This window comes from Sprattus sprattus, assembly GCF_963457725.1.
Source record: "Sprattus sprattus genome assembly, chromosome: 11".
NCBI classification, from domain to species: Eukaryota; Metazoa; Chordata; class Actinopteri; order Clupeiformes; family Clupeidae; genus Sprattus; species Sprattus sprattus.
In genome coordinates this window covers 1972148-2116326 of record NC_137909.1, presented here as the reverse complement: position 1 = coordinate 2116326, position 144179 = coordinate 1972148, and the positions used below count along the sequence as shown (strand labels likewise).

At 42.0% G+C, this 144179-nt stretch overlaps 1 protein-coding gene across 1 annotated transcript; it reads right to left on the bottom strand.

Moving 5' to 3' along the window:
* Positions 1-69270: 69270 nt before the first annotated feature.
* On the bottom strand, positions 69271-118322 carry scamp1 (secretory carrier membrane protein 1). Its single transcript, XM_080847934.1, has 9 exons — positions 118184-118322; positions 107693-107770; positions 107310-107420; positions 106061-106172; positions 97296-97424; positions 94659-94818; positions 85420-85521; positions 84610-84727; positions 69271-71454 (listed from the first exon to the last, which is right to left on the bottom strand). The coding sequence occupies exons 1-9, from the start codon at positions 118238-118240 to the stop codon at positions 71290-71292; spliced, it is 1032 nt and encodes a 343-aa protein (XP_080704060.1). The 5' UTR covers positions 118241-118322; the 3' UTR covers positions 69271-71289.
* Between the last annotated feature and the right edge of the window lie 25857 nt (positions 118323-144179).

The window sequence follows — 144179 nt, the reverse complement described above, 5'->3', positions numbered from 1 at the left end:
TCTCAGTCTCAGAAAAATTACCCAGCACACCGTTTAGAATGTTTAGCCTTAAAATGGGCCATTTGCGAAAAGTTCAGCCATTGGTTGAAAGGCCATACATTCACGGTGTGGACAGACAACAATCCGTTGACTCACATCATGACAAAGCCAAAGTTGGATTGCTGTGAGCAACGCTGGGTGGCCAAGTTAGCCGGCTACAACTTCGATATCAAGTACGTTCCAGGTCCACAGAATGTTGTTGCAGATGCTCTAAGCCGTGTGCCCTTTGTGAAGCAGAGAGTCGGTCTCAGACTTGTTCAAGAGCCTTTCAGAAGTCTTCTTTCTGAGGTCCAGGGTGTGACAAGTGATTCTGTTCAGGACACCTTCCGCTGCTCTGCTGCCCGTGATGGGGACCCACAACCAGACAGTTCTGAGAGTATGCCCGCTGCTCTACAGGTCTACACTCAGTCCATTGGAAGGGATGAGATATCTGCTGTTCTGCAGTCACACAACGAGTGGGAGACTGGAGCAAGAACCCGTGCAGTTGCTGCTCTGCACCATGTGCCACAGCTGATCCCAGGAGGTCAAGATTCACTCCCTGCCTATACAGAGAAGGAACTACGTGATGAACAGCTCAAAGACAGACCCCTTTCTCGAGTCTTGTATTATGTAGAAAGACGTCGTAGACCCTCGAGGAGAGAACGAGCTAGAGAATCAGTCACAGCTTTAAGATACCTGAAGCACTGGGAGAAGCTTGTTTTGAACAATGGAATACTCTTCAGAGTTTCAAGAGACCTGTCTAACAAGACTAAACGTCATCAATACGTGGTTCCTGAGCAGTGGAGGCTTCTCCATTGAGGAGAGGGAGGAAGATCCTCCTTAACATTTTGAGAATAAAAAGTGTACTTTGCCCAGACTACTGTGATTAATTAAAACCCTTAAATAGGACTACTTTAATACCTTTGTATATGTAATGTTAGTTTCCCTGGGTAAAGATGACATTAGCACCCCCTATCGCTATCGAAAATTACTGCCGGAGGACCTTCCTCCCTCTACCCTCCATTGACTCCCATTCATTTCTCTGCCTGCGCTGGCGGCTCGTGGAATGCGTTGACTTCAATGGCAGAGAGGAGGACGATCCTCCTCTGAGAGGGTGTGACTAGTTTAGGGGTCTGGATAGCGCTAAAATCTATTAACGAATAGGCTGGAGTCACGTCTGCGCTATAAACCAATAAGCAGAGGCCCTGGATATGGTGGGTGGGGTTATCCCCTCAAATCTAGGCTACGAAAGATAATCTGCTCAGTCTAAGAGACACAGTTAAGCAAGAATATCTGATCATTTTAATTATGAGAACACATTAGCAAATTAGCAAATAAAGTAAACTATGTAAACCGAGGACATTGTTCATGTTTTATTACAGAAACCATTCCATCGGGTGAGTTACAATGACAAGTTGGCCATTAAAGCAACAGGTAGACCAATTCCAAAGATTGAAATCACCAAAAGCAACGGCAGAGTCAGTGTCGTGAGTGCTACATGGTTTGCTAGGTAGGCTACTCGTGGGTGACTGGTAGCATTACCAACAATCGGTTATATTGCTGGCCCTGTTTACTAATGAATGTCAACTCTCCAACGTGGTCTTTTCATGGATTTACTGATATAAAAAATATTGACAGGGCAACCAAGCGCCACGACAAATGTCAAGACCACGTTGGTGCTGCTATCCGCCTTTCATTGCTAGGCGGCACCATGCCTATAGAGCGGTTAGTGGATGAGGGTGTGCGGCTGCAAATTCAACAGCACAACGCTAAAGTGCGTGGCAATAGGGAGGTGGTAAAACGTCTGTTAGATGCAACGGCTTACCTAGGCATGCTAGAGTTGTCTTTCAGGGGGCATAACGAAGGGGAAAATTCTGACAACAAGGGCAATTACAGGGAACTTGCGGAGGTGATCTGGAAAGCTCCACCGTCTTCTCACAGGCATGTCAAAAACAATCCAGAACGATCTAATTGCAGCCATTCACCATTCGATTGAAACAGAGCTAGAAAAGGAACTTAACAGGGCACACTTCTTTTCCTGGCAAATTGACGAGACCACAGACATTAGCTGTCATTCTCAGCTGTCTGTCATCTTGCGCTATGTTGATGACCACGGTACAATTCAGGAACGCCGTTTTTCTAGCCAATAATACTTGAGAAAAAGGATGTAAGTGAATGATTAAGAGCATGATGCATTTGAAATGGCATCAATTATGGTCTTGTGTCTTCATTCTTCTTAAAACAATTGTAGCTGAAAATAATCAGACATATTACAACCAATAGCTTCAGTCATTGAGTGGAAAAAATAGGCCCAATGATTGGCCCAGAATCTTTTATTTAGTTTTACAAATCAAGAGTAGTCCTGATTTGACTAATTGCCTTTGCATCCTTTCCTTCTGGCCTGGACTAGTCCATCAAAGACATGCTGCCCACCAGCTTTCAAAGTACAATGCTGCCACTGGTGAATTTATCAATTTTATTCACAAAATTATCCCTCCCGGCTATTTTGTGCTGTAGTTCACCAAAACACCCTGAAACAACTTGAGTCTCACATACTTATGCCACCAACAGTACAAACGGGCCAATGGCAACCAAGCGCGCAGTCCTTCCTCCCTCACTTTAAAAACCACCAGCCGCCACTGTTCCTGAGTCACTTAAAGCTGCTGTCCTCAGGGGTATCCACGACGATGCTGGTCACCAGGGCCAATTCAGAAGTCTCGGGCTGGCTAGGCAGAGATTCTTTTGGCTCAGTCTCGACAGAGAGGTGAGGGACTATGTCCGCAGCTGCAAGCGTTGCATTGTCAGCAAGGCAGCCGAACCTGCTGACAGGGCGCCCCTGGGGAGCATCACGTCCACCAGGCCACTCCAGCTCGTTTGCATTGATTTTTGGTCGGCTGAAGATGCAAGCAACAAGTCGGTCGAAAATGGCCCAGGCGTTCCTCTGCAAAGACCAGTCAGCCAAGCAGGTGGCCAGAATTCTCTGGGACAAGTTCTTCTGTGTGTACGGGTTCCCAGAGCGTATCCATAGCGACCAAGGGGCCAGCTTTGAGAGTCAGCTGATCAGTGAGCTGCTCAGAGTGTCTGGTATAAGGAAATCACATACCACCCCTTATCATCCTATGGGCAATGGAAGCGTGGAACGTTTTAACAGGACTCTAGGCAACATGATCCGTGCACTGACTCCTGTCACGAAAGCCAACTGGCCAAGGCGTCTTCAGACGTTGACATTCATGTACAACAGCACGGTTCATGAGACAACAGGATATGCTCCTTTCTTTTTGATGTTCGGACGGACTCCTCGTCTACCAGTTGATGTGCTTTTCCGCACTGTCCTGAATGATTCAGCTGTGGTCAGTTATGACAAGTATGTGGTGTCCCTTACAAAAGATCTAAAGGATGCCATGCTGATAGCCCAGGCACACGTCACAAAAGAACAGCACCGTCACACTGAGCTCTACAACAAGAGAGCAAAAGGGCCCACCATCGATGTTGGTGACCGTGTGTTGGTAGCCAACAAGAGGGAGAGAGGAAAGAGAAAGGTTGCTGATCGCTGGGAATCAACTGTGTATACCGTGGTGGGTAGGAACACTGAAACGCACACTTACAAGATACAGGACACGGTCACTAGACGGGAAAGAGTGGTCCACCGAAACCTCTTGATGTTGGTGAATTTCCTGCCTGTAGACGACACAAGTGTGTTCTCTGACCCAGGTTCATCCCTGCCTTACGTTCAAGTGTCCAAGTCAAGCGACGACTCTGCCTCAGTTAATGGACAAGACTCCTTGCCGGATGGTATGGATGGAGACCGTGATGGTCGGGTTCCTAGCTCAGGATCTGAGCGAACGCAGAGGAAGACTGGTCAAGAGCCTGTGGATGCTGAGGGAAGAACTGTCGAGTGGGTCGTTCAATCACCATTCCCCGAACCATCTGATGTTGAGTCAGTTGGAAATGGAGGAACAGAACCAGCCCCCCTTATCCCTCAGAACAATCCAGAGATGTCTGAAGGCCCCACAGACCATTCTGTCACCTCTGGCCCAAGACTAGTGACCGACACTGACGTTAGTACAGATGTTGTTAGACACACAGATGGACAGTCAGATAGTTGTGACTCAGACATGCTCACACCTACACAGACTGATGGACGGACTGTTGTGACACAGACAGACAATGCTACCGACACACATAGTATTGACACTTTAGCTACTGTCTCACAGTCTCAAAATCCCAGTTTATCCACACAGGTGAGATCTAGGTTTGGCTGCATTATCAAGCCAGTTGACAGACTGATCCAAACTATGTCAAGACAAGACATCGTTCACACACATCCATCCATGCAGACTGTTTGCAGGTTAGTCTTTCAGGTATTTCATGACTAGTCAGTGTCGTTTGAAGTCATGTTCAAACACATTTAGTAATGTGATGTAGTCCAAGTCTGGATAGTTTTGAGGAGATTGGCTTGGCTATTGACTTTAAGTACACTGTAAATGGGTCTTGTGGGGTGTATAAGGCACCCTGCTGCCAGTGGTTGGTTGGAGAGTTTATGCGCTCTTCCTCCACTTCATCCGTCTTGGATACCTTCGTGGTTGGCTGTCCTGTAATTGGTGACCCTTTGACTAGTGTTGACAGGGAATGTACTGGTTTCCCTTTGGAAATGCTTTGCGGCCGCTGATTGTATTTGGCGAATTTCAGAGGGAGTGGGTGTAACGGAGTTATAAATGCAAATAGATTAAATGTAAATAGAGTTTGAGTTTCGCCATAAATAAGCGTGTTTTATTACTGTTGGTGTTTTGGAGCCACCTTTGGGGATGTGACGTACTGCAGGTCTGCAAGTTATTATATTCATATGTCGTTGTCATAATCAGACAGAAGAAATATGCCTGTCAGCGGTAGGTCCATAACGAAAAATGACCATCACAATTTGTAAATTTTTAGATAGCTAGATGCAATAAATGTCGAGAAGTTCGACATGTAATTTGTATTTTCTATAATAAGTATGTAATGTGATGGTTTGTAATGTAAGTTTGTTAATGGGCAGAAAGTTTGATTATATAATATTTCTTGAACACGAGGTTCATTGTTCACACGGAGATTAGCAAGCTAGAACACTGGGAACCTTCCACTACTCACGTTCCGAAGCTAGCTAAATATAGAATAGTATACTAATAGGCATACTGAACCTGACGTGTTTTCTATTTTGTTTCACTTGTGCAGATACTCGTATGTCATCCGTTGTTTGTTTATCATCAGGTATGACGCTCCAATGCCAACATGTGTGTGTTATGCGTGCATTGTTGTTTTAATTGTTTGTTTGTGCACTGGTTTGCTTTTGTGTGATAATGTGTATATAGCGAGACAGAAGAAATATGCCTGTCAGCGATACTCGTATGTCATCCGTTGTTTGTTTATCATCAGAACCGTTACACATGGAGTGGCAGTAAGACATGTAATGACAATAGTAACTAGAAAGTGCATTTCCTGAAGGAAATACCAGTGCATGAAATGCAAAGGTTAAGAAAGGAAGAAGAAAAGAAAGAAGAGTGAAAGAATGAAAGAAGAAAGGAAAGAAGAGTGGAAGAAGGAAAGACAAAAGGAAAGAAGAGTGAAGAGTGGAAGAAGGAAAGAAGAGTGAAATAATGAAAGAAGAAAAGAAAGAAGAGTGAAGAAAGGAAAGAAGAGTGGAAGAAGGAAAGAAGAAAAGAATGAAGAGTGAAAGAAGGAAAGAATAAAGGAAAGAAGAGTGTAAGAAGGAAAGAAGAGTGAAGAAAGGAAAGAAAAGTGGAAGAAGGAAAGAAGAGTGGATGGAGGAAAAAAGAAAGGCAAGAAGAGTGGAAGAAGGAAAGAAAAATGTAAGTGAAAATATTGAAAAAAGGAGATAAAAATGGAGTGAAGGAGAGATTGAGTGTGAGAGAAAGTTGACAGAGAGAAAGATGGAGAAAAAAAAAATAGAGAATGGATGGTGTCTTAATGTTCCTAGTTACAGTTAAATTGAGAGGGACAGAGAGAGAAGAGATTCCTTTGATTTGGCACAGGTGTCAGTAAAGCACAGGTGCAAGCCAGTTTAAAGACCCTATTATGATGTCATAATGGCCCAATGTAAGTCAATGGGAGAAATTTATATTCGTTTTTCTTTAATATCTTAAAAAGTATAAAGTTTAGAAAAGTGAAAAATACATAGCATAAGTGTCTTTTACAAGACCTACGCGACAAAGTTTGAATGAAGTTTCTACGTTAAGCGGTTCGGGCTGAATTAATCGCAGAAAAAGGTAACAAGAACTAGAAAATGCATTTCCTGAAGGAAATACCAGTGCATGAAATGCAAAGGTTAAGAAAGGAAGAAGAAAAGAAAGAAGAGTGAAAGAAGGAAAGACAAAAGGAAAGAAGAGTGAAGAAAGGAGAGAAGAGTGGAAGAAGGAAAGAAGAAAGGAGAGAAGAGTGAAAGAAGGAAAGAAGAAAAGAAAGAAGAGTGAAGAAAGGAAAGAAGAGTGTAAGAAGGAAAGAAGAAAAGAAAGGAAAGAGTGAAATAATGAAAGAAGAAAGGAAAGAAGAGTGTAAGAAGGAAAGAAGAAAAGAAAGAAGAGTGACAGAAGGAAAGAAGAAAGGAAAGAAGAGTGAAAGAAGGAAAGAAGAGTGTAAGAAGGAAAGAAAAAAGGAAAGAAGAGTGAAGAAAGGAAAGAAAAGTGGAAGAAGGAAAGAAGAGTGGATGAAGGAAAGAAAAAAGGAAAGAAGAGTGAAGAAAGGAAAGAAAAGTGGAAGAAGGAAAGAAGAGTGGATGAAGGAAAGAAGAAAGGCAAGAAGAGTGGAAGAAGGAAAGAAAAATGGAAGAAGAAAAGAAGAAAGGAAAGAAGAGTGGAAGAAGGAAAGAAGAGTGAACAAGAGTGCCTCTGGATGAAGAGATAAAGAGAGAGTGAAAATATTGAAAAAAGGAGATAAAAATGGAGTGAAGAAGAGAGAAAGTAAACTGAAAGAGAAAGATGGAGAGATGGAGAGAAAAAAAAATAGAGAATGGATGGTGTCTTAATGTTCCTAGTTACAGTTAAATTGAGAGGGACAGAGAGGAGAGATTCCTTGGATTTGGCGCAGGTGTCAGTGAAGCACAGGTGCAAGCCAGTTTAAAGACCCTATTATGATGTCATAATGGCCCAATGTAAGTCAATGGGAGAAATTTATATTCGTTTTTCTTTAATATCTTAAAAAGTATAAAGTTTAGAAAATTGAAAAATACATAGCATAAGTGTCGTTTACAAGACCTACACGACAAAGTTTGAATGAAGTTTCTACGTTAAGCGGTTCGGGCTGAATTAATCGCAGAAAAAGGTAACAAGAATAAGAAGAAGAAGAAGAAGAAGCCTAGGAATAACAATACAGGGCATTTCATGCACTGTAATAAGAAGAAGAAGAAGAAGAAGAAGCCTAGGAATAACAATACAGGGCATTTCATGCACTGTAATAAAAACGTAAAGCTGTGTAAGGGATAATGTACATTGAGGTGGTCATTATCGCCACATAGCCGATATGCTTCCACTCTTGAATCCTCAGTGCTCTTAAGTATCCATAGTTTCACACTGCAAAAAAAGGGGGTCTTCAAACAAGATAAAAAACACTACAACTAAGGGGAAAAGTACTCAAAACAAGTGAAAAAATCTGTCCATGCAGCAAGATTATTTCACTTGGTAAGATTTCTTAAATCAAGATTTTGGGAAGACTTGTTTCTAGATTTAATAAAGGCATTTGGAAGGCTTAAAATAAGACAAATATGCTCATTATAAGCCGAAATGACTTGAGATTCAACTTTTTCTAGCCCTGAATGAAGTGAAATATACACTGCAAAAATGCTTTTCTAACCTAGTGTTATTACTCTTATATTGAGATGAAAAAAATCTAGTTGGTCTTGTTTCTAGCTAAATTGTACTTACCTAGTGCTCTTTGGTAAGGTTATTTTTGCCTATTTCCAGCAAATATTACTTATTTTACGAAATCTTAACAAGCCAAATTTGCTTAACGCACTGGCAGCCAAATTTGCTTGTTTTCAGCAGATTTAGCTTAAAACAAGCAAATTTGGCTGCCAGTGCGTTAAGCAAATTTGGCTTGTTAAGATTTCTTAAAATAAGTAATATTTGCTTGAAATAGGCAAAAATAACCTTACCAAAGAGCACTAGGTAAGTACAATTTAGCTAGAAACAAGACCAACTAGATTTTTTTCATCTCAATATAAGAGTAATAACACTAGGTTAGAAAAGCATTTTTGCAGTGTACTAAATGCAAGATTAAATACCTTGAAAAGCAACTTTTTGCAACCTCAAAATGAGTGAAACATACAGAAAACAAGCATAATAACATACTGGTGTTAAGATTATACATCTTGAAAAGCAACTTTTTGAAACCTCAAAATAAGTGAGATTTACTGAAAACAAGCATTTACATTTTTCTTGCTTTGGCAAATTAAGCCCAATATTAGTAAAGGAAATACTAAATGTAGACTAACCCTAGAGTAGAATATTCCAGAATGACTGAACTCTGTCTTAAACCAAGATCCATGATGATCTTGAAACGAGGCGGTCTTCATGTTAAAACCAAAGCATTTTTTACAATATACATAAAAAATAAAAACCAGAATGACTTGTAAACATATTCAATATTTATTATTACCACTCTTTGTTCACACAAAAGCACAATTCTCAGCTCTTATGAAGCAGCATTTTCCAACATTGTATCCTGAAATACAGGCTTTGAATACATTTCTCTCAGTCCTTATGAAGCAGCATTTTAACATGGTATACTGAAATACAGGATAGGTAAAACTTAAGGGATACCCCACTCCCAGGTGAAATTGAGACTTGAAATAGTAACCTTAGAGTACAGCAACTACTTTAAAATGTTAATATAGGTGACAATTGCTTTGCTGAGCAAATTTGCTGTTATGGTGGTTGGCAACGCAAAGACTGTTTAAGACCCTGTCTTGTACCTTCAGAAGCGTCCTCTCTATTCTGATCTTTGATGGGTCAGATTCAGACAGTGGCTGGGTTACCTGAAAAACGTTTCTGCTCACTTGCGCAACTCCAGGGACTATGGCGAGTGACTCAATTTCGCTTGGGATTGGGGTATATGTTTAAGACAAACAACTTAGATTTACTGGGTCCCCAGTAATATAAACAAATAAAATTCTCAGCCATTATGAGGTAGCGTTTTGACAACATTGTATCTTGAAATATAGGCTTTGATTAGGTAAATCTTAAGGAATACCCCACTCCCAGGTAAAATTGAGCCACTCACCAAAGTCCCTAGATTTGGATAAGTGAACAGGAGTTTTCCAGGTGACCCAGCCACTGCCTCAATTTCACTTTGGGGTGGGGTATTGGTTTAAGACCAACACCTTAGATCGATTAAAACAATTTAAAAAAACGCAATTAACTTGTGAAATACACAAAACAATGCAATAGTAACATAATTAGTAACCGACAACTGACAGATTTACTTCTCAATGAATGCTTTCCACTCAGCCATTGCTTTTTTGTATGAACTAGTGGCATCTCTCTCGTGGAGGGCGTCACCAATGACCTCCGTTTGAAACACAGAGAGCAGGGTTGCCACACATTTGGGGTACGTTAAGTGCAATGTATAATAGTACACCATCAACACCAAAATCCCTTCTGAAAAATCTTCTTGCTTGAGGGTTGTCACAGGTACGTTACCAACAGCCACACTGCAAAAATGCTTTTCTAACCTAGTGTTATTACTCTTATATTGAGATGAAAAAATCTAGTTGGTCTTGTTTCTAGCTAAATTGTACTTACCTAGAAATCTTAACAAGCCAAATTTGCTTAACGCACTGGAAGCCAAATTTGCTTGTTTTAAGCAGATTTTGCTTAAAACAAGCAAATTTGGCTGCCAGTGCGTTAAGGTAGAGAACAGGGTCTTCGTTTAACTGGAACAGAAAACAAGAATGTGCAGAGAGAGAAGAAGAAAAAAAAGGTTAAACATCCGGCAACCATTGGCTTGAGTCCCCAAATGAAATTCTTGTATAAAAACTTGCAGATTTTAAGACTTAAAGATTCTAAAAACATTATTACTTTACAATAGGGGAGGGAGGAATGCATTAAGTATGATTCCTACAACTTTTAAGCTCATGTCTTTCTGCATTTCATCAGAATAATTACAACGAGTATGGCTGAAAGGATGCAATTTTCGTCCAGCTCAGAAGTTATCCAAGTGTCAAAAACAGCTGACTGCACTGGGTAACAGACATATCATGTAATAAATGTAGTATAGCTTAATAACCGACAAGCTGATGCAAAGTTGTAGATTTTTTTGTGGTTTTGTGAATTAATGAATTTGCATAAATCTGGGAAAATATTTGCTTACCTTCAGGATATGAATAAGTGCCTCACTGCAAGCAAGCTTCTTTGGTGGCAAAACGGATGAGGGGAAGAGGAGTGGCAGTGCATTGAAGAGGGCCAGTGTGAAATCCACTAAAGAATAGAAGGACTGGTCAGAACATACTAATACATGTAAAAAGGGCTCTACAATAACACAAGCAAAATTGAAATTTCAGTTTGGTTGATAGAAAAGAAAATGTACTAGGCATTAGTCTGGTGATGGGAAAGGGTTAATTTAGAGCCCTGCATGTACATATAAATATGGAACAGTAACTTACCACTGCGAACATCCAAAGGAAAAGGGGGTTTGAGGACTTTCTTCCACACACTGTAGAACTGCGCCTTTGTGCAGAATTCTGTCCATCTTCCTTTTACTTCCTCAATGTATCTGCGGTTAGTGCCATCTACTATGCTCCGTAGCTCGTCCATTGCCTGAAACATCGTAAAACTCTTAATAATGTGTTCAAAACCCTTACAAAATACACAGTAAGAGGTTCAGGTAAGACGAAAAAACAAACATACATTTCGAACATCTTCAGACCTGCCAACATGTACGCATTTTGCGTACCTGGCACGCATTTTGACATCAAAGTACGCTGGTACGAGTTGATGGTCTAAAAGTACGCATAACCAAAAAAATATATATATATCTTTTTTTTTTTTAGAACGCATAACGCTCAATAATGCATTGCCGGTGTTCAACGGGTTCAAACTTCACAGTCTGTCTCGAGTCACCAATGCGTACATAGGCAGCTGCAGCAGATCAAGAAGCAGAAGAGGAGTTTGACCAATCACAGACCCCCTGCCGTTACTATCGTTACTATTCCCTGTATGACCATCGAAATCAGAGAATACTAGGTTACTCTGCGGTCAGAGGAATCAACCGCTGTTTAGGTGTCAGTTAGCGATTTTTCATTCATGAATACTTAGGCCCAATTTACACACAGGTTTTCGCGATGTCGGCAACATCTTCGCGACATCTGCGCGTAGATGTCGGGGCGCATTTACACACACCGCAGGAAGTTTCTCAGTTTGCCTCTGTTGATAGCGATGTTGCCTAGCAACACTGTCTGTAATATGCCTTACAGATGTCGGGTCGCGTTTACACGCACATTGAAGGTGTCGGGGACTCCCGATGGGCTGTCGGGCGAATGGTACGGGGCTGTCGGCTGAAATTCGGCCGACATCGGCACACCGACAGTTAAATTTGCGTTTAGACGCTGAAAAAAGCTGTCGGTGTACAGATGTCGGCTGTGCCGACATCGCGAAAACCTGTGTGTAAATTGCAGTGGTGGAATGTAACGAAGTATTTGTACTTCGTTACTGTACTTCGTTACATTTTTACGTATCTGTACTTTACTTAAGGCGAGACACGGCAGGTGAAATATCGATTTTTTCATGCCCTGGTCAAATTTGAGATTTTGGGCTAGTTTGCCTCTTTAACTTGTTATCTTTCATACTACCATAAAGAAAACGTCAAAATTACACATTTAAGTGTCTGTTTCACTGCATTTAGTTCAGCCGCGGCATCCATTTTCTCCTAACTTTACCAAGAATTCTCCCTTGAACCACGTTCAGCGTTTCGTCTTTTTACACGACATCTGTCATGTCTGGAATGACTTTAACGCTATGAGCCTCGATCAGAAGGCTGTGTAATCCAAATATGGGCATTTCCTTTCTTTTCAGCAACCAATCCTGACTTTCTGAAGGGATTCATTGGCTGACGGCGCTTTTCTGCTAACGTGATTCGCTCAGTGCCCCACGTGTTGTCTTTAAATGCGGTTTTCTCAAAATGAGTGTTTTTTCATTTTTAGGTACACATTTCTCAGCCTATGTAGAACCTAGGTACACCACACTTCCCAGTTTCACACATAGCATTGTTATGAAGACATCTACAGATGGATTTATTTATAGATTGTTCCTGGCCAGATTTATGGGTCATTTTACCTGGAAATCATGGCGAAAATAGGGTTTTTAAGGCCACGGATAGTATATTTTGATTTCCCAGGTCATAAAAGCAGATATCCTAAAATCCATCTGAGTATTTTTTGTCATTTGATATATAAACAAAATAAAAAAAGAATTTTGGTCCTGGCTTTATCACAGTTTAAGATTCATGTACCTGAAATATATGCAAAAACGTGCATATTTAATGAGATCCAGCCTAATTAGCATAATTAAATATGCAAAATTCAAAAACTTGTAATACATTTTTTTCTTGTAATGATGTATGTAGTCAACTGGTAAAGTTTCATGGTGATCCCTTGTATTTACATTTTTTACCCTATTCACCTGCCATGTCTCGCCTTAAGTAAAAATAATAGTGCATACTTTTTACTTTTACTTCGTTACATTTTGCTGCTATTATCTATACTTTTACTCCGCTACATTTCTACAATATGTGACGTTATTCGTTACATTTTATGAACACAGTTTCGCCAACCTGTTGCCTACACAAAAATATGGATTGCGTTGCTTTAGGACGTTTCAACCAATCAGATGGCTCTATCCTCTCCAATGACAGCAGCCAAATACGGCAGCAGCACTACGGTAGCCTTGCCTGTTTTGCTTAAACATTCGATAAACAGCCTGACTAACAAACAACTTTTCAGCATGGATTCAGAGTCAGCCTCATCTGAGGACATGTTCAAGTTCAGATGCCCCAAGAATAACTCGTGGAGGTTTCAGTGCGTTTCCTGTCTACCTCAAAAAAGGAGTTGCTAGACTTCAAAATTCGCCTTCAAATTTGGAGAAACAGGTCGAGTTATGCAGAGTTCTTGCTATGCTAAGTTAATGTCTATGACTTTTGAATATCGTATGCGGTTACTGACATGTTTTTATACTGTTATCTAGCAAAATATATGTTGACATACAGCAATAGCATCAAAATAACACGATTTTACCTTGATTATTTATGTAACGTAGTGATAAGATAAAGCTGGTAGTTTAGCAATGTCAAGCTAACGTGAAGATTTGCCTTTTTTATTGCCTGGCATGCAAACTTACTGTAATGCCTAGTCTTGGGTTGGTCAATATGTTTTTTTTTCCCTTTTCTGCAATCAATAGAGCATTAAACTCTGCATTGACCAGTTTAACAACTCCATTTGTTTTTCATGTTTCATATTTCCATTTTTTTTTTTACACGTTTACAATTAAATAAAAGATTCAAAGATATAAAATTGTGTCTTTATTGGTTTGGCTTAATGGTATTAACTTTGCAAAAAATCCCTGGTAGATAAATTGTCATCAGCAGAATTGTAAGATAGAGTGTGAACCGTATTACAGACAATAGGCCCAATAAGTACACCAACCTTTCCAATTAACAAATGTTGTTGCTTATAATTATTACTAGTAGTGACATATGTAGAGGCATTTATTACCAGTCGCTATTTCTTTATCAAAATGGCATAGCCTAGTCATTGAGAGACAACCCATTGTGTGAGTACTTTTACTTTTACTTTTAAAGTAAATTTAAAAGTGAGTACTTTTTACTTTTTACTTAAGTAGGATTGTTGATTTAGTACTTTTACTTTTACTTCTACTTTCATTTTCCTCGGTACTTGTACTTTTACTTAAGTACTAAACGTCAGTACTTCTTCCACCACTGGTAAATTGGGCCTTACCTAATTCTCCCTTCCCGACCACATCTGGCCAATTCTTCAAGTGAGGACATTAAAAAAATCACTTAAGGTAAACTAACGACTAATGTAGAGATAAGACGTTAAAAATGTATTTATAAAAATGTAGCCCAACGATGTTAACCATGTGGTTTTCGTGTTCGCCATCGATTTAAAATGGCAAATAAATCTAAGTGTCTTGGCTGTGTTAGAAATGGTTTGACTTTACGCTTTTTGTGTTTTTTCAAACTACTTATTTTAGACAAACTCTTGTAGTATGTTACCATGGATACCACCGGATAAAATAAAAAGATCGAAAAAAATCATAGATAGTTACCGGGAGAGATGGCCATGCCTCCGTTCTTTTCAGACACATCCCCACCATGCTTTCTGCACAGTCTGCAATGTCATTATTGACATCAGTCACCAAGGAGCAACAGGTAACGAACACAGTAAGATGCATATCAGAAAATCATAGGCCTATCTGTCAAGTTCATGCTAGAGGTCCGCGGCAGTCTTCTACGTACAGTGTCCACACATGCTTACGCACAGCTGTTGTCAGGCCACAGTGTAAAAGGCTATATGTTTCTAATAATAATAATAGGCTAATGATAATAGCAGACATCCAAAGTCTCCCGGAAGTTCCGGGAGTCTCCCGCATATTGATAACCACTCCCTGATTGCCCGCAAATGACTTAAAATCTTCCGGAATCTAGAGCGAGCGACGTGCTCCAAACCGTGTTAGCATCTGTAGAGCGCGCACGACAGAGAGAGAGAGGGACCTGGAGACTGTGCGTGTGTGAGGCAGTGTGCGTGTGTGCCTCAAGAGCATCCTGATTGGCCTGTTTCGGTAAGTCAACCAATCAATTTTCAGTGTGGGCGGCCTTTTATCTCTTTTCCCGAACCGAATCATCAGTTCAGTGTATCTAGGAACAGGGGCACCATGGCACAGGGAGAGTGCCCCCAAAAAAGTTTCATTTCATGTGCATATTATTCATGCCAGCTAGTTGCCAGGGCTACATGAAAACAACAAGCTCCTTAAACTTGTTTAAAGTTGCAATGGAATACAAATAAAAGCAGTTAACATAAATAGGATAGTATTAGCTGCATATAATAAATAAATAGTAAAAGTAATCTACATATTTAAACATAATTAACAAAGAATTGCATAGGGCTATAGCCTATAGAATGATATTATGCTTTTATAACTTTTAGGGACCACAACAGTAATACGTAGGCCTAGGGGGGGGGGGGGGGAATACCTCCCTGAAATGACTTTTTGCAGGTTGGGATGTCTGTAATAGCCTAAAAAAACGCTTCCACTGACTAGAATTTAATTAAATAATAAAGAAGCAAACACAGCGCCATCATTTGGTCTTAGCAGTTGTCTAGTCCTGGTATCACATGTAATTGGGCTTGCATTCGAACATCAGACGTGGGGAGAAAAAAGAATGATGAATCATGACACTTGATAGGAATAAGGTAGGGAAAAAATACAACATGACCATTGTGTGAGAAGTTCCTAAGGAGCCTAGAGTGAAATAACATCCCAGGCTACAAATTAGTTGTCACAGTTATCACTTATAACTGTTATCACAGTCTTTTTATTTTATTTCATTAGGCCTTCTAAAGTGGTTCAGAACTGCATTATTTGTTAGCTCAGAATGTCGTCGATTGGTTCAATCATGCAACAACAGCATTATAACTAATAAAATGAAGGCCACAAAATCTTGCCGCGCCGCACCGGGGTGGTACTCAAACACATTTTCCAATGTTGGCAGGTCTGATAATCAACTGAGAAAGTTTCATTGTGATACCTATTATTTAAGATGTTTACCCTATTCACCTGTAGTGTCTCGCCTTAAAATAATGAATAAATAAATAAATAAATTATGTTTAACACTACAAAAAAATATTGCTGGTCAAAGTTGCGTCATCATGTGTTTTCATAGTGCAAACAGAACATTTTATCGTTACCTTCAACAGCCCGACACTTCGAGCTTTTCTCTGGTGGAGCTGGTCGAACATCTATGGCTTCAGGTATCATCACAGGTTCATCCCTAATCAGACGGTTCACCCTCATCAGTTGCGTCAAAGCTTTTAAGGCTAGTCTGCTTGGCCATGTTAGATCCTTCTCACTCAGTTCGATTATTTATTTAACGAGTATAAAACTCTGCTTTGACCAGTTTAACAACTCCATTTGTTTTTCATGATTCATATTTCCATTTTTTACACGTTTACAATTAAATAAAAGATTAAAAGATATAAAGTTGTGTCTATTGGTTTGGCTTAATGGCAAATAATCCCTGGTAGATAACTTGTCATCTGCAGAGTTGTAAGATAGAGTGTGAACAGTATTACAGACAATAGGCCCAATAATTACACCAACCTTTCCAATTCACAAATGTTGTTGCTTATAAGTATAACTAGTAGTGACATCTGTAGAGTCATTTATTACCAGTATTTCTTAATCAAAATGGCAAAGCCTAGACATTGAGAGACAACCTATTGCGTGAGTACTTTTACTTTTAAAGTAAATTTAAAAGTGAGTACTTTTTACTTAAGTAGGATTGTTGACAAAGTACTTTTACTTCTACTTTTACTTCCATTTTCCTGGGTACTTGTACTTTTACTTTAGTACTAAACTTCAGTACTTCTTCCACCACTGCCAGGGACCTACGCAAGTATGCTGTTTGTGGACTTCAGCTCAGCGTTCAACACCATCATCCCAGAAGTCCTCCTCACTAAACTCACCCAGCTCACTGTGCCCGCCTCCACCTGTCAGTGGATCACAAACTTCCTGATAGACAGGAAGCAGCAAGTGAAGTTGTGTGAAACAACATCCAGCACCCGGTCAGTCAGCACTGGTGCACCTCAGGGATGCGTGCTCTCCCCACTGCTCTTTTCCCTCTACACCAACGACTGCACCTCAGGTGACCCGTCTGTTAAACTCCTTAAATTTGCAGACGACACATCAGTCATCGGCCTCATCCGTGATGATGATGAGTCTGCATATAGACAGGAGGTTGAACAGCTGGCCCTGTGGTGCGGTCGCAACAATCTGGAGTTTAACACGCTTAAAACTGTGGAGATGACAGTGGACTTCAGGAGGAGCCCCCCAGCATTGCCCCCCCTCACCATACTCAACAGTACTGTGTTGGCTGTGGAATCCTTCAAGTTCCTGGGATCCACAATCTCCCGAGACCTGAAGTGGGAAATCAACATCAACACCATAATCAAGAAGGCCCAACAGAGGATGTACTTCCTGCGCCAGCTTAGGAAGTCCAGCCTGCCTCAGGAGCTGCTGATCCTATTCTACACAGCAGTCATTGAGTCTGTTCTTTGCACATCCATCACTGTCTGGTTTGGATCTGCCACCAAACTGGATAAGAACAGACTTCAACGGACTGTCAGGACTGCAGAAAGGATCATTGGTGCCAACCTGCCCACCATCCAAGACCTGTTCACATCCAGAGTTAAGAAGCGGGCAGGAAAAATAACTGCAGACCCCTCTCACCCTGGACACAACATGTTCCAACTCCTCCCCTCTGGTAGGCGCTACAGATCTCTGTTCACCAAAACCTCCAGAAACAAAAACAGTCTCTTCCCTCTTGCTGTCTCTCTTCTTAACAGCTAACCCTCTGTCGCACTGTAAAAAACAACCAATGTACAATTACCTCCGCAACCATATCTTTTTATTTCACCCTTCCTGTATAACCGTCATACTCATACCATATAGTATTTATTTATTCCTGCTCTTCCTGGACTCAATTTTGCACTATTGTATATATACTCCCATTTTACCACAAGTTGAAATGGTTCCTTGGGGTCTTTATGAAATGCCAGTAACATATTTTGGTCAAAATACCACAAGAATAATTTAATACAGCACCCTTTTCAAAAACAGCTCCCTACAGATTGACCTGTATTGAGTGCCTGTTCCTTTAAATGCTAATGAGCCAGCTCCCCCCTCTCCCCTGTAGGAGTATGTAGCAAATACAGTGTGTTTACAAGTTACTGTTTGTAAGTGTTTATGTAAATGCAAGTAACAGGAACGCCATAAAGATATAATTGCTACATGAGTACGTTCTGTTGTGAACATTCACTCAACTTACCTCAGGAATCCGGAGTTGCATATATGTATAATGGGCCCACCCACGTCCTCGCAGGTTAGATAAAAGTACAGGCTCTCTCTCTAACGTTTTACCTGCATTTATTAGCGTTTAAATCGTTGTATTTGATGACTTATGTCTGTAATATGAACACAACGTTCAAATAAAGTTTACCTGCAAGGTTGTCACTTTTTAATACTCTTTGTTTATACAGGTGTATTTGTGGCAATTGTGCTAAAATGGCTACGGAGCCTGAAAATGTATTCTGCAGGAAGATACCACAGGTAGAAGTATTTGTATCTGTTTTATATTCCATGTCACTAACTCTCAATATTCAAGGTTACAAGAAGAATACTTCAGCTCGAGAACCGGACAGCATGCATAGTTGACCATCCAGGCCTTGAACCTGTATGTTTAAATGTCTATTCTCTTCAGAATACATTTAACATATATAGGGCAGATTATGGGCCTTTACGTGAAAGAGGAATAGAGCAGTACGTTTTTTTTTTTTTGTATGCATGAGTTATCAGTAATTTCTGCAATACAAATATGACCGAGGATAAAAATACAATAAATTACCCTTCCCTCTGTATTACTTTGCTAACTGCTCATCTTACACGTGTCAATTTTTGACATGTGACTTATGAAAGCACACAAAACACTGAAGGCACACAAAACTGTGTATACACTTTTATTGTCAGAAAGATTGCTAGAATGAATGCCAAAGGGCTTTTTAAACATAGTTATTAAATGTAATGGCTGGTACATAGGTAATAAATACAAGGTATATTATAAATACAAAGGTATATTAAAAACATTGATTACAAAATTACACTTTGTGCCATCAATTGCCATACTGTTAACAAAGGAACACTTTATATATGTGTGTAACCTTTTATTCTCTAAATACAGTGTAACATTTGTTCAGATGTTACAGGTATTTTGCGTACAGAAGTTTTGTTAGCTGGTGTTGGGGCTATCTGGGCCGAAGAATCAGAGTGGTCCTGCCCTCTTGCGTTGTGCTCCAGATACGCAGAGTGTTCCCTGATGCACAGGGAAGGTATACGGGGTTCAGACCTGCCGTCGATTGAACCTGGACACATAGCGGTCTATAACTTCCTGCTTGTCAGGTTTCTCAAACTGGGCAGAGAGAATCGCCGGTATTGGGATCTTCAGCAGCTCATTCACATATGGGGCCGGGTTCTGAAAAACCTCGTCAAAGATGAGGTCCAAGAGGTTATCCACGTACCCTGTAATACAAAAAAATAAAAAACTTGGATTAGATTGTTGCACATTTTTGTATATTATTTTATTTTATAATTATTTGGTAATTATATTATTCTATTTATTATGAAGACTATTTAAAAAGACAGAAGTTAATGTTATAACATGTTTCACATACTGTTTGTACATTGTTTGATTTTGTGGAATTTGAAATAAAGCCTGTGCCACTCACGGAAGGTTGGATCTGCTTTCACAGGCTTTGCAGTGCACTCGCCCTTCTTATATTTTGGGAAGTTCACTTTAAATAGCGTCTCACCAGCTGAACTTGTTGCTTGGGGACGCCCAGCATTTTCATTGAAATGCAGGGCTGCCAGGTAGAGTCTTTGTGTCAGGATCCTGCTCGGCCCATTTTGTGTTTGCCTGTTTTGTCTCGTGTTTCTTGTGTGTGTTCTCCATGTGTTTCCCTGCGTTTGTTTTTACATGTGCTCTTTGTGTTTTTGTTATGCCATGTGTTTTCTGTTTTGTCCTAAGACTCCGCCCCCACCTGCCCTCTGTCACTTCCTGGATTCCCTGTCACCAATAACCACACCTGTCCGTTAATCAGTCCACTCATTGTCTTAATTAGTTTCTCCTGTCCCCTGTTTGTTTCCCACCAATTGAATGTCTCCCTTCTAGTATTTAAGTTCAGTCTCCCCAGTGTTCCATGTCTGATCGTCACCTAATGTCTGTGAGTAAGACTCTGCCTGTTACCCGGGAGCTGGAGTTTAGCTCTTCTGCTCGGTTTGAGATAAGTTTTCTCTTTTTGTGTTTTTTCATTCAGCTCTGCCTGTTCAGCCTTTTTGGATCTTTTTGTGTTAACTTTTGACTTTGTATTTTTGGGATCTCTTGTGTGTTGCCTTTTGCCTTTTAACCTTTTGGATCTTTTGTCTTTTGATTTTTGAACCCTTTTTGGTAACCTGTTGTGGACAAATAAACACAAGTTTTTGCCAGCAATTTGGGTCTGCTATTGGGTCTCTTTTCCCTCTCTACGGAACCTAACACTTTGGGGAGAAAATAATACTTATAAGAGCATGTGTGTATGGGTGTATAATAGTTAGTATAATACATAATAGGTATACATTTCTTTGAAAAAATGATCGTACTGTTACCTGCATAACATTCCAAGAAAAAGAAAGACTACGTTTTTGGGCGCAAAACGCAGAATGAGGCTGTGGAAAGCCTCCAACGACGAGGTCTGGTAGTGAGGGCTCAGCTTCCCCACATCTTTCAGGACCCTCCTGTTAGTCAACGCCTTCTCTAACTTGAGCTTTACATTTACAATGCAAATTGGGTGAACATACCTGCTTTCAACCATTTGCTTTTGTCCCTTGAAATGCGTGGCGGATGCAAACACTGTGGGAAGAGAAGGTCATCATGGGAGTGGATGTCTTGGACATGGTTCAGGATGGAGGTCCACTTTGCCTCTCTCTCTGGCCCTGATGTTGAGGTAGCTGCTACCCAGTAGATGTGTTTTTCTATGCTGGGGAGCCACTTCCTCAGTTTTTCACAGTCTTTGTTCTGGGCAATCTTGACAAGTTTATTGGCCAGTCCTAATGATAAAAATACCATTTTAGTCATGCACCGACACATTATCATCATCATTATTTATTCAGGGAGAATTGACTGAGCACAGGGCTCTTTTGCAGTAATGCCCTGATTGAGGGTACACAATATAGATGAACAATAAATAAACAAACCATAACAAAACAAAACAGACAAAATAAATAAACAAAACACATACAACTCAGAAATGTATTATAAGAATGTATGTTATACATTGAAAAATGTATCCCCACATAAGGTCTAAATAATGTTACTAACAGGGCATGCCTTCAATGTATTGTATGAGTGAGTGTATTTATCAATTGCCAATTATGAAAATGTTCTGCTCCGATTATAGAATAAGGAAATCACCAGTTTGTGATAATTATTGATGTGCTCCAAAACTTTGATAATGAACCAAAGTGGTATGTGGAGAGAGCATACATAGATTAACCAACATAGTTTTCACATGTGAACAGGGACTTTCTGAGCCTGATGAGCCACCTGGTACACACACAGGAAATAATACCTTTTTCCATGTGCCAAACATCGTAGTAGTGTGTGATGTTTTCCTCCCTCAGGAATTTCTGGATTTGAGGGTGGCGGTCTGTGACAATGCAATCCAATGTCACACCTCGGGCCGCCAAGAGGGCAAGACTCCTTTTAAGACCCTCCTTCTCCATGTGATAACTCCCTCCCACTTCATTGCTCTGATTATAAAGCAATGATAGACCAGCTTTATTTCTGGACTTTGTTCACATATCAAACAATGTCATTGAATTTATTTTATTGCATTTTCATTATTTCAGTAGTCATGACTATCTTCCTCCCTCAGTTTGTGACCATGCCAAGGTTTTTGTGAGCAGCCCAGACTTCCTTCCTGTTGTTTTATTCCCCCCCCCCCCCCCCCCCCCCCCCAGTTTAGTGTAGACATTGGAGTTTATGTGACTCACCTGAACCAGCTTCAGATCAATAATATGGTTGTTCTTCTGGTCCATCATCGAGTAAGTGCCATACTTGGCACAATGTCCTTCAAAAATAGATGTAATTATTTTTACTTTATATATCATTTCACATGTCCTTGTATGATACGTTGTTTTCTGAGGAGCCCTTTGTCTAAACAAAGATATTTTCATGAAAAAGTAACTGTCAGTAATACGTACCTGGGGAGTCAGCCCTCAAGTCACCACCTAAGATGACTTTCTGTTGCTGGCATAACTTGTCCAACATGCCATCCTGTGCGGTTTTCCAGCTGTGCACGATTGCGGGCTCTATGTACATCCGGACGTGCCTTCGAAATGTGTCGTACTGAAACATACTCAACTGCATTGCCCGGAATATCTGCGTTTGAAAAAGACACAGGGCTCTTTTCTTTAGTACTGCTTTTTGGATTGTGTGTATAGATACAAATTACCACATATATATATATAATTTCACTTCAGAAAATTCAGATGATAATATTCCATGTTCAATTAAATACTACAAGTGAATTTAGTTGTGAATAAAAGTAAAGTCAATTAACAATTACCTTCTCCAATTTGAAAAAGGATGCACCAGTGGCATACACTGCAGCTGACAGTTGGAGGTTCCCAACAGGAGTGCTACCAAGAATAGGCTGGCTATTCCATTTTCTGTAGAACTCACAGTGTGGGCACTTCTGTTCTACAGAGAGGAATGTGCCAACCCTTCTTTTTTGCACATCTGTCACCCGCTGACACATAGGGCACCTCAAACAGCTCCAGGAGGCAGTTTTCATAGACAATATATGATGGTGTCTTATGAACAGGGTTGGACAAAGATTTCATAAAAAAATGTATCATAAAATAAGTGTAGGAATGTAATCCATGTGATTATTAAAATGTTTAGATTAAATACTAAGTCACTCACGTCACATCTTCTGACTCAGTCAAGAATGTGACTGAGTCATCAGGGTCATAGGTAGAGTCATGTGGCTCTCCTAAGTCCATACTGGAAGTTCCCTCAAAAGGGCTGTCCTCTTCCTCATCCAAGCGAGATCTCTTAATTGGTGTTGATGTAAAGAATGGCTGTGATGCTTTGAAGGCCACAGCTGAGGTTCCAACACCAACATCAGTGCAAGGAACAGTTTTCTGTGTGCCTATAATAAAACAGACATTCAGGGCCTGATTTACTAACAGGATTGCGCCCATTTCAGGCATAAAATAGCGGTCGTAAACATAAAACGGTATTTACTAAGGGGGCGCAGCGCATATTAACGCTTTGTGGGTGTGGACGGGGAGGACACGAAAAGGTGGGTGGAAACATGCGCAAATATTTGGGAGGAGAGAAGATAAGTGCGCCTAATGATGTATTGCGTGGTATTTACTAAACTGCCTGCCCAGCGCACGTCTCTAATTTGCGGGATAATTCTCCGCCTCATAAAAGCACGTCTTAACCAGGAAGCGCATTTCCATTGAGTCTGAAAACGTTGATATGGCGAAAGTTATAAGAACAAGGCGAAGATATAGACAGAGACAGCACACAGAAATATTTTTTTCAACTCGTATAACACTTTTTCAGTTAAGCGATCCACAAATCATTAGACGGTACAGGTTAACCAGCCACGCAATACTTCAATTACTGAACCACATCAGAGACGACATCGAACCCTCCAACGGAGATCACATTCATGTTAAACTCCGGACAACATTGCAAATATTGGCATCGGATCATTTCAAACAGTTATAGCATCAGCAGTTGGTATATCTCAGCCTTCACTCAGCCAAATATTCACACAGGTACTCGACGCATTGCTACGGTGCACTGGTCAATACATTTCCCCACTGCCACAGCTGAAATTAGAGACATCAAATAGGACTTTTTTTGAAATCGCAAACTTTCCGAACGTAATATGAACCATTGATTGCACCCACGTCCATATATATTGTAGTGAACCCATGTCCCTTGTAGAAATGATTAATCTCGCCATGTACACATCTATATTGTTATAATAGACAGTTTATGCATTAATGCCACCAATAGCATATTCTTTATAATCGTGTTCTTTTAAACATCTCGCTGTAGGTGATGGCGGGCAGAACAACAATATAGCAGCGCACACATTGAATCAGGTTCAGTGATTGAGCGAACGTGAACCAAACTTTCATTTATATAGCAATATAGCAGCGCACACATTGAATCAGGTTCAGTGATTGAGCGAACGTGAACCAAACTTTCATTTTCTCTTCCTAAATAAATACCACGGAAAATGCGCAAAAACACTGTGCGTTAATGTTCGACCGCAGTTTAAGCAGCGGTCGCAATGTTAGTAAATCATAGGGCGGAGTAAACACAGTTTGCCCAGCGCAGATCTGGTTTGATAAATACCACGGAAAATGCGCAAAAACACTGTGCGTTAATGTGCGAACGCAGATTAAGCAGCGGTTGCATGTTAGTAAATCAGGCCCTCAGTATCCTTGGAGTCACAAGAAATTTAAAAAAAATGAGATGCTGTTACAACTTTAACAAGGAGACACAATAATGACATGACAAAGTAACTGAGGGTAAACAAACCTTGACTTTTGTAGTGAGGTTGCAGTGTTTTCACAGAAAGCTGCGTGCCAACTGTGCACATCTTATGTGTTGGGTCCGTCTGGCAGGCCACGTGATGTACCCTAGCACCCTGAGTAGAGGTGCTTGCCTAAACAATAAGAGAGCAGCAATGTTATGCATGTTTTGGTAAATGCAGGTGAGTCTCTTAGCTGCTAATCACGTCGTTCTTGAACAATTAAGAGCCCATTTAACATGTATGACCCTATCATTGTTGTGTCTAAGGTGTCAACAGCAGGGCTAATTGCCTTCGTATTTACACCTCCCTCCACCCCAACACAAAGCATTTTCACAAGGGAATGTTATGGATGAAAAAAATATTTCTCGTAAAGACACTATACTTTGACACAAATTCCCCTTCATAGACATCCAAACGAACCATCTACTGTAAACCAAGATTAAATAGGCTAGCCTAACTGTTCACACAAAAATTCGTTGGCCACTTCTTTAGCGATTGATGTACGTCAGCTGGCTCACACACTACAAGATGCTAATGTCGCTAACTTGTACACGACAAACTACTAACGGCATACGGCACGCTACATACACCAGCTGGCTCAGAGGCAAGGGGCCTCATTTATAAAACGTTGCGTAGAAACCATCCTACATTTTGTCTAAGACATTTCCTGAAATTAGTTTAAGTGAGATCCACAGAAAACAGACGTACACACAAAAAACACATGTACGCCAATCCTTCGGTTATAAATCACAAATGGTCGTGAAATTGTGCGCAACTGAATCTCCGCCCTCAAAACGCCCCTATTTAATCTAATCAGCATATTATCAATGCACAAATAGAGCGCATCCTCAATGCAAAAACTCTCTGTGACAGTGGCAAGCAAGAAAGAAACGGAAGAAGTAAACAGAAGAATTAAAGTGAGGCTGACATCGACGTTCTGCTGATGGAAAAAAAAAAGGCCAAAAAAAAGCCTGTCTGGTGGTGTAATGGCAAAAGCAATTTGGAAATACAGGATTGGTGGTCTTCCTGCCGGGCATTTCTGCCTGACGCACCTCCTCCAGTGCCATTGGAACTCAGGTGTACCTGAACATCATTTTGGGCCTACTTGGGTCATCAGCTGGGGACCACCGGTCATTAATGTTTCGCTCCTTTAACCCCAGGACATCGACCGGTGGCGGAGCGATGGCTGGGAATTCTCCCTGCCAACCCCTCTGATGCCCTAGGTGTTACTCGGCCCCCAGCTCCTTTACTTCCTCCGCAGCCACAGCCAGAAGCTTCCCTTCTCGGCCTCCTCCGCCAGCTCCTTTGTCGCTTTCCGATGGCCAGCTCCTGTGCACCCCAGGTCTCGGAGCAGGCGAGAGGTTGAAGAGCCAACAAAGCCCCTACACCCCACCTCTACAGGGCATATAGTGGCTTTCCAGCCAGCCTCCCTGCACTCAGCTGCCAGGTCCGAGTACTTTGCCCGTTTCCTCTCATATGCAGCTTCCAGTCCCCCCTCCCATGGAACAGTGAGCTCCACCAAGAGGACCGTTTTGATGGCCACGGACCATAGCACCATGTCTGGCCATAGCGATGTTTCAGTGATCTCCCTGGGGAACTGCAGCTGCTTTCCGAGGTCGACTTTCATACTCCACTCGCTGCCGGGTGCGAGGAGACTTCCCGTGTTTGATGGGCGGGGGGCTTTGATGTTCTCGCCAGCCGTTGCAAACTGGATGGTGGGCCTTGCTGGGGCAGCTGCCCGGCTTACACGAACTGAAACCAGACGTAGAGATACGTCCTTTTCTACGTCTAAGACGGTTTTTATAAATCTGTACTTGATCGCACGCACAGTCTAAGATCAGTTCTGTGCGTAAGTATGTTCCATGAGGTCAAGCATGAGGACAACAGCAATGTAAAGATTGATTGGGAGAAACTATCGAATGATGATGTCCTCAAATATTGCTTCAGGTCTGATGAACTTTTGAGTAAGGTATATCTTCCCATGAATGCTATTTGTTGCACTAATGTGAACTGTGATGACTCCTCCCATGGTGCATGTTTGCAGTTGCTAGTTGCAGTTGCTAGGTTACGGGGACGCTGGCGAGTCTAACGCCGCTCTGTCTAGCCCAGTTTTTGTCAGATTTTTACGGTAATCTTAATTTATTCTAAATGTCAGTTCTTCTGTTGTATATAATATCGTAGTTAAGTTAAATCGCTGTATATAGCCATTGATTTTTGTACTTGTTGATCAATTTAAAAATGTTATAAGGGTCTTCCTTAGTTCAGCTACCAAAATATCATTGTTTTTATTTAATTTTTTATTGAGGCGAGGATGTGACATCTTTGAAAGACTCTTAACATTGTCCGTCCCACCTGGAAAAGTGCTCTAAGGGAAAGGGCTCAGGGATTTAACCATCATACTCATCATACTCGCCTGGACGGACAACTTTCCTCCATCTCACCACAGTGTAGCTAGCGAGGCTAGGCAGCATCGCTAATACCAGCTCGCAACTCCGCCGACTTCACCTCGCAACCACTCCTGGGCTAAACAACCCCATCCTCAAAGAACTTGGACTCCTTCGCCGCCCTCGCTAAATCCATAGAGGCTCCGGAAGAAAATTCATCGTCCATAATCAGCCAAGCTGCTCGGAGACGAACATCCCATCTCTCTGGTAACCTGTCGCACGTCTGACGCGCCATCACAGCGCCGTAACAACACAGGTAACATCGTGAGATCTCTGCACTCCAACGTGGGAAACACCGCGAGATCCCCGCACTCACTGCTGAATGGATTACGTGGAGTGGATTCTAGTCACTGTGCCAACACTACCACCCACGGATCTAGAAAAAAATCTCCGCCCTCTCAGAAAACACGCATCCTCCCCCCAAAAACAGAAGGCTCTCAAATTTGCCTCCCTTAACATCCAGTCCCTCACAAACAAATCTCTTATATTGAATGAATTTGTATCTGACCATGACATTGACATTTTATGTCTTAGTGAAACCTGGCATCACAGTGGTGACTACCTCTCCTTAAATGAAACGGTTCCTGTAGGCTATAAATACATCGAAAAAGCACGCAGTTCTGATCGTGGTGGGGGGCTGGCAGTGTTTTATCGGGACACTTTCGGCCTTGTTGAACTGCAGGTCCCTGTTTCCCCATCTTTTGAATGCTTAGCTGCCAGAATCGTCACCCCTCAACCTCTGATAATTGTTTCTATTTATAGACCACCCAGAGCTAACCCTACTTTTATATCTGACTTCTCAAATCTCCTCACAACACTGTGCCCCAGGATGGTGGTACTTTCCAGGATGGTGGTACTTGGTGATTTCAATATTCATGTAGATGCCCCCAAGTGCCCGCTGGCCGTTGACTTCCTCAACCTCCTTGATTGCCTCCCGCTCACTCAGCATGTACAAGGACCTACCCATAAACATGGCCACACCCTTGATCTTGCCATCACTGCCGATGTCTCAGTTTCCAACACCCATGTCCTGGAGTTAGGCATATCTGACCACAGTGTGGTACTACTGGACACTATTGCTACACCACCTGCCCCCAACAGCAAGCGCTCCATCACCTTCCGTAAGATCAAGGACATTGACCATGCCCTGCTATCAAATGCTCTCTCTTCTGCCCTGACTGAGCCTGATCCTGCACTCTCACTTGAAGAGAATGTACACCGCTACAACCACACTCTTCAAGATGGCCTAGACAGGTTTGCCCCTGAAAGAACGCGGCTGGTGTCCTTCCAGCGTTCAGCCCCCTGGTTCACTGACCATCTCAGAGCCCTTAAGTCAGAGGGTCGAAAAATTGAGCGCAGATTTAGGAGAACTGGCTTAACTGTCCACAAGCTGTACTTCAGAGAACATATATTCCTCTGCTCTTAGAGCTACCAGGGCATCATACTACTCCACTCTCATTGACTCTGGCCATAATAACCCAAGACACCTGTTCTCCACTATAAATCAGATGCTCAAACCTTGCAGCTCCTCCACCAATACTCCCTCCTCTGATGACTGCAACCGCTTTATGGACTTTTTCAAAACAAAGGTCGATAACATCAGGCGCAACATCACCCCCAACCAACCTGATCCTCCCTCGGATCTTGCCCCCCGTGATGGCCCAGCCCTTGATCATTTTGCTGAGGTCACCCAAGCTGAGCTGTCCAGCATTGTTTTAAAAATGAACTCCTCCACCAGCTCTTTGGATCCCATCCCCACATCTCTATTGAAAGCTTGCCTCACAGCCATTGTCCCCACTGCAACCCACATAATAAACAGGTCCCTATCTACTGGTGAAGTTGCCCCCTCCCTAAAACTGGCAGCCATCAAACCTGTGCTTAAAAAGCACAATCTGGACCCTAAGGACCTCTCAAACTACTGTCCCATCTCAAACCTCCCCTTCCTAGCAAAGGTCCTGGAAAAGGTTGTCTCCCTCCAGCTGCATAACCATCTCCACTCCCACCAGCTTTATGAATCCTTCCAGTCTGGTTTCAGACCTTCCCATAGCACTGAAACTGCTCTGGTGAGGGTGGTAAATGACCTCCTAATGTCATCAGACTCTGGCTCACCCAGCCTACTAGTCCTGCTGGATCTAAGCGCCGCTTTTGATACAGTGGACCATACTATCCTGTTTCGGCGCCTCCAGGAGGTGGGAATTACAGGCACTGCCCTGGACTTCTTTTATTCCTATCTCACAGGACAGCAGGAATATGTTGCCCTTGGCAATGTCACCTCCAGCATTAGGTGCGTTACCTCCGGTGTCCCCCAGGGGTCAGTCCTGGGGCCCCTGCTTTTCTTAATTTACATGCTACCCCTGGGAAACATACTTCGAGGTCATAACATCCCATTTCACTCCTATGCAGATGACACACAAATCTACATCCGAACTTCACCCGACAAACAACAGGCACTATCACAGACTACCAAATGGCTGGATGACATCCAGCACTGGATGAGCAACAACTCACTACAGCTAAATGGTGGCAAGTCTGAAGCCATTCTTATTGGCACGCCCCACCAAATAAAAAAGGCTGGTATCACCCAAATCACCATAAATGGCCACCCCACCTCTCTCTCCTCACTCGTCACAAACCTTGGTGTCAAGCTGGATTCTTCATTGTCCTTTGATTCACACATCAAATCCATCTGCCAAACTTCATTTTACCACCTGAGAAACATCTCAGGGCTGAGACCCTCTCTACCCAACATGCTGCAGAAAAGCTGGTGCATGCATTCATCAGCTACCGTCTGGACTACTGCAACTCTCTGCTGGCAGGTCTTCCAGCAAAATCCATCCAGAGGCTGCAGTATGTTCAAAACAGTGCTGCCCGGGTTCTCACCAAGACACGGAGATCCGAGCACATCACCCCAGTCCTCCACTCCCTCCACTGGCTTCCAATCAACCAGAGAACACATTTCAAAGTCCTTCTTCTAGTTCACAAGGCCATAAACACCACTGGTCCGGCCTATCTCCAGGATCTCCAAACCCCTCATCTCTCACCAAGGACTCTTAGGTCCGGACAAGCAAACCTTCTTGCTGTTCCCCGGACAAATATGTATGGGAGATCGTGCCTTCTCCTCACTGGGGCCACGACTCTGGAACAAGCTCCCGGAGAACATTAGGGCTTTGGACTCCATCACTTCTTTTAAATCCCACCTCAAAACCCATCTTTTTATACCTGCCTTCTCCTAAAGTCCTGGTTTCTGTTTTTAATTTTTTTTTCTGTATTGTTTTTGAATGCACTGTTTTAATTTGCTATTGTGACCCTGTTAAGCACCTTGAGACATCTTTGTTTGTGAAAGTGTGCTATACAAATAAAATGCATTATTATTTTTTTAATTTATGTTTGTGTGATCTTTATAACAACATAGTTAGAGCTCTTCTTGAGGCTAGCAGGTGTTTATTCACTCACTCCAGGGCCCTGTTCGGCGTACAACTGAAGCTAAGATAAATAATTTAGCTCGCAACTGAAGATTAACTAGCTCGCTAATTGAGAACAGGCCAAGCGTATCTGGCGACGGGCGCTAATTTATTTTAATCTCTCGTTAATTTATCCCAAGCTAAAATCATCAGCTAAATTGCGCGTGCACGTCCTGCTTTAAAAGGCATGAAAGGTCGATAACCAAAACCAGGATTTTTTTAACAGCAACATAGTCTAAACTCAAAGAAAAAGACTCATTTTTTTCTCCGCTAAGGCGGGATATGACCATGAACGCGTTATGAAGAATTCAATACCATAATCATGTCAAAATTCATCACTGTCGCGACTGCAACAGCATTAAAGAAACTGTCCATAGGCTGTCTAAGTAGTGATATCTTTTCTTGTACTGAACATGTGACTTTGGTGCAGCGGGTAGAGCGTAGGGCTTGCATGCAGTAAATCGCCGGTTCGACTCCCTTCCCCTTCGTAAGAAGTGTAGTTTTAAATCGCTTTGAATAAAACCGTCTGCTAAATGACTAAATGAAAATGTGTTAATAAGAAATTCAATAAATTGAAGCAATGCAAATAAATTGTGTTTCTTTCTCTCTTCTTATCATGCAACCACCTTACCATCCACATCCACCATCCACCACTGCACAAAAACTAGACACGTTTGCAAAACTAAACGTTTGCAATGATGTAAGTTAAAGTAGGTAAAACAACTTTAGCCAATATCTCCATAATGGAGATGTGTTATGTGCTCAAATTTCCTGGGATCAAAGAAAACGTTAGTATTCATGTGCAAACTAAAAATCACGTCTCAGGCTGAGCATGAAAGTTATTTCGGGTTTATCAACTGTACCAATGTCTCAACTGTACTAATAGGCTACCACTGTCATATAATTATGAGTGCTTTGTTCTCCGCATCGCCGACATTGCTAAAATGAAGGCAACGACTCGCAAGAAAGTGAAGACATTCAATGTTCTACGGTGGTGGGCTATGCAATAAATGACTCGAGAAGGTCTTCTAAATTAATTATTCCTTGTCGGGTGGATCGGTAGCGCTCATACAAGAACTCATCATGATGGAAAAATGGATCTTCTTGGCGATCGCAAAGAACTTTTCCTACGCTAATCAAACTACAATATGACTCCTTGTCAATGGGATCCCTCCTTTTGGCGTGGGTGTGGCAAGTTTAGCCAGCTAAACTTTGGTTAGCCTGCCCTGGAGCAGGTTAGTGCTAAGCGATTAATTACCATGGTGATTGATAAAAAGTTGCTTCCGTGAACTGGCTAAAGCGGTGTTGTCTTTTTTTAGCCTGGAATTTAGCTCGCTAAACCGCTTAGCGAGCATCGCCGAACAGTACCCAGGAAGGCCAAGAACATCAAGCCAGGGTGGAATACATTTGTAGCTAGCCATCATGCTGAAGCCAATGCAGCCCATAGGGCTTGGGTAATAGCCGGTAGGCCCAGGCAAGGACCTGACCTTGATTATAAAAAGAAAATGAATGCTAAGTATAAATATGCTCTGCGCTATATAAACAAACAAGAGCAGGTGCTGAGTGCTCACTCTATGGCTGATAATATGCTCAAAAATGACATCACTAGCTTCTGGAAGGAGGTACAAATCCTTAATAGGGCTAAAGCATCTCTTCCACGCAGTATAGAGGGGGTAACCGATGTAGTGGCAATTGCTGACCTATGGAGGCAGCATTATGCAGAACTGTTTAATTGTATTAAATATGAGCCTTATCATATTGGCAAAATAGATCAAGAAAATATTTGTTTTACCCCCAATGATGTTCTTAGTGCCATAGGGCAACTTGCAGACAAGAAAGCTAGTGGCCTGGACAACATCACTGCAGAGCACCTTAAGTTAGCTGGGCCAAGGTTGGCAGTGCTATTGTCTATGTGCTTTACTGGAATGGTGACCCATGGTATATTGCCAGAATCCATGATGTCAGTAGTTCTTGTCCCAGTTATCAAAGATAAGGCTGGTAAAATTGGAAGTATTGATAACTATAGACCCATAGCACTTGCCAGCATTCTGTCCAAAGTGCTAGAAAGATTAATCCTTGACAGGATAAGTGAATTCATAACCACCACTGACAATCAGTTTGGCTTTATTAAGCCCAAGCATAGTACTGACCTATGTATTTATGCTCTGAAAGAGGCAATAGACACATATAGAAGGCAGGGATCTACTATGCTTATAGGATTTATTGATGCATCCAAAGCATTTGACCGCGTCAAGCACTTTAAGCTGTTTAGTAAGCTCAAGCTTCGGGGTGTGCCCAGTAGCTTAGTACGCATCCTAGCTTACTGGTATGCGAACCAGAGCAGGAGTGTAAGATGGGGGAACATCTTATCTACCCCTTTTAAAGTTGGGAACGGGGTCCGGCAGGGGGGTATATTATCCCCAGCCCTTTTCAATATCTATATGGACGACCTTTCCAGGCAGCTGGGGGAATGCAGTACAGGTTGTATGATAGGTGATTCCCTGGTCAACCACTTTATGTATGCAGACGACCTAGCTATACTATCCCCGAGTACAGGTGGGTTTCAATAGCTACTTAACATCTGTACTAATTATGGGGTCGATTTTGATGTTAAATATAATGCCAAGAAGAGTGTGGTAATGGTCTGTAGAACTAAGGAGGACATCGATATTAAGTTTCCTGCCTTTCATCTTTCTGGGCAAGCTCTGGGGGTGTCCAAAAGTACCAAATACTTAGGGCACATTATCACAGACACATTGGAGGATGATGCTGACATGTTTAGACAGAGGCAGGGACGGACTGGCCGTCGGGCATACCGGGCATTTGCCCGGTGGGCCGAAGTGCAATATGGGCCGATAGTCAAGATTTTTTTATTTATTTATTTTTTCCCCATATAATGGTCTGACCGGCTGGCCCACGAAAGTAGTTCATCAGCGGCCCTATTGACACTGGGCTGGCCCAATCACATCCCCTGGGCTGACCCAACACCAACCTCTTTCGATTTGGACCTGCCTACATAATGCATTAGGACGGTAAAAAAAAACTCAGCGTGGCCCATGGCCTTGACATGCTTGACACGCGCACGCTAGTCTGCGGCCCATTGGCTGTCTTCTTAAGTGACTAGGGGCTCGTCCAATCATATCACCAAACACCTTCTACCTTTAGCTTCGTCGGTGCACAGAAACGCACGTTTCGTTAGAATCCCCCAGTCCAAATGGAGAGAAAGCGAAAAGGGGGTGCAGAGAAACTGCGAGATAAGAAGAGGCTTGCTCTTCAAGCCAACGCTGCCAAATGTGCCAAAATATCGGAAATGTTTGCCACGGCAGGGCCATCATCAGCTCCCGTGGATGACAGGGATGCTGGTGGTGTAGTAATGTTTACATTCTTTAATTAATTTTATATGTTTTTAAGTTAGGTAATAGGGTTAAGAGGAAATGTAACAGTTTATTAAATTAGTTCAAGGGGTTTTAGTTACACACGCAGCCACATGTAAGATAAATGAGAAAGGGAGGGTCCTTCTGATTGGTTGGAGTAAGAGTACACGAGGTCATTTCATAGGTTGAGGAATTTAACCACTCATATGATAAATGGGAGTGGCTGTCCATAGCTTAAAACAGGAGGCGCGAACATGGAATGCTAGGAATTCATTCGAATACATTTCTCTTATTGTTTTTAACGTGACAATAAATGCTACAGAATTGTTCTACTTCAGCCGAAAACCACGACTGTATTTTTTGAATATACTTGTATATTTGCTCGCTACAGCATTTTGGTGGCCCCGTGACGCGATAACAAGAAGATCTGAGAAGGCGCCTCTCATCACCACCCCGCAGTTCCGAGGCCTCATATCAGTAATTTAAGGTAAAGTTTATTACTTTATAGCGGATAGTGTGGACGGAGCTGAGACGCGTTGTTATCGATCTTTGTTTAAACGAACGCATAGTCGAACGCATTAGTCGTGGTTTTCTAGCGGGTGAGAATATTTTTGTAGTATATAGTCGTTATATGGTTCGCGGCCATTGTTAGATTAAGTTAAGGGAAATTACACGTGGGAAGTGCACCGTGTCTAAGGAAAAGACACAGGGACCTCAAGGTGAGGTCGCCATTGAAGATTGTAGGTTAAACAATCTTGGGATAGGAATTTTGTGAAAGTGTGTAAGGGACTGGTATGAATGATTGCATAGAATCACTGTAGACAAATATATTAAAGTTCTCAATAATTTCAGTGATTTAATTAAGAGCATATAGGATAAGTGTTCTAGCCGTGTGCACGTGGATGAATGTTTTCCTAACAGCAGTTAAAGTAATCTACGACTGGTTGAATGACAAATTCGTTGAGGAAGTTTATCTGGTTATTGTAGAAATATCACATTGCTTTATATTGCATTCAACTTGATAAACTTACTGATGTGATTCAGGAGCCAAGTCATTTTGAATTGTTATTAGAATATTTGACCTTTTATACGAACGCAGTGCGATTTTCTGTCCGCTTTGACTATAGTGGTTGTGATACTTACTGGTTAAAGGGATTTTAAATTGCGCTGTTATCCTTATTGAAAGTATAGTATACAATTTGGATGAATTTGTTTCATTGTAATAAGAGGAATTGTGGGTTCCGTTGTTTCATGAGATAGAGGAGTTTGATTTGTAGTATTTAACACGAGAGACGTATTGCTTTAACGTGTTGTTATTCTGATACATCGTAATCAGCACCACACGTGTAATCCTTGTATCGAGACAAAGGGAACCGCGTGTGTCTTTGGTTTGGCTGTTAGGTGGGCTGGGAGTTGGCTTGTTATCTGAACGCGTGGTTTTGTTAACATTTTAAATTAGTATTGTAAGGTTGATTGAAAGCTTGGTTTGAATTATAACGTGGTACATAATTATAAATTGGATAAAGGTAGTTTGTATTTTCTGTAGGTAATATAAAGGTAATTTTGAGAATATTTCACATTTGTAAAATTGATTGGCTGGCTAGTTCTTTGTCCTTGCACGTGGTCTAGGTGTGTCCTCAAGTTTTCCCTTTCAGGTAATTAACATCTCAACACTGCCGCTTCAAGGACAAAAGGTGTAAGACCCTGTTTTGAAGGGAAGTGATTGTATATCTTCTTTACAGGTTGTATTATTCCTAGGTTGTATTTTTTTGCAGGGTGTAAATTCTTTTCAGGTTGTAATTTAGTGATTATAGGATGGATTTGATTACAGGCGAATCAGTTACTCCCGTAGAGGCAATTAGCAAATGGTATTCAATTGATTCTGATTTAGTTGAGAAATTAATGATTAAATGGTCTAAGAGAACAAAGGATCATAGTCTGGTCTGGCCTAGACAGGGTACCTTAGACCCCATTGTGCTTACTCAGATGGAGGGGAAAATTTCAGATTATAAGATCAAGGACAAGAGTGCTAAAAGGGAGATTAAGCGAAAGCAGGAACTTAAAGTCTTGAGAGCATTCATGAAACTTGCTAAACAGAGAGCAATTAATCAGAAAACCTCTATGAAAACAGAGTTGTCTCAGTCAGAGGCCACCCCTGTTGAGAAGAAAGGGCCAGTCCTTCCTCCGCCATATGCTTCAAGCAGTGAAATCATTTCAGATGTAAATGCTCTCTATCCTCAGCTTCCTCAGGTGAGAGAAATGCCTGTAATTGCTTTCAATGGTAATTTCTCTGGCAGGGCAGATGTCCCGATTGAGACGGGAGCGAGACAACAGTTGGAAGAGTTAACCAAAAGGTTAATTAACATTGAAATAGGTTTGCAGAGTAGGCCTGATAACACAGCTGCCAGAGAACAAAGGGCCCTTTGGTCACCCACTGGCTTGAGACAACAAGAGGTAGAAAGGCAGGAAGAAAGAGATATTGTTGCAGGCAATCCCCCTATGTCTTTTGCTACAGTCCCCCATAAATATGCGCCGGGTCAGGAAGGGGCCTTACTCACACCCCTTGATGTAACATCAGGAGGTGCTTGTGGTCATAGTGGGCAGGGTAGGACTAGAGACAGATTTCCTGAGACCCCTGGTGCTGCAGCTTTTAGAGAAAAAACAAGAAAGCTTATGAATGACAAGTTGGGAGAGGAGGGGAGAGAGGCCCCGTGGGGAGTATCAGACTCCAGAAGCAGGATGAGTGAAGGTAGAAAGAAAGCAATTGAAAGAGGTGTGCTTGATTTTTCAAGGGAGATGTCTCCACCACAAGATAATGGAGGTAGAGAGCGTGAACAAAATGGTCGTGCTGCATATAAGGGGGAGGATGAAGAGAGAATGAGGATAAGAATGCAAGCTGACAGAGACAGAACACATGAGTTAGAAAGAATAGTTGGATTGTCTGATATGGATCTGGAGAGAGATTTGGAAGGAAGTATTGAGGTGACAGAGAGAGGGAGACGACGAGTAAACACATCACAGTCTCTTGGTGAAGAAATAGATGGGGATGAGGAGTTTTGGCACAGACGGGAACAGAATAATAAATATGTGGATTCAATGGTAGTGTGGATTCAATGGTAATTTTGCGACAATGGGAGCTTCATTGTGTCAGCTCGTTGGAAGGAGATTAAGACACTTTAGAACATTGAAACTACAAGTTGAGGAGTGTTTGGCTGATCAGGAAACAGAGCTTAGAAGAAGGCATGATTCACAGAGATCAGGAGTGCAATTTAGAGTGGAATCTGGGTTGTTAAATGGTCGGATTGAAAGTAATCACAGGGACAGTGACAGTAGAAATGGGAAGAAAGACACTGAAAATCTATTCTTAGTGAACCCTGAGTTGTTAAGGGAGCAGAGCGAGATTGTTAGCCAGACCCCAGTGAGGGCAGCAGTGAGACGGAGAGCAGCATTGGAAGAAAGTGAGGAAGAAAATGGAGGACATAGTGGAACAGATGAGGAGGATCATTTGGGTAGTTTGGAGTGTCCCGTCACGGTGTTCTCTAAGAAAGAGGTGTTGAAGGAGGTCAGCAGGGAGTCCAGAACACTGAGGAAAATGAAGGACTCAATCAAGCAGTTGCAACATTTGGTGTTAAAGAATGACAAGAAAGAGAAGGAAGGGATCCAGGCTTCAGTTACTGAAATTGATGTAATGATGCCTCTACTCCACAAGGGGAATGTCACTCATTATGTGCCATGGGGTCACACAGACTTAGATGGGTTGATTTCTAGGCTGCCTATCTTACAGGAAGGGGCTGGAATTTGGATAGGCAAACTTGAATCGGAAACGGAGGGAAAAAGACTAGCAATAGGAGATATTAAAGCATTGTTAAGTCGAGTTCTCACAAAGGAAACAGCGGATGCAATTTTCTGTAAGGCAGGGCTATCAATGATTGTAGGGAAACCACTAACAGACGAAATGGTCTTTGATAATTATAGGAATCAACTGTGGAGAACTTTGAGAGATACCTATCCTAATGATTATTCTTTGGCAAGCATGTCTGTGAATCCAATTAAATCTGAGGAGAATCCATCAGCGTTCGTGGAAAGGGTTGAGGCTGACTGGAGGTTACGGCTGGAGTCTGATCCTGAGGGAAATAGGATGATCAGACACATGATGCGTAAAGCCATAATTGATGCTTTACCTTTGTCTATAAGACATAAGCTAGAGGACGATCACAGGTTGGGTGCAATGCCAAGGACTGAGTTCAGAGATGCGGTAACACATTTTGTCAATGCGCAGAGAAAGGTAGATGCAGGACTGGTGAAGCAGGATGTTGAGAGGAATAGAAGGGTGATTCAGAATCAGCTGGATAATGATAAGACTGGGAAAAAGAACATGCAAGCACCTCAGTTGGGGGTTGATTCCCAGCCCCCTAAGCAAGACTCGAGACAGAATAACATGCAAATGCAGGGGCCTGATCAATTCGCAAATCAGCAGCCAATGCCTTGTCAGCAAATGCAAGGCGCATATCCAACACAACAGATGAGCAGACAGCCATACTGGGTGCAGCCATTGCAGCAAGTCCAACCGCCACAGTGGGGATACACACAATCTAGATTACGAAGGGGTGGCCCAGCCAGAGGAAGGGGAAGAGGTTTTAATTCCAGAGAGGGACCAGTAGAGTGTTGGCTGTGTGGCCAGACAGGACACATTAGCAGAGAATGCCAGCAGAGGATCGGGGGAGGACAGGGTGACATGCAGGTACACACAGGAGTGCCTCACGGCCCCTCTTCTCCATATGGAGGAGTCCACTACTGAAGCTGCCTAGAGAATTCGAAGGGGGAGAGTCAGCTTGTTGTTTTGTCAAAACAGGCTGATAAGGAACCAGTGTTGGTAGTGCAGATTGAGGGGCAAACTATCAAATTAATGGTTGACACTGGTGCTACGTTCACCTGTCTATGTACAGCTGACGCTCAACATCTCCCCTTGTCTCGCACAGGCAAGGTAGCGAAGACAGTCGGATTCTCAGGACAGATTCAGATTATTCCATTTTCAGATCCAGTATTGATTCAGATAGGTGGAAGGGAAATAAGAATGCCGGTGTTGATTTCTGAACACACTCCCATTAATTTATTAGGGCGTGATGTGTTATGTCAGATGGGGGTGCAGATAGAGTGTACCCCGGCAGGCTTATCTTTGTTCGATCAATCATCACACAGTGTAATGGCTCCACAAACACTCATCACATCCCAGTTTAGGCAGGTTTATTGGATAGGCTTGTTTAATGTGGGGTGGGAGGAAAAGATCTGGAGTGAGTGGGGTTCTCTGATTAACAACTGGCATGCAGGACTCAGAAAGCCAAGATGTCCAACTCATTGCACAATTATGATGGAAGATGTTACTGGTGAGGAAGAGAATGGTGAGGTTAACGACAAATGGATACAAGCAGTTGATGGACGAATGAAGATTTGGATGAAGGTTAAGTGTATTGTTGTGGGTCCAGAAGGAGTGGCAGTGTTGGTTAGGTTGGACCCAGTATTGTATACTTTAGCTCATGATGTGGGAGGCTTGACACCACACATTGTACTTAAGGTGGGACTGGGTTTTAGGACAAGAGATTTGATTGGCATGATGGAAAGAGCTAGTGTCAGCAAATGGTTACCTGCAGAAGGTGTAGGAGAGAAGGGTGCGGAAGTGTCACAAGATAAGACCTTGATGAGAATCAGACACGCATCTCGCATAACAGGACAGCCTCAAATAGTTGTTCTTAGTGATGGTGAATCCACAGAGGAGGAATACACAGTAGGTTGTCCTTATGGGAATCCATATTGTTTGTATGGCAGGTATGAAGGCATTGGATATAAATGTTGGAATGTTGATTTACATAGGCCTCTTAATGACACCGAGAGACTAATGTACAAGGAATGTGGAAATACCAGTGAGGGGGTGAAAAAGTGGAAAATGATGGTCTTGCAGGAAGGTACAGAGAAACACAGAAACCATGTCTTGAGAGAGGTGCCTAATAATGTGTGGGCAGAAGGAGATTTTGATATTGGGCTTGTGAAGTCTGTGAGCCCTTTGGAATTTAAGATCAAACCTGGGGCGAAGCTGCCATTTCAGAAACAGTATCCTATTTCTCCCGAAGCTGCAGCTGGGGTTAAGGGCATAATCGAGGGATTACTACAGGCTGGTGTTTTGGAACGGGTCCCATTTGCTAGGTGTAACACGCCTATTTATCCTGTTTTGAAGGCAGATAAGATAAGGTGGAGAATGGTGGCAGATCTTAGAAGTATCAATAAGATTGTTGAAGATTTACCAGTTGATGTGCCAAATCCACACACTTTGTTAACTAATATACCAGCAGATGCCAAGGTGTTCAGTGTGATTGATGCAACACAGGCTTTCTTTTCTATTCCTTTGGCGGAAAAGAGCAGAGAGCTATTTGCATTTCAATACATGGGTCAGACTTACAGGTACACGAGAATGCCACAGGGCTTCAAGCATAGTCCGCATGTATTTAACCAGGCCATCCGAAATGATTTGAGACACTTGGTGTGCAGGAGTACAGTATTGCAGTATGTGGATGATTTATTGGTCTGTGCACCAGATGTACACACATGTGAACAGGACACTATAGCCGTGTTAAAAGCCCTAGCAGAGGGGGGTCATAAGGTGTCCCGTAAAAAGTTACAGTTTGCTGAATCTCAGGTTACATATCTCGGACGACAGATTTCTCAGGGAGAAAAGGGGATAGCACAGGATCATATTCAAGCTCTGATTACAGCTCCTAAACCTCAGACAGTTAGGCAGATGATGGCTTTCATAGGCCTCGTAGGTTTTAGCAGTGAATGGATTGAGTGTCATGAGCAGAAGATTGCTCCACTCCGTGCTTTGATTGCAAAGGCTGGGTCTGATAAGTTGACAAACCGGCTGGCATGGACTGTAGATGGGGAGGAGGCGTTTACTCTCATTAAGAATGAATTACAGCGCGCCCCAGCTTTAGTGTTGCCAGATTATACAAAACCTTTTGCTCTATATGTTTCAGTGAAAAAGGAGACGGGACGTGACGCATACATGACTGGCATATTAATGCAGGCACAATGTCCAGGCAAGAGTAAACAAATCATTGCATACTATTGTTCTAAGTTGGATTCTGTGGCGCAGGGATACCCTCCCTGTTATCAAGGGTTGGAGGCTGTGTACATGGCATACGTTAAGGCTACGGGAATAACAATGGGGTGGGCAGTAACTATCTACACCAGTCATGCTATTGCTCAGCTAACGGAAAAGGGGAGGTTTTGCCTTACTGCACAGCGGCAGTTGAAGTACTATGATTTAACATTTTGTCCAGATGTGACAGTTAAAAGTTGTGACTCTGTGAGCAATCCTGCTGACCGGGTGCCGTTGGATTATGAGGGTAGTCCACATGATTGTGTTGCAGACTCAGTTGTTTTTTCAAAACTGAGACCTGATTTGGAGGGTGAACCATTACATAATGGAGGTGTGGTTTACTTTGTGGATGGGTCTAGTCACAATTATGATAACAAAACACATGCTGGATTCAGTGTAGTACAAATGGCTGAATCAGGGGAATTCAATACCATATTGTGTGTCCCTTGTGAGCAGCCATGTTCGGCTCAGCTGGCTGAACTTAAGGCTTTGACCGAGGCTTGTAGACTGGCAGAAGGGATGGAAGCCACCATTCATACTGACAGTATGTACAGCCATAATGTGTGTCATGTGTACGGTGCGCGGTGGAAGCAGAGGGGGTATAAGAAGTCTGACGGGTCTCCGATACAGCACCAAGAACAAATCCAGTTATTATTGACGGCCATGATGCGCCCTAAGCGTCTGGCAATTTGTAAATGTAAGGCTCACAAGAAAGGTACAGATATTATCACATTGGGTAATGCTAAAGCAGACGAGGTTGCAAAGACTGCTGCCTTAAAGGCGCGGATGTTGGATTGCCCCCCAAGGAAGGGGGTGTCACATATAATTTCATCATCTGTAGAGAAGTGCCATGAGAAGTCAGTACAATGTCCGTCTGCGTGTCCTTACAGTGATTCATCTACAGCGGGTTGTAAGTGGTGCAGTTTGTCTTTTACACCAGGACATAATCATCATACGGAACCTCTATGTTGTGCTATGTGTCAAAGGGGGGATTGTGTTTTATGCTTTGACAAACCATGTGAACAGTGGCAGCCAACCACCCAGGGACCAGTAGTTAACATACAGCCAAACCTAGGAATTGCAGATATTATTAAGATGCAGGAGGAGGCAACTCCTTGGGAGAAGGATAAATGGGTTGTAAGAGGAGCATATCGCGGGCGTGATAAAGTGTGGAGGAGTCATGACGGCCGTATGATTGCTCCACATGTGTTATTGGCCCTGTTGATTACGGATGCACATGATTTGGATCATTGTGCAAGGGGGGAAGTGAGAAGGAAAATATTGGATGAGGGATTCTGGTCGCCATATATGCAGGAGATTATAGATAACAAATTAGCACAGTGTTATGTGTGTAATACCTATAATATCAGGCAGGGGATAGCGACTAAACCTCTAGGTCATTTTCCTATGCCAGAAGGTCCATTTAAACATCTGGTAATTGACTACATTGACATGGGAAAGACTATAAGGAAACATCGATATGTGTTAGTAGTAGTTGACAGATTTTCACGATGGGTAGAGGCGTGCCCGAGTCCCGGACCTGATTCTGAGACCGTGATAAAATTTTTCACACGTGAAATTCTGCCCAGATTTGGAATTCCAGAAGTAGTTTCTAGCGATAACGGGAAGGCATTTGTGGAGAAGACATGGGCTAAGATCATGCAGGCACTGGGGATAAAGAGAAGGTTGGGATGTGTCTATCATCCCCAGAGCCAGGGCATGGTCGAGAGAGCTAATGGTGTTCTGAAAGGTAAGATTGCAAAGATTTGTGCATCATCCAATCTTAATTGGTTGGATGCTTTGCCAATTGCATTAATGCATATGAGATCGCAGAATAACCGCATCACACATCTGACACCTCATGAGATGCTCACGGGACGGGCTATGCCTACCCCCCGCATTAGAGGTGATGACAAGGGCCCACCATTGGAACACCTTCAAAGAGAAATAAGATGTTATGTACAACAGTTGTCTTTGATTCATAAGACTATTTATGCCCAGGCAAAGGAACGGGAACCAGTAAGCGATCCACAGGTGGTCACGGCGGGATTGGTTCAGCCTGGAGACTGGGTGTACGTGAAGGTGTTCCGACGGAAGAGCCTCCATCCGCGACGGGAAGGGCCTTATAGGGTGACACACGTCACCCCGACGGCGGTAAGGGTCCAGGGGTCAAATGTCTGGTATCACCTCAATTTCTGTTTCAGAGCAATAAAACCAAGCGATGGCAAGGAAGCCCAGCTCAGCAACCAGAGAGGAGATGGAGGACAGCCTGCTGGAACAGTTCGACCAGAGGGAGGAACCGGTGGAGATCCTGGGACAGACCAGGCACGGATTGGCCTCACGGAGGGTGAGGGTCCGGATAGTCATGGACCAGGAGAACCGACCGCAGAGATGGAGGAACGCGTTCATGGTGGCAATGGCGAGTATGGTGGTGTTGGTGTGTCTGGGGTTGATTTATGTTTCAGCACCACGGAGCAGGAAGCCCGGGAAGGAGGAGACCGGATCCGTAAAACAGACGTCCAGAGTTCACGACACCCATGGCAGGAAGGTCGCCTCCTCGACCCCAGCGCTCTCCACAATCACCCGGAGAGAGCCAGAGGATATCAGCACGACCCCTTACCCCCATTTCACGGTCCTATTCACCATCAGGGTGAACGAGAGTAGGAATGGAACAGGTATTCCCGGAGGAGAGGTCCAGGGAAACGGTAGTGTGGAGATGGAAGAAGGAGGGGGTAGGGTGAAGCGCCAACTGGTTGACAGAGATGGAGAAGAGGAGGCTGAACGGACTGTGGCGAAGGGAAAGAACATGTGGTACAGGTGGGCTTTGTACACTGCTAGAACGGTAAGGCCAGGTAAGAGCTGTTATGTTTGTTCTATGGCACGGGAAGAGAGGGTAGTGATCCCAGTGCCTTGGAGGTCGGAGGACTGTCCAGAGCATTATTGGAATCACAAGGAGAGAGAGGGGATGAAGCCACCTTGTCCATTTGAATGCATGATATTTCTTGGAAGCACAACACATCGCAATAGAATTACTTATTTGAATGGAGAGCCACGTAAAGTCATAGATGCTTGTACAGTAAATTCAAATACGTGGCCTAGTACAGATGAGGGGAAGATTATGGATTACACTGTGGGGATGGAATTTCTGTTTGAGTGTTTCGACAGGCCAGACTCAGCGGAGGCATCCACTGAAGATCTAGGCGTGTTCGAGGGAAACTGCAACCGGACGTGGGCACTGAAAACGACTGGTCCATTCACACAATCGCCAGGAATTCAATTCTACAAGCAGCAATGGGAGCTGAGAGGTTTGGTACCATTACAGTGTAATGTCAGTATGCAAAATTGTAGTGACAAGGATAGATATATAGATTCAGGTAGGCAGTTTTTGTTTGGAAAAGTGTTCACACAGTCTATTCAGAATGTTCCTTTAGCGGACATTTGGTGGGCATGTGGAAGAGAGTGGGGTGTAAGGAACACTTTACCTGAACATTGGAGAGGAAGATGTGCAAGGGTCACTATGATGCAGCGTACTGCCATTATGGATGGGGAGATTGTAGGCCCAAGCAGTGTAGTGGGTAGTGGGACCCCAGGGAATTCCTCCAGGAGAAAGAGGGCGGCTGAAGGTATTGGGAATGTTAATGATTTTAAGTATGGGGGATACTTGGATGCTATTGGTCAGCCAAGGGGGATTCCAGAAAGGTACAAGGCCCGTAATGAGATTTGGACAGGATTCGAGTCCTTGATTCCGTATGTCACTGTAAACAAGAATGCGGACTGGATTAATTATATTTATTATAATCAGCAAAGGTTTATCAATCACACGACAGATGCCCTTAGGGCTTTGGGGGAGCAGTTAGATGCTACTTCCAGGATGGCATTACAGAATAGAATGGTTTTAGATTGGATATTAGCCAAGGAGGGTGGAGTGTGTGCTAAGTTTGGAAGTTATTGTTGCACCTTTATCCCCAATAATACATCTCCGGAGGGGGATTTTACAAGGGCAATGAATAAGTTAAGGTACTTGAGGAAAGAGCTTGCTAGTAATGCTGGGCAGAATGGGGATTCTGCGCTTACAGGTATGTTTCAGAGTATCTTTGGAGCACAGTGGGGAACGTGGTTAACATCAATAACTGTTATTATAGGAGTAGCATTGTTGGTTCTTTGCGTGGTTGTGTGTTGTTGTCTTCCTTTTTGTAAATCTATTGCAGTTCGGGCGGTGACATCCCAGCTCCCTCAAGTGTCATTGGTGGTGGATGGAGATGGAGAAGCAGACGGATTGATCACGGCGTATGATCAGGAGGTAGCGTTGGAGATGCCACAGATGTTGAAACAAGGAACTACTGATGGAATTGATGGAGATGACTGTGACGAGGGTGAACCAGGTCCCCTCATGGACGCGTGGAACCTGGACGACCGGATCACCGGTGTCTAGGAGGAATGACGGGAATGCCAGAGTCAAGTGCTGGTAACCTCTGACTTCTGGGCAGACTCGTGAAAGGATTGAAGATCACATCGGTGGGATTTACGGGAAGATGTTTTCTAAGGAATTTTCTACACAACAATACAGTGAAATTGGTGTTCCGAGGTGCAGGGGATTGCCGCTTGCATCTTGCGGAAGGCAAGTGTCGTCACAAAGAAGGTGGGGCAGTGAGTCCAGTTTTTAACCTAAGATGGGTTTTTTGTTCTCACATGCAAGGTCAAGGGATTTCGTCACCTCAGGATATGAACACCAAAACATGGACATAAAATGATCACATTCAAGAACATTCACTGATATGGAAATCTTCACACATGCAAGGCTTTGCATTGAAATCTGTATTCTGTAAATATTATCGTGTGCTCATTCAGGACTGCCCTAATGAGATTTATATTGTATTGTACATGGGAGTGTGGTAATGTGAAGAGAATGAATGAATAGTTTAGAGAGTGAGGTTTACTTTTAAGGATGTATTTTAAATGTACTTTTTATTACTTATTAGATTAATAGTTGCATGCTTTACTTCTTATGGGGATATTGTTTAGTGTGGCTGATCATCCACAAAGGGGGGAAATGTAGTAATGTTTACATTCTTTAATTCATTTTATATGTTTTTAAGTTAGGTAATATTATTGAGAAGAAATGTAACAGTTTATTAAATTAGTTCAAGGGGTTTTAGTTACACACGCAGCCACATGTAAAATGAATGAGAAAGGGAGGGTCCTTCTGATTGGTTGGAGTAAGAGTACACGAGGTCATTTCATAGGTTGAGGAATTTAACCACTCATATGATAGATGGGAGTGGCTGTCCATAGCTTAAAACAGGAGGCGCGAACATGGAATGCTAGGAATTCATTCGAATACATTTCTCTTATTGTTTTTAACGTGACAATAAATGCTACAGAATTGTTCTACTTCAGCCGAAAACCACGACTGTATTTTTTGAATATACTTGTATATTTGCTCGCTACAGCAGTGGCTACAGCCAGGGAGATACGATACAACGACCTACGGTAAGCTTACTGATCATGAATTAAAACGTCTCTAAAATATGTTTGACTTAGGACCTATGTTCTATGGCCAAGTTCGTTTGCATTGTAAATACAAGACAAGTCTGTAGCTGTTGCTAGCCCTCAGCCTACTGTACTCTGAAACAGCCAGCCGTTAGCCTACACTCTATGTTGTGTGTTTGAGTGATGGGCTAGCCCGTTAGACTATTGGTGCGCGGTGCCATGTCAATGTTCCGAAAGCCCAGTATTCCCAAACCCTGGTATTCCGAAAATATGCCAATTTGTCCAGATACCGAATTATGATAGCCCGTTATACGCTCCAATTTTCCCGTCCACCTCATCAAGCGCGTTTCCTACAGGAGGAAATAGACTCCCTTCTAGAAAAGGGAGCAATACAGCCTGTCCTCTCGGAGACGAGAACAGGGTGTTCTTCAGTCGCTATTTTCTGGTTCCAAAAAAGGACGGAATATATCGACCGATCTTATACCTCCGTATTCTGAACAAAGCTTTAAAGTGTATGATGTATATTGTATTGTATTGAATTTAGATTCATTAAGACCACCACCTTAACACACAAACTCTTGTTGAACTCATAAAGTAGTAGGTTCAGTGACGTGCGGTGAGACAGCTGTCTTCTGTAGCTTCTGCAAGCCCGTGAATCAATGTTTCGTTGGAATCATGATGTAACGTTGTTGAAGCGGGAATGCAGCAATGCTATTTTGTAATTGGCAGGGCATATGTATGATTCTAGAATTCGCTAAGCACTGAAGCGACTGAAACGGTGAATTTTGATCACATTCAGCGAAGTTAACAGGTAAAACGGGAGAAAAGGGCGTCTTTAGGCCGTCCTGCCTAAAAGTCCCGTTTCTTCTTATTTTTTAGTAGACTATAGGGCAGACGCCCTGCTAGCTATAAGCATGGTTGGTGTAGACATTCGAGAGACCAAAAAGACTGAAAAGGTGTTTTATCGAATTTAGTGGGCCGGTCTGGTTCAAAATGCCCGGGCCGATTTTTTGTCCCAGTCCGCCCCTGGACAGAGGAGATTGCTCTATGTCCAAGCTAACATGTTGGTTAGAAAATTCCACCACTGTACATATGATGTAAAAATGTATTTGTTTAGAGCCTACTGCACCCCTCTCTATACAGCTCCACTCTGGGTGAATTACAAGAAGGAGAGCTTGCGTAAATTGAAGGTAGCCTACAATGACTGTCTTAGGATACTCCTGAAGAAACCCAGGAGTACTAGAGCCAGTCAGCTGTTCTGTAGTATGGGTCTAACCACCTTCATGGCCTTGCTGAGGAACTTTACTTTTAAGTTTATGTGTCGGCTGGACCACTCTTCAAATGTTATAATTGATCTGATGACAGACTCTGGCCGCAGCTCTGTCAAGTACACATCTAAGATCTGGGAACACTGGCATAAATGCCTTTTTTAGCCCTTCTTTCCTTGTGTATTTATATGTATTTATGATTGTATGTATGTATATTTATATGTAATGTATTGCTTTTATGTATTGTACATCTTCCATGTGGGCCTTGAGCCTGTAATAAAGTTTATTATTATACACATTTCCCCAAAACGCAACAATGGTAACATCTCTAACCTCCCCACATTAACGGTCAAAATAATTATTTTTAGAGATACTTACAATTCCCGCGACTGAACTGCAACGAATAGATGGTACAGATCCCGCTTGCAATTTCAATCTTGTTGCCAGTCCAGCGTTATATTGGCCCAGATACGTAAAACAGTCCAATTCAAAATGGCTTGCGCACACCAACAGACATTTGCCAATTCTTTCCGGCACATTACCATTGAATATGAATTCAATCCATTTCTGTCTAGTTTCTTCTGAGGCCGGGAGATTATGTACAGATCTGTGCTGAAATGTACAACCGACCACAGAGCATCTTGAGGGCGTTGTTGGCTTCATGCTGCTACTTAGCTATTCCAAGTGAATCCCAGGTGTGCAGAAATGGAGTGAAGTGATTTGAAAAATATCGCATCTTTAATGAGTGTAGGGGGGGCGGGGGGATGAGATGGGGGGACGGGCCAAAATCAGTATGACGACCAAATGATAAGGAAGTTCATTGGCAGTCACTCAAGCATGACGTTTCTGACCTACGAGAACAATAACAGATCGCGGGATTTGTTTTTTTCCAGAGTTTTTGGGTCGGTAGACATGCCAGATACCCAAATTAACATGTAGAAGCACTAAAAAGGTGGAATTTTCATAATATGTCTCCTTTAAAAGGCACCCAGTGCAACTTTCGAGGCTTAAAAATAAACTTTTTTACACGTAGTAAGTTTCAATAACTCCATACCATTACATACCGACATTCAAGCAGCAAAGATGAGACGTCGTTGTGTGGTGAGCAACAATCGCCGCCATTTTCTTTATTTTTTGTAACCTACAATAAATAAAGCAGGCTTCCAGTCAATGGAAAAATGGCTTCTCCCAACCGGCGCTTGTTGTTGTTTACGATTTTCTATCAGTTCTCACCACACAATGACTTCTCATCTTTGCTCCTTGAATGTCGATATGTAATGGTATGGAGTTATTGAAACTTACTAAATGTAAAAAAGACTAGAAATTGAATGTTTATTTTTCATTGAATGTTTACATAAAGTTGCACTGGGTGCCTTTAAGACTTATTGGATTGTTGACCATTGCACTGTTGTATTGTTTTGCACTGTTGTATTGTTTTGTGTTGTGTTGTATATTTGAGTAATATGTGTAAGCACAGTGAGAGCCACTGCACCAAGACATATTCCTTGTTTGTGCAAACTAACTTGGCCAATAAAAGCTGATTCTGATTACCCATGGGTGGTGCTCTCATCTGTTGCATGTTAAGGTATTGACAGGTAGCTCTCACCTGTCGGGCACCATACATACAGTAAGCTTTATTTAAGCTGTTTAGTGTAAGGCTGAAATGGTCATCCTCTTACCTACTGAAATGTGATCAGAATTATGTTTAATACTGATGTTAAATGTTTTGTATCTCTTTTAGCATTTGTGTAATGAACATAACCATAATGTTTTGCTGTGATAATTAACAGCTCAAAATAAAAATAAATGTATCTTGCGGTTGTGTGCATTATAATTGTGCCTTGCTTGTTAAACTGGTTATCAAATTGCTTACAGGTTACCTAACAGGCTCTGAAGACTACTTCACCCATCACCGCTGCTACCATATTTCTGAGCTGAATTTGACACGCTGTGCACTGGACCTGCGTGAAGGGGAGGAGGTTGCTTCAGGATACACTGGGACTTAGGCCCAATCTCAATACTTCCCCTTACCCCTTATCTTACCCCTTACCCTCGAAGTTGCGCGTTCATGTGAGAGCTAGTGGTGTCTCAATACCCAATTTGATCTAGATTAAGGGGTAAGGTTGAGGGGTGTATGGCCCTTGTTTTTAAGATTATCGTTGAGCTCACTTGCTCCTCCAAGGGCTATCCCAGAGCACACAGCGAACCCAGCTCGGGAATTAAAAAAAAAAAATGGCTGCTTGAAGCGAGGAATATTTTACATGAATAAAGCTATCTACACAACTTTTTATATGTTTATAATGACTCGGTTTGATCTGAAATGGACGACACGAACGATGCATAGTATTGTAGGTCTTAACTGAAGCTTTCAAACGGTAGTTTTAGGTTACAATTAGCGCGTATGCCACCACTTCATTGGGTTATATGGTAGCTTGCTAGGACTAGCCTGACTCCATGCATGTGTACAGATAACTTTATTATCCACGAATTACGTTTGATATCTGTGAATGACACCACTTGCTTTCGATCCGTGCTTTACATGTACCGTCCACAAAACAATTACGACAGTCTAGTTTTGTGCTCTATACAGTCGTATATATTTGCAACCATAATTGAAACTTTTTTTAAATCGCTAGTTTCATAGCTCATACAGTCACGCATGTCTACAGATAACTTATCCGCGAATTCCGTTTGATATCTGTGAATGACAGCACTTGTTTGAAGACATTGACCTGTGCTTTACATGTACCATCCTGTATTATCCAGGGACGCCAAGTGACGTACCCGAAACCGAGTGGCGTCTCATTTCATAGGGGAAAGTTTTCAGCCCTTGGCCCTTACACTTGCAAGTGCTAGGGTTAAGACAAAGACAAAGCAAAAGGGGCAAGGGGAAGAATCGAGATTCGGCCTTACTCCACCCAGCTCTTCACACAGAAAGCCATTGATCTCATTGGCCAACATGACCCCACCAAGGTAGTGAACAGATGGCCACATTTACTCCCTTCCTTGTACATTACACAATTGTGCTAATACAAGTCCTGTACAAGACTTTGCCTGTTGAAATGGAACAACTGATATTTTAGAATTTGGGGGCAGTTTTGTGCACAGTAATATATGTATGAATCAGACGAATGGCCTAGGATGGTTTGAAAGCATTTTTTTAAATGTTGTAATGATGTCAGTTCTGTCCTTATTGGAGGACATTGCCAATGGCAGAATTAGAGGGGAACAGGTATTTAGAGATCATGTCAATTGGCCCATAATAACTGATGGCTGATAAGCCAGTCACTATTCTCTTGGAACACCGTGTTGAGTTGGGTACAGCTTTGCCGACTCATACATTGATTCATACATTGCGGTTTCCTTTGCCAGTGCTTCCTTTGCAAAAAAGCACTTAGTAGCACTGGTTGGGTCTGTGCTCATCGTCCTGTGTTAGTTGTGCCCAGTCTATTGGATGAGGTCAGCAGTGACGTGCGGTGAGGTTCCTAGCTGATGAGGCACAGAAACCGGAAGTGTTTACGTCATTCCGATCTCTAGTTGTTTAAAAAAAAAATAAAAAAATGTATACATCAAACATGTAAAAATGCATATGGTTTAAAATGTGTCATCTGACCAGGACTGAAAAAACGTTATGTTTTATTGTCTAATACTACTACTTTTAAACGATCGTTTTTTTTTTTTTTATTATAAGAAGTTATGCGGCTCAATACTCAACTGACTTGTTAACCTACAGCTAAACGTACAACCGGCGAGCTAATTGAACTTTTACACCCTGTCAAATAAGATATTAATAGTATCAAGCGAGCGTATGTAGCCCTCCCACCAATGATGTGGCTCATTTCATTTTGTCTAGGGACAATATAACTACGGTTGTGGGATGCTAATTTAAATTACTCGGACAGAGTTTTGAATTTGCAGTTTAGACAAAAACAATTACATATTTATTTACACAACATATTCACAAGCAAACAGTTAAACACCGCAGACATAGCACACAATACCAAAATGTTCTACTGACCAGTATCATTTAAAGTTAGTGCACTGTAATTGGAGCTCGTAACCGTCAATTAGAGGTGAAACAAACGTAATCCACTCACGACTATCCGTATAGTTCAGTGGAAATCTGTTGTCTTCTCCCGCGATTTCCCTCCTCTTCTTGTGCGAATGCAGTCAGTAGTTTAGCTCAGGAATAGCACCTAGTCTGCTCACAACTTCAAGGCATTTTTCCTGCGCCAGCAACCTTTAGCGAGGTCCGTGTTTTGCATGAATATGTAGTCCCGTTGGGAGACGTGAAACACTCCAATGCATGTCAATACCTTCTGTCCCGTCGTTTGAACCAAACCTTTTAGCTCCGGCATTGGTCTCCCATTATCAATCATTTCTTGTTTGGACTGAAAGTCCAGTTTTGTGAACTGCTTCAGGTTAGCAATGCAATCTTCCATTTTCGCTGTCAAGGTCCATTAGAAGTAAAGAAGAAGTCCAACGTCAGATTATATACCCAACAAGTGCCCTCTCGCTCGCCTCCCTTCTTGAAGCAGTGGTACTGCCTGCCTCACTACCAATATTTTTCAATGCGTTTTGAGCTCAACTCAAAAGGTTCTACGCTTGCGCACGCATGCATAAAACCAAGTTTGGAGTGATTGCGCAATCCTAGGTGCGGCACTGCCTCCCCTGCCCATAGACACCAATGCATCTGCCTCCCTTGACGGCACATCCACTGTCACTGGGAACCGGAAATGCGCAAATTCAGCGATTTTGATAATAAAAATGCTCAAAATGATCGGAATCATGCAGAAATGACACTCGTAACACAGATAACTAGAGAAATATGAATGTTTATTTTATAATACATAAATATATATTATTATTATAATTTTTTTTTAAATATTTTTTAAATATATATATATTTTTTTTACTTTTCAAAATGACAGGTGAGGCTCTGCCTCCTATGACTGCACGTCCATGGAGATCAGTCAGGTTTCCTGATGTACTCTTTTTGAGTGATCAACTGCACATGCATTGATCTGTGAGCCGCATTTGGCAGTTTTTTTAACCAGCTACCCTTTACCAGCTAACTCTATCCACAAGTTTCCACCGCCCCATGGTGCATTGCGCGAATTGCTTGAGCATCAATTTACAATACCAACTCAACAAAAGGTTGGAATAGTATGGAAAATGCAATTAAAAAAAGAAAACAGTGATTTATAAATTTACCTGGACTTGTATTTCATTGCAGACAGTACGTATGAACACAAGATATTTCATATCTTGTCTGGTCAACTTCAATTCATTTGTAAATTTGTAACAATTCCCCCTTCTCAATGGAGAGTAAACAGTTACTAAACGCGATTAAGGTCACTGGCAGATCCTATTTTGCGTCTTTCTAACGCTGTTGCAGGCACAACTATTGAAGAAACAAAACACCATAGAGAGACAACCCGAGGTTTCCCCAACAACACGACACAAACACAGGGCAAATAAGTGCGTCTGACAATGTATTGAAAATGCAATGATCTTAAGCGCTACTCTGGCGCACCATGACTACACACGTCGGAAACAAGCCGACCATTAACAAACATCGCCAAACAATTTACCAAACAAACACCCCAAACCCCACCCCGCATTAAACCCCCCAATAGTCCCCAAGTCTCGAGATTAAATCATAGAAAGTCCACTCAAAAAATAGTTCAAAATAAGCACGATCGTTTAGTGGAAACAACAAGTGTTCACTGGCTTACGACGTGATGAGAGGCCGCTCCACACCGCCTCGGAAGCGCAATCTCACCCCTAACGACGTTCAGATAGTAATCCACAATTTGGGGAAATCCACTGCTTGCTGCAATGCTGGAAGTAATCCATATCGCGGGTAATCCAGTGCTGAAAAAGGCAGGGTAAATTCCAAACAATTGGGTCCTCTGAGCGCATTCGCCTCCACTCTCCACCTACACACAGGTAAACAGCGACCGTCCTTTCCGTCACGTCCCCCTTGCCCTTTAAAGAAAGTGCAATAAGAGCCCCATGACCCCGAAACCCACGTTCCTCAGGTCAGCTGACTACAAACTCTCATACATGGCGGGATACACATGAGAAAACAGATTACAATAAATAATAATCTCATATTATGTGCCATGTAACAAGGTGAATTTTAGGCAACCTTTACATTCCCCCCCCCCCCAGCCAGCGGCTTATCGGGGCCGTAATAGGGCTTCAGGTCTACCACATTTACAGTGTCCACCTTAAATTTGTCAGTCAACCAACGAACCCGGTAATTTACGGGACCTAATCTCTTCTCTACCTTAACAGGCCCTGACCATCTGGGTGCAAGCTTGGCAGAGAACTTGGCAGAAGCTTTAGACAGTGGATGTGACCTTAGCCAGACCAGGTCCCCGACCGCAAACTGTACATCTTTGCGTCGTGCATTGTAGTACCTGGCTTGTCTAGCCTTGGCCACACCCACATGCCTTCCAACCTCTTTCATGAGTTGCGTGTGTGCATGTAATGTGTTGTATGCGGGTGTGTTCGGGGAAGGAGATTTATGAATCAGTCGTTCAAGTGGGCCTGTGATGTTACGGCCCATGGCTAACACAGCAGGGGTCACGCCAGTGGTCTCGTGCACTGCTGTGTTGATGGCAAGACGGAATTCCGGCAGCCATCGGTCCCAATCCTGGTGATGGTTGCCGACATATGATGCAAGCATGGTCTTCAGGGTTCTGTTCACCCGTTCGGTCTGGTTGGTCTGTGGATGGTAAGCTGTAGTGAGCTTTTGAGTGACGCCCCAGGATGAACAAAGACTGGCTAACAGATGACTCGTGAATTGAGGGCCACGGTCAGACACCATGAATGCAGGCACCCCCCAGCGTGTGAAGATCTCATTCTTCAGAATTCTACACACCTTTGGCGTCTTCGCATCCTTCAGCACGAACAGTTCCACCCATTTGCTGCAGTAGTCGACAACCACCATAAGAACGGAATTTTGGGCTTTACTGAATGGAAAAGGGCCCATGAAGTCGACACCGATCATTTCCCCTGGGGTCTTGACCTCTGTTGACTGGAGAAGACCAGCGGGCTTGCCGTTCGACGCCTTATACTGCTGACACTTCTGACAGCAGCGGACATGACCCCAGACATCTTTGCGAATCTCCGGCCACCAAGCCACTTCCAAGATCTTAAGGAGCGTTTTCATCAGCCCCAAATGACCTCCAAAAGGGCTGTCATGGAAGTAGGCCAGAAATTCAGGGATGAGCACAGCTGGAACCACCATTTGGTAATTGTAGCCACCATACTTGGATGGTACCCCCCGGTAGAGCACACCCTGCTGGTGCTGGTAGTGAATACGTCCTGGTGTAGGCTCACCTACTGAGTGGCCAAACTCCTGGCATAGCGTGTCACCGTCTTGCGCTTTCTCGATGTCCTGCAAGGACGTAGGCAGGTTGGACCAGTAAGATTTCGCTGCAGCCACAGCCACACTTGCCTCTTCAGTCGGGTGATCTCCTCGTTGAGGTGCACGGGAAAGCGCATCTGGGACCACATTGGAGCAGCCCTTCTTATAATGGACTCTAAAGGAAAATGACTGAAGCCGTAGCGTCCACCTGGTCAGTCGGGATGTCGTTTTGGGGCAGTTAAATGCCCACGCCAGAGCACTATGATCGGTGAAGACGTCAAATGTGTCTCCCTCCAGATAATGACGCCACTTTTCTACGGCCCACACAACTGCCAAACACTCCTTTTCCGAGGTGGAATACCGGAGTTCAGGACCATGGAGAGCTCTTGAGGCGTAGGCAATGACGCAATCTTCCCCCTCAATGAACTGGGTCAATACAGCGCCCAACCCAACGTCACTGGCATCACAATGAACCTGAAAAGCCAGATGCGGCCGAGGCTGAGCGAGGACAGGAGGAGACTGCAACAAGGCTTTAAGATGATCGAAAGCGTGCTGACAGTCCACTGACCACTCCCAAACCACGTCCTTCTTTTTTAGGTTGTTAAGGGGCGTTGCGATGTCAGCCAGCCGGGGTATGAATTTGTGGTACCAGCCCACCAGCCCCAAAAATCTCTGGAGACTTTTGAGGTCTCTGGGAACTGGATAGGCCGTGATAGCGTTGACTTTAGCTGGATCCACTTCCACGCCCCTGGCTGACACCACATGCCCCAGGAACGTCAATTCTGTCTGGAAGAGATGGCATTTCTTGATGTTAAGGGTGAGATTGGCCTGGTGGAGCCTCTGGAACACTGCATCGAGGTCTAGGAGATGTTGTTGTTCAGTCCTGGAGAAGACAATGATGTCATCAATGTAAACGAAGCAGATACTGCCCTTCAAGTTCCCCAGGACTGTCTCCATCAGTCGCTGAAAGGTGGCACCAGCGTTGACCAAACCGAACGGCATCACCTTAAAATGGAAGAGACCTCGATGGGTGACCATGGCAGTCTTCCTTTTGCTGTCCTCATCCATGACGACCTGCCAATAGCCACTCTGGAGATCCAGCGAGCTAAAATACTTAGCTCCTTGCATGGACTCCAGAATTTCATGGACGAGCGGCATGGGATAGGCATCATGATGCGTCTTGGCATTGAGCCCCCTGTAGTCCACACAGAAACGGAGTGACCCGTCTTTCTTCGGGACTAAAACCACCGGGGAGGCCCATGCCGATGCAGATGGCTCGATGATGCCGTTGCCCAGCATCTTGTCCAGGTGTTCATCAATGACAGCCTGCTTCTGTGGTGACACACGGTAAGCTCTCTTGCGCACAGGTAGCTCATCCATAGTCATGATGCTGTGCTTGATGACATTGGTGGCACCCATGGACACTGTCCAGACGGCAGACCACTTCTGCAGTAATGGCCTGACCACCTCAGGTTGAGCCCCCACGAGTGAAACAGCTCGTTGGTTGGCGTTGGAGTCTTCCCTGACAGCCATATATAAGTAGGCCGAAGGCACCCCATGCCGCCACTCCAGTGCATCTCGAGCCTTGTGCAGGAACTTGAATTCCTTTCCCCCCGGCATCACATACTTTTCCAGGTGTGGTTTTAAGATGAGTTGACTAATACACATGAAGTCCAGACCCAGTAGCAGAGGCATGCAAAGCTGTTTGTCGTCCAGGACATAGACATTAATCTTGAAATGGGCATTATTAAGAGTAAGCAGCAGGGTAACTTTCCCTACAGCCTTGCTTTCTTGCCCGTTGGCCATGATGAATTTCTGGCATTCACTGCCCAAAACCTCGCCGGCCTTCCTAATGCTAGACCACAGAGTGCTGCTCATTAAAGAGTATGTGCACCCTGTGTCCAAGACAGCGTCGCCCATGGAGCCACGAATTGCCACTGGCACCACCAGAAGAGTCGGTGCTCCCAGCACTGAGGCCAAGTCGGCGCTGTGTCCACTGCCCTGACCTGGGACTGATTTTTTGGCAACCTTCTTGGAGGCGCGGTCAGGGGGGTTGTTCTGTTGGACTCGGGTCCAATATTCCTTAGAATTTCCCCAGTCCCTTTCAATGAGCGAGCCCACCTTGACCAGCTGTTCAACTGTGGATACAATGCCACGCAGACCACTGGCCAGCCTTGGATTGCACGCGTTGAGGATGCGTCGCACAATGTCCTCTTCAGGCATATCTGGATACCACCTCAAACAGAGTGCGCGATGGTCATAAGCAAAGTCTCTCAGACATTGGGTGGGTGCTTGGACACTCGTACGAACACGCTCCTCCATCTCAGACGGATAATCGGATGGCAGGAATGCTTCAAGAAAAGCCGCTTTAAAATCGCTCCAGTCTGTGCTCTTACTACGAGCAGCGTGCCACCAGCTCCGCGCCGGCCCCTTAAGAACCGCATTCAGCGTGCCTGTGAGTTCAATGCCATTCAGTGGCCGCAATGAGAGGAAGTTTTCACACTGCTCAATGAACTCAGTGACATCCGCAGAGCAGCGAGATTCACCAAACGTGGGAAACTCCAATCTAATGGGTAGCTTTGGTGTGGCTGTAGAACGCAGTGCAATAAGGGCCTCACCCCCAGCAGTATGCATGGTGGATGACCCAAAAGCCGGCGTAGAAGACCCAGTAGGGCTCCAAGACATCCGCTGATGCCTGGTAGCTTTCTTCAATTTCTCTTCCCACTGTTTATCTCTGCGCTCTAAGCATGCAGCCACAGCCTGGTCGAACCTCCGCAGCCTCTCTTCCGTGTACTCATTAGCCTGCTGAACCGCCGCTTCTATAGCCGCTCTCAGCCCGTCCTCTCTATTGAGTGCACTGTCTGTTGCTTCTTTAAGCCGGTTTTCTAAGGCCCCCAATCTTGAATGAAGCTCAAACAGCTGCTCCGCTCCCTCTTCACCCTCCACCTCTGATTGGTGCTGCCCTTCCTCGACCTCGTCAAGATACATCGTTTCCAACCGGCTGGCTAGTTCTGAAACCTCACCAAACCTTGGTCTAACAGTTACGTGTCGGTGGGGGTTGGTGTTGGCTGAGGTGTGGATTTCTTCATCCACGTTAATCAGAGATTCTGCACCCTCATCTAAGGTGACCCCACTCAGTGGTGCACCCTGCTGGTTAGTCGCTGACATTATCGTAGGAAATAGTGATGCAATGTGTTGTAAATGTATGTAATGTGGCCGGATTGCAATGTACTATTACTAAGTGCAAAATACAATGAAAGCACATGTACTATGCGTACTGGTATAAATAAATAAATAAATACATAAATATGCGCAATGCTGACGAGAAAGTCAGCCTGCCTGAGTGTTTTGACTGGCCTAGCTGCTGAGCCTGGCCTAAACTGCTGCCTTCAGCCCACTCAGTTATAATGAAACAATTTCACCCAATATATTCACACAAAATGTTCACTTAGCAGGCACACAAACAGCAGAGAAAAGCAAAATACAATTAATCCAGCTCCCCGTACTGGCCACCAATATGTAACAATTCCCCCTTCTCAATGGAGAGTAAACAGTTACTAAACGCGATTAAGGTCACTGGCAGATCCTATTTTGCGTCTTTCTAACGCTGTTGCAGGCACAACTATTGAAGAAACAAAACACCATAGAGAGACAACCCGAGGTTTCCCCAACAACACGACACAAACACAGGGCAAATAAGTGCGTCTGACAATGTATTGAAAATGCAATGATCTTAAGCGCTACTCTGGCGCACCATGACTACACACGTCGGAAACAAGCCGACCATTAACAAACATCGCCAAACAATTTACCAAACAAACACCCCAAACCCCACCCCGCATTAAACCCCCCAATAGTCCCCAAGTCTCGAGATTAAATCATAGAAAGTCCACTCAAAAAATAGTTCAAAATAAGCACGATCGTTTAGTGGAAACAACAAGTGTTCACTGGCTTACGACGTGATGAGAGGCCGCTCCACACCGCCTCGGAAGCGCAATCTCACCCCTAACGACGTTCAGATAGTAATCCACAATTTGGGGAAATCCACTGCTTGCTGCAATGCTGGAAATAATCCATATCGCGGGTAATCCAGTGCTGAAAAAGGCAGGGTAAATTCCAAACAATTGGGTCCTCTGAGCGCATTCGCCTCCACTCTCCACCTATACACAGGTAAACAGCGACCGTCCTTTCCGTCACGTCCCCCTTGCCCTTTAAAGAAAGTGCAATAAGAGCCCCATGACCCCGAAACCCACGTTCCTCAGGTCAGCTGACTACAAACTCTCATACATGGCGGGATACACATGAGAAAACAGATTACAATAAATAATAATCTCATATTATGTGCCATGTAACAAGGTGAATTTTAGGCAACCTTTACAAATTAAAGAAGAATTTCAGAATGCGAAATAGCAGTCGTAAATCGCCCAGAGTTTTTCTTAAATGCAATTCCTCAAAAAAACACCAGATGCTGCACAGGGCCACTCTGTGTCAGAAGGGTTAAGGGCTGAATTTGTGAGAAATCGTTGGTGATTGTGTTCACATCAACTCTACAGACATCCTCGGATTTAAATAATTATAATAATAATAAATACGAAACTATTTCTATCATTAACAATAACGTTTCACATCTAAAGTCATGATTCTACGAGGCATCATGATGTCCTAAAATAAATAAAAGCACTACATGAACACTGCAAATGTAAGTGAATAAATAAATAAGCACTTAACTCAAACTTGTTTATATAGCCACAGTGTCATAGAATGGACACATCTACATCCTGCAACAGTTCCTCCACCTCTGAACCGATGAAGTGAGATCTGCGTTTACTTGACCGGTGCTCGCTTTCCGCTTTGTCATGACTTGCTTTCGAGTTGCTTTCGCGTGGATTTGGTCGATTCTGATTGGACACGTCACTACGGTTGCTATCCCTTATAAGGAGAACGCAAGTTCAATTTAAGAATCCTCACTCGGGGGAGTATTGCCAAGAACACTTCGGCTGCGTAAGAACCAGTGGCGGTGTGTCAATACAGGGCACTGGGGCGCCGCCCATCCTACAATTTTGAGATGAAAAAACTAAAAATGACATGTCAAAAAACATTGTAAATCAAATAATTAAAATAAGAAATGTACTGTTTTAACGTGTTAAATTTGTGCGGGAGACCGTAAGCCCCTGCCAACAACCACTTAAATGTGAGCAAATATAATATATTGCCATTCGTTATCACTGAGAAAAGCCACTCTGGGCGCCGGCAGAAACATTTGAGCAAGGACAGCTTCTCATTGGCGGATGACAGTTCGTTCTTTGGGTGCATCTCAATGCGCCCAAGCCAATGACAGGGTTTCTTATATAATCGCGCCGGGAATGGTCGAATCAGAGACCTTTTGTCATTCCCTAACATCCCATATAAATATCACATATCTACGGGAGAATCACAGCCAGCAGAGAGTTAGCCTGTATGCTAACCGGAGCTGTCGGCGGGATGTTCAGTGAGAAATGCTTTTTCAAGTTACAGTTACAGTCAAGTTACAGTTGATAGTTGTTTTTGGATAGTGTTGAGCACTGTGTGTTCTTGAAATAAAGCTTTGTTTTTTTGAATATTGTACGAAAGACTCCGTTAGTAATGGCGTAACGTGTGTAGGTCCCTCAGTTAAGATTAACAGTTATATATCGATACATCCATTGGTAGCCAATTCAGTGGCAGTAATAGTTAAGTTGTTAAACATAGGCCTACTGAGTGCCTAGTTTTCCAATCATCATTGTTTCAATACGTATGTGAGGCATTGTGTGCGTACCTGATAAAAGTAAGTGTGTTTCATGAAGTTATAGTGGGCTTTACATTGCTATTAGCAGCGATTTGCGGTTATCTTATATTGACTTATGTAATAAGGATGAGTTCATACTGTTCATACTGTAAATATAATACGAATGAGATCTATGTTGCTTAGTGTTATGTCCACTATGATATGTGTCCTAGGGCCTCATTTATAAAACGTACTTACGCACAGAACTGATCTTAGACTGTGCGTGTGAACAAATCCACGTCTTAGTACAGATTTATAAAAACCATCTTAGACGTAGAAAAGGACGTTTCTCTACGTCTGGTTTCAGTTCGTGTAAGTACATTTCCTTGCGGCAATACTGGAGTACTGCAGGAATTCAGGACTCTCTGAGTGCCGACAGCCGACACGCAGTTTCATCAACGTCAGCACCACCGTCACCATTTGGGCTAATGGTGAAAGGCCAAATTAATGTTTCCCTCAATAAAATCAAATAAACTTCAGTAGGAGATATGGCTGCATTGGCGTTGTTAGAGGATATTGCCAACTGCGCAATAAGGAGAGAGAGGGTTTTTTTGTGATCCCGCAGACTTTTTGACACAGGATGATGTATGTCTGATAAGCAGGTAGCTACCGCTTGCCGAGAGCGTTGTGCACAGTGGTGTAGTCCAGGGTGTACGCAGGTACACGGAGTATACCCACTTATTTTTCAGTCAGCATTGGATTAACCACTTCTCAAAACAGGGCGTTTATCATGTGCTGTATGGGCTGCTTAAAAAAAAATAAAGAGTTTACCCACTTCTCCAGGGACCACTACACCACTGGTTGTGCCCAAATGGCCTCTCGTCTAGAGAGGCGCACCAGAGGCAACCAGGTCATACACGTTCAGGTATTGTCCGTTCTTGGATTCCTGGCTACAGTAACATTCCGATGAGACCAGTCGAGCAATCCCCGTCATCATTAAGCAGAATTTTGCCCGATGTTCTTCGCAGTATACTATCCCATATGCCCGCAATTTATTAGATTTCCATACAGTGCCCAGCAAAATGTGAAAGAGGATTTCCTGCGTAAAACAGGTTCCCCAATGTATTCTCATCCATATTTCACACACTCAGAAAGCCTAGGAAGCCCACTTCAATACAGCACAGGTCGGTAGTGGACGCACCAAAGCCTTGGTGCTGCTGCCGCAGATGCGGCTTCTGGTGCCTCTCGTACCGCAGGTGCTGGTGCTTCGGAGACGTGTCTACTACGTGTCAAATACTTTGCTTTTGCCATTACGCCACCAGACAGGCTTTCTAACGATGTTTTGGCCCGCACCTGCTGTTCCATCAGCAGAACGTCGATGTCAGCCTCACTTTAATTCTTCTGTTTGCATGTTATTTTCTTGCTTGCCACTGTCACAGATAGTTTGTGCATTGAGGATGCGCTCTGTTTGTGCATTGATAATATGCTGATTAGAGTAAATAGGGGCGTTTTGAGGGCGGAGATTCAGTTGCGCACAATTTCATGACCATTTGTGATTTATAACCGAAGGATTGGCATACCCGTGTTTTTTGTGTGTACGTCTGTTTACTGTGGACCTCACTTACGCTCATTTCATGAAATGTCTTAGACAAAATGTAGGATGGTTTCTACGCAACGTTTTATAAATGAGGCCCTTAATAATATTGGTTACGTGCAGGGCTTTGAACCAGAATTTTTCCCAATTGGTTCGTTCCGATCAGAAACAGTATTTATAACGTATATAACGTATATAACGTTTCCGGTTTTCGTTCCAACCCTAAAATTGACGTTCCTGAACCGGTTAGAACAAAAAAATAAAGTTCCTGAACCGGTTAATAGCGTTCCGTGTCAGCTGCGGTACATACAAATAAGTAGGCTGATCATTAGGACTATAATAAAATAATCTTATATGTCTCTATCCTGTCATTAAACATTAAAAAAGCACTATAGGCTACATTATGTAAGCGGCAACTGTAATTCTGACATTTTGTAAGTATTATACATGAGTTAAGACAAGGAAAATGTATGCTATGTTGTTTATTGGGCAAACAAAACCTCGTCAGGGCCCAATCAGTGCATTTTTGTCAACAGAGACAATACAAATATTAGAAAAATACAATGGTATCTACATACATCCCTCAATGTTGTATTTGGATTTGTTAGTCGCGGGGTCAAATGAATAATGCTGCCGCATAGGATTCTCGCAATGTCTTCCCATCTGAACAAAAAAGTTAAAATTCCAAATATGAGAACTACCGTATTAGCCTACGTTTTAAATAAAGACTTAACAAATTAGGGTTGGTTATGCTGGGCAATAGCAAGGTAGTCTACTGCCAATGCTAACTGTCCAACTTAGCTATAATTTCATTTACTTGACCCTGCAGATTTTTACAACAATCCATTGGAAATACGTAGCCTGTCTTATAGAATTCCTATTTAAAAACAAACATGTGTGAGATACTTGGTACAATATTTACCTCTTCTTAAGATTGAGTTTGAGAGACTGGTGGCTACAGCTTGTGCATAGATTTGATCCGATAAGGCTACCAGCTGGCGGCGCGGCACGGTTCTCTAGTATCTAAGTTAACGACCGGAAGAGAACATCACCAATCATATTGCATTTAGGAATCTTGTGAAAGAGCGAAAAAATAACGTTATTAACCGGTTACTGTGGAAAACTCCATTCTGGACTGTGAGCCTACGTCCCTGTTAGGGCTGAGGCGTTGCGCACGCGCACAAACTTTCAGTTTCCTTTTCGCGCCAGCTGCTAAAAGGAGTTGACGTGCTCTGAAATACCATGTTAGCATAACGTTATTGTGTTGCCGTGTGCGTTGCTGCCAATGTAAGTTTGTAACTTCATATTCCTGTTGGCCTTGCTTTCTCGTGTTGATGTTTGATAGCACTGGCCGTTGTAATTAGTAATTTTCTGAAACAAACAGTTTTGGTCGGGCTTCGACACTGATCTAGATATCTAGTTGTTTCTGTGTTGCGGTTAGCTTGGAGTTTAGACTGCCAGGCAACTTGTGGTCTTGGAGTGCCATCTTGTGGTGAAGTTAGGTACAGCATTGTAATTACGGTACTGCTGATACACTGGGCGCTGGTACTTATATATTACAATCATAGCAATTCTGTTTATTGTATTATGGTGAACTCTAACCATTTATCATTATTATTGTGTATATTGTTCAGATATGCACACATTTATGTTCATTGATACAGATTGCTATTTATGTATATTTATTATGTTACATTCTGTATTTCTCTACTCACAGAAAACCACACGAACACTTTTCTTTTAATGTATGATTATTTCACCGCAAGCACCAACTGCACTTGACCACCTGCTCAACTGAAATAAATAAATCGGTTCTTACTGCACCTGGGGGTTGTGGCTGCTTTCTGATCGGAGTGCATAGCCAGATAGGGGCAAACCAGTTGGCAACGCATACGTACTTCACAGTTACCATTATTTTAGGTAAACGATTCTGATCCGGAACATATTTTTTTTTAAAGTTTCTGGTTTCGTTTCTGTTCCTATCAAAACATCAAAAGTTTCTGGTTTTCGTTTTCGTTCCGTGAACCGGTTCAAAGCCTTGGTTACGTGTAATTGTTATAGTGTAACAATCATTCATGTTGTCGATGTAATCCAGTGGAGTGCTGATTGGTCCCTATTCCCATTGCAGACCACACCCATATGTACCATATCATGCAGTGTCATGTAGTGAAAGCAGAAATATACAGTCCTTTAACCTCAGTAACAAATATTCTACTCAAAACCTGTTTTCTTCTCATTGTGGAATGCTATTTAAACCGTGCCGCCCAACTAGAGGTCGACTGATATGGTTTTTCTATAACCGATGCCGATGCCGATACTTAGAGGTCAGGGTTAACCGATAGCCGATATGGGCTGCCAATTTTTTTTGCCCGATTTTTAGGGCCAATATCTAAACGTTTTCCCATTAATTTGCATGCTAAAGCGTCACACTAATAATAAGTAGATGCACACAATTTTACCCTACTAGTATCTTAAGTCTGAAGTCCGTGCCCCCGTACACACACACACACACACAGCCTAATACTTACAAACATCCATAATCTAGGAATCCAGAGAACCCCCCCCCCCCTTTTTTAATGTATTATTTATTATTTTTGTTATTATTATTTTTGTTATTCTTTTCTTCAATGTATATACATATATGTATGTGTACAGACTATGATTTGTCTTTATTTTAGGGTTGCTGTCTGGGCCGTGGGAGGGGGGAGGGGGGAAGGGAGAATTCTTTGTAAAACTTGAATCCGTCACATTTGTTGTTAGTTCAAGAATTTTTTTTTTTTTTTTTAAATGCCGATAGATTAAAAAAATGACAAATATCGGCCCGATACATCGGCCGACCAATATATCGGTCGACCTCTACGCCCAACTGCGACCCCCCTTAAAAAAAATGTCACCAGCCGCCACTGATGACACTCCCACTACAGCCATGAGTGGCTGTCTCTTTAAACCAATCAAATGCTCACCCCTAACCTGACTCGAACCAATCAGAAATCTTCTAACTTTAGTCTAATGACCCGCCCCTTCTCACTCATTTGAAATCGTGTGTGTGACTAAAAACCCTTAAACTACTTAAATTAATTATGTTACATTTCTCCTTACTCATTAACAGTGATGGGCAAGCTACTTGATATGTGTAGTGAGCTAAGCTACAAGCTACTCTACAATAAATTCAGCTTCACTACACAGAAGCTACCCCTCATGAAAATGTAGCAAGCTAAGTTACAAAAACCTGTCAAAAGTAGCTTGCTACATTAGTAGCTACTTTTCAGTTAACACTCTAAGGTCCAAGGCCTTTTAGACTTTTCTAAGTTGTCTGACATGCCTTGATGTTTTTGTACATTTTGCTTAACTAAAAACATTGATGCACAAATGGAATATATGATTCTATTCTAGAAGACCTCAGCAATAATATTAGAAAAGGGTTCAATGTTTCCGTGGTTGTTCTTTTTATGTCTCTAAGACGAAAACTCAAAAATAAAAATATCCCGGACGAGGGATATAGACCTTTTAGTGTTAAACAAGCCAAGTCAATGCATTTTTAGTGATCAACACAACTGACAGTCAGATATAGGCTTAAATATGCTTACATTTATTAATTGAACAATAACCCAACACAGGGAACTCATGTCCACAGTGAAACTGAACAGTCCGGGCAGTAAGCTCCACGATCTGGCTGTGCAGGGTAATAATGTGCGTAAGGCAGGTGGGTGTACGACAGTCAGAGCAGGGACCAACAGGCGGTGTCTTTAGAAGCAGTAGAGTGCAGGTCCACCGTTAGCGTGTGGGTTGTCCGCCCTTTGCTGCTGGTAACCTGTGGCTTAAAAGTACTCCACTCGCATGGTTAGCTAATGACTAGCGGAGATTTTCCCTGCCTTACAGCTGCAGCTAGTTTGCCAAACTACCACCCGGCTATTGTTTACCTTTTATGTTCAGTGGGCCACGGTATTAGTGCTCCCCTAAGACCCTAATTCCAGGGCGTGTTGGTTCCTCCCCCATTTGAATGTCACCCCGTGACACCCATAAACATCCTGTCTTCTTAATTTGTGTGTGTTTGATGGCTGCAGGGAAACGAAATGTGCAGGAGAAAATAGCTTTCGAGGACGCTACTTCGCTACTTGATCAGTAAAAGAGCTTAGCTACTGAAAAGTTACTTGGTTTTATAAATAGCGACGCTACCGCCAAGCTACTGGCAAATGTAGTTAAGCTAGTAGCGTCGCAACTGCCCATCACTGCTCATTAAACTATTCCTACATATTCCCCCCTTTGTGTCTGATCAGACACACTAAACAATATCCTCATTACTCTATCAAATACACACCATCAATCTCCTATATGATAAAATTAATTAATTTAAATATCATACTACAAAACCCATTTTTAGCATTATTTTAAACAGTCCATACACTTCATCTCACTTAACATTAATACCCCCATACAAAACATCGGTCTCACTAGGGCAGTCCTTGATGAGCACAAAGAAATGTATACAGAACATACAGAATACCGTACAATGCAAATCTTGTCATGTGCGCAATATTATACATTTGATATAGCTTCCATATCAGTAGATTCCTTGAATATATTTATGTCCATGTTCTGATGTTCCTGTATCCTGAGGTGCAAAAGTCCCTGAACCTTGCAGGTGAGAGCAAAAACCTTTTTCTAAGGTGAAAACTGAACTCACTGCCCTGTCTTCTGTACAGCGACACCTTCTGTGGCAACCCTACACCTCCTTACACCAGTTTCTGACTGCATTGTTGTGTAAAATAAGAAACATACAAAACAAACAAAACAAAAAACATATACAAACTAGAAAATGCATTTCCTGAAGGAAATACCAGTGCATGAAATGCAAAGGTTAAGAAAGGAAGAAGAAAAGAAAGAAGAGTGAAAGAAGGAAATAAGAAAAGAAAGAAGAGTGAAAGAAGGAAAGAAGAAAGGAAAGAAGAGTGAAGAAAGGAAAGAAGAGTGGAAGAAGGAAAGTTTGAATGAAGTTTCTACGTTAAGCGGTTCGGGCTGAATTAATCGCAGAAAAAGGTAAGACGAAGAAGAAGAAGAAGAAGAAGAAGAAGAAGAAGAAGAAGAAGAAGAAGAAGAAGAAGAAGAAGAAGAAGAAGAAGAAGAAGAAGAAGAAGAAGAAGAAGAAGAAGAAGAAGAAGAAGAAGAAGAAGAAGAAGAAGAAGAAGAAGAAGAAGAAGAAGAAGAAGAAGAAGAAGAAGAAGAAGAAGAAGAAGAAGAAGAAGAAGAAGAAGAAGAAGAAGAAGAAGAAGAAGAAGAAGAAGAAGAAGAAGAAGAAGAAGAAGAAGAAGAAGAAGAAGAAGAAGAAGAAGAAGAAGAAGAAGAAGAAGAAGAAGAAGAAGAAGAAGAAGAAGAAGAAGAAGAAGAAGAAGAAGAAGAAGAAGAAGAAGAAGAAGAAGAAGAAGAAGAAGAAGAAGAAGAAGAAGAAGAAGAAGAAGAAGAAGAAGAAGAAGAAGAAGAAGAAGAAGAAGAAGAAGAAGAAGAAGAAGAAGAAGAAGAAGAAGAAGAAGAAGAAGAAGAAGAAGAAGAAGAAGAAGAAGAATAATAATAATACAGGGCATTTCATGCACTGTAATAAACAATTCAGCTCCAGTTATGAATGCATTGTTATGCAGATGGTCTGTCCTAATATGTATTAATGTTCTGCGCACCGTTGTAGATGTCCACCAACAAGCATCCCCTTCAAGTTCCACTGATGAATAGGCCTCCCATCGCATTCTGCCGGAAAGCATTCTCTGATGATGTCCCACCGCTTACTTTTGCACACTAATACACTAATTCCATGTTTCATGTAGTTTTTTGGCTACTCACACAATTCCCTCTGAACGAGTACCTGCAATTGATAAACATAAATCTGACATTTCATTATGTGGAAAACTGGTAAAACAACAGATAACTCTAAACTGCTCAAGGGGTTCACACACTTTCAAGCAGCGTTGTATATAGGTAACCATAGCAACCAGCTCAAAGTGGATATGTTTGTCCTTACAGCCTTCTTATTATGCATATGGACAGCCCTCATCTGCTAACGGGTGGGTCGTTAGCAGCTGTACCATGATTATCTTGTTCCCCCTTGTGAGGAGAAAATGACTATTTATGCAGTTGCACCCACATTTGGCACCAGTTTACAAGGCGAGGTCAGGGATGGATTACGGAACGGGCCTACCGGGCCCATAAGCATTATGTAGGTTGACAAGACGTCCTCTTTTACCCGGAAAAAACTTTGTTGCGGGGGGCAGGGTCGGCATGCTATACAATGCCCTGCCCCCTCCAACGAAGTGTCCTCCTTTTCAAAAACTCAAATCTGTGCAAAGGGGAGGGGGCCTTTTACATGTCCAGGCCCAGGGGCCCATGGTTTCCTAATCCGTCCATGGGCGAGGTATCTTACATTATTCTGGTGCCTTTGTGAGGCTGGTACCTATTGTATAAGCCAGGTGATGCTGCAGTCTGAAAAGAGATGTGAAAAAGCATATCTCAGTTTGCTGTAGTGTCTGAAAAGTGACGTGAGTGAGCATTTCGGACTTCTTGTAAGGGTTTGTCCTACATTCACTACTAAACATATCAATCATGGTATGCCTGTGATCTGTACCCAAGTTACACCCAACCATTACCCAATTGGGCTGCCACACAATAGATCCAAATGACCTTACCTCATCCTGTACTACTACTAATATAATTACATCTATTATCATTACATCACTACTATCATCATTACATCTATTACTACTATTATTACATCACTACTACTTTTATTACATCTACTACTACTATTATTACATCACTACTACTATCATTATTACATCACTACTACTAATATTACATCTACTACTACCACCCAGGTGAGAAAATATCCCACATCTGTAACATTGAAAACAGATTGAACTATCACAAGGATGTGTACTTTAAATTTTATTTTGTGTTAATACAATAAATATACAAAACTCAAACTACTCGACATGCAACTGAATGAGAGACGAGAGTGCATTTATACAGTACAGCTCAGTTCAGGACAGGTGATCAATCAACAATTTTACAAAATATACAAACATCCCTTAAGGTTTTTCTTCAGTCACCAAATAATAAAAGGACCAACTGATTTTTCAGTGTCTTCTCAGTGTTTCAACTACATACTTTTACCATCAATTATTAAAATGCACAACTCAATGCCACAAGCCATTGCAACACAGTTAACATCATGATATCAGCCTGCTGAAATTTTCCAGGTGATTCTTTGACTGAAAGCATTTAAAAAACAAACAAACAAACAAAAACAGAAGAGAAAGGAACAGTATAAACATACAGGTGAAAATGGTGGAAATGTATTTATAAAAGAACAACTCACTGTAGTTCAACACACAAGCACACACACTGACTATAAAGAAGTCAGAACTACTCTGAGAGAGACGGTGAAAACAAAACAAAACTCTGAAGAGGTGCAATGTCTGTCTTTCATCAACAGAGTGTAGCTGAGGGAAGGACACTCATTGAAAAGTAACATAATTCCTAAAAGAAAGGACCTTCATTCACACATGCACACACAAACGCGCAGCTTTAAGTCATTACCTGGAGCATTCATTTGAACAATTAATCTCATGAGATGGATGTGGCTGAGACCATTTCACAGGTCAGCTAGAATGAACTAATCCACTGAATTAAAACAAAAGTTAAAGAATTAAAATATACAGACTCTACATCGGCAGCCGTGGCAGTGAAAAAGAAAAGAACCGTATGAAGGTGAAATAAGGACCAAAGAAGTAATACGCCTGGAAATGAGTTCATCTCTTTCCTCTCCTCTCTGACCGCCTGAACACCACCCGAACAGCCATACCACACACACACACACACACACCACACACACACACCACACACACACACACACACACACACACCACACACACACACACACACACACACACACACACACATATATGCCACCATGATTTGTTCATCAATAGTCTTGCCATGTGACAGAAAAGCATTTCAATGGAAAACATCCAGTTCTTGTTTTTAGAAGACAATATTATCAAATAATAATTTGAATCTTCAATATAAAGCTAGTGTCCTCATTTGTAAGAAAGCAGGCCAATGTCCATCAAGTTCTGTCATGCATGTTTGGAGTGTGTCCTTAATGGGAATGATTTTAGGGGGCATTTTTCTTCCTCAATTTTGCTCCATCTTTCTCTCATCGGTTTTCATTCCAGGAAACTAAATACAAATAGACAAGCTTGGAGTTTCTCCATCACCTCTGCTAGGGTTCAGGTGAAATCTCGGTGGTGAACATATACATTTGTGTTTAGGCATCTGTAGTTTGTAGGGCCTTGCTCTAGGAACTAGGCTAAAAGAGGGAATGACAACAGAAAGTCAATCTGGGAGAGGATATATATATATATATATATATATATATATTTATGTATTTTTAGGATGGAGAATTTAGTTACGTTCTATTTATATCCCACACAATATCTGACTGCAACAGAAACCAATGAAAAGGTGCAAGATGTGACTGATACACCGAGTGTGTATGATTGGGTGGGGTGGGGCTTCATATTGGCAACAAAAATCAATCTAACTTCCTGCATGCTGTAGAGCTTGTGGACAGGGGCATTGCTGAGGGGGGAAGGACAGAAAGATGGATCTGCTATCCAGACAGATAAAGAAAGCAAACATTCTGTTAATTCTCTCGTCATAGCACTGTGCATGCCTTCACACACCCACACGTTTGAAAAGACAGAGGACCTGGGGGGTGTGGTCGGACAGTCACTGGAGTGCACTGAGCCAATCAGGAGGCTGCTTACACTCATTTGCTGCATGGATGAGAGTGGCTTGAGGAGGCTGGCCAGGGCTTGTGAGTACAGTTAGGTGGAACAGAGGATCAGAGCGTGGACAGAAAAAAAGGACACTCCTCCGTGAGCCAATCAGTTGAAGGCTCCACGCGCAGCATTATTCGCAGCACTAGTTGCAGCAGTAGACGCAGCACTTGCAGCCGCCGTCTGGACAGTCTTGTTGGCCATGACGCCGGTGGCAAACTCCTGTTGGGCCTTTTCAAAGCTGGCCCCAGTTGTCCGGTACATGCCATGCACCTGCACACACACAGACAGGAGATACACAGAACACCAGAGTTAAGATATACAGGGGAAGACAGACAGGAGATACACAGAACACCAGAGTTAAGATATACAGGGGAAGACAGACAGGAGATACACAGAACACCAGAGTTAAGATATACAGGGGAAGACAGACAGGAGATACACAGAACACCAGAGTTAAGATATACAGGGGAAGACAGACAGGAGATACACAGAACACCAGAGTTAAGATATACAGGGGAAGTTTCTCCCTCTGTGTGTGTGCAACCTTATGTCTGGTAGTGTACCTAGATGTGTGTGTGCAACCTTATGTCTGGTAGTGTACTCAGATGTGTGTGTGTGTGTGTGTGTGTGTGTGTGTGTGTGTGCGCAACCTTACATCCTGTAGAAAACATCACAGACTCATGCCCCCCAGAGTCTTCAATGGCAATACCAGACCTGCCAACATTGGAAAATGTGTTTGAGTACCACCCCGGTGCGGCGCGGCAAGATTTTGTGGCCTTCATTTTATTAGTTATAATGCTGTTGTTGCATGATTGAACCAATCGACGACATTCTGAGCTAATAAATAATGCAGTTCTGAACCACTTTAGAAGGCCTAATGAAATAAAATAAAAAGACTGTGATAACAGTTATAAGTGATAACTGTGACAACTAATTTGTAGCCTGGGATGTTATTTCACTCTAGGCTCCTTAGGAACTTCTCACACAATGGTCATGTTGTATTTTTTCCCTACCTTATACCTATCAAGTGTCATGATTCATCATTCTTTTTTCTCCCCACGTCTGATGTTCGAATGCAAGCCCAATTACATGTGATACCAGGACTAGACAACTGCTAAGACCAAATGATGGCGCTGTGTTTGCTTCTTTATTATTTAATTAAATTCTAGTCAGTGGAAGCATTTTTTTAGGCTATTACAGACATCCCAACCTGCAAAAAGTCATTTCAGGGAGGTATTCCCCCCCCCCCCCCTAGGCCTACGTATTACTGTTGTGGTCCCTAAAAGTTATAAAAGCATAATATCATTCTATAGGCTATAGCCCTATGCAATTCTTTGTTAATTATGTTTAAATATGTAGATTACTTTTACTATTTATTTATTATATGCAGCTAATACTATCCTATTTATGTTAACTGCTTTTATTTGTATTCCATTGCAACTTTAAACAAGTTTAAGGAGCTTGTTGTTTTCATGTAGCCCTGGCAACTAGCTGGCATGAATAATATGCACATGAAATGAAACTTTTTTGGGGGCACTCTCCCTGTGCCATGGTGCCCCTGTTCCTAGATACACTGAACTGATGATTCGGTTCGGGAAAAGAGATAAAAGGCCGCCCACACTGAAAATTGATTGGTTGACTTACCGAAACAGGCCAATCAGGATGCTCCTGAGGCACACACGCACACTGCCTCACACACGCACAGTCTCCAGGTCCCTCTCTCTCTCTGTCGTGCGCGCTCTACACAGATGCTAACACGGTTTGGAGCACGTCGCTCGCTCTAGATTCCGGAAGATTTTAAGTCATTTGCGGGCAATCAGGGAGTGGTTATCAATATGCGGGAGACTCCCGGAACTTCCGGGAGACTTTGGATGTCTGCTATTATCATTAGCCTATTATTATTATTAGAAACATGTAGCCTTTTACACTGTGGCCTGACAACAGCTGTGCGTAAGCATGTGTGGACACTGTACGTAGAAGACTGCCGCGGACCTCTAGCATGAACTTGACAGATAGGCCTATGATTTTCTGATATGCATCTTACTGTGTTCGTTACCTGTTGCTCCTTGGTGACTGATGTCAATAATGACATTGCACACTGTGCAGAAAGCATGGTGGGGATGTGTCTGAAAAGAACGGAGGCATGGCCATCTCTCCCGGTAACTATCTATGATTTTTTGCGATCTTTTTATTTTATCTGGTGGTATCCATGGTAACATACTACAAGAGTTTGTCTAAAATAAGTAGTTTGAAAAAACACAAAAAGCGTAAAGTCAAACCATTTCTAACACAGCCAAGACACTTAGATTTATTTGCCATTTTAAATCGATGGCGAACACGAAAACCACATGGTTAACATCGTTGGGCTATATTTTTATAAATACATTTTTAACGTCTTATCTCTACATTAGTCGTTAGTTTACCTTAAGTGATTTTTTTAATGTCCTCACTTGAAGAATTGGCCAGATGTGGTCGGGAAGGGAGAATTAGGTAAGTATTCATGAATGAAAAATCGCTAACTGACACCTAAACAGCGGTTGATTCCTCTGACCGCAGAGTAACCTAGTATTCTCTGATTTCGATGGTCATACAGGGAATAGTAACGATAGTAACGGCAGGGGGTCTGTGATTGGTCAAACTCCTCTTCTGCTTCTTGATCTGCTGCAGCTGCCTATGTACGCATTGGTGACTCGAGACAGACTGTGAAGTTTGAACCCGTTGAAAACCGGCAATGCATTATTGAGCGTTATGCGTTCTAAAAAAAAAAAAGATATTTTTTTTTTTTTGGTTATGCGTACTTTTAGACCATCAACTCGTACCAGCGTACTTTGATGTCAAAATGCGTGCCAGGTACGCAAAATGCGTACATGTTGGCAGGTCTGCAATACTAAATATTAGGTCACTATCAGGCAAAACATTTCTCATTAATGATCTTATATGTGAACGTAAATTAGACTGTATGTTTTTAACAGAAACCTGGCTAAACATAAATGGGTCTGCAGCTCTTATTGAAGCGTCCCCTCCCAATTATAGCTTTTTTCAGTCCATTAGAAATGGTAAAAAAGGGGGCGGGACAGCCACCATAGCCACGGATGCCCTGTGCTGCAGGAGCATCTCCTTCGATGAGTTTGCCTCATTTGAATATCATGCCATAGTTCTTAAGTGCCAGCCTCCTGTTCTGTCAGTAACTGTGTATAGGCCACCCAAGCAATGTCCCACTTTTCTAACAGACTTTTCAGAACTACTCTCCATTATCCACACAAACTACGATAAGATTATTATCACTGGCGATTTTAACATACATATTGATAATGGGAACGACTCAAAAGCCCGGGATTTTATGAATCTCTTAAATTCCATGGACTTTACCCAACACATCACTGAACCCACTCACAACCGTGGCCACACCCTTGATCTAGTTATTACAAAGGGTCTTACGACTGTTATATCGTCTATCTGTGACCTTGCTCTTTCTGACCACTTTTGTATTTTCTTTACAGCAAGGGCGTCAGTTTGTTTTTAGAAGTGGTGGGGACAATAACCATAAGCTTGAGTGTGGTTTGAAAAGTGCTGGGTACCCTTATGTTAGCCAGTCATCCATTCAACGTTGCATTACAATATGCTCTACAGTGTATTGTCAGGTGTTGAAAATCCCATTCGAACAATAAAAGATCGTGTTTTGGCTTGTTTTGCAAAACGGTGTTGGGAACACCAGGGTATCGGCTCGGGATTATGTAATACTAATACACATAGGACAAAGAACAGAATTGGCAACTAAACACTTCTCTTGACAGCAAAAAAGTTTACCAGACAATCAATGTCAGACTGTGAAGGGTGTATGAAATGAAACAAGGTACTGAGTATCAACCAGCGGCGTAACAATGGCTTGACTTCCCCCTTACCTTCGTAACGTCAGAAGCAATTATAATGCAATTCTGCGAGACGCAGGCTAATGTTTATGATGTACAATACACATTAAGGGTTGCTACAATATGTTGTCATGAAAACACCAATGAACACAGTAGGCTATTTCATCGATCAAACGGATTTTGGAGAAACAGTGTAAAATGAGCAGTAGACAACACATGGGGAAACATTAATACAACTTCTTCAGGGGGTTATCAAACATTATTGTGAATTACGAACATTTACATGGATTTATTGGAACAGCCGCTCGACAGCGCCTGCTGCAACAAAACAAACTTCCTCCAACAATATCTTATTCTTTTAACGACATTGAAGCGAAAAAATACATTTGAAGTAGCATTAGGCGTATTATAAAACGTAACATGCATGACGTTTAGAATGGCATTCTACGGTAAGAAACAATAGCAGAGCCATGCACACCTCGCCAAAGGCTGATGTAACCAAGTGGTTATCCACAATCTGAGCTTTTGCTATTTGTTGCACTCATGACTGCTGAGAGATCGCTGCTTGAAAAGCAGGACGTGAACTATAGGAGTTGACAGTATATCAGACAGTAAACGCTATGTGATTAGCCTACCCTGGTGGGCCTTATTTCCGTTGGGCTGGGGGTCAGAGACGTAGCGTTCTCCTGAACCCTTCGCCACAAATCCAAATGAAGATAATTTTGGCAGTTTTGCCATCCTTTCATCCTGCTCGTTGCGTTCATACCGCTTCCTACAGCCACTTTTGTGTTTGAAGGGCATGGGGGAGCCTACTTATCGCCTACTCAACACGCAATGCAACACAACACAGGGTGGGAAACAATCGCAATAATTGTGGGTGGGCTATAGAATCTTTGACAACAAAATAACCCAGACTTCCTTGCGATTTTTCGATGGCAATATTACTTAATAAAAACGAGACTCGTTTCATTCAGCAAAAGGCAAATGAGGCTAAATTAATTATTTGCTGTTGTCAAGACTGACTATTGTTAAAATGGTTATTGGGCAAGTGATAGCTCATAATTATGAATAACTGTCACCGTAATTGAGAAATGTTTGCGAATTGATGGGAGTGGATCATGCGCAAGATTTAGAATGGGCGATTGCGGTAGAGTTTGTGGGAATTTTTTCGGTCGCAATTGGTTTGCACATTTTTAAGAGTGGTGGGGACAAAATTCAAATCATGAATAGTGGTGGGGACATGTCCCCCCCGTAACTGACGCCTGACTACAGCACTGGTACCTAAAGTTAAAAATAGTGCCGAAAGTTTTATTAAGAAACGCCATCTTAACTCTGCAGCAGCTGAAAATTTCAAAATAATGATAACTAGACAAGACATAACTAATACAAAAACGCCAGAGGCGGGGCCATCATGTGTTAATGATCTAGTAACTACTCTAAGTACAAAATTAAGGACAGCACTTGACTCTGTAGCACCATTGAAACAAAAAAAGGTTTTAGCCAAACAAAAAGCTCCATGGAGAAATGAGGAAATTATTAAACTTAAGAGATCCTGCAGAAGGTCTGAGCGTACATGGAGAAAGACCAAGCTACAGGTCCACCTTGATATTTTTAAGGATCAACTCTCAGTTTTTAATAAAGCAATAAGAAATGCCAGGAAGGATAATTTCTCTAAATTGATATTTATAAACTCTAACAATTCCAGAGTCCTCTTTTCAACAATAGATATTATTTATAAACCTTAAGCCTTATAAACCCTGCACCCAAAGTAGATGATAGTCTTTTTTCCACCTCCAAATGTGAGGAATTTGCAGCATTTTTCAGAGATAAGATAACAAACATTAGAAATAATATTGCTCAAGAAATTCCAAATGTTTTGTTTTCCGATCCCCCTCCACCATGCTGTACCAGTATTAGCTTTTTTGCACTGACTGATATAGAAACGCTGAACAAAGTAGTGTCACAAATAAAGCCGTCTACATGCCCTCTTGATCCCATTCCCACCAAATTTTTTAAGACCATCTCTGACTCTGTGTCTAAGGACATTCTAGCCATTATTAACTGTTCCTGGCTTACAGGTGTTTTCCCATCAGAACTTAAAACTACCCTGGTGAGACCACTGTTGAAAAAAAGCAGTTTAGACTCTTCTGTTCTAAACAATTATAGACCAATCTCCAACCTTCCTTTTCTTAGCAAAATCCTAGAAAAAATTGTCTTTAAACAGTTAAATATTTTCCTAGATGCTAATTGTGTCTTTGACACATTTCAATCTGGTTTTCGATCCTATCATAGCACAGAAACGGCATTAGTCAAGGTTGTAAATGATCTCAGGATTAATGCTGACTCCAAAAAGCTATCTGTCCCTTCTGGATCTTAGTGCAGCCTTTGATACTGTTGATCATGATATCCTTATTGACAGACTTGAAAACGGGGTTGGCCTCGCTGGTCCAGTCCTAAACTGGTTTAGGACCTATCTAACAGGCAGGGAATACTTTGTTGCCCTCTGAGACCACAGCTCCAAAAACATTTCTATGACCTGTGGGGTCCCTCAAGGATCCATTTTAGGGCCCTTACTTTTCAGTCTTTACATGCTACCCCTTGGTAGTGTAATAAGGAGGCACAACATCGACTATCATAGTTACGTGGATGACACCCAGCTCTATAGTTCTGTAACACCCAACAACTACAGCTCTATTGATTGCTTGGTAAATTGCATTTCTGATATAAATGTATGGATGTCACAAAACTTTCTCTAGCTCAACCAAGATAAAACAGAGGTATTAGTCATTGGTGAAAGAAATGAAAGAGATAAACTATCTGCACATTTAAAAACACTAGCACTTAACACGAAGCACCAAGCCAGAAACCTAGGTGTCATATTAGACTCAGATCTCAATTTTGAAACCCACATCAAAAATATAATTAAAACATCTTTTTATCACTTAAGAAACATTGCTAAGGTGCAACCGTTTCTCGCTCAGGCTGACACCGAAAGACTGATGCACGCGTTTATCACAAGCAGGCTAGACTACTGTAACTCTCTTTTGTCTGGTCTACCAAAAAAAGCCATTAGTCAACTACAAACAATACAGAATGCAGCAGCGCGAGTCCTCACTAAAACAAGAATGGCTGAAACGGTTGATACATTTAAACATACACTCAAGACATACCTCTTTGATCTGGCTTATCACTCACTGTAAAAATGTATTAATTTAACATATTTGAAACATTTATTAATTTACGAATCCGTGTCTCTTTACAAGTGTTTGTAACCCCCAATTAAATACCGCTACCTCAAATGTGTTTCCCGTTTGCCGAGTGGATGCATGTACGGCCCCGACAAACAGAACACAACAGAAAACAAAATGCCCTGTTGTCATGTGATGCCCTGTTATCATGTGATGCTCTGTTGTCATGTGATGCCCTGTTGACATGTGATGCCCTGTTGACATGCGTTATGTGATGCCCTGTTGTCATGTGATGCCCTGTTATCATGTAAAATGTATCTATTTTACATTTATGGAACGTTTACTCATTTATCTATCTATGTCTCTTTACAAGTATTTGTAACCCCCCCCCCCCCCCCTTTATTTCCCTTCTTTCCTACTGTGAGGCGCATTGTGTTACCTTTGTGTATGAAATGCGCTGTACAAATAAAGTTTGATTTGATTTGATTTGATTTAGTGTACTCAGGTGTGTGTGTGTAACCTTATGTCTGGTAGTGTACTCAGGTGTGTGTGTGTAACCTTATGTCTGGTAGTGTACTCAGATGTGTGTGTGTGTGTGTGTGTGTGTGTGTGTGTGTGTGTGTGTGCAACCTTATGTCTGGTAGTGAACTAGGGCTGTCAATGAATATTCTAAATTCGAATATACATTCAAAATAGTTTTTTAAATCAGAATTTCGAATGTGAAAATTAATATTCGAATGTAAAAAAAAAAAAAAAAACGCAACAGCGGCAGCAGGGGCACGACTGTCTGCTTTGCAGGTGGGCGTGAGCCTGAGGCCAGAGACTGTCTGGCACACCGTCACTGCTGGCAGTTAACTTGCCTGGAAGATGCCAGAAAGTGAAAACCCCAGCTTGACAGCAGCAGAGAAAGTGATTGAAACCCCCAAAACTAGTCTAAAGAGTGTTGTCTGGAAATATTTCGGATTTTGGTCAGTTGATGGTAACCATGTTGAGCCTACAGCGAAAGTCCTGTTTACACTATGTAAGCTACAGTTAGCTTAGCATTCAACAACTAGCAACTTGAGGCTACATCTCCAAAATGTGCACCCAAGTGAATATGGCATAATATGTGGAACTTCAGCGAAACAGCCACGTCTGGATACATATTTTGTTAAATTCGTTGTCTGCGCACGACAGGAGGCCTGCACGCAAAAATATATGTCGTTTATATGCAAGGACATGAGGCCGATCAGTGTGGTGGATGGGAAAGGCTTCAGGGAGTTCTATGAAGCACTGGAACAGTATACACCAATAGAATCGTAGAATTGTATAACAGGGTGTGCCTCATTTCTTTAACGTTAACAGAAACATTACTAGTGTGGGCTAGTTGCGACTGTAGTGACTGTAAATTCCATGAATAAAATAGACTAGATAGGCCACAACAGCTTCATGTACTGGTTTGATTATTTGCCGTTTCATGCCAAGGAAAAGTTCCATGCTCGCTCAGAGCATTCAATGTCGGTTCTATACTGTAAAACTTAAATTAATGTTTATAATATTTGTTTCAATCTCTGAATGAAGCCTGCCATATTTGGGACAAGAATTGCAACATTAAATTGCTTGCGCAAAATCTTGATCAGCACTCAGCATTTGTTTATTGTTGTCGTTCATTTAAACCATTATGCGCTGAGAGCACGACGATGCGGGAGAGAGAGAAAGAAAGAGTGTCTGTGTGCGAGCGAGAGGCCAAGGTCTGAGGTCTTGGCCATTAGTTTACTTATTTTTGTGTAGGTAATATGTTGTTAAATATGTTTAAACTTAAATAAATTACCTATACAAGTAGTTATGTCTCGTTGTATTCATTATTGTCCTGTTATTGACGTGCCTAATGCGCAACCAGATATTCGAATATGTTCGAATGAATGTCCCCCCCTCGCATAACGTTGCCCCCCCCCCCCAAACAAAATTGAAAAAAAAATGTTTTGCACAAGCGGTGCTTATTAACTGAATTTTAAGTGCTGAAAAGTCATGATCCCCCTATTCCTCAAAGAGGTTCAGTTCACATGCTGTTTACAAAGGGCGGGGATACAGCTCCGTGTTCCAGTCAATCTGCCCAGTACATGGTCAGGTTGTGAGATTGTTTCTCGTCCTCTCTCGCCTGCACTACAACAACGGCAGTATTAACCCGACCGGTGGGCTATCGCACGCCCCCATCATTGAGGCAAAGGTAGTGAGTGCCTCACCTCCATGCTTTTTCGATGTTTTATTTCAGACCAACAAGACTGAATAGGTTCTACGCATGTGCATGTTTGTGGTTCAATTCTACAGACTTCCTTTGACTTAAACAAATAAAATAATAATAAATACGAATAGGGATGCACGATATTGAATTTTAGCCGATATCCGATATTTACAAGCTCATTTTGGCCAATTGCCGATGCCGATACCGATATATACACCTCAGCTTTTTAATTATTGAAAAGTCTCTCCTGTACTATTCAATTCAATTCAATTCAATTCAATTTTATTTGTATAGCGCCATAACAATACAATTGCCTCTCGGCGCTTAACAGAGCCCAGAGCCTGAACCCCCTTAGTGCATGCACAACGGCAACAGGGGCAAGAAAAAACTCCCTGTTAGGCAGGAAGAAACCTTGAGGAGAACCACGGCACATAGGGGGGGACCCATCTGCTTGAGGTCGGCCGGGTACTAGACTGTACTAGAATTAATCTGTTATTATACTAGGGTATTGCTGTAAATACAGGACATTACAGACTTGATTTGTATCATTTTAGAAGTAGACATTCACTCATGAAACTGAAATGGTTTCAAATATGGCAGATTTATTAATATTTTCACGTCACAATTTTCATACTTGAACAGTACCTCCTTGAACTTGAACAACTACACTCTGGAAATGCAGCTTGGCTTACTTGGCAAGCTAACGTTGGTTAACTGACTTACAGTTTAATAACGTCCCTTCTAGGATTTCTAGACTAATCTATGTAACTTTATTGCCAAGTTAGCTGTATAAATTCCATATATGGAAAAGTAAGCCATGTACAGATAGCGTGGGCTCGTGACATAACGTTTCACATCGCGTCAAATCAGGTATCATCCACTTCTCTGGTGTCACGTAGCATGCAAGCTAACAAGCTAGTGTTGTCTAGCTCCGTAACTTATAAACGTTTATTAGCGCGACAGGTAATGTTGTAAAGCGTGGCACGCTGGTGGTCTGCATCTATGTATGCAACCTACGTTATGGCCAAGCTGCATCTCCTCCTCCTTCTCCTGAAAAGTTTTCTGACAAATAGGCATTTTGTCATCATCCTCTGATACTGTGAAGTAGGCTACTGCCACACAGCCGACTCTCATAAAAATTTGCTTCGCGTGCGCATAATTTACACGTCACCTTATCGGCCAGGTACATCGGCAGAAATTTTTCATATCTGCAGATACCGATAATTAAGTTTTGAAGCCGATATCTGCCGATACCGATGTCTTGCCGATATTATCGTGCACCCCTAAATACGAGAATATGTCTACATTCATTGTTTACATCAGGTCCGCTTCACCTGCTCTCTCTCACCTGCTCTCTCTCTCTGACATCCGCGCAGTCATCTCCCTACGTTCACTGGATAAAGGCATTTCCCATGAGGCTTTGCTCCGACCATCCTACATTAATTTATGAACAAAAAAACAAACATGGGTGCCACAATTATTGGCACCCCTAGAAAATCCTATATTTAAAATCTAACTGAAGTATATTAACAGTCATGTTTTACATTTTTGAGTTCACCTGTTTCATTAGGAACTCTTAAGTGTTCAACCATGGCTTCCTGCTTCACTGAGGTATAAATATGAGGTTACCCATGCCAAATACCCTTAGTCATTCATCAAGATGGGAAAGACAAAATAACTCGGTGTCAAAGTGCGACAAAAAGTTGTTGAGCTGCTGAAATCCAGATTTAGGGAAATAAGAAAATATCTGAACAGTTGGAAATACCCACTTCCACAATCAGGGCAATAGTTAAGAAGTTAAAAGCAACAGGAGATGTCAGGAATCAGCCTGGAAGAGGACCTATCTGTAAATTAACCCCACGCACCGTGAGGAGGATGGTTCGACTGGTAAAATAATCTCCAAGGATCACAGCTGGATAATTGCAGAGGTTAGTTAAGTCCTAGGGTCGAAAAGTCTCCAAACTACCATCAGACTGCATCACCACAAGTTGTTTTTGAGGGTTATCAGAAAAAAGCCTCTGCTGTCAATCAACAACAAACTAAAGTGCCTACAGTTTGCCAAATGTAAGTCAGACTTTTATACTACAGTTATATAATAATAATAATAATAATAATAATGCATTTTATTTGTATAGCACACTTTCACATTCAAAGATGTCTCAAGGTGCTTAACAGGGTCACAATAGCAATTTAAAACAGTGCATTCAAAACAATACAGAAAAGAAATAAAAGAAAAACAGAAACCAGGACTTTAGGAGAAGGCAGATATAAAAAGATGGGTTTTGAGGTGGGATTTAAAAATAGTGATGGAGTCCAAAGCCCTAATGTTCTCCGGGAGCTTGTTCCAGAGTCTTGGCCCCAGCGAGGAGAAGGCACGATCTCCCATTCTGGACATATTTGTTCGGGGAACTGCAAGAAGGTTTGCTTGTCCAGACCTAAGAGTCCTTGGTGTGAGATGAGGGGTGAGGAGATCCTGGAGATAGGCCGGACCGGTGGTGTTTATGGCCTTGTGAACTAGAAGTAGGACTTTGAAGTTTATTCTCTGGTTGATTGGAAGCCAGTGGAGGGAGTGGAGGCCTGGGGTGATGTGTTCTGATCTCCTTGTCTTGGTGAGAACCCGGGCAGCACTGTTTTGAACATACTGCAGCCTCTGGATGGTTTTTGCTGGAAGACCTGCCAGCAGAGAGTTGCAGTAGTCCAGACGGGAGCTGATGAATGCGTGCACCAGCTTTTCTGCAGCATGTTTGGGAAGAGAGGGTCTCAGCCTTGAGATGTTTCTTAGGTGGTAGAATGAAGTTTGGCAGATGGTCAGATGAGACCAAAATAAGGCTTCTTGGCAACAAACATCAAAGGTGGGTTTGGCGTAGACAGAAAGATAGCCATACAGAAGAGCACCCCATACCCACATTGAAGTATGGTGGCGGATCTCTGATGTTGTTAGGATACATGGCATCATGTACTCCATCAAATACCAGCAGATATTAAATAAAAACCTAACAGCCCCCCTCTAGGAAGCTTAAAATGGGCCGTGGTTGGACCTCCTAGCAGGACAATGATCCGAAGCACACCTCAAAATCAACACAAAAATGGTTCACCGACAGCAGAATAAAGGTTTTCCCATGGCCATCACAGTCCCCAGACTTAAACCCCATAGAAAATCTGTGGGAAGAGCTGAAGCCGAATCTGCAAATGTGTTGACCTCAGAATCTTAAGGATCTGCAGAGATACTGTATGTAGGAATGGTCTCAGGTCTGTGCCATGTGTTCACCAACCTCATCACGCATTATAGGAGAAGACTTGGAGCTGTTATCTTGGTAAAGGGAGGCTGCTCAAACATTAAATTAAGGGGTGCCAATAATTGTGGCACACCTGTTTAGGAGAATAGTATTTATTTAATGAAAAAAAAAAAAAGTTTTCTTTCAAAAATTTTATTTCAATGAAAAGGTAAGATTTTTGTAAATATTTTGAGTGAAAGACCAAGAGGATAAACAGCAAACAAATATTTTTTCATAGCCTGTTTTGGGCACATTCACTAAGGGTGCCAATAATTGCGGAGGGCACTGTATTGGTTGGACTACTTTTTCTTTTACCATCAGAGATCTTGGAGATCATCACGGGAACATGATCTGATTTTATTAGTTTTGACTCAATGGACGGCTCATGAACTTCATACGGCTGCGCAGGGCACTAGAGAAGACGTTAATTTGCATGCAGCTGAATTCCTCCTTGAAGAGCCTTGGTTTGCGTTTGAACTTTCAACATTATTTGTCTGTGAGTAGGCTAGATATTTCGTGTTAGGACATGTATTGCCGTTTAGAGAATTTAAAACTGACGTCGAATTTCTGTTTGTCACTGTTATTAGAGAATTCGGTATTTAGCAGCTAAGTTATGGTAGCTCTTGTGACAGCAACTTTTTTCATGTCCCACCCCCCGGAATTACTCTCTGAAACGTTCCCATGCAATGAAATGGGATCTCCGCCCCTGCCCTTATGTGTGGTAGTGTACTCAGATGTGTGTGTGCAACCTAATATCTGGTAGTGTACTCAGGTGTTGTGTGTGCAACCTTATGCCTGGTAGTGTACTCAGGTGTGTGTGTGTGTGTGTGTATCCTAATGTCTGGTAGTGTACTCAGATGTGTGTGTATTACCTTTTTGAACATGATAAGGGACATGACTGCAGAGGCCGTAAAGAGCGCAGCGATGAGGATCATGATGATGCCCACAGGAATGCTTGTGTTGAGACCAGTGAGGGACGAGATCCAGCCGCTACAAAGCATGGTCATATTAGCACATCAAAATCACTACAAAGCATGGTCATATAAGCACATCAAAGTCACTACAAAACATGGTCATATTAGCACATCAAAATCACTACAAAGCATGGTCATATAAGCACATCAAAGTCACTACAAAGCATGGTCATATTAGCACATCAAAGTCACTACAAAACATGGTCATATTAGCACATCAAAATCACTACAAAGCATGGTCATATTAGCACATCAAAGTCACTACAAAACATGGTCATATTAGTACATCAAAAAGAATTGAAGATGATTCAGTGCAGACGTCATTTATGTGAACAATAATTCAGTTATTACTCAAGATTTAGAGCAGATGTTGAGAAAAATGTAAAATCCTCACATATTACGTTTTAAAAATTCAACTTTTGTATATAGAGCTATGAACTGACAGGAAGAACTAAGACATTTATAACTAATAATTGGAACAGAAATACATAATGCTAAATATATGTCCATGGCTTATGCTCCTATATCTGAATCTCAAGTGCTTGTTCGCCATGTAAACATTTATATAGTTATCAAAGAATGACTTTTGGCAAATTATCACTTCAAGGGATTAAACTGCTGCTTCGCAGTCAGCTGTTGTTTGTTCCAGTTATTCTTGCATGTGTATTTGTGTATCCATGTCCAATACTGAGGGATCCTTACACTCACCTCGCTCCCCAGCCTGTTATACCGATGGCCTGAAGCACATGAACTCCAAACTGACAGATGTACACAAAGAAGAAGACGAAGAAACGGAACGAGCTGTCACTCCTGGGTGTGTGAAAGACAAAGAGAGATGGATTCAGTCAGTGAGGACGGCCGATGGCAGTTTGATTCAACACCAATGACAGAGGTTCATGTTAGTACTGTGAAACGGAACAAGATGGTCTGTTCACTAAGGATGGGAATCGAGAACCGGTTCTTGTTGAGAACCAGTCCCCAGTGGATCGATTCCTTGGAATCGTTAGCCTAGCCTAAACAGGTCACAGAGTTCCTGTCAACAAACAATCTCCTCGATCCAAACCAGTCTGGATTCAAAAGCGGTCACTTCACCGAAACAGCCCTGCTATCTGTGACAGAGGCCTTAAAAACAGCTAGAGCAGCAGCTCAATCCTCAGTTCTCGTCCAACTTGACCTATCAGCTGCGTTTGATACAGTCAACCACCGCATCCTTCTGTCCATACTGTCAAGTATGGGCATCTCAGGCAAGGGCGCACTCCTGGTTTGAATCGTACCTCACTGGGCGCTCATTCAAGGTGTCATGGCAAGGTCATCTATCTGTACCCCACCACCTCACCACTGGGGTGCCCCAGGGGTCGGTAATGGGACCACTTCTCTTTGCCATCTACACCACCTCGCTGGGCCCTATCATCCGCTTGCATGGTTTTTCCTACCACTGTTATGCCGATGATACTCAACTGGTTCTGTCCTTCCCTCCTGAGGACAACACTGTTTCGGCACGGATCTCGGACTGTCTTGCTGATATATCCACATGGATGAAAAACCACCACCTTCAGCTGAACCTGGCCAAAACAGAACTGATGGTCTTCCCAGCCAAACAGTTCATCCACCACAACACTGACTCTTTATCTCTGGCTCCATCCAAAAAAGAAGAAACCTCGGGGTCATTTTTGATGACCAACTAACCTTCACAGCCCACATCGCCTCTGTCGCCAGGTCATACCTCTTTGCGCTATACAACATCCGCAAAATCAGGCCGTACCTAACCCAGTATGCCACCCAGCTGCTGGTGCAAACCTTGGTGAGTTCCCGCCTCGACTACTGCAACGCCCTCCTAACGGGCCTGCCGGTCGTGGTAAAACCACTACAGATGATCCAGAACGTGGCGGCGCGTCTGGTGTTCAACCAACCAAAGAGGGCACGTCACCCCGCTACTCACTGAGCTCCAATGGCTGCCGGTAGCTGCTCGCATCAAATTCAAGTCACTCATGCTTGCCTACAAAGTGCTTACTGGGTCTGCTCCCACCTACCTAAATGCTCTTGTAAGGGCAAATATTACACCCAGGACGCTGCGCTCATCCAGTGAGCGTCGTCTGGCACTGCCCCCGGTGCAAGCACGGCAATCCAGACTATTCTCAGTTGTAGTTCCACGTTGGTGGAACGACCTGCCTAGCACTACCAGAGCAGGGGCGTCCCTCCCTACCTTCAAAAAGCTCTTGAAGACCCAACTCTTCAGAGAGCACCTCCCTTCCTAACTGGCACCTTGGCTTAACCTGCACTTAAGCAGTAACAGGCCCGCACTTCTTTTTCTTTCTATGTCGTTTTCTATTTTTTTGAAAAAAATAAGCAGTATTTATTGTTACACCAGGTTTTCATGCTCTTAGCTTGATTGTTCTCTCTGTTGTACGTCGCTTTGGACAAAAGCGTCTGCTAAATGACTAAATGTAAATGTATCGATTCCAGTGCCGTTTGCGCATGCGCAATGACGTCACACCCACGCAGCCTGGTTTTGTTTATACCGAAGGCCAACATGTCTTCTAGGCAGAGGCGTTTAAAAGTGTGGTTATATTTCACACAAACAGATGACCACAGGGTAACTTGCAACGCCTGCAATACGTCTATTTCGTCAAAGGGGGGAAATACTACCAATATGCAGAAACATTTGTCCAGAATGCAATAACTTTGCATGAATATCACGTTTTTGATGCGCTAAGGAGTGACGATAACGTTAATTAATCTCAACCAAGCAACAGCAGTGCGGCTTACATCAGCACTTCATCTGTTAATATCGAAGGCAAATTCCCCTAGACCCTGTCTATTGTATTAGTGCCATTTGTTTCATTATGTAAACCAGTTTTCGCTATTTGTTTATGTCAGTTTTATTTTTAGTTCAAGGTGAATTCACTGTAATTGGCATGTTCAAATATCATTTAGCACAGCGGTTCTCAAACTCTTGTTTATCAAGGACCCCTAAACTGCCACAAATTAGACCAGAGCGGGATCCCCATTCTCTTCCAGGCTCCCCCATCTGATAAGGTTTTTGAGTTTAGATATTTTAAAAAAAAATTGTATGAAACCCATTGCCAAATCAGTCATACATTCTGTTACCTATTGTTGGAATTATAGTAAAAAACTAATATTTTTTTCTCTCTGGGGTAAAGGATCCCTAGGCTATGGGTCTCTGCACAATGTCAGTTCTGGAGACGTTGAAGCTACTGCAGCCCATGCAGCAAACATGTCTGTTATTTTTGCACATTTGGAGACATCAGCCTCTAGCTTTTTTATTAGGGCTGGGCAACGATTAAAAATTGTAATCGCGATTAATCGCATGATTTCCCTGATTAATCGCGATTAATCGCATTTTTTTTTACACAAAATCCAAAAATCAATTCAAAAGTAGTGTATAGCGCACTTTTATTTGAAATGTTCTGCCATATGAACAAAAGTTCCACAACAGTTGTTGTGCAAACACTTAACATCAGCATTTTTATATAGTAGCAGTTTAATAAAATAAATACTTAGTGTAATTCTCAACTTTAACAATGTTGTCAAAACAAATACAAACCTGAAGCTTGTTGTGACTGCCAGGGCATTGATGTTTAGAGTGTGGTGAAGCACCAGAAAGTTGTGTTGACAATATTACAACTCAATTCCATGTACTTGATGGCTGGTTTCCCTGTAATGTAACTAACCAGCCTGGTTATGACGTTGTTTCTGCCATAGCCCTCTGACGTTTGTAGCTCGCTAGTTAATGACAACTCCCCATGCTAACTAGCGACAGCTAGCACGTTCAAATTAGTTAGCTTAACTTATCGGGAGCCGGGAGGACAGGGGATATCATTGCACAACAAGCTCAAAATCATATTTTCGATAGTTGATTTTCTTGTCATCCTGATGTGATCTTAATGGTAGATCCAGTAGGGTGACAGGCTAGGATAGCCAGCTGCTTAGCTGCTGCTAGCATCATTCACAGAAAACGAACTTATAGATTCTAGCTAAACAGATGACTGGTTAACGCCCACTGACGTTAACTTTGCTGGAGGTGATGCACAGGCTCGCCACATTATTTCGAGAAGTTTAGCTTTCGTGTACCTGTGTTAACTTGCTTGTGGTCAACCTTTCAAGTATAACTGTAGGCTATATATGTCTGTGCCCTTATCCAGGTATGTTTATCCGGCCATTTTTTTCTTTTCCGGTTGCGCAGCAGTCAAAATAAAAGCCTATTGGCAACAGTCTTACAATAATAAAATAAATAATAAAACTTGCGTTAACGCGCGTTAAAATAATTGTCGGCGTTAATTAATTGATGAATTAACGCAAGATTAACGCGTTTACTTGACCAGCCCTATTTTTTATATAAATTTGGCGCATACTCCATACTCCCCCTTGCGCCTTTGTTTGTTCATTTTGATGTCCTCATTCATCCACAGATTGTAGGCTCTGAGCCAAGGCATCTGACCCCAGAAACAAGAGAGGAGAGAGGGGTAGGGGTGGAGCCTTGGAAGAGATTTGATTGGGCCAGTCTCAGTATAGAAGATTTAAATTAAATTACATCTGCCCCACTGGCGTCCTCCCACCAGGAAAATGTCTCATTACCAATCTACCTCTGCCACAGGGCAATATGTAAATGTCTTATTACCAATCTACCTCTGCCAGAGGGCGATGTGTTAAGCCTGTTCGCAGATCTACACAATTCATGTGGATTACCTATTTTAAGGGTAAAAACTGTAAATTGACAAAGTTTGCAGCCCTGATATATCAACTTGCACACAAGATGACTTTAGCACAAATGCTTTGTATATGTTAGCAAAGCCCTAGACATGTGTAACTGTATACATAAAGCATCAATTTGTACCCAGAAAAAATGCATTTGTTCTAAATGAACATAATAGAATAGAATAGAATATATTTATTTGTCATTGCACAAGTGCAACGAAATTGAGGTGGCAGCTCTCAGACTTCAGTGCTATTGAAAAATAAAAAACAAAAACAATACAAATATATACAACGATACAAATTTACACTATGAATACTCAGCTTTAGTAAAACAAGTTATAAAAAAAACACAAGACATATTATACATCAAAGAGACAAATACAGGTTAGTTTTGTGCATTGTTAAGTGCTATGATGGCTCTTGGATAGAAGCTGTTTCTCAGTCTGTTTTTGCTTTGATGGTGCGAAAGCGCCTCCCTTAGGGAAACAGTTCAAAAAGATGGTGACCAGGGTGTGTTAAGTCTCTGAGGATGCTGTGGGCCTTCCTGAGGCAGCGTGTTCTATAGAAGTCCTCCAGAGGTGTCAGAGAGCAGCCAATGACTCTTTGTGTGGTCTTAATGACCCTCTGGAGTACCTTTCTTTCTGCTGCTGTGCAGCTGGCAAACCACAGCGATATGCCATAGCTCACACTGCACGAAAAGCAAGATTATCGGGCCCGTAAACGCTGTGATACAGCCGCGAATGATCACCATTCCTGGCTGATCGCGTACATTCCCCCGAAATATCCGTCTGCCGCATACGAACGGAAATTCCCGGGAAGGAACCTGCGAGGGGAGGGGGGCCGATGTGTTTAGCATTCTCACCTCACGCTGACAAAGGTTCGAAATGCTCTTATTAGCATATTGACTATCAGCAGTCTAGCCCCACACACCCTGCTGCAGCCATTGGTTGAAAACGAGAAGGAATTGAATTAAAACGTCTTGTGATGAGACGGAATGAGATTCTGTCTATAGGTCAGCTTTCAACTGACAAAACGTATCCCCTCCCATTTACAGCTATTGCCCCATAAAAACGAAATTAAAATGTACACGATAATAATTTAATTAATATTCTGTCTTTGGGGTTTTGCTCCGGGGTTATCACATTTCTTGATTAGCTCACCGTTTTCAGAGTTCTGTCTTTAGGGTTTTGATTTCGGGGATTTCACGATTCTTGCTTTGCCTTTCATTTTCAGAGTTCGGGGGTTGCAATGTATTTTCGAGGCTGTTCCACTCATATTCCGGAGCTTCCTCTCTGTAATGTTCTTGAGATTCACTTTTGGCATGTGATTATACAGAGTCGGGCTTACCCTGATATCGAGATAGTCATTTCGCAACTTGGGACATGTTTGCCACTCGTAAATATCTAACCTGTGACTTTTCAGGTAGATTTTAGGCGAGCTTCGCGAGATTTGAACCTGTGCTCTTCAGGTTAGTGGTACTTTGTACCTAATGGTGCTGTTGCTAACCGCTTAGCCACCTTTGCTGGTAATGTTCTAGCTCGTCGGTGCGACCAAGTACCTGGTTTATCATTCCTCCCTCCTCTGGGGTATTTCTCTTCTGTTACTGGAGCGTGCGAATCGGGAATTGTTTAGTGGACTTATGTGACGTTTTAATTATGTTCACGTAAAGGCGCCCGAGGCAACATTAGAAACTTTAGACTCGAGTCAGAAACAGAAACAGATTTATTGTCACGTAGGTATGCGCCTACCTGAAATAATAAACGTTACATTTCTAGTCTTTTTTACACGTAGTAAGTTTCAATAACACCATACCATTACATATCGACATTCATAGTGGTGTAGTTGTCCCTGGAGAAGTGGGTACTCTTTATTTATTCATACAGCACAGGATAAACACCCTGTTTTGAGATGTGGCGTGGGTATACCCAATGCTGACTGAAAAATAAGTGGGTATATTCCGTATACCTGCGTATATACTGGACTACACCACTGGACATTCAAGGAGCAAAGATGCAACGTCGTTGTGTGGTGAGAACTGATTAAAAAAAAAATCGCCTGCCTTCTGTTTTCCACGGTAGATCGCATATTATGCTAGAAATGGCTTAGCATGGGTGGGATGGGGAAAGATAACACCTTTCCATGTCTCTTGTCGAATTATCTCACATGTTTATGGTGGTATGTGTTAAAAAGTTTATGTGTAATGTTCCTAACTTATATATTATTATTTCACCTTAATGTTCTTGAGATTCGTTTCTGGCATGTAATTATATCATTAAGAGTCGTTAACAGTCGTTAAGCAACTTGGGCCATGGTTGCCACTAGTGGGGATCGAAACCTGTGACTTTCAGGTTTTTTAAATCAGTGAAGCAGTGACGGGGTGCCTCCCCTGGCGGGGGGGGGGGGGGGGGGGGGGGTTGTTGTGTTCAATCCAGGTCAATTGAATTAACATAACAAAACCTAGGCCTGGCCAAGGGGAAGGGGGGGGGGGCTTTCACACCAATGTGGGCTTCTACGGCAATACACAGGGTCGGAGACTGTCGTAAATCCCACATTTCATGCAGTGTCAGCACTGACTCCACAGAGCAGCGGTAAAAGGACACTAACAGTTCCTGTTAAATTTATTTTTCCTGAGTAACCTTAGGAAATACAGCCTCTGTTGTGCCTTTTTCAGCAGTGCATTGGTGTTGTGTTTCCAGGAAAAGTCCTCCTAAATGTGAGTGCCCAGGAACCTAAAGTCTGATACCCTCTCCACTTGCGCCCCATTTATAACAATAGGCTGCATGTGTGATGTTTTCCTCCTTAAATCTACTAACAGCTCTTTTGTCTTGGAGGTGTTGAGGACCAGATTGTTTAAGGTGCACCATGTCGACAGCCTTTGCACCTCCTCCCTGTATGCAGTCTTATCTCCTCCTGAGATGAGCCCCAACACCGTTGTATCATCTGCAAACTTAATGATGGCATTGCTCGGGTGGGTGGGGGTGCAGTCATGGGTATAGATGGTGTAGAGTAGGGGGCTCAACACGCAGCCCTGTGGGGAGCCGGTGCTGATGCTGAGGGCTGAGGAGAGATGGGATCCTACTCTAACCCTCTGGGAACGGTCTGTCAGGAAGTTTTTGATCCAGAAGCAGATTTGTTGTGAAAGCCCTAAGTCCATCAATTTTGTGACCAGTCTGCTTGATAAGATTGTGTTGAAAGCAGAGCTGAAGTCTATGAAGAGCAGCCTGGCGTAGTTCCCTCTCTGTTCCACGTGTGTAAGAGTGGTGTGGAGAGCTGTGGCAATAGCATCTTCTGTAGCCCTGTTTGCTCTGTATGCAAACTGGTGGGAGTCAAAAGTGGGTGGCAGGCTTGTACGGAATAAATAATAAGAATAACAAATCTTTGGAGGTTATTAGATAGGTTGAAATACTTTATAAAACAATTGGGTTCTAGAGCGTAATTTAGCTGTTTCTGATTGGACGAGAGACATTCCATGCTATAGGTTATTCGTCAACATACCTACAGTTACGGGACTTTTCACAGCCTTCGGCCTCGATGGCTACGGCCGAACACCACCCGTGGGATTATCCCTTACCTACCCCACTCCCACTCGTGCTATATTGCTTAAATATACAGATCTTACCCAGTGGTGAAGTAACATGACTAGTCTACAAGGTTGTGCTGGTTGCATTTAATGAAGAGGTTGTATGGTTTCTATGATTTTTTGAGACCTGTATGCCTTTGCTTCAATTATTGTTGTGTCCACTTCGTTGTTGATCTTAATATTTTGGATATATCCTTCCACTGCAATTGCAGTCCCTTTTGGCTTGATCTGGAGGATATCGTGGAGGTATTACTCCAAAATCATCACTCACACTGACAGTTATAGTGCTCGCAATGGCTTTTGCGTTGACAGTTCCGGGAATTGTGTCGGACGTAGCAACAATAACTAAGGGGGCGGGGCCCTGACGATCGGTCAATTGTCCTGATCTCAAAACAGTGAACAAAATCGAAATAATATTAACTAAAATCACTTGGTCACAAAGTTGATTTATAGATATAATAAAGACAGAACAATAAAGCCAAAGACAACATTCCAGCATCTAAGGTAATTGCTTACTGACATTTTACCCTATTTTTGCTATCCTAAAGACATGCAGGTACTTAATGCAAAAACAAAACAAATATTTGTTGTCAGTTGAAGAAACATTGAAATCTGAAAATTGTGATTGCATGAAGTCCCAACCCCATTTATCATCTGTCATTGTTGAAGATGGATAAAATCTGCACTCAGATTCTACAGGTGGAAGCTAGACACAGTTGGCTTGAGGGTACCTTCATTGAAATTGCCACATATATATTTTTTTTTATTTGGTATTGGGCTCAAACAATTATCAATGATAAAAACGTAGAGAAAAAAATAGTGGGGACGTGGTGATTTGGCATTGAATGACCCTACAATCATTTCAAAGTTTGATGGATGTATTTCCTGGTTTTGCGCGTGGTCACACTGATATTGAAGTAGTGTTAGATTCAGTTAAATACATGGATTTTAGTCATATGCAATCACAGCAAGGTCCATTCTGTCAATATGCATCTAAGGCCTCACAGACGGGCGTCAGGCCTGTTCCCCAACCATTTGGCCCCTGAGACATCAAATAGCTATTGTCCAGGGTCAGGAAGGAAGGAACAGCTGGAGATCAATGGTTGCCAGGACCCCAGACAGACACTTAATTCATTTAGACCTAATTGAGTTAGACCATATTAGGTCATACTTCCTACTTTCATTTATGGACACACCTTTCATTTCTCGGTATTGTTTACATGTTAATTCCATAATATAAGAGTCACAACCTTTTTGTAATGAGAAGAAGAAGAAGCAAGGAGACCGACTCCTCAGCATGCAGACGTGCCTTGGCATGCCTGTGTTGTATGGAGCTGACCGTGGCATGTGATTGAATAAACACATTCTTTCGCTAAGCCGTCTTCTACAAGTCTGTTATTCTGAACAAGCTAACTTGAACCAAGCATGGGCATCCGACGATTTTACCGGAGGACAGCATAAGCTTTTAGTAGGCAGCGGAGGGAAGGGAGCTGTCCACAGACATGCTGCAACCAGTTATCATTTCAAATGTTTTGATTCATTGCATCCTTCTGTTTGCCCTGTTCGCCTACTCTCTGGGCGTGTGTCTTCTACTTCTAGGGGTCATGGCAGCGGTCATGCTAATGTGCTAATAAGTGTGGTATAAACTCACCTGAAGGCCCCATAAAGGGGTCTGTACCAACAGACGAAGGAGCAAGGCGTGAAGAGCATGAACCACAGCATGGACAGGCCAAAGTCCACTCCTCGTGTAGGGTCCACACAGAACCACGCCAAGCAGCCAAAGATGTTAGCAAACAGAGTTCCTGTGTGAACTGGAGGAGCAAGACATAAGCAAGATTAAAAAGGGTTGGAAAGGGGAAAAAGGTTGCAAAGGTTAAAGGTGTAGACTGTGAACGTAATCTCAATGCACAGAGCCATAAACATTCCTAGACAATCCCCACGGTGCTTCAGAAGCGCAGAAAGGTGCGTCATTCATTCAATGAGCTTCAACATCAACAACCTGTCACGAAATTATTTAAGTAGTCGAAATTTCTATTGTACATTTAGGCAAGGAAGGCGATTTTCTGAAATTGGATAATTATTTGTTATTTTAAAAAAAGGTGCTCATTTAAGTTCTATTTAACTTTTTCTTTTTCACTTCAAATGTGCTGTCCACAATACCAATCCAACACACTTTTGTCAAACTCAGCTAATTGCTCCTCAATCTGTGTGTTTGTAAAGGGTAACTGTGTCTCAAAACCAGGGCGTTGACACATTCCAGCCAACTAACCCGTTGCTTTAGGTGCACGGAAGGGGGGGGGGGGGTATTTGATTGGCTGTTGAGCATAGATATCAACTAAGTTTTGCCTTAATCGCAGACTCTACCTTTGAGTAAGCACTCCCCTGTCTCTGAAGGGCAATGATGCATCCATTGGCTCAACTGCAAAAAGATGTTGTGTTCGGGTAAGCTTCAAACAAAGCTGGGCTATAGTCTGTAGCTGTAGTCTGTCTCATTACATCATCCTTTAGCTGTAGTCTGTCTCACATCTTCATCCTGTAGCAGTGTCTAAATCATTACACTGTTTATTCCCCATCCAAGGAAGCAGAAAGTGACACTTCTTGCCCAATGGTTTGGAATTTTGTTGTTGTCTTTTTGTTGCAAATATCTCAAACTGCGGACGACAAATCTTCCTCAATAAAGTGGCAGGACTTAGCACATGATATAGGATGATTGAGTTAAAAATGATCCAATTTGGAACTGGAAATTAAAATGGGGTCTGGGCTCTGTGAGGGCAATGTTCTGCTGCTACTGTGATTCTCCTTTTAAACCTCACTGCAATTCCGTGATGAGTGATGCAGTGAGGTTTAAAAGGAGAACATTTTTACAGATTCACACACCTTTACAACATGGATCTGAGGAATAAAATGCTCTTAGTAGCTATGGATGTATTCCCTGCGAGCCTGATGCACACTGTGGGTGACATGTTGTGCATATGATCCAGCGTTTTGCCAGTGCCAAGAGCAACACGTTTTTACAAGCACCTGGGTAGACGTTCATCCAGCCCACTCTGACTGCATGGAAGAGAACATTTCATTTGAGATTTGCAGGATGGAATCCCTGTGCCATGCATTTGTCTCAACCTTATACGTAAATTCTGAATGTTATGTAGCCATCAAGATATACATTGGTATCTCACTGATGAAAATACAGGGAAAGCTTTTTGGTGGCATGTAAAGTATATTTGAAGAATTGATGAGTGACCCTAGTAAACAGGTCTAACGTCAGACACACAGAATCCAGATTAGAGTCAGCATGCAATTCTATTATAAATATTTAAACTAATTAATGAAGGCCCTGCGACTTAGTAAGGCCTGTACTTTTGTGTTAGAATCCCAGAGGCATGAATGCCGGGGTTTGTATGTTCCACTTTCTCACACGGGTGGCTACCCCCAAGAGCACCCCCTGAGGGGGAAGACACCATTCCTCTGTGAAGAGACCATCCCATGATGGGGTGTTTGCAACCCACTTGTTCGTCTTGAACACGAACAGCATGCAATGACTGAGATAGGCATCTGCCTGTATCTATAATTCATACACCATCTGAAATAGCTCGGGGGAGGGGCGGTATTGTTCCATCTTTTAATTCATGTGGTTTTGTGATTTTTTTTTTTCTGAAAATAGTTGTTGCCTTGTGAATGGTTTTATGATAAGCTTTCCCGTATGAAACAGTTCATAAATATACTATATGTTCATTTTCAGAAAGTGTTTACAATAACAGTGTTAACACACATAATAAGAGCTCTTTTCACATACTGTAACACAGAAACAAAATGTTTTATATATATATACAAACTCTTTAACACAGATTTATCATGCAATTGTGATTCCTATGTTTTTTACAGACTTTTTCCATATGGGTGTATTCTTTAGATTGTTTATTTTCAAATATGCTAATTTGTGCTTCTACTTTATCCCTTCTAATCGTGCTGAGGCATCATGGCTCTTCGCCACCTCTGGGCTGGAGTATAGTTTCTTCAGACACAGCAACACATCTGTCCAACAAGACCAGCACAGCTGCCTCAGAGTGGCAACTAAAAACAAGGCACAACTATCAGGTCTATGAAAAAAAATATCCAAACTGCCCACGTCTGTTTCTGTTCTGTCACCGTAACCCTTACCACAGTACCCTGTAGCATGGATTCTGTTTCATTCTAATATCTTTTGACAGATTCTTCACCAATTGAACACAAAACCAGGAAGAATGGCATTAGAATGGCAAACTACTTGTTTGATTGACTCAACACTCACACATCCATAAGTAGTACATGATCTTGACCGTCTTCTGGAACTCCACGGGAATGTCCACGGAAATATCATGATAGAAGCAGGGACCCGCAGGGAACTTCTCAGGCAGGGGGGGCCAGTTGTTTTTTCTTCCTGGGGGGTGGGATAGGAATACAAACTATTGATTGTGGCCCATGTGAATGGATTATTTTACCAGTGACACTGAGATGAGATGGGATGGGATGGGAATACAAACTATTGATTGTGGCTCATGTGAATGGATTATTTTACCAGTGACATTGAGAACTACAACAACAACAACAAAGATTCTAAAGCCGTAATCACAAGGTAAAACAAATCATTGCACAAAGTGAATTGCAGCTTGATAATGTAACAGAACAGGCAAGAGATACACCAATAGATTGGCAAATAACATATGAGCTAGCGGCACAATCCTAATCTTAAATCTCTCCATTGTGTGACACAACCCCCTCAACATCTTGTTTACCTTTACTTGAGATCACTTGAGCCTAGCAGGAAACTGAGCTTAGCTAAACTGTGCCACTTTTCCACAAGGTCAAACTATGGCATCACACATTAAATGTGATCAAACATTTTTTTCACTATGGGCTTTGACATATTTTACTTTTCTATAATTATAGTTGTTACTAGTGTGTGATTTGATGTTTATACTACAGACCTAAATTGAATAGTTTGATATTTAGTACCAATTAGTTAATTAGTCAGTTTGGGGGAAGTTGTCATAGTGACCAGGGTGTCAGGGTTTTTCCCCTGAAATAGAGATGGAACTGGTAGAGTCGATCACTAGGTCAGCAGATATTTACTTAGGTTCCCTTCTATGTGGGCAGAGAGCGAAAGGCCAGCGTCAAAGTAGAGCCCAGTCATCAAACGTGTGAACAAATACAGTCAGGGTTTGACTGGATGGGGCGGGACGCTGTTCTCCAGCTGCAGTTAAAACACACAGACTGGAGTGTGCTTGTTGCCCAGGTCACCATGGACTTGGCACACACATATTACCACATACACCGCCTCTATCCTGGGCCACATCAACAGGTGTGACATTGTAACAACACACAAGCAGATCAAAATCTTCCCCAAGCAGGCGTTCTGGATGAACAGAGAGGTTGGCCTCCAGGCCCAGGAAGCCTCCAGCTCAGTCTGGGCCAACCTGAGAAGGCCAAAAACTAAAACACAACAAGTGCACTGAGGATTACTTCAACACCTCTGACCCCAGATGCATGTGGTAAGGAACTAAATCTGTGACTGCCTTCATCCTATGACTGAGCTCAGCTGGCCTGGTCTGAGGAGGTTTCTTTGTTCACTGCTCTGCCCATGATACTCAACTATACCCGTCCATGATGCCAGATGAAATAACATGGTACTTAACTATACCTGTCCATGATGCCAGATGAAATAACATGATACTCAACTTTACCTGTCCATGATGCCAGATGAAATAACAGCACTTGCCACTGCACGAAAAGCAAGATTATCGGGCCCATACACGCTGTGATACAGCCGCGAATGATCACCATTCCCCCGAAATATCCGTCTGCCGCATACGAACGGAATTTCCCGGAAACAGACCGGCGAGGGGAGGGGGGGCGATGTGTTTAGCATTCTCACCTCCTGCTGACAGAGGTGCGAAATGCTCTTATTGGCATATTGACTGTCAGCAGTCTAGCCACACACACCCTGCTGCAGCCATTGGTTGAAAACGACAAGGAATTTAATTAAAACGTCTTGTGATGAAACGGAATGAGATTCTATCTATTGGTCAGCTTTCAACTGACAAAACGTATCCCCTCCCATTTACAGCTATTGCCCCATAAAAACAAAATTAATAATTTACTCGATAATAATTTAATTGATATTCTGTCTTTAGGGTATTGCTCCGGGGTTATCACAATTCCTGACTTGCCTTTCATTTTAAGAGTTACAGAGTTCTGTCTTTAGGGTTTTGCTCTGGGGTTATCACAATTCTTGATTTGCCTTTCGTTTTCAGAGTTCGAAGATCGCAATGTACTTTCGAGGCTGTTCCACTCATATTCCGGAGCTTCCTCTCTGTAATGTTCTTGAGATTCACTTTTGGCATGTAATTATACAGAGTCGGTCTTACTCTGATACTGAGGTATTCATTTCGCAACTTGGGACATGTTTGCCACTCGTGAGTATCTAACCTGTGTCTTTCAGGAAGATTATGAAATCTTGCGCGAGTTTCGAACCTGCGTTCTTCAGGGGCTTTCACACCAATGTGGGCTTCTACGGCAATACACAGGGTAAATCCTGTGTCGTTTCAATCCAGGTCAATTGAATTAACATAACAAAACCTAGACCTGGCCAAGGGGAAGGGGGGGGGGGCTTTCACACCAATGTTTGTTCATGTCCATGAGAAGTCGTCAAATCACACCAGAGTAAGCTACGGTGTCCCACAAGGCTCTGTCCTTGGACCACTGCTTTTTTCCCTTTATATGCTACCCGTGCCGTCATAAGGAAACATGGCATTAACTTCCATTGCTATGCTGACGACACCCAACTCTACCTATCAATGAACCCTGATGAAATTGTACATCTACCCAAGATTGAAGCTTGCCTCCATTATGTAAAATCTTGGATGACTAACAACTTTCTGCTCCTCAACTCTGATAAAACTGAGGTTATGCTTGTAGGCCCCGATCAACTGAGAACTACACTATCTACCCATGTACCCACACTCAATGGCTTCCCAACACCCAACACCATCATCAAAAACCTTGGCGTAACTATCAACCAAGACCTCCTACTTGACTCACACATAAAACAGATCTCAAAGACATCATTTTTTCATTTACGCAATATTGCCAAAATTAGAAAGGTCCTATCCCTCCAAGATGCAGAAAAACTAATCCATGCATTTATTACTTCCCGCCTCGATTACTGTAATGCTCTCCTGTCCGGATGCAGCATTAACACAATAAAGAGCCTTCAACTTATACAGAACGCTGCTGCTCGTACACTCACCAGAACAAAAAAATATGAACACATCTCACCGGTACTCACCTCGTTGCATTGGCTCCCCGTCAAAAGTAGAATCGATTTCAAAGTACTCCTGCTAACATATAAAGCCCTAAACGACCTGGCTCCAAACTACCTCAAGGAATTAGTCGTCCCCTATTGCCCTACAAGGCTGCTCCGTTCCCAGAGTGCAGGCCTCCTGGTAATTCCAAGAATATCAAAAACCACAATAGGAGGCAGAGCCTTTAGCTACCGAGCACCCCTCCTCTGGAATAACCTCCCTGCCTCCATCCGAGATGCAGACACCGTACCTATATTCAAATCAAAGCTTAAGACATTCCTCTTTAGTGCATCCTATAGCCAAAAGTAATTGCGTCAACAAACCCATCACCTGCTGCGCTAGCCAAAAGTGTATCCTGTTTGCTGAGTAGATGCATGTACGGCCCCGGCATAACAGCTTATACTTCAATGTAACGAACAATACAGCCAAAAGTAATTGCGTCAACAAACCCATCACCTGCTGCGCTAGCCAAAAGTGTATCCTGTTTGCTGAGTGGATGCATGTACGGCCCCGGCATAACAGCTTATACTTCAATGTAACGAATAATACAGCCAATACATTCCTCTTTAGTGCATCCTATAGCCAAAAGTAAATGCGTCAACAAACCCATCACCTGCTGCGTTAGCCAAAAGTGTATCCTGTTTGCTGAGTGGATGCATGTACGGCCCCGGCATAACAGCTTATACTTCAATGTTACGAACAATACAGCCTCCCGGCTTGTCCACACCATCATCTCACCGTCTCAAACATTGCCGAGTGGATGCATGTACGGCCCCGGCATAAATAAATAAAACTTAAGAAGAACAATAGTGTGCTTGCAAGCACACTAATAACAAATGCCAGCATTACTAAATATATCTTCTCCCTTTCTCTCTCTCTCTCCTTCCATATCATATTGCTTTTGCCTATAATAACACTGATAAAATAGCCATATTGCCTACTGTTAAATCTACTACCCAAATGCATCTCCCTATCTGTTTCTGAAATTGATGTCTACTAACATAAATGTTCTCTCTCCCCTATAGCATGTTCCAATCGCTGATGGAAGTGGAACTATCGCTCCTCACTAGAGGTCGACCGATATATCTGTCGGCCGATGTATCGGGCCGATATTTGTCATTTTTTAATCTATCGGCATTGGCCGATTTAAAAAAACACATGAAAACATAAAATGTGACGGATTCAAGTTTTACAAAGAATTCTCCCTTCCCCCCTCCCACGGCCCAGACAGCAACCCTAAAATAAAGACAAATCATAGTCTGTACACATACATATATGTATATACATTGAAGAAAAGAATAACTAAAATAATAATAACAAAAATAATAAATAATACATTAAAAAAAGGGGGGGGGGGGGGGGGTTCTCTGGATTCCTAGATTATGGATGTTTGTAAGTATTAGGCTGTGTGTGTGTGTACGGGGGCACGGACTTCAGATACTAGTAGGGGAGTAAAATTGTGTGCATCTACTTATTATTAGTGTAACGCTTTAGCATGCAAATTAATGGGAAAACGTTTAGATATCGGCCCTAAAAATCGGCCAAAATAAATCGGCAGCCCATATCGGTTAACCCTGACCTCTAAGTATCGGCATCGGTTATAGAAAAACCCATATGGGTCGACCTCTACTCCTCACCCCCACCACTCCGCATCTACGCACATGGACAGCTGAACTCTACCCACTCACTTTCTTCCTTCTTTCCCTTTTCTTTCCCTACTAATCAAGACTATCTCCGCTATGGGACGCTGCCGTAGTCTCTCCACCTGGTCAACCTGGAGAAACCCTCGGCCAATCGCACCCACCGCCACTGCATTGCCGTACATCTACTCTACCCAATACCCTATGCTAGCATTTATATACAATATACATTATTGCCACTAGTGATGCTCCGATCGATCGGCAACCGATCATGATAGGCAGATATTGGTAAAAATTGCTTGATCTGTGATCGGTGAAAAGCACCAATCAAAAATGCTGATCACGTGACGTAAATGAATTGCGCAACTTTTCAACTTGCGTGCACGGCAACCGGTCACTCAACAGCAGAGCAGAGCTTGGCAATGGCAAGCAAAATTAGTTCTCCCATCTGGAATTTTTTTAATTTTAATTTCTACAAATTGTGCACATAAAATAGGGGGATGTTAAACGGCAAGTTAAAATAATGTTTAGGGTCATTGTCCTCTTGGAAAATAAATCCAGGCTCAATAAGATGTCTCCAAGAAGGAAATCCGTGCCTCACCATAATGTTGTGGTATACTTTTGTATCCATGATGCCATCAATTTAGCCACCTGTCACCTGAGGCTTAAATTGCACCCCACACTATAATACTACCCCCTCCTTGTTTAACTGTTGGCAAGAGACACTCATTTTTATATCCCTCCCCCTCACTTCGTGGAACATACACGCTTTGCTTGTTGCCAAACTATTCAAACCTGTACTCATCAGTACACAACACTTAAACCAATCTTTCTTTGTCCATTTCTTGTTTTCTTTTGCAAATTTCAGGCGTTACACTCAATTGTTCTCTTTCAGTAATATTTCTTTGCTGCTATTCTGCCAAAAAGTCCTTCTTCTCCCAGTGTCCGACGGACAGTTCTTGAAGACACTGTTGCACCATTACTCATTGTGATGTTGATCTCGTCACACAGTTCTTGTAAAGTCTTTCCTGAATTTTGAGATGCTTCACTTGTGTGTCTGAGAGTTTCTTTTTGAAACCTCTCCCCTTTCGGTTCTGGTGCCATGGTAGTCTAAAGTGTACTTTACAGTGCTTGGACTGCATCTCAAGTCCTTGGCTATGCGGCAGTAACTCCAGCCAGCATAAAAAAAAGCCTTTATTCGAACCCGTTGCTCATTTGTTAGCTCCTTCTTCACCTTAGCCATGTTCAAAGAGCATCATGTGCTTCAAGACTGCTTCTAGAGGCTTTGGATCTATACCATTTGGTGGTGTGGCCTCAGTGATAAAACCCTGATGTTACCAATCACTTAATGAGCAGGATAGGCCTTGTACATTCAAAAGAATCGCCGAGCTGTGTCCTAAGACTCTTTCAACACCATCCATTTAACCACAATAACACCTGACAATGATTACACAAGTAATTTGGCTTCTTCTGTGCAGGAACATGATTGTGTGAAATTGACAGTGAAATAGGCCTAGCTTGTTTTTATACGGAAAATGACCTAAATCTCATTATGATGGCTCTATTCTATGGTTTATAGAGCATAATGATGACTTTGTAGATATTTCATTAGTTTTTAGGGTATTTTAATGGCCAATTCAACAAAAACAACTGAAAACTCTTAAATATGTCTAGTGTTCTAATAATTTTGGCCACCACTGTAGATATGAATCTGAATATATTACGGCAGTAACATGAAAGTGGATCTGTCCCTTTAACTCCGTGCTGTGTTACGGTGAACATTCCATTTGAGCGTTAACAACGGTAACCATTTGAATGACGTAAACAATAATAACCATGAAACAGTGAATGATGAAACCCTACATTAACTACTATCTATAGTGTACCTACTGTTGACATGAAACGGACTAACCGCTGGTTGATAGCGGCAGCCTTTTTTTAACAGAGCGAAATCTGCTAGATTATAGTTAAAAGATTAGCATTACCCTGCCATTTTGTGATCGGCAGTGATCGGCAGATCATGATTTTGGTGATCAGTAATCGGTGATCGGACCCAAAAAAAATGATCGGAGCATCTCTAATTGCCACCACTGAAATGTTTCGTTGTCCCTACATCCCTTACCCCTGTAACAGTAACCCTATTGGCACAGTCATCTGGTCTTGCCTGTATCATGTATTTACCACCAGATGTCTGTATACATATTATGTCCAGTGACCAAATGCTGGCTGTGTATAACCCCTGTTGCTTCCTTTCCCCTTCTGCCACACAACCCTTCCCCTTCCCCCTTTCCCCCCGTCCCACCTTCCTGTCTCCACCCGGCCGACCTCAAGCAGATGGGTCCCCCCTTATGTGCCGTGGTTCTGCTTAAGGTTTCTTCCTGCCCAACAGGGAGTTTTTCCTTGCCCCTGTTGCCGTTGTGCATGCACTAAGGGGGTTTAGGCTCTGGGCTCTGTTAAGCGCCTAGAGACAATTGTTTTGTTATGGCGCTATACAAATAAAATTGAATTGAATTGAATTCTACGGCAATACACAGGGTCGAAGACTGTCTTTAAACCCACATTTCATGCAGTGTGCTAAGCTTGAAGCCTGCCTTAAAAATATCTATGGCATGGAAAACCCGGGCTGTAAAATGATTTGAAATAAGCTGTAGGCCTAAATCACACCCTGCTGCACTTATAAGTATATATTCTTTTAGCAGCTTATTTGATGATGGCTCACAAAAGAACACTGGAGTTTTCAAATGCAGAGGGAGGACCCTACTCTTACATGCCCGGAATATTCAATTATTCCATCAAGGCCAAATGAAACAGCTACTAGCCCTGCTCACCGAACCGCATATTATGGTGAATAAACTTTTAATCTTTTCTCTTCCCCACATAACAAGGCTGGACCAACAGCATAGGCTACTGAATGGCGTAACAACACCAAGCCTCCAACCAATCACTACTTTCTTTTACCTGTTAAGTTTACTCGTTTGATCAGATAAAGCACTGGTTGCAAAAAAAAAAAAAAAACACTGAGGTAAAAAACAAAACACAGCGCACACAATTCTTCCATCAAGCGACATAATCCCACGTACTGCACCGAAAAGGGCTGCAAATCTTTGACTATAAATAATTCCACTGCTTTCGTTATTACCTCCACCAAGGTTTTCACTGCAGTTAGTTTGTCTGTCTGTAAGCAGGATTACGCAAAAAAAAAAAAAATACTGACTGGATTTCCATGAGCGGTGTAGCATGGGCCAAGAAATAACCCATTCCATTTAGGAGCGGATCCGATTCATTGGGCAGCTTCACAATTTGTTTTCACTTTCACTAACGTTGCAAGATGTGGCATTTGGCCTTGGGGGAGCTATGCACTCTCCTAGTGTCCTTGGTATTTTTATTTGTTACAAATTGTTGTTGGAAGGCAACAGCAAGAGAATGTTGTGTTTTTGCTAATGAGTGGACCCTCCTTGCTTCACCTAGGATGGGGCTGAGTGATGGCGACGTCAATGAGACATCATGTTAGAACTCTTTCCACTCGAGTAGCCAACAGTGGCAAAACAGAATGTGCAGACTCTCCTTTGTTTGTTTACAGTCTTCTTTATCCTCGCCATCCTATTGAATTCAGAATCCCAAATGTTCTCACACAGCAGATTTGAAACACGCGGTGCCTCTTCACATTTGCTCTGTCTAGCTAGCGTTCACCATTGTCAAGTTTGAGCTGAGATCATTTGGTTTTTAGCATCCCCTCTCTTCTCCAGCTCCTATTTGCATACAGAGCACTGATGGGCTAGGGGGAAATTCAAACAGGCTCCAGAGATGTTCTGGGGGTCTGAATGTACAACGTGCATGTAGTCAGCAGTGCAGTAAGCCAGTTTTAAAAATGATAGGAACTTGACAGGAGTTCCATAATACCCAACAGTGTACCAATATACAGAGTACTGTTTTATATAGTATAAACGTTGAGATAGATTATCTATGTTTGAAATTAACAGAATGTTAAACAAAGCATTTTAAACATTCCAACAAAGTTTTATAATAATAACATGTATAGTAGGTCTGTAAAGGTGTTGGAAGCATGATCTGACCTCCTGAGGCACTGAGAGACTGCATCTCCCTCTCACGGCGGTCCAGCTCAGCAGCCTTCCTCTCCAGCTCCTCCTGCCTCTTCAGCAGTTCAGCCTGAGCTCGGGCCTGGTCCTAACACACAGAACCAAACACATTCAGATAATAAACATGCATACACAGGGGCACGAACACCACAGAACTCACAGAACCAAACATGCATACACAGGGGCACGAACACCACAGAACTCACAGAACCAAACATGCATACACAGGGGCACGAACACAACAGAACTCACAGAACCAAACATGCATACACAGGGGCACGAACACCACAGAACTCACAGAACCAAACATGCATACACAGGGGCACGAACACAACAGAACTCACAGAACCAAACATGCATACACAGGGGCACGAACACAACAGAACTCACAGAACCAAACATGCATACACAGGGGCACGAACACAACAGAACTCACAGAACCAAACATGCATACACAGGGGCACGAACACAACAGAACTCACAGAACCAAACATGCATACACAGGGGCACGAACACAACAGAACTCACAGAACCAAACATGCATACACAGGGGCACGAACACAACAGAACTCACAGAACCAAACATGCATACACAGGGGCATGAACACAACAGAACTCACAGAACCAAACACAGTTACAGCTGCAGGCAGCGATGAGGGGACCAATCCCTCCAACAGGGCAGTCACCATGGAGACCAATCCCTCTAACAGGGCAGTCACCATGGAGACCAATCCCTCTAACAGGGCAGTCACCATGGAGACCAATCCCTCTAACAGGAAACAGTCACCATGGGGACCAATCACTATCAGGAAGAAATTCAGGCCGCTGTGCTACAACGTTTGTAAGTGTCATGGTGGAGACTTAAATAATTTGTGCGTTGATTCAATTTATTTATATCATCAAAGTGATCATCCTCTCTTGGTGCACGCATATTAATATGAGAAGGCCTTCAGTCAATTAGACTGCACTGTGAAAATCTGCCATTGCTGCATAACCTTGAAGTCAACAGAGTGGTCCCTTTTTATAGAGTTGGCATCAGGCCTGGAACTTCATCCTTTGAGGGGCAAGGCCATTGGCCTTTGGTGGGCACTAAGGCCATATGTAAGGGCATCAAGGAGGGTCGAGTTCAAAAACATGATATTTATTACTTCATTTGACGCATGAATGTTACTGAACGGCTAAATGCATTAAATGGCCTATCTTCTGGTCCTTCCTTAACACGTACCTGTGTCTGCTGGGGCTGGGAGTAGGCTGGCGGCTCCTCGGTGGGGTTCATAATGGCTGGCTGTGTGTTGGCGGACGGAGACACTGCTTTGGGGATGGAGTTGGGTGGACCCTTCAACAACAGAAGAGGCTTTTTTTGAGAATCTTTAAAAAGTGGCATATAGTGTGGTTGTTTAAGAGCTAGGACATGGACTGAAATTCTGCTGTATGATTAGCAGAAAGACTTCTCTACTCGGACACAGACATCACACCTGGCCAGTTCAGCCTATTAACCGGACTGTGTCTGTGTCTGTGTCTGTGTCTGTGTCTGTGTCTGTGTCTGTGTCTGTGTCTGTGTCTGTGTCTGTGTCTGTGTCTGTGTCTGTGTGCGCAAGCAAGACTCACCGGCTTTGTATCTGTGAAGGGGTTATATTCCTCCAGTCCAGGGGGAGCATTTCGTGTTACTTGTGTCACTGAAGGATCCTGTTGGGATTAATAACATAGGAAGACATGGAACATGGAAGATAAATTAAGTCTTTTTAGTAATACTGCATCCTTCAACTTAACATAGCTACATCAACACATTAGCTAGCATAGCTACATCAACACATTAGCTAGCATCCTTAATATTCTCTTTATAGATTACAGTTCTGCTTTCAATACGATCCTTCCAGGCAAACTCCTCTTCAAACTTCAGGACTTAAACCTCAATGCTACACTGTGTATTGGACTTCCTGACCAATCGCACACAGAGTGTACAACTGGGGAAGCATCACTCTTCAAATCCGACCATGAGCACTGGCGCCCCACAAGGTTGCGTGCTCAGCCCACTATTATACACCCTCTACACCCATGACTGTACTCCCTCCTGCCCATCCGACTACATCTTCAAAAACATCTCCAACAATGATGAGGCTGCCTACAGGCAAGAAGTGGGAAACCTGGCAGTCTGGTGTTCTGAGCACAACCTCAGTCTCAACTAGGGGTGGGAATCTCTTGGCCCCTCACGATTCGATTCGAAATCGATTCAGGAGGTCAACGATTCGATTTTAAATCGATTATCGATTTTAAATCGATTTTGTAATTTATTTTTTATTTTTTTTAACACATCCATTTTATGTTGAAATGCAAGCTGCATCGACTATTGCATTGCTCATAAAAAGTCAAAATTGTGACCATTAAAAGCTTTTTCTCTAATATAGCAAATAGAGAAGGTAATTCATCTGTTGATTTTCTTTAATTATCAAACACAAAGTAGGAATTACCTTCTCTATTTTTTATTAGAGAAAAAGCTTTTCAATTACAAAATCGATTATGAACTTTTCTGAATCGAGAGAGAATCGTTTTAGAGAGAATCGAGAAAAATCGAATAATCGATTTTTTCCCCCACCCCTAATCTCAACCTAAAGAAAACTAAAGAGATGATCATTGACTTCCAGAAGTCTGCCCAGCACAATCACCAACTCCCACTCTACATCAACGGTGAAGAGGTTGAGCGAGTCACCTCGTTTCTGGGTCTTACACTGACGAAGGAGTTGTCCTGGGTCAACAACATAGCTTCCATCTTGGGGAAGGCCCAGCAACGCCTCTTCTACCTCCGGAAGTTGAGGAAAGAACACCTTCCTCAGAGAGTGTGCTGAAATACTGCCTGAATGTATGGTTCTTCAGCTGCACAAAGGCAGAGCAGGCAGCCATCCAGAGGCTGATTAAAACAGCGGAAAGAATCATCGGAGCCGAGCTACCCAACATGTTTTCCATCTCCTCCTCCCGTTGCCTGCAGCGCTCAAATCGCATTCTCAAGGACCCTTCCCATCATCTGTTTAAGAACTTCTATCATCGTGCAATAAGGCTTCTCAACCGCTGGATGAATCATAAACTGTTCAAACGTTTCATGAATAACTTTGTGATGAGTGTGAACATGTATAAAACGCAATTAGAATGTTGTCAGAATTCCTATCAAAACTAGGGGTGAGAATCTCTTGGCACCTCACGATTCAATTCCGATTCAGAGGTCAACGATTCGATTCTAAACCGATTATCGATTCTAAACCGATAATCTTTTTATCGGTTTAGAATTGATAATCGATAATCAATGCATTTCGACTATTAAAACATTCGAGTTTGCTACTCAGAGTCTTTGCTACACTTCCTACTTTGTGTTTGATAATTAAAGAAAATCATCAGATGAGTTACAATGCAATAATCGATGCAGCTTGCATTTCAACATAAAATGGATGTGTAAAAATTATTATTATTATTATTATTTTTTTTAAATTACAAACTCGATTATGAACTTTTCTGAATCGAGACAGAATCTTTTAAGGGAGAATCGAGAACAATCGAATAATCGATTTTTTTCCCCCACCCCTAATCGAAACCCATTCTCCTCGGTTATTAAAGGTATGCTAAAAACGAAGAGACACAACACAAGACTATGCCTTATTACTTACAGTCCCTGTAGTGATTGCCAACTATTGATGACAATGTCCACAATGTGGAAGTAAGATGATAACTACTTTACTGCTTCATGTTACTAGTATAGTTTAGTTGTCCTCAGGCTGACACAGCTTTTATGTCCTGAACGTAGTTAGTCTAGTAGGGTTGAAAGAAGACTCTCTCTTCCTCCTCCCCCCCCCCCCCCCCCCCCCCCTCCCCCCCAACACACAGGAATGGGATCTCTGCAGCTCAGTTTACTGAACACAAAACAGAGCGCAAACACAGTCTCTCTCTCTCTCTCTCTCTCTCTCTCTCCCTCTCCCATTCCTCCACACAGCGTCCACTTTGCAACCAGAGACCTGGTTTACATGGGTAACAGATAGCCTACACACTATAGAATACAAGTGCACACCAAGTTACAAATGATTATACAATACTCAATTAATAATAAAAACTATTACCGTTTCCACATTGAAGAATTACGTTCCAAAATATTTTTTTTCCCATGGACTCCCACAGAACTGAATAAACTTGAGGTGTAACAGCCACTGTGGTTCTGCTTCCTGTCCTGGCCCTATTACCACCTTGCATGCATTCATTTCAGCAACCCGAACGCTGTCTCATCCATTATGATTTCCCAAGTCAAGTTACACCAAACAATGTCAATGCCAGGGAGCCTAAAGCAGTTAGAACATGCTCACACCTCATGGCAAACTCATGGTCCAACAGGTAACGCATGAAAACAACAGATGGGCATATTGTCCTGCCACATGGTCTATTACTTAGTGATGTCTCTGGTAGAAGTCAAAGATATTGGCTTGTGTGATTTGCTGGCAGGGGGTTTGTTCTGGCTACTAAGGCTACCTTCATGTTGAAGCATATTTGCATTAATGTTACTGATAAGGCTAATATATCAATTCTACTGCTATGGCTAATGCATTAATGCTACTGCTATGGCTTATGCATTTGTCGCTACCCGATCCTAGTCGGCACATCATGCATGCTCAGACACAAACGGTTAATGGCATAAGGCTCATCATCAACATATGGGGCTTGTCTTAAAGCAGCAATATGGACTTCTGTTCAAAAACTAGTAAGCTAACAACCTAAAAGGCATGCAAAAACCTTGCGAAGACCACCAACAGCCCAGCTGACACTGACAAACTTTACAACATTATCTTCTACACATTAAAAACAAGTGCAAAAACTTGTTAAAAACATTTCTTGGGAGCTTTTCCAAACAGTTGCTGTGTTTTTTAGGTGTTTGCACCACGGTTGAACCAAAGCGGACTGGAGGGTCGTCTTGTTCGTCTTCTCTGATGAGTCCAATTTCACAGTAGGTGCAAGACTGTGGCTTGTAGGCCTCTCCAGGTCTCCGTCTAACCATCAGACGACCATGTGTTGGGCAAAGCTGAAAATTGGACTCATCAGAGAAGACGAACTAGAAGACCCTCCAGTCCGCTTTGGTTCAATCCTTATGGTCTTTTACAAACCTCAGCCAGGCAAAGTACAACGTTGTCCCGGAAGAAAAACTTGCTTCCTTTTGCTCTGACAATGTTCCCCAACTCTGAGAAGTGTTTTTTCCAGCAGGGCAATGCTCCATGCCACACAGCCAGGCCAGTAAAGGTGTGGATGGAGTATCACCAGATCAGGACCCTGTCATGGCCAGCCCAATTTCGAGACCTGAATCCCATAAAAAAAACTCTGAAATGTGATCAAGAGGAAGATGGATGGTCACAAGCCATGAAAAGAAGCCGAGCTGCTTGAATTCTTGCGCCAGGAGTAGCATCAAGTCACCCAACGGCAATGTGAAAGACTGGTGGAGAGCATGCCAAGACACATGAAAGTTGTGATTTTAAATCAAGGTTATTCCACCAAATATTGATTTCTGAACTCTTCCTAAGTTAAAGCATTAGTATTGTGCAGTTTAAAAATGAATATGAGCTTGTTTTCTTTGCATTATTCGAGATCTGAAGACACTGCATCTTTTTTGCTATTTTTACCAATTGCCATTTTTCTGCAAATAAATTATCTAAATGACAATATTTTTATTTGAAATTTGGTAGGAATGTTGCCGGTAGGTTATAGAATAAAACAAAAATGTACATTTTACTTTAACACATACCAATAAATAGTAAAACCAGAGAAACTGATAATTTTGAAGTGGTCTCTTAATTTTTTCCGCGGCTGTATATATATATATATATATATATATATATATATACATATATTCATTTGTTGATTTTCTTGAATTAGGCTACCAAACACAAAGTAGGAACTGATTTGAGACTGAGTAGCAAACGAATCGAAATGCATCGATAATCGTTTTATCACTTTAGAATTGATAACCGATAATCGTTTAGAATCGATAATCGGTTTAGAATCGTTGATTGGTTTAGAATCGAATCGTTGACCTCGTAGAGTCAAATTGAATCGTGAGGTGCCCACCCTCAGTATGTACCCTCAAAATGTAACTTGGGATAGACAGTGTGATCCTCCACCTCATATTTTTAGTCTATAGTGACACCATCTCTCTCGTTTTTAAGTAAACAGTCATGTTTCGGTAAAACTGGCTGTCTTGGATGGCTTCCATGATTGAAACCATAAACATATATGCATGTCTATGATTGAAACTGGCGATCTCCACTTGCTTTGCTGTCGACAGTGTCGCAAAGTGACGCATGTGCAATGTGCGCGACTAGGATCGGGTAGCGGACTAGGATCGGGTAGTGACAGCATTAATGCTACTGCTATGGCTAATGCATTAATGCTACTGCTATGGCTAATGCATTAACCTCAGTTAGGTATATTCAATAATTCATTCAGAGGTACATTTAACTTTTGAACTGAATGAGGGAAATAATAAAAAAATAGGTTAACTGTGGGCAAGCCAATGTAAAATTTCCACCATTTTGGATTTCATCAGTGATTGTCTTTTTTCTTATCAACTTGTATTTAATGACAATACATTTATTTATTTCAGAAAACCTGTGTGCCACAATTGCATGTCTATTTATTTCAGGTGACTTATATTTCATGACACTATTGACACCGTGACAACATGTCATAATGTCGTAACACTGTGCAGTCTGCCTTCACCGGTCAGTCAAAGACGGGGGGTGGGCTATAGAATATCATTCGTTGATTACAAGCACCAGCACATGAATGGCCTAGGTCATGACTTGATGCGTAAAATTCAGAGTCAGCATGTAGCCATTTTAAGACTTTCATTGAACTCCAGACAATCTCGGCCTTTGCAGGTGTGCCAACATTTTTGACCATAACTGTTTTAGCAAAATCAAGCAGTACTATTTACTGTAGACATGAAGATCCAGCTAGCTTGCTAGCTAACGTCGGCTAGAAAGGCAAGCCATGTAGGCCTAATGGTTTCCTCCATGCCTTACTCTTGCGGATCTCAGTTCCTCATTGGTTATATTCCTGACTTGAAAACCAAAATATGTCATTTAGCCTTGATTTACAGTGCCCTCCACAAATATTGGCACCCCTAGTGAATATGAGCAAAACAGGCTATGAAAAAATATGTCTTTGCTGTTTATCCTCTTGGTCTCTTACTAAAAATATTCACAAAAATCTTACCTTTCCATTGAAGTAAAATTATTGAAAGAAAAAAAAACCTGTTGACATTAAATAAATATTTTCCCCCAAAACATGTGTGCCACAATTATTGGCAACCCTTAATTTAATGTTTTGTGCAGCCTCCCTTTGCCAAGATAACAGCTGTGACGGCTCATGTCCACGATACAAATGTCTTGCGTTTAATCACTATGCGACAAGACGTCTGGGGGGCGTGGTCAGAAAATTCAGTTTGGCTGTAGCAATGCTCAAGTATATGAAACTTATTAGCAGCTAGCTAGCTAGCCACTATGTGTGCCAATGGGTTTTCGGTTAAATTTTCACGGCAAGCTAACAGTAATAGTTGAGAGTTCAGTTAATATGTTGCGCTGATTACTTTAATTTATAATTTGTGTATTTATTCTATCTAAACCATATATATCAGCCAGTTCAATCACGAAAACATATGTAACTTATTTAGCAGCTAGCTAGCTAGCTACAATGTGTTTACAATGGGTTTTCGGTTTAAGTATTAGTGTACCGTAATAGTTGAGAGCTTAATTTAAGACCTACAATATTCTGTTTGACCTCACAGCATTCGTGTAGCATATAAACTACAAACCGAGTTGATTAGACGTATAAAAAGTTGTGTAGATAACCTTTATTTACATAAAATATGTCCCGGTAACTGAGTCCCGAGACTCCGCCATCTTGTTTCGATATTTTCGATTACTCCCGCCCCTATCAGCTACGTTGACTTCCAAATCACACACCCAATTCCTCAGCAGGCGACAAATCTCTTCAATTCTATCCCAATGAGAGCGGCACAATGTCGCGTCTCGTGGACACCCACCGTCAGTCTTCTCCTATAATGCGTGATGAGGTTGGTGAACACATGGCACGGGATCTGAGACCATTCCTACATGCAGTATCTCTCCAGATTCTGAGGTCAACGTTTGTAGACTCGGCTTCAGCTCATCCCACAGATTTTCTATGGGGTTTAGGTCGGGGGACTGTGATGGCCATGGCAAAACCTTTATTTTGTGGTCGGAGAACCATTTTTGTGTTGATTTTGAGGTGTGCTTTGGATCATTGCCCTGCTGGAAGGTCCAACCACGGCCAATTTATAGCTTGCTAGAGGGGGCTTTTAGGTTTTCATTTAATATCTGCTGGTAGGGCTGTGCAATTAATCGAATTTCGATCGCGATTTCGATTTTGGGGTCAAACGATCTCCAAACTCGTATAATCTAGTTGAAACGATTAATTTGACATTTTCCGTTTTACAGTAGGCCTAGAGAGTTTATGAAAGTTTATGAAAGAGACGCGCATGCGAAAGCATTCAACGCAGCGAGAGGGAGTACAATCTAACTTGCATGCTGCATCAGGAAGTAAGCCGTTGGCAGGAGGAGGGACATGCCAGTGAACCGCCAATCAGCAGCATTGACTGTTGACAGACATGTTGGAGTAGACCTACTGTGTGGAATATTAAAGTTTCAGTAACGTTACAGTTTGAAGAACGATAACAAGCTCCTATAGCAGGCTTTAACTAGGATTGTTTTAGGGCAGAACTGCAAGGTACATATGTATTTCTGTTTAACAACAATATGATTTTTATTAGCCATTTTTATTAGCTTTGCTATGGAGTAATGCTGGGACCGTTGTTCTCTAGCCATCAAATAGGGAATGTATTTTTTCACGCATAGAACTTATTTTGAATATTTTGAATAAAACGGCTGTGAAAGAGACTGGAGGCAAGCACTTCCCCTGCCTCCATGAGGGGGGAGTGTGAGAGCATGTTAGAAAGCCAAAGTTATACTTATTAGCGGCGATGTGTTTCAACGGATTTTTGGTGTAAGCGTTAGCAAATCGGCAGGTAAACATGGCGGCGGTAACATGACTCGGCTAGTAATAATTATTTTAGAACAGTGAGTCGACGCATGCCTGGCTAAAAGCCTGTCCTACAGTCGAGTCATTCGTCAGTGCATTTGGCTGTCAATGTTGTGGCAGTGCACTTAAACAAGAAGAAAGTTAATTTTGGATACTTATACGTGTTTCTGTGTGATATTTGATTGTCTTAATATATATTTTATTCATGAAATGTTTTATAAAAATCAAATGTTATATTCAGAATGTTGTGGCGGTACACTTACACACGAAAAAGGTTTTATTTTGGATACTTATTCGTGTTTCTATGTCATATTTGATTGTGTCAATAAATGCATGTTTTCAAAAATAATCGTTTGAATAATTGTGATATCAATATTGACAAAAATAATCGTGATTATGATTTTTCCCATAATCGAGCAGCCCTATCTGCTGGTATTTGATGGAGTCCATGATACCATGTATCCTAACAAGATGTCCAGGGCCTTTGAAAGAAAAACAGCCCCACAACATCAAAGATCCTTCACCATACTTCATATTGGGTATGGGGTATGGGGTGCTCTTCAGTATGGCTGTCTTTCTGTCGACGCCAAACCCACCTTTGATGTTTGTTGCCAAAAAGCTTTATTTTGGTCTCATCTGATCATATAACTCGTCCCATTGAAAGTCTGACTTACATTTGGCTTTAGTTTGTTGTTAATTGACAGCAAAGGCTTTTTTCTGGCAACCCTCCAAAACAACCTGTGGTGATATAGGTGGTGTCTGATGGTAGTTTTGGAGACTTTCTGACCCCGAGACTCAACTAATCTCTACAATTCTCCAGCTGTGATCCTTGGAGATTATTTTGCCAGTCGAACCATCCTACTCACGGTGCAATTTGCAGACAGGTCCTTTTCCAGTCTGATTCCTTACATCTCCTGCCGCTTTAAACTTCCTAATTATTTCCATGATAGTGGAAATGGGTATTTTCAACTGTTTAGAGATTTTCTTGTGTCCATTTCTTGATTTGTGCAGCTCAACAACTTTCCGTCGCAGATCGTCACTGTGTTCTTGGGTCTTTCCCATAGTGATGAATGACTAATGGAATTTGCCTGTGTTACTTCATATTTGTACGCCAGTGGAACAGGAAGTCAAGATATTTGTGAATATTTTGAGTGAAAGACCAAGAGGATAAACAGCAAAGACATATTTTTTCATAGCCTGTTTTGCTCATATTCACTAGGGGTGCCAATATTTGTGGAGGGCACTGTTTATATATATATTGGAACCCAGATTCAAAAGTATGCGGATTCAGTGACCCAATCCGCCCTGTTTGTGTAAATTTAAGGTCGATCCGGAGACATTTCTCGCAATCTTGCGTTCGTGTAAAGTGCCCCTTTGTATACAATAGGTTGCTATGCTGTTGATTTGCCCATAGATTATAAGCTTTGCAACTCAAATAGCCAAACTAAGATAAAGTTTGACCAAGGTCTGTCTCTGTCTCTCAAAAATATTTGAGATGCTACTCTATCGTACTGTAGCCGGCAATGTCAGACCAAAGCAATCTTCTTTGGTAAACGTTTTTTGAGCAAACCTTTAAAAAAAAAAATCTTTCTATACCATCATTAAAATAAATCCCGTTCTGTGGACAAAGAACTTTTATTGTTCCTTTTTTATTATTCCAGGAATACAGTGTAGTTGCATCTTCTATCTATTTATTATAATTCGATCCATTGCATGTTTGAATTTGGACTACAGCGTTTAAAGAAACAAACTATACCAGAAACATAAAGAATCCAGATCTACCGTTAGGACTATGTCAAAGTATTGGTTAGTTTGTAGGCCGTCAGTTTGCTGGCTAGGATAATGATGACTAAGGGGTGTTAGCTAAGTGTTTAGTCCAAGTTGCAATATCTACTATCTACAGTGCTAGAAGAAAAATGATGGGTGAGTGTGCGACAGTCTTTGTTTTTTCTGTGACAATAAATCATTCAACAGACATACACCATTGAGAAGTCCATTCTTTTAGAAGAATTGTTGGATCCTGATGAAATCGGTTTAAATGGGTGTTACATTTTTTTCACCAACTTTTAATTCTCATCTTCCATTTTCAAATAACTTTAGTTGGATCCATTGTGCATACTGACTTTTTAATACGATGGGACTATACACAATTCTACACACCTCGGTCACACCCACCACACGAGACAAATATTTCCCACTGCGTAATGTTTCGAGGAAACACGTTGTTGTTCAATCCGGAAACCGTAGAAAACTGTGCACATCGTTTTAAGATGAACATACCCCAGGTGCTTTACCGGAAACGAGTTTGCAGTACAAGCTAACTGGACTACTGGCTATCTAGATGACAAACCGAGCTGACATTAGATAGATGCCCAGCCAACAGAGCAACAAACGAATGACCTGTTAAAACTTGGATTTAATTCAAAATATAATATCGACACAGAATGAACAATATCCCCAATTTCCCTAACCCTTTTTGGGCTAACGTTGCAGGCACAAACTAGCGAAGCAACGTTAAGCTGTCAAACTAACATAGTGCTTTGCATGCCATCAATAACTTATTTGTATGCGATCACTTTCCACCTAGATGGTTTAATGTAATAAATCGCGTATCTAGACCAGACAGTATCAGGGAAACGGATGCATATGTATTATAAACGGTAGTGTAGCATTGTTAGCTAACGTTAGATTTTAAAGTGAGGTAACGTTAGCTAGCGAACATAGCTAGTTAACGGACCCTTCAGACGCCTGACAAGTCACCTGCTTGTTAATATTGCCGACGTGTCAACCAGTCCCCTAAAACAAATAAAAAACGTAACCATCACTGCATTAACTACAACACGTAAAACCAGCTGGATTAAAACAGAATAACTCCATCCTCTTACTAGTTAGCCAATACACTGCTCAGAAAGCTAACGGGGAGCTAACAGCCGTAGGACAGGCTTTACGTTTGATAGCTAGCTAATTTATCGACCATGACACAAAAATTCTATAACTCACCTGAAAGGGATTGCTGAAGTCGGGATCTGCAAATGGGTTGCTGTCAAAATCCGACATTCTCACGGCCACGTAAACTACTTCCTAAATTTTCGACCGGCTGACAACACACAGCCTTACAGTTAACCTTACCCCAAAACTGTTCTGCCAAAGCTTCAGGTTACTTACAGCTTCAGCTGCAAAATGGCAGGATCGGAAGTGATGTTTACCATCGATAATTACACTTCATCGAATCATTTGTAAGCTGCGCAGCAACTTCATTTGTCTTCGTACATCTATTTCAGACATTACGAATACAATTCACATTATTCGTTTTTATCTTGAGTGGAAAGCATGTTGCCTATCACGCCACAAAATAGGGGCATTGAAACATTTAAATCCATGGTGTGTAGGTCTGTGAATTACTACCTTTCCTGTTTCATTGTGCATTCGTGGTCTTTCCCTGCCTAAATGTATGGCTACATAAACTATAAAACATTGTATGACGATCTGCAATGTGCGTGTGGCGTGACCACTATACTCCAGTATTTCTATTTTTTGTATAATTAGTGCAGTCTACAGATATCACATTTGCCTGAATTTGTTATGATGGTCTTAACCAGATCACAATGCAAACCCCTTGTAGATTTATCAAAACTTTTGTAAACAGCACTTTGCATGCAATACTTCAAACTCACGTTGAGGCTACATGGTTGTGAGAAAGGTATCTGATTCTGGGTAGTGCCTCACATCCTACTGAGGGTGTAGGTTGTCCTATTCACTGTAGGTCTACAACATCAAGAAAAGTAGGCCCTGACTACCCAACTCTTTGTACAATTGTGTATATCTCTTAGATTGACCATTGCCATGCTCTACGGGCTGGTTTACCAGCATGCACAGTGAAACCACAGAACATGGTGAGTCTCCCTCTGGAACAACCAAAACACTCCACTGCTCATTAACCTCTAACCTTTGACCTTTAACATTATTAAAACTAACCTCTACTGGCTTCTCATGGACACTCTAATTAAATTCAAGTTCCTAAAGCTTGCCTCCAGAGTGACTTCTGGGTCTTTACTGGGAAAAGTATTTGCCCCCTTTCCGATTTCTTATTCCTCACATTTAAATGTTTCAGATCATTCAACTAATTATAATATTAGACAAAGACAATGTGAGTGAACACAAAATGCAGCTTTTAAATGATAATTTCATTTATTGAATGTAAAGAGTTATTCAAAACCTACATCACCCATGTGAAAAACGAATTGCCCCCTTAAACCTAATAACTGGTTGTGCCACCCTTGGCAGCAGCAACTGCATTCAAACGTTTGCGATAACTGGCAATGAGTCTTTTACATCGCTGTGGAGGAGTTTTGGCCCACTCTTCTTTGCAGAATTGTTTGAATTCAGCCACATTGGAGGGTTTTACAGCATGAACTGCCTGTTTAAGGTCATGCCACAGCATCTCAATCAGATTTTAAGTCAGGACTTTGACTAGGCCACTCCATAACCTTAATATTGTTTCTTTTGAGCCATTGTAGGTGGACTTGCTTGTATGCTTCGGATCATTGTCCTGCTGCATAACCCAACTGCGCTTGAGCTTTAGGTCACAAACTGATGGCCGGACATTCTCTGGTAGAGAGCAGAATTTATGGTTCCATCAACTATGGCAAGTCGCCCAGGTGCTGAAGCGGCAAAGCAGCCCTAGACCATCACACTCCTATTGTGGAATGCTGTGTTAGCTTTACGCCAGATGTAAAGGGACCCATGTCTTTCAAAAAGTTCTACTTTTGCCTTATCAGTCTCTCTTGATGAGTTGTCGATGTGCGTCTTGGAGGAATTTTGGCTGGCTGGACACTCCTGGGAAGGTTCACTACTGTTCCTTATGATCTCCATTTGTAGATAATGGCTCTCCCCGTGGTTCGCTGGAGTCCCAGAGCTTAGAAATGGCTTTGGAACCCTTTACAGACTGATGTCAATGTCTTAGTTTCTCATCTGTACTAGAATTTCTTTAGACGGAATCATGTACTGTTTTTGAGACCTTTCAGCCTACTTAAGACAGGTGTGAAAAGGTGAAATCCCTCCCCCTTCTCATTGTGGCCCAAAGGGGGAGAAGAACTGGAATCCACGCATTTATTACTTCCCGCCTCGATTATTGTAATGCTCTCCTGTCCGGATGCAGCATCAACACAATAAAGAGCCTCCAACTTATACAGAACGCTGCTGCTCGTACACTCACCAGAACTAAAAAATATGAACACATCTCACCGGTACTCGCTTCTTTGCACTGGCTCCCCGTTAAAAGTAGAATCGACTTCAAAGTACTCCTGCTAACATATAAAGCCCTAAATGATCTGGCTCCAAACTACCTCAAGGAATTAGTCGTCCCCTATTGCCCTCCAAGGCTGCTCCGTTCCCAGAGTGCAGGCCTCCTGGTAATTCCAAGAATATCAAAGACCACAATAGGAGGGAGAGCATTTAGCTACCAAGCCCCTCTCCTCTGGAACAATCTCCCTGCCTCCATCAGAGCTGCAGACACCGTGCCTATATTCAAATCAAGACTTAAGACATTCCTCTTTAGTGCATCATATAGCCAAAAGTAACCGCGCCAACAAACCAATCACCTGCTGTACCAGCCACCCAGGCATATCCGAACACAAATTCAAATATTACTTGCATTTAGTACCGCAACATCAAATGTGTTTCCTGTTTGCCGAGTGGATGCATGTACGGCCCCGGCAAACAGATCACAACAAAAAACAAATTAAATTACTACCTGTAATTTAGTACCGCAACATCATATGTGTTTCCTGTTTGCCGAGTGGATGCATGTACGGCCCCGGCAAACAGATCACAACAAAAAACAAATTAAATTACTTCTTGTAATTTAGTACCGCAACATCAAATGTGTTTCCTGTTTGCCGAGTGGATGCATGTACGGCCCCGGCAAACAGATCACAACAAAAAACAAATTCAATTCCTACTTGTAATTTAGTACCGCAACATCAAATGTGTTTCCTGTTTGCCGAGTGGATGCATGTACGGCCCCGGCAAACAGATCACAACAAAAAACAAAATGTTCAATGCCAGAAAAACTAAACATATCTAAGTATTGCAATATGCAACAGGCAAACCGACACACAGATGACATGTCCCTGGTTGGTGAAATGATTCATCTGTGTGTTTGTTCATGCTGATTCCCGACTAACAGACCCGCAGACTGATTCGTCATTTCCTGTTTGTTAGATGGATCAGGAGGAGCCTCCTGGGCCTGATCACTCCCCTCCTCAGCCCGCCCCGAAACGCCCCTGCAGACCGGCTCCAGAGCAACACCAGCATCGCCCACGCCGCCCTGCTCCCCATCCTGGGCCCTCAACTCAGTCATCATCCCCTTGACGACTTCTCCCGCTGGATGTGACGACCCCCACCCTGGTCATCGGCAGCTCCATGGTCCGAGATGTCCACACCCCCCCCTTCAACAAGCGGCCCCTGCAAGGTCCACTGCCTCCCCGGAGCCAGGCGTGTTCCAATCGCTGATGGATGTGGAACTTTCCCTCCCCACCCCCACCACTCTGCACGTAGTCTCTCTACCTGGTCTACCTAGAGAAACCCTCGGCCAACCGCACCCACTGCCACTGCATTGCCGTCCACCTACTCTACCCAATACCCTATGCTAGCATTTATGTACAATATACATTATTGCCTCCACCGAAATGTTTCTCTGTCCCTACATCCCCTACCCCTGTAACAGTAACCCTATTGCCACAGTAATCTGGTCTTGTCTGTATCATGTATTTACCACCAGATGTATGTACACATATGTCCAGTGACCAAATGCTGGCTGTGTATTGCCCCTGTTGCTTCCTTTCCCCTTCTGCCACACTACCCTTCCCCTTCCCCCCTTCCCCCCGTCCCACCTTCCTGTCTCCACCCGGCCGACCTCAAGCAGATGGGTCCCCCCTTATGTGCCGTGGTTCTGCTCAAGGTTTCTTCCTGCCTAACAGGGAGTTTTTTCTTGCCCCTGTTGCCGTTGTGCATGCACTAAGGGGGTTCAGGCTCTGGGCTCTGTTAAGCGCCGAGAGGCAATTGTATTGTTATGGCGCTATACAAATAAAATTGAATTGAATTGAATTGACTCCCCTACCTGGATGGTTGGGTCCGGGTTCCCCCACCTCTGTGAAGGGGTCCAACTGACTCTAATTGGACCAATTTAGCCCTTGGGCGGCCTTCTTTAAGGTGTACCTACTTTTTGAATGAGGGGAAGACAGAGGGAAGACAGAGTGAAGGGTTTAAGTAACAAAGGTGACAGGTGTGCGTGATAAGTACTCCGGTGATTGTGAATGAGAAATAGTTGCGTGAGTTAAAGTCGAAGGGGGCGTGGCAGGAGTTCAGCACTGCCGTGACATATATCCACACATCAAACCACAACCACACGACCTCATGCCCATTTTCCTCTCAGTGAAATTCTGCATTTGGGACCAAAAAGGATATCCTGACATTCTAATCAGTACAGTTGCACATAAAATGAGCTTTACATATTTAGTATTGAGTTCAGTTTGTTGTCTAACACATAGCTATGACAATATAGTACATTTTGATAATTGTAGCTTACTAAGTAATACCTCAGTAATAAGTAGGACGCCCACACCAGATATTATTTATATAAGTAGCACTACTACTGCACAAATGCAGAAAGTATGTCATCTGAAAAAGCTGGTGTGTGACCTTATAGAAGGGGTTTGTGGATAGCACAACCATTCGATGAAATGCATGTGACCATTAAGTTGCACAGTTTCTGACGCTAGCAGAACATGTCTTTGTCTTCAAGGATGGACCAATGTTTTTCAGCATTTATATCCATCACAGGCATAAAAATGGAGAAAACCACCAATACATTTCTTTAAGATTGTGATACTTGGATTAGATTACTGAATAAAAATGTAAAAACAGGTAATCAGTAATTGTATCGGAATACATTTTTAAAGTAATCCTTCCCACCCTGGTTGCATGACTGATGACAGTTGCGTGTCTGTTACATGAGGTTATGTTGATGGAGACATTTAATGAAATTAAAAGTTCAACAACCAATCACGCTGCTCGCAAGCTGTTTACCTTGTGGGAAGTTACCATGCTAAAGTGCTGACATTAGAAAGCTGGCTCAGAAAACTTGTAAATCACCTAAGACTAAGCCACCTTCAGTTACAATAAAAGGGGGCCTCATTCTCGAACGCAGTTGAGAAGAATTTAAGAAGGAATTTCTTCTGAACTCCACTTCCGGTGGATATAGGACAAAATTTGGCATTCATGAAAGTTCTCTCATCTGGGATTTGTTCTGAACTTTAAAAGAACTAGTGCAGTGCCCGTAGGATTTATGCATTCTGTAGTGTTAGCAGACGTAGGTGTAGGCTAGCTGTTGTTCAGTGCAGAACTGGGAGGATAACATGACGACGTGGCCCGACATAACTTACAGCGAGAATTGCGCGTATTTCGTGAACTCCATAGCAACAGATGGGAAAGCAATGTACAATCTGAAAGCCTCCGAGGCTTATCAATATAAGCTACCATTTGTAGCAGCCACTCTTGCGTTGTGATTTTGATTGGCACCCAGCCGTTTATTCATACACTCTGACAGGTTTAATGAACACAGAGCAAAGGCGATCACACACAGTATCTTCCGAATGACAGCCTCTCCCAGCCAGGGTAAATGCAGACTGAGGTTTATAATATTGCAATAATGAGAAAACAAAGTCTACACACGAATTACAACAGATACATCGGGACACATCTGAAAACCTCTAATTGCGTCAGTAGATGCATGAACGCATGGTCACTGGTCTAGGCTTACCATCAACATTGAATAGAAAGCTAACTCTTATACAAATACATCAAACTACAATATACTACTTAACATGGTAATGAGAGTTGGTTACATGCGAGGCCCATACGCATCAACTTTGAAACGTAGTATAAAGAAGCTTAAAAATGAACGAAACAAAATCAATCACTGTCTTTAGATTATAAAGAAGCTTAAAAATAAACGAATAGATAAAATCAATCACTGTCTTAAGATTACCTGAGCAAAAGTCTGTATCTGTTCACCAAGAAGAATTTGAATGCAGACCTCACCTCCTCTATCCAACGGTATTCTGAACTTTGAGTGAAGGCAGGATAGTTTATAACGCTACGCGTTTGATTGTGACGTCACTACCCATAGTGCCGACGGGACGGGAGACGATAACCCATTGTTTCCTACGGGAAACGGTAAAATACAAATATCTCGAAAACTATAAATTCAAAAATCTTCAAAATCAAGGATGCACAGGTTCATGACATGCATAAGCTACTTGCGAAATATCATAACTAACGTATCTACCGTCAGGGAGATACGCCCTAGACAGACTGACACTGCCACAAACCCACACACAGAGATTCCTGGATTTATAGATAGATTTCAGAACGCGAAATAGCAGTCTTAAATTGGCCAGAGTTTTCTCAAATGGGATTCCTCAAAAAAACACAAGATTCCCCACTGGGCCGCCCCGTGTTAGAAGTGTTAAGGGCTGAATTTGTGAAAAATCTTTGGTGATTACGTCCACATCAACTCTACAGACATCCTCGGATTTCAATAATTATAATAATAAAACATATGAGAATATTTGTATCATAAACAATTGTGTTACACATTTAAAGTCAGGATTCTAAGAGGCATCGTGATGTCATAAAATAAACTAGAAAATGTATTTCCTGAAGGAAATAACAGTGCATGAAATGCAAAAGTTAAGAAAGGAAGAATAAAAGAAAGAAGAGTGAAAGAAGAAAGGAAAGAAGAGTAAAAGAAGAATGGAAGAAGGAAAGAAGAGTTGAAAAAGGAAAGAAGAAAGGAAAGAAGAGTGAAGAAAGTAAAGAAGAGTTGAAGAAGAGTGGAAGAAGGAAAGAAGAAAATAAAGAAGAGTGAAGAAAGGAAGGAAGAGTGGAAGAAGGAAAGAAGAAAAGAAAGACGGAAAGAAGAAGGAAAGAAGAGTGGAAGAAGGAAAGAAGAGTCAAGAAAGGAAAGAAAAGTGGAAGAAGGAAATAAGAGTGGAAGAAGGAAAAAAGAAGGAAAGAAAAAAGGAAGAGTGAACAAGAGTGGCTCTGGATAAAGAGATAAAGAGAGAGTGGAAATTTGAAAAAAGGAGATAAAAATGGAGTGAAGAACAGAGATGGAGTGTGAGAGAAAGTAGAATGAGAGGGATAGTAAGAAATATGGAGAGAAAAAAAGTATAGAATGGAAGGTGTCTTAATGTTCCTAGTTACAGTTAAATTTAGAGGGGGACAGAGAGAAGAGGTTCCTTGGATTTGGCGCAGGTGTCAGTGAAGCACAGGTGCAAGCCAGTTTAAAGACCCTATTATGATGTCATAATGGCCCAATGTAAGTCAATGGGAGAAATTGTATTAGTTAGTGTGCTTGCCCGAAGGGAAGCACAGTATTGTTCTTCATAAGTTTTCTTTATTTCTTTATTCTCCCCGTTTTTCTTGCAGCTAACAACGCCTCGCCCGATTGAGATAGAGACGCCGTTCAAACACCGAAACGTCCGGCCTGATCCGGTGCAACCTGCTATATCTTTTCGTGGCGGTACTCCTTGTCACTCCTTTTTTATTCCTTTTTTCATCCCCTTTTTCCCCCATAGACTTGCATGGCAGAACTGTGGGGCATTATGACATCATAATAGGCTCATTAAACTGGCTTGCACCTGTGCTTCACTGACACCTGCCCCAAATCCAAGGAACCTCTTGTCTCTGTCCCTCTCCATTCAACTGTATAAAGCGGTGTTCACACTAGACTTCTTTTTTAGAAAAAAGCGCAGCTTTCAGCGCCTTTTGACCTCTTCAGAATTCATGGATATCATGTTATGTCACTGTCTTTTAAACACCGCCATATTTGTGCCTGATGCAAACACATTATGGTCATAACCTACAGTCACAACTCAAAGAAAGTTAAAAACACTAGGGGATATGTTGTGCTGTTGAATGTGACAACCTAGATATACAATTACTACAGATTTAGGGAATGACTGACCTGTTAAGTGAAATGCAACACGTTGATACAGTCGTAGTAATGGCTGTGTATTATCAAAGCTATATAGCTACTGTCTTGAGCTAGCTACAGTGCTAGCAGTAATGGCTAGCGAATTGTTTACGTTCACAACCCACAGACAGTTCAAAAGGCCCGGGATATGTTGTGCTGTTGAATGCGACAACAGTCACCAAAGAAAACCTAGATATACAATTGATACAATCGTGAATACAATCGTGAATATCGTGAATAGCCCGCTACTGAGCAAGCTAGGAAAAAAAAAAAAAAAGCTAGCAAGCTATTTAGCCTTCATCCAGGGCTTGGCTACAACTCGTTAGCCAATATTGGCGTACAGTTTCTGTACGCTTGAAATCTCCGGTTTATGGGGATGGATTATGTACAACATAAATGTCAAGGTCAGGAAAATAAAGTTGGGGCAGATGCTTTGCAAAAACACAGTTACATTGTGGAGTTAACGATACCGACAGTTTGCATACCTAGCTAGGTAGCATTAGATACCATTGGATCTAATAAATGATGCTAAACTAGCTGGATTAACAATGGATATCCTCAGTTTAAATAACGGGTTAACATGACAAGGCGTACGTTTGCCCGTTAACACATGCCTTCCAATACTTAATAACGTTACAATACTTATCTAAGCTTGTCCTAATTGTAGCTTTCAATCATCTTTGTGTGTTTTGTTTTTGTCGTGGTAATTTCACGTGTCAGATGAAGAAGAAAAGAATTAACCGTCTGAGTAATGTAACCAAATTTGAAGCCTCGATACATTTCACAGCATTTCATATGGAGGCTGATAAAATAAATCATTGATTAACACGATCTTTGGAGGAATAATTACACCCCATAAGAGATAGTGTCACTTGGAGCCTATTTTAAGACTTCTCCAAGCTAAATGTAAAACACTAGACCCTTTCACAATAAACAAGCAAAGAAACAAACAAAAACAGAACAACAAAGATACCCTCATATGTCTAAACGTCAGTGGAGCCAAAATATAATGGTTGAGCTTGGTTGCTTGCTAAAATATATTGGTTGAAAACAAAAAGGTGTATTCAGTGTCACTACAGATGGTTACACTGGAAGTCTGGTAGATTCATCCTACAACCTGCATTCAACGTTGTACTGAACACAGAAAACACAGTACTATACAGAGTTTGTTCTCAGATATCAGTCTGTGAGGCCCCTCAACAACATATGCGCACTCGGCCACTGCTGCTTGTGCTTGATGGCCGCAACAGAGCAAGCACACTCTCGCAGTTCGTTCACGAAGCGCATTCTAGTTTTTCTTTAATATTTTTTTTAAGTATTAAGTTTAGAAAAGTGAAAAATACATAGCATAAGTGTCCTTTACGAGTTTGAACGAAGTTTCTAAGTTAAGCAGTTCGAGCTCAATTAAGCGCAGAAGTTCGGTACAAAGAATAACTAGAAAATGCATTTCCTGAAGGAAATACCAGTGCATGAAATGCAAAAGTTAAGAAAGGAATAAGAAAAGAAAGAAGAGTGGAAGAAGGAAAGAAGAAAGGAAAGAAGAGTGAAGAAAGGAGAGAAGAGTGGAAGAAGGAAATAAGAGTGAAAGAAGGAAAGAAGAAAAGAAAGAAGAGTGAAGAAAGGAAAGAAGAGTGGAAGAAGGAAAGAAGAAAAGAAAGAAGAGGGAAATAATGAAAGAAGAAAGGTAAGAAGAGTGAAAGACGGAAAGAAGAGTGGAAAAATGAAAGAAGAAAAGAAAGATGAGTGGAAGAAGGAAAGATGAAAGGAAAGAAGAGTGGAAGAAGGAAAGAAGAAAGGAAAAAGGAAAGAAGAGTGGAAGAAAGGAAGAAGAAAAGAAAAAAGAGTGGAAGAAGGAAAGAAGAGTGAAAGAAGGAAAGAAGAGTTGAAGAAGGAAAGAAGAAAGAAAAGAAGAGTTGAAGAAACAAAGAAGTAAGGAAAGAAGAGTGAACAAGAGTGGCTCTGGATAAAGACAGTAAAGAAAGAGTGAAGAGGGAAAATATTGAAAGAAGGAGAGAAAAAAGAGTGACGCAGAGAGATTGAGTGTGAGAGGGAGAGAGAGAAAGAAGGAGAGAGAAAAAAGTAGAGTATGGAAGGTGTCTCTTAATATTCCTAGTTATACAGTTGAATGGAGAGAGAGAATATAGCTGCAAGCAGCGATGTAGTGGCCAAGCTGGTCAGATGACCCAGAAGAAGCATTCGCTACACTCAGAAGAGGCTTTAAATATACTAAGCAGAAGCTGGATTCGAACCGATGAGGCTGCCAACGACAGGACACCAATCACCAACTCACTTACCTAGTGAGCTATTGTCGGTGATGTAAATCACAGAGTTCAGTTGCTGTCTAAAAATGGAAGCGTTTTTTTCCTGTAGCAATGGTTGTCAAATTTGGACACAGTCTAAACAGTTGTAATTCAATCCTATTTTGACAAGTCGAGGTGATTTTGGTCTGAAGATAATCTGTGCCAAATTTGGTGACTATTTGATATTCACCAAAAACGTTTTATTCATTCATTCAAAATGGCAGCCACATTAATTCGGCCACATCGATTTGATTGACTGTAACTAACAAATAGTTGCGAAAATCAAAACGCCAAGGGATAACTTTTGTGAGGCTTGGTCTGAAGATCATGTGTGGCAATTTTGAAGAATATTCTACAAGAATTGAAGGGGGAGTTGCGAAAAAACGCTTTTCCTTAACATTCAAAATAGTGGAGCATCTATATAACTGGGTATGATGTCATATAGTGCGTTGAACTCGTCTTGATCCAGGGAATCCAACTGTACCTCATTTTGGAAAATGTGGCATATGGTTCAAAAGTAACGTGTGTAAACACATCTTCAACTTTGACCCATTGGTGGCACTAGAGGGTTTGAGTGGGAGACATGAAAGTTGGTGAGATTGATGAGGGGACTACTCCCAAAGAGTGTGCCAAATTTCACAACCTTTGACCACGCGGTTCAAAAGTAATGTGTGTAAACACATCTTCAACTTTGACCCATTGGTGGCGCTAGAGGGTTCAAATGGGAGACATATAACTTGGTGAAAATTTTGAGGGAACTGGTACCAAAGAGTGTGCCAAATTTCACAACTTTTGACCATGCGCTTCAAAAGTAACGTGTGTAAACACATCTTCAACTTTGACCCATTGGTGGCGCTAGAGGGCTCAAATGGGTGACATGAAACTTGGTGAAATTGATGAGGGGACTGGTCCCAAAGAGTGTGCCAAATTTGGTGACTATTTGATATTCACCAAAAACGTAATATTTATTAATTCAAAATGGCAGCCAAATCAATTCGGCCACATCAATTTGATTGACTGTAACTAACAAATGGTTGCGAAAATCAAAACACCAGGGGATACATTTTGTAAAGCTTGGTCTGAAGATGATGTGTGGGAATAATAAATAGAAAACCAATAGGTGGCTTCACAGCTTCGCTGCTTGGCCACCAAATATAGGAGTGTGGGCAAAGTATCTACTAGGGCAGCGTATCTACTAGGTACATCATAGAGACGCCATTTTGTCTGTCGCGTTTTGACATATTGACTCAATGGCGTAGCTGTTAAATATATGCCTGAATGTTAAATACATAATTTAAACAGGACCCCAGGCTGTTAAAGCTGCCAGTCATTTACAGTGGTAAAATGAAGTAATTATACCCGAAACACTGTTGTGAACAAGTAAGGTCCACGTTTGTTTAGCGGCAAATAACACAAAGCCACAACGTGACGGAAGTTTTTTTTTGCATTTTGTCTGCCGTGGTTTGGCAAACAAAACGATACAGTTAGTTAGTTTGGCTAACGGAAGCAAGCTACCGAGCTAGCAAAACCGTTAGCTTACGCAAGCCACGCAAACCTCCACACATCCTATCCAAGCTGTTATTGGATCGATTTCAACTTCAAGTTCAACCTCAACTTAACACGTACGACCTCCTGTAAAGGTAAGTGCTATCTTCGGCTATTTTATGTTTTGCAGTTAACTTAGAACTGCTGTTACATAGGCAAAGTGTAGGGGCTAGCCTACTGTCATTAGCGACGGTGCGCCTAAAACTTTGTATTGCCATTTGCTACGGTTGACTGACGGGGACGGGAATGTATTTGTTTTCTCCTCTTTTACCCGGACGCATTTAAGTCTCGAAAAGAGGACATGTCAGGGTAAAAGAGGACGTCTGCCTTGTCTTGTGTTTCAGTTGCTTGATGTTTGACTGTGTAAGGAATGTTGTTGACTTGCTAGTTTGTCATAAACAGCCCCTAGCAAGTAGCCGCTAGCAAGACATCCCGTGAGCGATGTAAGCAAGGTTGTTTTAACACTCTTGGACAGGGCCGTGCAGAGACCTTTGGAGGGGCAGGTGCTCAAAGTTAAAAAGGGGGCACATGTAGCACGGATTTGTAAAAATGTATTTATCTAGGCCTTTTCTATAGCCTATGTCCACTGGTGTGACGGTCATTTCCACCAGTGTGACGCTGAGTTCATTTCACACTATAGGACAGTGTTATCACAAGGGGTTGGTTTATACCCCCAGACACATTACAGTGTCTCCACAGCTGCCAACACACACACACACACACACACATCCATTTCACAAACAGGTGCATACTCATTAGGTTTTAAATGAGCGGGGGAACTATATGGGAACAAGGCCTTTAAACTATAATTTTACAGGCAGCAAGTAGCCTACAGCTGTGTTTCACTGTGAGTATGAAAGTTGTCAAAAGGGTGCAATGTTTATAGTCAATATGGGTCCATTTCAACATACAATTTCAATGAGTGAGATGGATGGAGAGAGAGGGAGGGAGTGAGAGATGGAGATAGTGAGAGAGGGAATGAGACGGATGGAGAGAGAGAGAGGGGGGGGAGAGATCCTGCTCAAAACGTATTGTCTGCACTCAAATACACTGTTGCTTGCAAAATTGCCGTGTTTCAGTTTAAGTTGTCGCACTCAAATACACTGTTGCTATCAGAAATTCCCTGTGTTTCATTTTAAGTTCTCGCACTCGTTCTGCTCAAAGACTTCTGCTCGCTCTCGCTATCTGGCCCTCTCTCTCTCTCTCTCTGATTGATAAGAAAATAACGTTACCAAAATTCACCAACCAATACAAAATCATGACGTGAAATGAACGAAAATGCTCTCAGCTTTAAAGACCACGCTCTATATTAAACGATACAAACTTCATACGTTGACAAGTTTATTTACGGGAGTTAATCAACTATTTTTGGCTCATATTTGCATGCAGTCATTTAGCAGACGCTTTTGTTCAAAGCGACGTACAAGAGAGAGGAATATAAGCCCCTATAGCAAACTTTACACCGAGTTATTCCCGAGTCATCATGGCACATTTGGCATCACAAGGCTACTCGGCTTACCTAGTAAACGGGAGCTGTAGAGATACTTATCCGAGGCGTCGGTCAGCAGGGCACGTCAGGGCAGAGAGAGGGCACGTTGTGGATCATGTGACCGACCAAGGTAGATCTAAATTATTATCATTTCGTTAAATGTATTATTATTTTGGGCCGCACAGACGGACTTTTCACACACAAATTAAAAATAAATTATAATAATAATAATAATAATAAAAAAACACTCTGACAAAAGGGCACTTTGGGCATCAAGGGCAAAAGGGGCAGGTGCTCAAGCCCCCTTAGCCCCCCCCCCTCTGCACGTGCCTGCTCTTGGACATTGATTTTTTCTTCCTGATGCTAGTATTAAGTGCTCTGGCGGTAACTTCTTTGCAATGTTATTGTGATAGCTACGTTGGCTAGGTTGCAAACAACTTCCCTAACACAGTCAAACATCAAGCAAGTGTCAATTTGGCTGCAAGAACGTAGCCCAGTTCATTGTCAACATTAAACTCTAGTAAGAAATCGCTATACATGCAAAATAAGCTAAAATTTCATGTATGTGGGCCTATATGATCATGAGGTCACAATGCACACAAAAGTGTACAAAATAATACACACTTGATGCAATAGGCTCCATGCTGAGGGTGGATCTTGGACTAATTCTTTTATTTTTAGTGAAGGAAAATTATTATTCCATGAATTAAGATAAACATGAATGTGAATGAATTTTACATCTGTCAAAATTTTGTAATTCATACTTATGGAAATAACTATGTCGTCGTACAGTCAGATACGGACAATAGGTCTACATTGCCCTGTGTAATCAATGCAATGATGTCACCATGTAGTTTTCATTAATATCTTGCTGTAGGCTATTACTAATACGAATGCCATTTGTTAAGTGTTCAAAAAGCTGGGCAGGAACAAGCTGGTAAAAAAGGGAACCTTATAGATGTTTTTTGTATTACTATCATAGAGAAATACAACAGTAGCCTATTGTATCGTATTTGTGGTATTGTATTGTATTTGTGGTATCGTATTGTATTTATCGAGTTTCGTGATATTTTGGCAGGTATAGTATCGATGTCATAATTTTGGTATCGTGACAACCCTAGTGTCAACCATATGCTTCATCAGTTTCAGTGACATTGCGTTTTTGGTATGGTGCAGATTGGCATTTTGTAAATGTCTGCTTAATTAATTACTGTGTGTTTCTTTTTTCCTTCAGGTTTACCTACAGAGAGGCAAAACTGGGAACCATAGCAACATCCATACATCCATCATCCATTTGTAGTTCCACGTTGGTGGGACTAACTGCCTAGCACTATCAGAGCAGGGGTTCAGATGTCATGCTGTATTTGAAAAAAAAAACACTGGTCAGGAACTGCCATGCTTAATGTTTCAGCAATAGTGAGGTTACGGCTGCGATATCAATGGTACACTGCTCTACGGTGTCCTCGACATCGCCCACACTGAGGAGTGTGAGTGGCAGATAGGCTGCTGAGGTTAATTTCCCTGTGATCCTGATTTTCAATAGCATATTATGTCTGGTACACTGTTTTAATATTGTCGCCTCCCCAAACTATGACACACCATGCTCAACCTCCAAATGATGATACTGATCTCACTTCTATTGAATACTAAGATATTAATTTATATACATTGAAGTTTGCATGCTCATTCATGAAGAATGACCTTTTGTATTTCATTTGATAGCTATAAGGCCCAATCTCGATTCTTCCCCTTGCCCCTTTTCTTTGTCTAAGTCTATGTCTTAACCCTAGCACTTGCAAGTGTAAGGGCCAAGGGCTGAAAACTTTCCCCTATGAAATGAGACGCCACTCGGTTTCGGGTACGGCACTTGGCGTCCCTGGATAATACAGGATGGTACATGTAAAGCACAGATCGATGTCTTCAAACAAGTGCTGTCATTCACAGATATCAAACGGAATTCGCGGATAAGTTATCTGTAGACATGCGTGACTGTATGAGCTATGAAACTAGCGATTTAAAAAAAGTTTCAATTATGGTTGCAAATATATACAACTGTATAGAGCACAAAACTAGTCGTAATTGTTTTGTGGACGGTACATGTAAAGCACGGATCGATGTCTCCAAAACAAGTGCTGTCATTCACAGATATCAAACATAATTTGTGGATAATAAAGTTATCTGTACACATGCATGGAGTCAGGCTAGTCAGTTCAGTTCAGTTCTTTGTTTCTCCAACTGCAATTCCATTCTAAGCATCTCCTGATCCCCTGCTGTTAACTGACCATCATTCTCATCTCCCTCCACAACTTCTAACAACAAAGGAACTACCCCCACTGCTAAATTAACATTTTCACTCCTCTCAGACATGTGGCCTGGCAAAATGTCCTCTGTCCCGCTCACACATTCCACCAGATCAAACAATTCCCGGGTCATCCACTCTTCTCCAGCCCCCATATCACCTTCAGCTCTTTCAGTCCCTTCTGTAGATTGTGATAAATCTTGCCTGTGCTTAATTTCCTTTTCTTTAGCAATTTTCATAAACAATGTTAAAGTATGCAACTCCTGCTGTCTCTTCATTTTTCTCCTTCTACTTTTATCCTTAATTTTGTAATCCCAAATTTTACCCTCCATCTGAGTTAAAAGCTTTATATCATATGAACCCTGATCAGGCCATGAAATGCTGTGGTTTTCAGTTCTCTTTGACCATTTTTTACAGTGATGCCTTACCAACTTTCCATTTGATGAATATAATTCAATTACTACCTCTCAAGGCGTACCTGGTTTTACTTCCACTGAAGCCATCTCAAAATAAAACTATCAATTGAACTTTTAACAACTGCACGTGAGATCTGAGGAACTACCTTCCCTCCATACAAAAAACACAGGCCCAAAACGAAATGCTTCCTTGGATTTAAATCCCACCTTTCCTAAAACAAAGGAGTATACAACACACCGCCACATGGACAACAAAGAAATGCAAATACACCCCACCTCGCAATAATATATATTCTCCAACTACGAAGTTTATATAACTATAAACTTTCGTTTTTAAAGTATATAGTTACTTACCACGTCTCCTAATCCAACCACACTATTCACAGTATTCCAACTTTTTTGCCAACAATACAAGCCTATAGTCGTTTTTTAACCCACGTGTTTACAAAATGCTTACCTCCTCACAGAACAATTAAAGCCAGCCTTAGTATTATTATATTCCAACAACACACAAATCTCCTTCGTATCTACAAAGTGTCAATATGCGGCGCCGGTACTAATATCAATGTATTAGAATAATAAACACGTTAAACAGTAAGTCGCTCGTGTTTTAATACTACAAGTTCAGACTTCTTCGTCTTACGAACAGCGGAACCCCCAGTTCCTCTATTTCAATAAAACAAATTGATCCGAGTTGTATACTATGTTTTCAATAATGATAACAGCGCAATTTAAAATCCCTCTAACTTAGTAAATATCACCACCACCCAGCTAAAGTGGACATAAATCACGCTGCGTTCATATATGGTCAGAATCAGGGGCGGACTGGGACAAAAAATCGGCCCGGGCATTTTGAACCAGACCGGCCCACTAAATTCGATAAAACACCTTTTCAGTCTTTTTGGTCTCTCGAATGTCTACACCAACCATTCTTATAGCTAGCAGGGCGTCTGCCCTATAGTCTACTAAAAAATAAGAAGAAACGGGACGCCCTACTTTTAGGCAGGACGGCCTAAAGACGCCCTTTTCTCCCGTTTTACCTGTTAACTTCGCTGAATGTGATCAAAATTCACCGTTTCAGTAGGTTCAGTTCTTAGCGAATTCTAGAATCTTACATATGCCCTGCCAATTAGAAAATAGCATTGCTGTATTCCCGCTACAACAACGTTACATCAGGATTCCAACGAAACATTGATTCACGGGCTCGCAGAAGCTACAGAAGACAGCTCTCTCACCGCACGTCACTGAACCTACTACTTTTTGAGTTCAACAAGAGTTTGTGTGTTAAGGTGGTGGTCTTAATTAATCTAAATTCAATACAATACAATATACATCATACACTTTAAAGCTTTGTTCAGAATACGGAGGTATAAGATCGGTCGATATTTTCCATCCTTTTTTGGAACCAGAAAATAGCGACTGAAGAACCCCCTGTTCTCGTCTCCGAGAGGACAGGCTGTATTGCTCCCTTTTCTAGAAGGGAGTCTATTTCCTCCTGTAGGAAACGCGCTTGATGAGGTGGACGGGAAAATTGGAGCGTATAACGGGCTATCATAATTCGGTATCTGGACAAATTGGCATATTTTCGGAATACCAGGGTTTGGGAATACTGGGCTTTCAGAACATTGACATGGCACCGCGCACCAATAGTCTAACGGGCTAGCCCATCACTCAAACACACAACATAGAGTGTAGGCTAACGTCTGGCTGTTTCAGAGTACAGTAGGCTGAGGGCTAGCAACAGCTACAAACTTGTCTTGTATTTACAATGCAAACGAACTTGGCCATAGAACATAGGTCCTAAGTCAAACATATTTTAGAGACGTTTTAATTCATGATCAGTAAGCTTACCGTAGGTCGTTGTATCGTATCTCCCTGGCTGTAGCCACCAGCATCCCTGTCATCCACGGGAGCTGATGATGGCCCTGCCGTGGCAAACATTTCCGATATTTTGGCACATTTGGCAGCGTTGGCTTGAAGACTTCTTATCTCACAGTTTCTCTGCACCCCCTTTTCGCTTTCTCTCCATTTGGACTGGGGGATTCTAACTAAACGTGCGTTTCTGTGCACCGACGAAGCTAAAGGTAGAAGGTGTTTGGTGATATGATTGGACGAGCCCCTAGGCACTTAAGAAGACAGCCAATGGGCCGCAGACTAGCGTGCGCGTGTCAAGCATGTCAAGGCCATGGGCAACGCTGAGTTTTTTTTACCGTCCTAATGCATTATGTAGGCAGGTCCAAATCGAAAGGGGTTGGTGTTGGGTCAGCCCAGGGGATGTGATTGGGCCAGCCCAGTGTCAATAGGGCCGCTGATGAACTACTTTCGTGGGCCAGCCGGTCAGACCATTATATGGGGAAATTTTTTTTTTTTTTAAATCGGGACTATCGGCCCATATTGCACTTCGGCCCACCGGGCAAACGCCCGGTATGCCCGACGGCCAGTCCGTCCCTGGTCAGAATAATCTAATAACAATTCAAAATGACTTGGCTCCTGATTCACATCAGTAAGTTTATCAAGTTGAATGCAACATATGGCGATGTGATATTAATATTACCAGAAAGATTTTCACAGCGTCCGTCATCCACACGAGTAGGCTGCTATATCTTAACTGCAAGCTAGGAATCTTCCAACATTTAACAATCATTCACACACGTGCACACTATTGCAGCAATTCCTATATGCTGCGTTTTAAGCACTGCTTTTTACAGAGATCTTTAATAACCTCATAACAGTGAAATATCCCTATCACACAAAATCCCACACAGACAATTACTTTTTCAACCCTCGCACTCACACAATCACAAAACGCGTAGATAATAAAAAATTCCCATCTCCCTTGAGATTTAAGACTTCGCCTTCTTAGCTTACTTAATTTCATATACCAGCCACCTTGGCTGTAGGCCTATTACTTTCCCTTTTTACCGTCAAACAAAACAAACCAAAAAATAGAAGACTACAACCGCACTGAAACTTCCCATCTACAATCCAAACTTCGCACGGCCCTTTTTACTGAAGACAATACGAGAGCACCCACAACCCACTCCGAATCACCCACTACTGCATTCACTAGTCAGCAATGTAGCTTACCTCTAAATTTAAGCGAGGCCTTTTGCAGAATGCGAGCGAATTCAAGTGTGGGCTGAGTTGTTTTCTCCGTCTTTTCAGTATCACCGTCGAGGTCTACCAAAATATGACGTGTCCTAACGAACACACACGCGGTCCTAAATGAACAGAAGTTGGATTGTAGATATTGGTTTCAGCACGGTTTAATTGCATGTTCTTACAGCACAATTAGAGAAAGACAAAACCGGTAGTATTTCTGAAGAGCTGAGTTCCGCGCCTAGACATTTAAAACATACTATGGCACTCCCACTCAAGCCATGACTGGCTGTCCCTTTAACCTAATGAAATTACCTCATATACTCTGACTCCAACCAATCAGAAGGCTTCTAACCTAAGTCTAACGACCCTCCAGTGGCGAAACCACCGGGGTGGCAAGGGGTGGCAGCTGCCACCCCCAAAAAAATGCTTTCCACCCCACTTGCAATCGAGGTTGTCAGAAGTGTCTCCTGTAATAAACTCTAAATGTATTGAATGGTATTATATTTTTGCTACTTAAGCGGTTGATCTCTTTGGTAACTTGCTCTAAAATCTTTAAGTTCCCCCTCCCCTGTAAAATGGTTGAGTCCATGAGTCCGCTTTGCTTAAAGTGTCTTTGCCCATCTCCCGCTCCATAGGGAAATAATCGGTTTGAAAGCATTTGAGAAGCCAAAAACAAACTGGAGACAAGCCTACTGTAGGCTTGCAGTGCTAAAAGAATCAATGTACAGTACTTCTGAATCGTGAATAAAGAAAATGTAATGGGGTGTCATATGTGATAGACAGTTCCGTTGTAATTTCAATCGTTTATTTAAATGCTAACTTGCAAAAGTCGGTAGCATACAGAAGCTAGCTCGCTATACAGCTTGAAGTTACCACTGTTAGCTTAGCTAACCAACGTCTTAAGTACAGTAAGGTGGACTGATTACGTAACCTAACTGTTAAGCTATTCCGAAATCAGATTTTAGATACCACTAACCGTTTTCTCAAAAAGCCTTTTTCTGGCTGTTCTTAAGGTACTCCGTCATGTAGCCTACAGTAAACTCAGTAACAGTAAAAAGTGCGTTCTTTTGTCCACCCCATCTTTCGCTAGCTAGTAGTTAGTCTAGCTTTGATTTGGTATAAATTATTGTGTAGCCTATGTGATAACCTAATAGAACAACAAGCCATTAGAAATTCAATTGGCCATTAAGACAAGTATTTGTCATTATGTAGGGAAATATGTCATATACCGGTATGTCAATATGACATTTAGTGCTGTGGGTTCTGAATGCAGTTTTCTTTTATTTTCTTTTGTTAGAGAAATCAAATTTGGACTTTGAAATAAACCTAAATGTAAGTGATAACACATATCTAATGGGCTCCATTAGACCACAGCCTATTTAACTTACATCCAAATGCCAGTAAGCACTACATCAGTTGTAAATCAAACTGATAGCACTGTTCCGATATCAGATCCTCTTTAAAACTAAACCACTAGTAATATTGCAGTTTCAGGGCCCAAAAATGAAGAGAAAAGGTCAGGACATCAGGACTTTATTCAAGAAAAGGCTTTTTGTAACAATATTTAGACTCTTGGCAACACATTGCTGTTGTCTGTTTTCACTATCTGGATTTGTATAAATAAATACATAGGGCCTATAGGCACCAGGCATGTGTGTGTGTGTGATATGCCATCCATGAATTTCAACTTGCCACCCCTCTGCCACCCCATGTAAAATCTTCTAGAATCGCCACTGTGAAACTAACTTAAAATATATATAAAATGAATTAAAGAATGTAAACAATACTACACCATTTCAACAATATACAAATACAGTTGATAGGAATGTGTTTTGTTATATCACACAGCAATAATAACAACACAACATAACAAGACAAAAAGCCAAAAACGGCACATAAATAACACATGAATGGTTCACAGAGAATTGCAGCAGTAAGTACAGTAGTGCAAAAAGGGCAAAGTGAGGTAGACCATAAAGTGATTAGTGCATGTTCAGGTGGCGTATAGCTTGTAGATAGGTACTATTCCTAAAAGCGTGATGTTCTACTTGTGATGCTTCTGTACCTCTTCCTTGATGGTAAGAGTGTGAATAAGTGGTGTGCTGGATGAGAGGGGTCAGGGATGATCCAGCTTTCCTGGAAATTCTGGTGTCATAGTGTGAGGCTATGGTAGGCAGACTACAGTCAATGATTTTACAGGCTCTGCGTACTACCCTCTCAAGCTGTTGTTTGTCCTGGCTGGTAGCACTACCATACCAGACCAGGATGGAGAAGGTGAGCATGCTTTCAATGGCTGCACGATAAAAATGGGTCATGCCTGCCTGACTAACCCCACATTTCCTCAGCTGACGGAGGAAGTATAGTCTCTGATGGGTTTTGGTAATAATGAGACTAATGTTCAGGTTCCATGATAGGGACTGGTGGACAGTGGTGGACAGTAACGAAGTAAATGTAATTCGTTCCAGTACTTAAGTAACATATCTATGTATCTGTACTTTACTCAAGTATTTCTATTTGGTGAGACTTTATACTTTCACTCCACTACATTTCAAAGTGAAAATTCGTACTTTTTACTCCATTACATTTAGTAAAGCCTCTCGTTCCTTTTTCCCAAAGCGAATCAAACAATGAAAGGTCAGAGTGAGTTCACAATCACACCAATCAGGGATTAGCGCTATTTGCTCTGAAGTCCTTGCGGTTTTGTCAGTTTGGTTCGTTCGTTGAGCGTGAGCTACGTTGAATTCTGCTGCATTTTGAGGCGGTTTTATGCTCAAGCTCAGCCTACGTAACGCTAAATGATGGAAGAAACATACACAATCAACAGAGTTTCTGCTCAGGCTCACATTTAAAAATGCTTGCCTTTTATAAGGGCACAAGATGTTGCAAACTTTTATCATGCAGTTCTTGACAAACTCCCTCCGTAAAGGTATCACTACATACTTCTTTACAGTCTTCGTTGCAGACTGGTATGCTCTGTCATTTTGTGAAACTTATGCAACAACTAGTTCCTGTAATGATATTTTTTCTTCACGTTTGATCTGAGTTCAAGTGTTGTTGTTTTTGTACCTAGGGTTGTGTAGGGCAGTGGTTCTCAACCGGGGGTCCGCGTACCCCTGGGGGTACGTGAAGGTAGTCAAGGGGGTACTTGAGATTTTTAAAAAAGATATATTTAAAATAAGCCTCCATTCAAAAATCATTTAAAAATACTTATTATACGGCTCTTCAGAATGTTCCAAAATGTACGTTGATTTGTATGGGCCATATGTGGGTTAAATGCAGTGGTGGAAGAAGTACTGACATTTAGTACTTAAGTAAAAGTACAAGTACCGAGGAAAATGAAAGTAGAAGTAAAAGTAAAAGTACTAAATCAACAATCCTACTTAAGTAAAAAGTAAAAAGTACTCACTTTTAAATTTACTTTAAAAGTAAAAGTAAAAGTACTCACACAATGGGTTGTCTCTCAATGACTAGGCTATGCCATTTTGATAAAGAAATAGCGACTGGTAATAAATGCCTCTACATATGTCACTACTAGTAATAATTATAAGCAACAACATTTGTTAATTGGAAAGGTTGGTGTACTTATTGGGCCTATTGTCTGTAATACGGTTCACACTCTATCTTACAATTCTGCTGATGACAATTTATCTACCAGGGATTTTTTGCAAAGTTAATACCATTAAGCCAAACCAATAAAGACACAATTTTATATCTTTGAATCTTTTATTTAATTGTAAACGTGTAAAAAAAAAAATGGAAATATGAAACATGAAAAACAAATGGAGTTGTTAAACTGGTCAATGCAGAGTTTAATGCTCTATTGATTGCAGAAAAGGGAAAAAAAACATATTGACCAACCCAAGACTAGGCATTACAGTAAGTTTGCATGCCAGGCAATAAAAAAGGCAAATCTTCACGTTAGCTTGACATTGCTAAACTACCAGCTTTATCTTATCACTACGTTACATAAATAATCAAGGTAAAATCGTGTTATTTTGATGCTATTGCTGTATGTCAACATATATTTTGCTAGATAACAGTATAAAAACATGTCAGTAACCGCATACGATATTCAAAAGTCATAGACATTAACTTAGCATAGCAAGAACTCTGCATAACTCGACCTGTTTCTCCAAATTTGAAGGCGAATTTTGAAGTCTAGCAACTCCTTTTTTGAGGTAGACAAGAAACGCACTGAAACCTCCACGAGTTATTCTTGGGGCATCTGAACTTGAACATGTCCTCAGATGAGGCTGACTCTGAATCCATGCTGAAAAGTTGTTTGTTAGTCAGGCTGTTTATCGAATGTTTAAGCAAAACAGGCAAGGCTACCGTAGTGCTGCTGCCGTATTTGGCTGCTGTCATTGGAGAGGATAGAGCCATCTGATTGGTTGAAACGTCCTAAAGCAACGCAATCCATATTTTTGTGTAGGCAACAGGTTGGCGAAACTGTGTTCATAAAATGTAACGAATAACGTCACATATTGTAGAAATGTAGCGGAGTAAAAGTATAGATAATAGCAGCAAAATGTAACGAAGTAAAAGTAAAAAGTATGCACTATTATTTTTACTTAAGTAAAGTACAGATACGTAAAAATGTAACGAAGTACAGTAACGAAGTACAAATACTTCGTTACATTCCACCACTGGTTAAATGTCTGCGTTCGCAGGTTTGTAATTCCTAGATATTAACTGCTGCGGAAAGTTTATCACCGCTGTCATTGGCAACGGGTTTTTTGCTTCTAATTCACCTTGCATATCATTCCGCAAGTAACGTAGTTAACATAGTTAACGTCACGGAAGGTCATTGAAACTTGAAGTCAGAAGGTGGATTGATCAGCATTTGCGTGCAGAACTATTTTTTTCTTAGCGGAAATCACGAAATGGCAACAAACTCATTCAAAAGAGGTATTCTGGAGGAATGTCTTCTATCGTTTTGGCAAGTAACTGTATAATAAGCGCGATTTTTTTCGCAAAAACATGGGAGCTGAACACACACAACTGCTGCTGCACACAGAAGTGCGTTGGCTCTCTCGAGGGAGAATACTCAAACGGCTGTTGGAATTACGATCTGAAGTACAGACCTTTCTGATTGAGCACAGATCCCCCAATGCCACACAGACTGGCTTGCAAATATGTGCTATCTGGCAGATATATTCAGCAAACTGAACAAACTGAATATGTCTGCAGGGAAAGGACATCAGCATTTTAAACCTGTATGACAAGGTGGGAGGCTTCCTGAAGAAAGCAGCTAGTTTCCCGATAACGACGTATCTTAACGGCCTACGTGGATTTTGGCGACATCATAGGGCCTCATTTATAAAACGTACTTACGCACAGAATTGATCTTAGACTGTGCGTGCGATCAAATCCACGTCTAAGTACAGATTTATAAAAACCGTCTTAGACGTAGAAAAGGACGTATCTCTACGTCTGGTTTTAGTTCGTGTAAGTACATTTCCTTGTGGCAATACTGGAGTACTGCAGGAAATTAGAACTCAAAGCGCCGACACGCAGTTTCATTATCATCATCGTGCACCACCGTCACCATTAGGGCTAATGTTTCGCTCAATAAAATCAATTCAACTATTAGAACAATTCATACATGAATGAGATTCATGTCTAATAGGTATTCCGTTTTAATTTCACAAGTGTAAAACATTTCGCTCAATCTATAGCCTATAGAAAGTCTAATAGTAGCTTAGTTTTCATTAGGAGTTATAGCTGCATTGGCGTTGTTAGAGGATATTGCCAACTGCGCAATAAGGAGAGAAAGGGTTTTTTCGTGATCGCTCACACTTTTTGACACAGGATGATTTATGGCTGATAAGCACGTAGGCCTACAGCTTGTCGAGAGCGTTGTGCCCAAATAGCCTCTCGTCTACAGAGGCGCACCAGATGCAACCAGTCCATACACCTTCAGGTTTTGTCTGTTCTTGGATTCCTGGCTACAGGAACGTTCCGATGAGAAATTGGAGTTAACACTCTAAGGTCCAAGGCCTTTTAGACTTTTCTAAGTTGTCTGACATGCCTTGATGTTTTTGTACATTTTGCTTAACTTAAAACATTGATGCACAAATGGAATATATGATTCTATTCTAGACGACCTCAGCAATAATATCATGTAAGTAAAAGGAATGTAGTAAAAAAAAGTTTAATTTAAATCAAATGTAAACATACCCTTGGAAAATCCTTGTTTCAGAGGTGCTCAGACTTTGTACATAAACACATTGTAAAGATTTATTCACAAGACTTTTTATTTCTGAGCCTTGTAAACATAGGTGTTGGCTAAACACATGTTAGTTTAGCATTCAGAAAGTATGTCTTGTTTCACTACCACATATTTATAATTTCAGAGTGTCCTGTACCATTCCTAAATCTGTGCCCCTACAAATGCATATTGATGAGTTAGTGTGAACAAACCTGTGACACCTCTCGCAAAGACAAAGGCCATATCCTAATGGCCCTAGAATGTCTTTGTGGCCCAAACCCCCCGGAGTGAATCTTGCCACATCATGACCCAATGGAGATCACTGAATCACCATCTCCTTATCATATGAATAGCTGTCATTTGCTAATGGGTGGGTCCTTAGCAGCAGAAACCCCACTCAGATACTAGAAAGTGCAACACATCAGTTCTATTCCCCTGACAAAGTGCTTATTTATTTTAAAAATTTGAACTGTATATATTATAAAAGAAAATGGTTCAATGTTTCCGTGGTTGTTCTTTTTATGTCTCTAAGACGAAATCTCGCGGAGCTTTACATTTTTTTTGACAAAAAAATAAAAATATCCCGTACGAGG

Bases quoted from the DNA above. Each gene is read 5' to 3' on its own strand.
- scamp1 (XM_080847934.1), bottom strand. From the start codon at position 118,240: ATGTCGGATTTTGACAGCAACCCATTTGCAGATCCCGACTTCAGCAAT. The intron at 106,173-107,309 runs GTACGTGTTAAG...TCTGTGTGTTAG, and splicing joins CCCAGCCCCAGCAGACACAG to GACCAGGCCCGAGCTCAGGC. The intron at 85,522-94,658 runs GTGAGTTTATAC...TCACACACCCAG, and splicing joins CCCCTTTATGGGGCCTTCAG to GAGTGACAGCTCGTTCCGTT.